Below are 115,556 nucleotides of genomic sequence, written 5' to 3'. Positions count from 1 at the left end.
AAGAAAAATATATAAATAAAAGAGAAATTTATATGATTCCAATATCTTTCTTTGCCTTCCTTATTTCTCATCAACTTAAAAGCATGATTTTGAAGAAGTTTCAAAGTAGAGATCACTTAAAGACCAATTAACAAGTTTTATCAAATAAAAATACAATAGATAATTTGACAATAAAAGCATTTAAAGAATAAAACAATGAAATGACTTTTAACTAGCTGAGGGAAGAATTGGTGGGGAACTAGATCCTATTTTAAGCATTCAGCTCAATAAGGACAGTAAAAAAACGAAAATAACATCTAAATAAGTTATAACGCCTTTATAAATTAACTAACCTTATTTAATAAAGGTGTTTTTGTACATTTAAAAAACATTGATGAAAAATGGTCATTTTCCTTAACAGATATTAAAAAGTAGATATTGCTCTTATCATTTAACTAAAATGGCTCACACGTGTGAAAAATGAGAGGCCAAAGAGTAGCATGTGAAGTTTGTGGTGAGAAACCCTTAAAATTTTGCACATCCTTATCATTTACCATTGAAATAATTTGATTTAATTACCTAGATATGTTGTTGGGTGTCTCATTCCATTTAACATGCATGACATCAAACTCTTTAGTTCAAATTAATGGATTTATAAACTAAAGAGAAAGGGTAAAGCTATAAGTTGATTACTTAATGAAACCTTGCATCTTATAGGATTCCAACATATCTATGAAAGGGATTACAATATTTTTTTGAAAGGTAAAATGAATTATTATTTTTTTTTTTACAATATTGCATATTTTCATAAATATAGTGCAAATCAGCGATAGAGCTCATTTAACCCCATTAAGCATATTTTTTTTAATAATTTATTATCAAAATGGAGAAAATAATTCCTTGAAGCATTGCAGCGAAATATGATTAGGATCTCTTATTTCATCATAAGATCATCAAAATCTTGGATTTTATTCGGGATCAACTTTGTTGAGCCTCAAATGTGAACATCAAAATGATTAGTCAAGCCTAACCTACAAAGTGGATAAATGGATCCCTAATCTAGGCCAATAGACTCCAAACCCACCCAAATGCTTCCAATTACATATAAATAATAAATATTTTCATAGTGTAAATTTTGGTATCAACATATTATGACCATAAGGAAAAACTGATAGGGATTATAGAATAATTTTTCAATGTACTTAAACCGAGTGCTATTTTCTTTTCTACCATAAGATACCAATTAGGTAAATAACAAGGAAATTTTGTTCTCGGGTCTTTACATCAAGTAAGCACACTATAATGGATACCAATGAAAAATCCATAAATGAATATGACACACATTCAAAGGCAGTCGGGGCACAAATCCCTAAATAGGCAAACATGATATCATATTAAAACTAGTAACTTCGGGTGTTCCAAAATTTGGTATTCCTAAATATCTTGGATCAGAATAATTACATACAAAAGACAAGATTTTGTCAAGTAAATATAATCAAAATAGAATTACTAAAATCTTACCTACATGTACCAAGAAAATTAATAATGGGAAAAATAAAGTCAGATAAAAACAACAAATTGACCACAAATGCTTATACTATAGAATGAACAATAGAAAAGCAATAATTTCTTTATATTAGTTCACCCACTCAGTTTGTAGGAACATGTTGGTTTTTGATGTCTCATGGTTCATTTCAACTTCGAAACACATCCAGAAAACCACTTTGATTGGTTGTGAGAACCAAAATAGAAGGGCTTTAGTTCGAAGTTTAGAAAACAATCTAAGATGCTAAAATTGAGTTTAGAAAAGTATAGATGCATACAAAATGCTTTTCTCAACACGTATTCAAAGAAAATGCTAAAAAAACTACTTCAAAAGTACATATGCACACAAAAATCGAGTGTGAAAAAAGATTTAGAAAAATTTTAAATGGAGTTTAGAAAAGTACTTGGAATTATTGGTTTACTCTTTAATCAGGGTAGAGGACACTTCTTGAGTAAATTCCAAGAAACATAAACCCAACAACCTACAAGTAATATCAGTTATTTAAGCAAATTAGACAAATAAAAAACCGCCCTTAGACAAATAAAAAACAAAGAGATAAAAATTACAAGTGAGCTTGAAACATAGTCCCTAGTCACCCCTTGTTTGGCTAACCCATCAACAAAAGAGTTAATACTTCTTTTTACCCAATTCAATTTCACCTCAATATCCTTATTTACCCACTTGAATTTCCTCTTCTCATTGTTGTAGTTCTAAAAGCTAGCATTATCGTTTTTTAACCATCCCACTACTAGTTCTTCTATAACCATTTTGGTGATGTTCAACTCATTAGCCCTTCGAATTCCTTCTAAGACACCCAAAGAGCACCACCTATTCCAATTTGTATTGATAACCCAAATGCAACAATTTGGGTTTATCAATGGATTGGGTCCAAATAGAACTAGAACCAACTTGACAAGAACTACTAAGGACCTAGAACCGAACCAGACCCAATAGGGTCAATAACTTTAGACAAAGAATCGAATTATTCGATTCTCAAGACAATCAATGTGTGTACCTGATGGACCTAGTTATAACAAATCTATTGAAAATATTATATATAATATTAATTTATTTAACATATTATACTTTGGATTGGGTCTAAATTGGTTCGGGGTTGGGTGAAACGATTTTGACCCAATGAGAATTGAGACAATATACTAGGAATTGGATTCGATTGGTTGATTTTGGTTCCTATAATTAAAATCGACCCAATCTGTTCTAGTTTGTTGGGTCCAACCCAACCTATTGATAGCCCTACCAACAACAACACAACTCCATTGTACCAAATAGCTCCCAAAGTTGAAATTTTAAGTAGAAATAACAATTTGTATTGATCAACCAAAACTTTTAGTTTTTTTCTCATATAATTTTGTATCGATCAACCCACAACACTATAGCAACCTAATGGGTAGCTTTCAATAGTGCTTATGAATCAATAGAGAGAAATAGAAAAAAAAAAACTTATTAATTAATATTGTTGACCTTAAAATTGATTTCATTACCTCAAGGTGCAAAGGAAATAGACAATTGGGTTCCATGACACAACAACTCTCAACTTAAATGATGTTTATAATCACAATTTGGAATAACAAACCAATTGTTGTGTATGCGTAAATAGTTAAACCATAGAAGAAACAAAGTTCATAATATTTAAATGTGATCTTTTCCCTAGTTCATTCAATTACATACTTAGTAAATAAACATATTATCACAATTATTAAAATTTAAAACCCTATATGTATTTTATGAGTAGGTGATGTGAAAATATATATGTATCATAAAATATGCACCAATGTGTTGTGATACCTTGAATCATGAAATGAATTGAAGAATGTGATAGATGTTCATGTAAAACTCAAAAGATGATGAGTTTAATTGAACTTGATTTAGCTTAGTCCAACTTGATTGCAGATAGGATTGCAATTGAACTGAGCTTTAATCGAAATTTGATTATGCCCGGTTCAAGTTCAATGCTAACCGAGTTCGAGTCGAGTTCAAATTTCAAAGTAGGCTCAATTAATTACTCGACCTTGAATTCGACTAGTGAAATATTTGGCTTAAAGGCTCACAAACTATGATCAATTATTATAAATTATAAAATCTATAACTATACTGACTAGTCGACTACTCTAACCCAAAACTCAAACACAAAACAATAAAACCAAAGCTTCATTATTCCTGTGAAAGGCGTCCATTTGTATATTGCATAAGAGCACATTTGTATTCACGGTTTAGGCAAGAGGCAACCATTTATATTTTGCAACAGAGCACCTTTGTATTCATTGTTCAGGCAAAAGGTGACCATCTATGTTTTGTAGCAAAACTCCTTTATATTCTATATTTCTAAGAGTATTAGAGAGACATGTGACCATACCATATGTGTTATATATCACTATGTAACAATAAGTCTCTATCTATCTTTGTCTCTCTTTAGTTATATTTATTTTGAGATACAAATGGTTGAATACCGCAAGCCTTGTCCAACCATCAGTTGCCTTTTCTTCTTCAATATTAAATTGTTGATGTTACTTATATAATCATTTCCCTATCTTCATATGTTATTTAAATTTTTTTAGGCGTCACATATTATGCCACTATTTCACTTAACTTTTACACAACATTTGAAACCAAATTGTAATTGCAGAAAGGGAATGGTTTCAGGTTGCCTTGAAACACAAAAATGATGTGATTGTTACAAAATATTTAGATTGCGACTCATACAATGTGATCATTACTAAACGATGCTTTTTTTATTTATAAAAATTTTGATGTTTAATTATTATTTAATTTACATTGGCTTTGTTGTGAGAAGATTGTTAAGGAATTTGATGCTTTACTATGAAAAAAGCTTGGTTGATATGTTAAATATAGGCTCATATTCAAGATAGCTAGTTTGAAAATGCAAGCTCGTTTAGTTTTTCAAACTTTCAGGTTGAACTTGAACCTATCGAAACCTTAATTGAATCGAACTCGAACAAGAAACATAGAGTAAATATTCAAATCAAACTCGAACATATGACTATATTTGTTGACAAAGTCAATACATGTCAAAGTTTGGCTCGACTTGATTCCACTGCAACTCTATTTGCACACCTAATTGAGATATCCATGGTGAAGACAATAAAAAAACTGAAAAAAGAAAAAAAAATCATTAAAAATAAAATATGGCAAAGGAGCATACATGACATAACATAGCAAACACAAAAGATGGACACAATAACACGTGTGTGTGTGTGTGTGTGTGTGTGTTAACTCAGCCTAACACGTGCATTTTTCATAGACTATTCTTTCTCTATATGTCCATAAATGATATAATAAGAAGATACTCTAATAAAGAAGCTCAAAAAGAATTCCCTTCATTGAATCATTGTTCATGTGAGGTTTAGGTATTTTCTAACCCAAATACATTGTAATACGTGAAATGAATGTATTTGCCAAATTAAAAATGCTCTATTATTTTTGACAACACTGTATTTTTTAGTACAAACAAGATAAACACATCAAACCAATGCATGAAAAACAACAAAGATTAATTAATTAATTTGAATCACAAACAAACACACACACACACACACACACAAATCAACAATGGTCAGACGAAAATGGTGAAAAAGAGGGAATAGCATTATAGTCCACGTCACATGCTTGCTCCAAACCCCCTTTCCTAATTTTTTGTTTTTTATTTTATTTTTAATTCCACATAATTACCCAGTAAACCAATAAGGAAATCACATAGGCTTAACTATTTCTAACAATCATAAAGAAATGGGGATTTACATTTCTAATGTTTTGCCAAATGGCACCACTTTCTCCTACTTTTTCGTAAATTTTCTCTAATTCCTATTTATCTCATATTTAATCTCAAACTCCAACTTATCTCTTAAATTACCTCTAATTTTAGTATAGAGATTGTCTCCTAAACTATCTCTAATTCATATTTATCATTTCACCCACTTTTTTATCTATGTATATCTAAAGAAAGTTTCTATTGAAAAAATTCAGAATTATTCAAATATTATAACAAAATTATATACTAAGTTTAAAATATTTATTCAAAACACAAAAATTAATTATAATAAATTTAACAATATTCATATTATTGATAATTCTATATTTTTACAAAATTCATCATGAAATTAAGTAGTAACGATATAAATTATAATTTTATGAATTATTCAATTTAAATGTCATTCAAATAATAACAATTTAACAATAAAAAAACAAATTGATATTTTAATTTTTCAATACCTAAATATCTCAAATAACAAGACATGAAAATAGATAAATAATTATATAAAAATATTTAATATTAAGTAATAACATTAAAATAAATAAAATTCAAATAATGAAAATTTTAAATATTTTACATATTATTTAAATATTTAAATGATGAATATTTAACATGACTAAATTTAAAATAGTAAAAATAATGGAATTATTTAATAAAATTAAGAAATTCTTAAAAATTGAAAAATAATTATCATAGATTTCATAATATTACTATTTTACAAAATTAATAACGATTTATTTAATAATAGTACTAATTATAATTTTAGGGATTATTAAATTCAATAAAAATGAGTATTAAAAAGATTTAAATAATGGTATTAATTAAATAACTAATTTCACATATATCAATTAATAATTATAGAAAATAACTTTCAAAATAATTCAATGTTATTAATAATAATTTTAAAATCTGAATCGATATTTGTTATATATTTATATATATACTAAAATCAATATTTGTTGCATTTCAACTAATTATTTATTATTTTTTGTGAAAATATATTTTCAATAATTATGTATAAATCTATTTTTGTTTTGTTATTTAAAAAAATCAGTAATTATTAGAGATTAAACTATTATTTGATATTACACTATTTATTTACTAATTTAATATATTTTTTAGTATTTTTTTATATTTTTATTAATAATATGTTTTCAATAATTGTGTATTTTTGCTATAAATTTTCAATAATTATTAGATATTAAACTATTTTTATTTATTAGAGATTAGACTATGAATTTAGCTAAAATTAGGAGTGTTCACGAGTTGGTTCAATTCGATTGTAGGTTGTTTGGCCAACCAAATCAACCTAGTTAGGCTCTTTGGCCAACATTAATGTAGAACTTTTCTCCTTTTTTATTTTTTATTCTATGTCATTTTAAACAAAATCAACCTAGTTAGGCTCTTTGGCCAACATTAATGTAGAACTTTCCTCCTTTTTTTATTATTTTTTATTTTTTATTCTATGTCATTTTAAACAACCAATGAGATGCTCTCATTCCTCACAAAAATTACCAAATCTCTCTCTCTCTCTCTCTCTCTCTCTCTCTCTCCTCCATAGTTCCTTATAACCTAAATAATATTCTCTCCTAAAATTTTTCATAAAATACCTCTCCTACTTTCTCCAAAATTATCTCTAATTCCTATTTATCTCCTAAACTATCTTTAATTTACTACAAAGTTTCTCTCCTAAATTATCACAAATTCCTATTTATCCTCTACCCCACTTTTCATATATCTATCTATCTATCTATCTATATATAGATATATTATTTAAATATTTTTTATCAAAATTATATAATATCTTTAAAACATTTATTAAAAAATTATAATAGTTTTAATAATATTCATATTATTAATAATTTTATATTTTTACAAAGTTCTTCAATAAATTATGTACTAACAATATAAATTATGGCTTTAAGGATTATTCAATTTAAATATTCAAATAATGAACATTTAGCATTAAAAAATAAAATATTATTTAAAAATTTTCAGTAACTAAATATCTTAAATAATTAAACATTAAAAATAGCTAAATAATTATATAACAAAATATTTAATATTATGCTAAAATAATGAAATTATGTAATAAATTTAAAAAATCTTAAAACTAAAATAAATAATTATAAAAAATATCAAAATGAATAATAATTTAATATTTTACAGAATGAATAACAAAAGTATGTAATAATAGTATAAATTATAATTTTATGGATTATTAAACTCAATAAATAATTAATATTGTAAATTTCAAATAATGATATTATTTAAATAAATAGTATTATAAATAACTAATTTCGGTTATATAAAATAATAATTATAGAAAATAACTTTCAAAAACATTAATATTTATTAATAATATTTTTTTAATATTTATCTATATTTTTTAGATATTTATATACACTAAAATTAAAATTTATTGAATTTTAATTCATTAATTATTACTTTTTATGAAAAAATATATTTTTAATAATTATGTATAAATCTACCTTTGTTTTTTTTATTTAATATAAAATTTTCTATAATTATTGGAGATTAAACTACTGTTATTTAACTTTTTAAATTTAATTTATTGTTCTTATTGTATTCATGTTGTAATTAATTGATTAGTTTTTATTAGAGATCAAACTTTTATTTGATATTACATTATTTATTGACTACTTTAATATATATATTTTTGTAATTATTGTAATTATTATATTTTTATTAGATATTTATTGTATTTTCATTATCAATATATATTTCCGTAATTGTGCATTTTTTATATAAATTTTCAATATTTATTGGAGATTAAACCATCATTATTTATTAGAGATTAGACTATTAATTTAGTTAAACTTAGGAGTATTCACGGGTTGGTTCAATTTGGTTGTATGCTGTTTGGCCAACTAAATCGACTTGGTCACCCAAAACACTAGCCAATTTGGGTTGTATCGGTTTGGGTTGATTTTTGGTTTGGCTAGTGAGTTCAAAAGATTTAAACTTAAAAAAGTAACATTTAAAAAAGTATATTGTCATTATTAAAAAATAAGTTTAAAATTTTAAATTTATGATATATAATATTTTAGACTTAGAAATATTGGAATTTTTCCAGTTTCACTTATTAAAAAACTTATATTAAAATATAAAATATTATTATATCTATGGTCGGGTCATTCGGTTTTGGTCGATTTACAAATGGCCAAAGCTGACCTAACCTGATCAGATTGGAAAATTGTTGAAGTAAAGCAAATAGGAAATACTTGAAAACTGACCAAATTGGGTCAAGTTGGTTGGGTTAGTCAGTTTCATCAATTTGATGAACAACCCTAATTGAAATTAATTATTGTTATTTTGTACTGTACAAATTTCTTAAAGTAGTATATAAAATATAGGGGAATATCTATGATGTGGGAAAGATATGGTATCGGAAGAATTTTGACCAATCAAAATCCATTCATGAATTTTGATAAATAACACTTAATTGACTACCACTTTATGATACCAGCTCATTGGTTAAATTTTTTTTCAGATATCATATCGTTCCCATATCATAGTCGAACCTAAAATATAAATAATTATTAATTATTTTAAAAGTTAAAAATATAAACACAATCTTATACTATTATGTGTTTCTATTGTTTGGTTTTCGCTTAACAAATATCATGCATTGTTTGGTTTTAGCCAAGTGGCACCACTTTCCCCCACATTCTCCTAAAGTGTCTCTAATTCCTACTTATCTCCTAAATTATCAATAACTCCTATTTATCTCTTAAATTATCTCTAATTGTCAATGATTATTGAAGATTAAACAACTATTATTTAACTTTTGAAATTTAATTTATCGTATTTATTGTTTTCTTGTTAAAAATTTATTTTTAGTGGTTATTTATTTATATAATTTATTGATTAATGTTTATTAGAGATTAAACTATTATTTGAGATTATACTATTTATTAATTTATTTAATATATTCTTAGTATTTATTGTATTTTTATAATTACTGTAATTTTATTATAAATTTATTTTCAATAATTGTGTATTTTTGCTATAAAATTTCAATAATTATTAGAGATTAAACAATTAATTTAGCTAAAATTAGGAGTGTTCAATGATTGGTTCAGTTCAGTTGTAGGTTATTTTGCCTACTAAATCGACATGGTCAAGCCGTGAGTTTCACCCAAAACTAACTAACCATTTGTGAAAACCCGCCAACTCGAGTTCTATTGGATTGGTTCTATTTTCGGTTTGGTTGGTTTGTTCAAAAGATTTAAGATAAAAAAAATTAAATTTAAAATTTATAAATTATAATGGTATTATTACAAAATAAAATTTTAAAATAATTACATTTATGATATAAAATATTTTAGATTATGAAATATGGGAATTTTCTCACTTTCTTATATTAAAAAAATCATATTTAAAATATAAAATATTAATATTAATATATATGGTCGGTTAGTTCAGTTTTGGTTAGTTTACAAATGGCCAAACCAAAATTGAACTAACTTGATCGAGTTGGATAGTTGTTGAACCCAAACCCAATCAAAAATATTAGAACACCGACCAACTCCGATGTTCTATCGAATTGGTTATTAAAAAGTTAAAATATAAAACAACTATATAGTATATATTTGGTTTTGTGTATGTTTATTGAAAATACGCCAATACATCAGCGCTACGTATGCATTGGTGTTTATTGCATATGAAACCACTAGTTGGTTTCATTGTTTATCAAATAAATACTAATAAATTGAAACATTTTGATTGTATGTGTATGGGGCATTTGGGGAAACGTCAAATTCATGTTTCCCCCAATGCATGGGCATTTCTCGAAATGAAATGTTGTTTTGACAAACTTTATTTGAGATGAAAAGCAACTTTATGGAGTGTTATTTGAAACACCCATAAAACGTCAAACCAAATAAAAAAAATGCAAAAAACATTTTAAGTAATGTTATTTAGATAAACATTTATCTTAAAAAGCGCCTATCAAAAACTCCCACAAAACCAAACATATACATACTCTTATATAGTTCTTGATGAGGGCGGGTTTGGCCCTCCAATGACATTGTGACACATGGCACCTCAAAACAACTAGGTGACACCCGAAACCACTAAGGCAACAACTTGCCAAGTTGATGGTGTCCAACCTGGCGGCTTGGCCTAGCACGACCTAGCGGCATGGCCCGGGCGCGGCTTGACAGCCTGGCTCAAGCGCCAACCTGGTGACCTGCGTGACATGCTCATCAACAAATTCAGCATTCATACCCCACGATCCGTGGAGGTTGGCCCTCATTCTGGAAGATGGTCAACGTGCATGGCATTTACCTCCGAGGATCTCGGACCAGTTAGACACGACCTCCCGGAGATCTCGGGGGCGGTACGTGAGCAAGGCCTATATAAAGGCACCGACCCCGATGACAGGGGGGCAAGTAAGCAAATAAGCAAGTTCTAGCGCTTAGACTTTTTGGTTTTAGCTTGCAGTCTACTATAAGAGTACTGATTTAAGCATCTGAGCGACCTCACCGGGTTAGCCACCTCAAGTCCTCTGACATTTGGTTCATTGCAAGTCTCTAAAGAGCAATGAAGCTCATCATAGTCAACTCGTCACCAGGCAGCTCAACACCTCACAAGCAGCCCTGCACACTGCACCTGTTCAATCAGGCGCTTCATAGGCTGCCCTGCACTTGGTTAGTCCAGCGCCTCACAGGCAGCTTGCCACCTGGTCAGCCCAGCACCTCATAGGCAGCTCGGCACCTAGGTAGCTCGACATCTCACAAGCAACTCAGCAACAAAAGTTATCCACTTCGGCCTTTAAGTCATCAGCCACTTGGAAGCAGACCAAATGACGAGATACTTAGCACAAAAAATTGGCCATCACAAAAAATCGGTCCATCAATTGGCGCCGTCTGTTGGAATCGCTACAAAAAGCTAAGTTTTCATCATCTAAAAGGCTAAGTCTTCTTCTAGAAAGCTAAGTCATCACTTTTTAGAAACTAAAGCTCTCACTTTATACATTCCATTTTTTATGAACTCAAAGACTATGCAGGAAGTTGATAGCTAACAAACTAAGCAGCTCTACCAACTTTATTTTCAACTTGAATAAAACCTCATTAGTCCTCTTCACGAGGTCCCCTCTAGAAAGATGAGTTCTTCGTGGCTTCCGCGGGAGTTGGCAGCCAACAGACTGCATGGACGCCTTTGCTGGTCGAGCCTTCCAAGGCTCCCGTGTGAGCTGACAACCTAAAATCAGTAGTGTTGCCCCCGTAGGTCGAGCTCCTAGTAGCTTCTTGTCGGAGTGGGTGACCGGCGTCACGAGGTTGATGCAGTACAGTCATAGCATTGAAGTACCAAACTGGCGAAGACCTCGATACCACATAAGACCCAGTCGCCTCTTCAACATTGGCAAAATCAATGAGGGTGGACTATGAGTCGCTCCCATAGCCTAAGGGCTAAAATACCACATAAGACCCAGTCGCCTCTTCAGCATGGGCAAGATCAATGAGAGTGGACTACGAAACGCTCCCAGAGCCTAAGGGCCAAAATACCGAACTAGCGAAGACCTCCTCACCATATAAGACCTAGTCGCCTCTTTGACATTAGCAAAATCAAGGAGCAGACTACAAGTCTCTCCCAGAGCCTAAGGAATTGAATTGACACTTACAAGCTCATCAAATTATTCATTACGGGCCAAAATGATAAATATACTCCCTTCGTCAAGTTACTTTCAGCTTGGGAGTGTGGGGCAAATGATGAAGGCGGATTTGACCCTCCAATGACATTGTGACACATAGCACCTCAGAACAACTAGGTGACACGCAAAACCACTCAGGCAACAACTTTCCATGTTGATGGTATCCAACTTGGCGACCTGGCATAGCACGACTTGGCGGCATGGCCCGAGTGCGACTTGGCGGCCTAGCACAGGTGCCAACCTGGCGACCTGCAAGACGTGCTCGCCAACAAATTTGGCATGCATACCCCACGATCCTTGGAGGTTGGCCCTCATTTTGGAAGATGGTCAATGTTCATGGCAATTACCTCCGAGGATTTCAGACCAGTTAGACATGATCTCCCAGAGATCTCGGGGGCGGTACGTGAGCAAGGCCTATATAAAGGCACCAACCCCAATGACAAGGGGGGGGGAAAGTAAGCAAGTAAGCAAGTTTTAGATCTCAGACTTTGTGATTTTTAGCTCGCAGTCTACTGTGAGAGTATTGACTTAAGCATTAGAGCGACCTAACCGGATTAGCCACCCCAGGTCCTCTGACATTTGGTTCCTTGCAAATCTCTAAAGAGCAACGAAACTCATCATAGCCAGCTTGTCACTAGCCAACTCAACATCTCACAGGCAACCCTGCACCTGGTCAGCCCGGCGCCTCATAGGCAACCCTGCACCTGGTCATCCCGACGCCTCATAGGCAACCCTGCACCTGGTCAGCCCGACGCCTCATAGGTAGCCCTACACCTGGTTAGCCTGGCGCCTCACAGGCAGCTCGACACCTAGGTAGCTCGGCATCTCACAGGCAGCTCGACACCTGACAGGCAGCTTGCCACCTAGTCAACCCAGCACCTCACAGGCAGCTCGACACCTAGGTAGCTCGGCATCTCACAGACAGCTTGACACCTCAAGCTCGACGCCTGGTCTGCCCAGCTCGACTCAGCTCAGCTGCAAAAATTCTCCACTTCAGCGTCTGAATCATCAGCCACTTGGAAGCAGATCAAATGATGAGGTACTTAGCACAAAAAATTGGCCATCACCAAAAATCGATCCATCGGTTATATTGTCTAACTTTAACTTAACAAAGCTTATACATCACACAGGTTCCTGCTAGTTCTTCAAATGTAGGAAAATCAATAAAGAGAAGTAGGAAATCTAATCTAATTCGGAGTTCCCACCATCATCTTTCCATCGCCAAAAGCCCAAAAGGAAAAGCAACATATACCCTATCTTTTCCATTTAACTTTGCTCAAAGTCATATTGGTTTTTGTTATCTCTATTGTTTTTGTTACATTTTAAGGAAAAATATTCATTCTCTTTGCCAACTGTAATATGACGTTATTCTTTCAGTCTATATTCTTCTTATTGCGATTCTTTCGGTATCTACATCAGCCATTATCATCCACCACCTATGACCTGAATATTGCCTACCATTTGATAAGAGAGAATAGCCATGGGCCGAAAATAGATGGTCTGGATGGTTCAACCATTCGGTTCGATTAAAAGGCAAATAAGAAATTAGGAATTGCCTTGACTCATGATTGGATCGGCTGCCCACAGAATACGATCCAGAGCCATCCCATCCGTGCACTGGGAACATCTATCGTGTTTGTCATGGAGAGATATTACCAATGCACGGAGGGGATGGGCTGGGGAGCACGTCCCACAGACTCCCCACAGTCCATCTCCCGTGCATTGTGGGGAGCCCATAACCCCACGAGGGTATCGAACGTTCAATCAGAATTTTTTTTTTTTTTCAACCAAGGGCATCACTATCAAACGACGAGCGTCGCAACACAAAACATCCTGCGAATCCGCGATTCTCCTCCAAGGCTCCAAAGGAATTAAAGAAAGTATAGTATTTCGTATTCATTTCCCCCCAAAAGTTTCTTCTAGAAATTCTCTGGCAATTCCGAAATTCCGCTACAAACTGGTGGCATTTTACTTCCGCGTAGCTTACTTTTCCCCTAATCTCATACATTCGAGGAGCCCAGGATTTCAACTAGGGACTGTGATTTTGGGAGACACCAAGGCAGAGAGTTTACTGGCTGAAAACATATAAAAGAGAAGGGGGGAAAACCCATTTCAAAGTCGTTTCTTCTCTCTGCTTCATTTTGAAGCTCAGTTCGGCCTTGACTCTTGAATCCGAGGATTTAGGGTTTACGAGGGTTTCTAGGGTTTTTAAGCTCTATTCGGTTTTGTTCGGGACTGTGTTGGAGTTTGAGGTTCGTATTCAGTCATGGCCGCGGAGAAGCTTAGGGATTTGAGCCAGCCGATCGATGTACCATTGTTGGACGCCACAGTTGCGGCGTTCTATGGGACGGGATCCGAGAAGGAGGTAAGCAGTCTAATTTGGCTCGGCGTTTTGATCGCTGTTTGATGGAGTTCGTTATTTCTATATGTTTTTGTGATGTTAGTTTCGTGGTAATGACGAAGTGGAACGAGGAATTGTGTGCGTGTGTGTGTTTTAAATGTTTGTATTAGGATGATTTTTGTCGCTTGGGTTCTACCGTCAGCTGGAAAAATTTAGTTTTTACTCACTGAAAACATCTGGAATGTTTATTGCGTCGTCCCGTTCTTCGAGTTTCTGGAGTTTTTCCGGACCATCTATTACTTTGGGCTTTTTTTTTTTTTGAATTTTTGGTGGATTTGATTCTAGTTTGGAACGAAAGAATAAAGAAGAAAAGAAAATAGGTTCTTCAGTTGATGTTATGGGCATTAACATTTTCTACTATTTTCTTGTTATAGTTCTATTGCCTACACTAGAGTGAGTTAAAGTCATGGCATAATGCCAAAGTCTGTTACTATAAGCTCACGCATTTTTTCCCTGTTTAGTCATACAGGATTTGATTGGTATTAAATTTCCCCCTTTTAACTCATGGTCAATTTGGAGTGAGTTTCAGTTGTTGTATTAACCTTTCCACATCATTCCATTTCTCGTTCTGTTCCCCTCGTTACGTGTTACTAGTGTTCCTAACTAGTGCCTAGCATGGAGGCGTCTTTGGTGGCATTTTCCCGCTTTCCCTCCAATGTGAATTTTTTTTTTTCCATTTCCCTTACCATCTGCTTTTTATCTCACCCTCTTCTTTGGTGATGTAGAGAACGGTTGCGGATCAGATATTGCGGGATTTACAGAAGAACCCAGATATGTGGCTGCAAGTAGTTCACATTCTACAGAAGTCACAGAACTTGAACACCAAGTTCTTTGCTCTTCAGGTTAGTTTATTGTTTATTACGTCCAGTATTTGTTATATGGATTTTTTCATGTTTGAGACATCTGCTGGAACTGAAAAACTTCCATAGATTAAGGGGGAGTGATGGTGGTGGTATCTCTGTAAAGGAATATTTTCTGAGTCCGAAGCACATTTTACTGGAACTTTTTTTTTTTGAAAAGTAAAATAAAAAAATTCATTAAACGGAAAAAGATTATTCCACATTAACATCACCACACTAACATCAACAAGAACAAAAACTACCCAACTTTATCCACGTTACAAAATTGAAAACCCAACCCCTCCCATAAAACTTTCTGGAACTATGATAAGATGTGCCCCTTCTAAAACATTGGAATTGGGTCAGTGAATTGTTTAGAGAAACATATTGCTTACTAGCACTGTCTATTCTTAATTGGATGAGGAAATCTATTCTATCTTCCTTAGAATAATGCTTTATGTATTAGGATTGTGGTGAAATTTGGATGGCCTTTAGAGTATTCCATGCAAAATTAGATGATATCAGCATCATCATAAGTCTTATAATGAACATTCTGGAAAGATAAAAGAGTCATTGAATAAAGTTTTGTACCTCATCCTATATCTATGAATGAAGAACACATCTCCTTGATTGGCGATCTTTCAAAAAAAAAAGAACTCCTTGATTGACAAACATGATTTTGTTGGTTAAGTGTTGGTGGGCTTATTTTATCTTTTATGTTCAAGTTCTTTAGTCTGTTATGGGCCTTTAGTTATTGGCCCTAAACCTGTTCATTTATTTTATTACGCCTAGGTGTCCCATCACTAATCAGGGGCATTCTAGTCTTTCCAGTAACATCTTATTGTGAATATATATTATAGCTTCTAGGGCCAGTTGAGAACACATTGCCATCCACTCTCAAGCTTCTTCTCTTCTTCCTCCTCTTCTACTGCTGTACTTCAGCAAGCATGGTATCGGAGTCACTTTGACTAAGTGGTCTACTGTTCAATCCTCATTACCCCGTTATAATTAATTAAGTTTCAGCACAAGGTATGGGTGGGCTTGTGCTTGTTCACGCTTCAAGCCGAATGGGCTTTCGTATGAGGGGGCGTGTTAGAGAATATCAATCTATTTAAGGACCTCACCTAACAACTTAAGCTTTGTTCCCTTATTCTCTCCCTCATCTATCTTCAATTTTTTCTTTTTTCTTATCTCTGTTACTGTGAAGAAGCCCTAGGACTGAACGTAGATAACAGAAAAGTCTGTGTCTAGGGTTCTCTTGGGTGTAGGGCCCTAGGAGAGGTTTTTCCTAGTAGTTTATGCCCTATTAGTGGTTATGCAGCAGTTAGTAGCCATTCAGTTACTAGACAAACATGAGTAGAGCAGATCTAGGAAGAAGGACCGAGTGGATAGTCCTAGTTGTTGTCCGGGAGTTAGGACAGATCGCAGGGGGTGGTCACAGCCCAAGTTTGACTTCCAGAAGTGGTGTTTTCTGACAATAGAAGCTGCTCTCGGCCCAGAACTAGTTACAAAGAGTGCTTTAGGCCAGTTATAGAGGGTGTTTTCAGCCTAGTAACAACTCTGGTAAGTCTGAAATCTTGTTCCTCTCGTTGAGATTACAATTGTGGTTACTATAAGAGGAAGAATATGTCTTCAATATCAGGAGAAGTGATCTCTAAGGACAATAGGACTGGTGGGAGGTCTTCGAACCTGGAAAACCCAAATTTGCATAGCTTGTAGATCATCAGTGTGTTGTTAGATGAATACAATTTCAGAGAATGGTCTGTTTCAGCCAAGCTTTTCATTACTTCCCGACGACTTATGGGTTATCTAGATGGACAAAAGCAGGAGCTTATTTAACTTTAGAAGGACTATGGGAAGAACTAGACCACCACGTTGTACTTGATTGGGAAAATACAAGAGATAAGGAGAGGCATGATAAACAAATTGAAGAAGGCAGAGCTTTTAAGTTCTTGGTTGGCCTAGACCCGATGTATGAGAGCATAAGATCCCAAATTTTGCGAAGTGATGAACTACTAAATTTACATCGTGTCTACTATCTTGTAAGGAATAAAGAGGTTAGAAGGAAAGAGGTGCAAGTTGACATCCAAGTATAACTTGTTGAGCATCCAACCTTGATTTCCTCAACCCAAAAGGGGGGCAAACATTCAGACAAGAGGCATCTCAAGTGTTGTCATTGTGGAGGTGACATGCATCTGAAAGAGATTTGCTGGATTCTTTATCCTCACATGAAATCAGATGCATTAAGGAAAGACAAGAATCCTCAGAAGAGTCAAAATGCTAGTGGAAATGTTGTCATAAGTAATAATGGTGAAAGCCCAAAGAACACACCTACAATTGCACCTCTAATGGGACAGATCGCTAATTCCCACACATCAAGGTTTTTTGATTTCACTGCTGATGAGGTAGAAATCCTTAGCTGAGCCATGGTTCGTTTAAGAAACAATTCCTTTGCTTCCACCTCTCTTGCCAAATCAGGTATCGTCTTTTCTCACAGTGTGACTAGTCCTATAGTGTCTAATTCTTAAATTATTGATTCTGGTGCTATTGACCACATGGCACACATGACTCTGAAGGTCTCTATTATTTTGATGCAGACATTGGTTCAGCTTTACAATCATATGCTTTTAGTGGTCGAGATAATGAGGAGTTACTAGCTAGGTTACATTTGTGATTTGCTAGACTAGGTCATTTACCTTTTTTTTCAATGCAAAGATTGTTTCCTGAGTTGTTCAAGTGTGTTTTGAGTCAATTTTATTTGTGAAGTGTGTTAGTTGTCAAAACAATGTAGAACTCTTTATCCAATTTCTAGTAATGAAATTCAAGCTCCTTTTGATTTAGTTCATTCTGATGTATGGAGCCCTTCACCTCTTATTTCTATAGATGGCTTTCGTTACTTTATTAGTTTTATTGATCACTATTCATGATGCACATGAACCTACTTGTTAAAAGGGCGTGATGAAGTACCACAGATAACCATGGCATTTTGTAAAATGATTGAAACTTAATTTGGTAAAAAAATTAAGCAATTCTGTTTAGATAATGTTGTTGAATATTTTAAAAGCTCATTGAATCTGTTCATGGAGGATGCAAGCATGTTACATCAGTCATCTTGTGCTAGTACCCCTCAACAAAATGGGGTTGCTTAGCGCAAAAATAGACATTTATTGGAGACAGTTCGAGCCTTACTATTTTAGCACAAGGTTCCCAAGCACTATTGGTCTCAAGCAGTTCGTACAACATTGTATCTGATAAATTGAATGCCATCTAGGGTGTTGGGTATGAGAGCTCCTTTCTTTGTCCTTTGTCATAACCTTCCAGATTTCCCTCTTCCTCCTAGAGTCTTTGGCTGCGTGTGTTTTGTTCATGTCAAGGATCCTAAGAAGACTAAGTTGGATCCTAGGACTACAAAAGGGGTTTTTCTAGGGTATTCTCCCACACAAAAAGGTTATAAGTGCTATGATCCAGTTACCAAGAAAGAATGTCATCAAGGATTGGTGTTTTTTGAGTCTCACTCCTATTTTTAGTCCTCCAGGAATCCTCTTCAGGGGGAGACTAGTAGGATGGAAGAGGATTCTTCTTCTCTCTCCTTTGTGCCTCTTTTAGCTTCGGGTCTTTCATCTTCTCATGATCTCACAGTTTTAGCTGCCTGGGTGAATCTAGTGAGGCTCCTATTGAACTTGTTACTGCTCCTGACTGCGTAGGTGAAACCGGTGGGACTCATATTGAACCTATTACTGCTCCTGACTGCGCAGGTGAATCCGGTGGGACTCCCACTGAACTTGTTACTGCTCCTGATGTTGAGGATGTGACTAATAACACTAATAGACAACAAAAAGATATGAGAATTCCCTATAGAAGAAGGAAAAAAAATCCTCCAACTTATGGCAATAACCAATCGGACTCAGATCAATATGTTTCAATGGTTCCAGGCAATGCTTTAAAATGCGGAGGCGTGATGCGAGGTGTTCCACTACCTAGAGGCGTGAGATGTAGTTTAGAACGCAAGAGGCGTAAGCCTCCCCAACACAAGGAGGCGTAAGTCTCCTTAAGAGGAGGGGGGTTAGGAGGAGGATGAAGAGGAAGGGGATCTCATTTTTTCTTTATTTTTAATAAAAATCTTTTATATTAAGAACAAAAATACATAACATTAGTTGAAAGGGGGCTGGAGGTGAAGATAAAGCATGATGTGAGTCCACCCAGACAATTTTGAATTGGCACACTTTAGGAAGTAATAAGAATCCCAGTAGCGGGATACTAGGAACTTTAAGTTCCTCTCAGGAACCAAAGCTTAATGATCTACAATAGAGAGGAATCTTCCATGTAAGAAAATTATGGCTAAAATCCTGGCCACAAGATTAGGGAATGTTATGGACTCTCCTGTTTTGGTTTATCAAGGAGCTTTTATCCAAAATAAACACATTCAGAATCAGCATGGAGTTCTAATAGCCAATTAGCTCATTGATCCAAGGAGGAAAAGTGGAAGAAGTGGTCTGGTGTGCAAAATAGACCTAGAGAAAGCCTATGATCATGTCAATTGGGCTTTCCTAGATTATATGTTCGCAAGGATGCATTTTGGGTCTAAACTGAGAAACTGGACAAAGGTTTGTATCGCCACACCAAGATTCTTGATCCTAATAAATGGGCGTGCTAGAGGCAACTTCAAGAGTCCTAGAGGTTTATGGCAAGGTGGCCCTTTGTCACCTTTGCCTTTTCTCTTGGTTTTGGTGGGGCTAAGCAAGCTGATAGAAAGAGCTTGTGATCTGGGTTTTCTGGAAGGTTTTGAAGTCAGCAGCAATGACACTAAAATTCCAATCTTGCAATATGCAGATGACACTCATTTTTTTGATGAGTAGCAGATGATACTCTGTTCTTCTGCAATGCTTTTTCGAATCAAGTTCTTAAAATATCTTCTTTTTTGTTTGAAATAGTTTCTGGATTGAAAGTCAACCTCTCCAAAAGCGAAATGATGGCATTTGGGGAGGTAAGTAATACTCATGAGCGGGCTGATTTGCCGGGATGCAAAGTTGGCAGCCTTATTTTGAAGCATTTGGGTCTGCCCCTTGGTGCAAAATGTACTTCAAAAGCCATATGGTACCCAATACTAGAGAGGATGGATAAGAAGTTGGCAGCTTGGAAAGCCAAGTACCTTTCAAAAGGGGGAAAAATTACACTTATCAAAAGTGTATTGGCTAGTCTCTTTGCGTATTCCATGTCTATGTACCATATCCCAGCAGAAGTAGTGGGAAGAGTAGAAAAGAAGATGAGAGATTTTTTATTGCTTGGGTGGAAAGATTTTTCAAACTACTTGGTAAATTGGGATAAGGTTTGTAAGCCTCTATCGCATGGGGGGCTTGGAATATGAAAAGTAAGATTTTAATGCTGCCCTTATGGGTAGGTGGTGTTCGAGGTTTTCAGAGGAGCCCGACAACTTACGGAGGAAGGTTATAGGCTTATAGCACAGAGCATTATGAGGTCAGAATCAACAGTTGGGATGCAGAAGCTTCCATTTTGTCATATGACTGTGGGGTGTGGAGGGGAATTTCCAAAGTCTTCACTCAGTTCTGTAAAGGTCTAAGATACAAGTTGGGAGATGGTAGATGGATGCAGTTCTGGATCGATCCCTGGTGTGGTGACAGAACTCAGACCCATTTTTTAGCCCTATTTAGTTTGGCAGAAAATAAAGACGTGGCGATGGCTGAGTCCTTTGTGGTGGATGACTGGATGGTAATAGTTTCTACTGGTGTCCTTTCAGAGGAGTTTGACTGGGAACTTGAAGTGGTTTTAGATTTGCTGGCCTGGCTTCAGAACCAACACCCAAATCTGGAGTCTCAGGATTCAATAGTCTGGAGTTTGAACTCATCAGGTGTTTTCACTGCTAGGTCCTTCTGTTTGACCTGGTGTCTGAACCCTAGGAGTTTTTTCCTATCCAAGCAATTTGGGGGTCTGCCGCTTCATCAAAAGTTTTTTGCTTAGGACCTTGGGTAACATCCTTGAAAAAGTGCCTTGCTAAAGATATGCTTTGGAAGAAGGGTTTCAACATTACAGACCTTTTGTGTTCTTTTTGTAATTGAGAGGTATAAACCTCTAACCATCTTTTCTTGTACTGTAACTTCTGTGGAGCTGTGTCAAGGCAGTAGATCTGAATTGGTGCTTTCCCAAATCAGTGAAATCAGTTTTTGAATAATGGCATGTTGCTGGTATGACAAAGAAAGGGAGTTTTCTGGTCGACCATTCCCTCACCAATCTTTTGGGCTATTTGGTATGAGAGAAATTGCAGATTTTTTGAGCAGAAAGCTTCAACGGAAGCAGTAGTCTTTAACATGGCTGTTGGACTTCGTAGAGATTGGCTGTCTATTCGTAATCAGTGTTTTGAAAATTGTAATTGTATAATTAATTGTGAAGAAAGTTGAATCGAAGCGAATCATGGATTGTATCTTAAATTGTAAGATTATTTCTATCTTTACAAACTTGCCAAAAAAATTAAATATAGATATTAAAAGGCTAAAAATATATAGGAAAGCAACTTTACCCTATTTTTAATCTATGTCTACCATATATTTACCTAAAAAATAGAATTTACCACTTATAATATAGAACCTAAGATGACATAATCAAGTTTGACTTGAAAGTTAAACAAATCCACATACAATGGCTCTTTAACCTACATATGATGGAAAATAAATTCATTTCTAGTCTTAAATAACATAATAAATCATTTTCTAGTAAGATCTAAAACTTGCTAAGCAAGCAAACCTTCAAAATTTGGAGGTTGAAGGGGATTCGAAACTGTTTTTCTCTTGGACTGCCACAAGGTGTATTCCCTGGACTTATAGACACACCCTGAGAGAAATAGTAAGCCTGGCAAGGGAACTCAATGCTTCTTTCACTTGGATCAGAAGGGCAGCAAATGGAATGGCTGACTCATTAGCCAAGCAGGGGTCCATAGGCAGAGGTTGTTTTGGGCACTATTGTGATTTGTGTTTTTGTTGTTATCTTGATTGCATTGTAATTCAGTACCTGTTTCTCACTCATTAATAAAATTGATCTTTCTTTGCTGATAAAAAAATCATTTTCTTGTAAGGGATCGAAAAAGGTCTCCCTTGGTAAAACTAAATATAAACAAAAAAATGACAAAGTAGAGAACTAGTTCTTAATTGAATTTATTTGAAACACAGTGGATTGTAGAAACCACAAGATTCATGAATCAAATCATAGGATTCAAACAAAAATATCACGAGTTTTTATAGAAAAGGATTCACACATAAGATTCGAATTAAAGCCCTTGGGATTTGGGATTCATGATTCAAATCGTTAATCGTATCATAAATTGTAAGATTTTGACAACACTGTTCATAATACTTTAAAGGATGATTCTTTGGATGTTTCTTTTTTTGCTGTTGTAGCTCTTTTGAGGTCCTTTTTCTTGGCATGTACTTTTTCAGCAATTCATTGTACAATGGACCATATACCTTTTGAGTTAATACGTTATAATTTACCTTTCTTCAAAAAAAAAAAACCCTCTTGTAAGAAAACTTCAAATTGAAACTAGAATTCACCTTCCATTTACTGGATATACTACCTTTAAAGCTCATGCCGCCATTATGAATGCCTTAATCAAGTTCTTGGCTGGATGCTGTTGCTCTTGTGTGCCAGATATCTGAGCCACATGATAATCACAAAAGGATTTTGATTCAAGAATTTCTCAGTGTTTTATAAGGCGTGGGAGGCCTTGCGTGCCTCCACGTGAGGTACTTCCATAACACACGAAGGCACAGTAGAGAAGTGTTGGAGCACATGGGGCATATGCCTCTTGTATAAAGACATTTATAGAGGTGTATGCCTCGGTTGAGGTGCATATCCTCGTAACACTTTATGCAGAAGGTACATGCGTCAGATGCTTATGATTTTACAATACTGTTTTGGATCTATTTTTGGTTTTTAATTTATAATTAGTGGGGACACAATTATATCATGGTCCCTGCGATATGTTATTATGTTTTTCATTTGTAAGGGAGTGGAATAACCCTCCATTTGATTATTCGCAAGAGCCTGGAAGAGAAAACGAAAGAGTGACTCAAGTTAGGGCTACAATGCACAAGTTGTTAATTATTATTTTTTTTAATTTTTTCCTTTTCTTCTTCTTCTATAGTTGAATCTGTTCTTAGACAACGACATGGCAGTGCCTTGAACGGTTCGGCTGACCTCCTCCTCCTCCCCACCTCCCCCCTAATTTTCGAAGACCAAAGACTGCTCCCTGCTGTCCACTGCTTTGTTGTCTTTGAAATCTAAAGTTCCAAACAGAAAACCAGCAGCTACAGATATGTGGCTTTGGGCTTTAGCCTTCAGATGCTTCTAGTATATTCTTTACTGTTAGTTTTTTTTTTTAAAATAAATAATGTTATTCGTTTTAATTTACCAATTTAGTTACTTTAGTTTCAGTTTGTTTATTTGCTTCCTGTTAGTATCTATTGTGAATTTCTAGATTGCTATTAGTATCAGTTGTTAATTTAAAGCTTTAAAACTTTCTGTTATTTTGAAGTTTAAATTAAACTTTGAAATTTAGTATCAGTTTTATTTGTTGCTATTTGTTACTATTTCAAATTTTCAAGCTTGCTGAATTGTTAATTTGTTATTTGTTAAATTAAACTCAAGCATTGATTCTTTTGAGTAGTGAGAAAAAGAGGCACAAGAGAAGATACCCTTAGGGTGTGGGGCCCAAACTCTTCTATCCGGTCTAGACTCTAGAAGGTTCCAAGTGTACTTTGTCCAGGCTTTGTGAAAGGTTAACCATAGACTCAAAGTCATCATCTCTTAAAGTTTTGTGAAAGCTAATCTTCCAATTATGACCTGGAGGAACTACAGGAGGGGTATAAAGTTTGACTCTAACACCTTTTTAATTTTCAATCAAGGAAGTGGTGTACAATGAAGGAAAGGGATCTTTGACGGGAAAGTTGCCTAGCCAAGTATCTTCCTAGAACCGGATAATGTCTGCTGAGCACACTTTGTACTTTATAAAGCTGAGCAATTGGGGAAGGATACTATGAATCGCCTTCCAAGGTGAGACCAAATGAGCCCTGTTAGATAGACCTGTGTTCCAACCATTGCTCGACCTGTTGTGATTACCAGTCACTACTTCATGCCATAACCCCACTCTCTCTCTAAGGGCTATATCCTGAACCACTTCTCTAGATGTGCTATATTCTTCTTATCCACATCTCACCCTCTTTTTCACTCCTACACAACCTCCCATTTGATCAAATAGTTTTTCTTTCCTTTCATAGTTCTCATAAGAAATCTGACGTAACTTCTCTATCTTCTTTGTCTCCTTTTGCGGTATTCTAAAAACTGAAAGATAATACTCTGTTAAGTTAGCAAGCATGGATTTTATGAAAGTGATTCGATCTACCAATGAAATATAGTTCCTTTTCCACACTACTAACCTCTTTGTAGTTTCCACACCTTTGTAGGTAGGGTTCCAAAACCTGCTATCCTTAGGGTTTGCACCTTGAGGGAGACCCGAGTAGGTCAAAGGCCAAATAATGGCATTATTTATCCTTATTGGCAGACAGCAATTGACTCTAACTCCTCTTCCTCCAAATTTATCCCTGCAAAGCAAAATTTTATCCCAATTGATTTTTAAGTTTGAAACCCTTTTGAACCTCTTAACCAACCCTTTCAAGTTTCTCACCTCCCTAAGATCATTTCTTTCACGAAAGATTATTGAGTCATGTGCAAATTGAAGGCGTGTAACTGTAATGCTATTCTTTTAGATTAAGCTTTGTATGTTCTTTTGTTTTCTTATCAAAGGTAGCATCTAACTTCATTCAGGTGTTTGTCTTGTACCTGAGTCTCTAGGAACCCATTGTACTTCTCACTTTGACTCTGGATTTATCATGCTTCATCCACATTTCCATGATAGATACTAGACTGTCCTTTCAGAAAGTACTTCCGGCTACAACATTGAGAAAACATGTGTGATTATTGTTCATGTAAAGGTGTTTCTGGTTTTGAACAGTTGACATGCTTGTATGTTACAGGTTCTAGAAGGTGTTATCAAGTACCGGTGGAATGTTTTGCCTGCAGAACAACGAGATGGAATGAAAAATTATATATCAGAAGTCATTGTACAGGTATATGTTACATCATTATGGTCTTATAAATCTATAAAATCTGCAGTTATTATATATATATATATATATATATATATATATATATATGATATGATATGCTATTCTAATTTCTTTGTGTTGCTGCTGTTGTTTTGTTTGTTTTATATAGCTTTCAAGTAATGAAGCATCTTTTCGGCAGGAAAGGCTTTATGTCAATAAACTCAATATTATATTGGTCCAGGTAATACCTAACCCATGTATTACTTTTAAGTCTTTACAAAATTTTGCTCATTTTCCTGTCTTAATTTTTTTATGTTTTCCAATAGGTTGAGTTGTGCAATAGGGTTTAAGGATGCCTAGCAGTTTATAATTCTGTATCTTCATAACATGTTGTCAATGTCAATGACTTTGTTAGGCCTTCAAAATTGATGACAACTTTTATATGGATTGCTAAGAATTAGTCACTGTTTTTTTATATCTGCCATTTGCAAACACAGATTCTGAAGCATGAGTGGCCAGCCAGATGGAGAAGTTTTATTCCTGATCTTGTTGCAGCGGCGAAAACTAGTGAAACAATATGTGAGAACTGCATGGCTATATTGAAGGTAATTTCCATTTCCCCATCCCTTCCCTCTTCTTGTATCAATATTTAGTTTAATGCATATGGAAGGTAACTGGAACCATTACTTGACAGCTTCTCAGTGAAGAGGTATTTGATTTTTCAAGAGGGGAAATGACTCAGCAGAAGATTAAGGAGCTTAAGCAGTCATTAAATAGGTAATATTTGATGTGCTGATGCTTGCTTTATAGTAGGTTCTGTTGAGGCCTTGCCTCTACTGTTGGTGGAAAGAGGCTAGGAGGTGTAATTGGAAGTAATCTTCTGATCTTTTTTGTTTACTTGAAAATGCTTATTCCATATCCTTGTACAAGCTTATTTTGGAAATGGAAAACTTTGTCACTCCAAAAGCAGGATGCCTTGATTCTGGTCCTATTTGTTAATTTGGTATTTTGGTGATTGCTTTACATGAAGCTTGTGGAAATTATCATTTTGACATTTTGTTTTCTTGGAAAAGGTTCTTTATTAAGTAGAAGATACAAGAGCCATCATATTTCACCTTGGTGGGTTCATAAGTTGTCAAATCCTTGAGGCTAGTACACTCACGTATTGTTGGCTCTGTGAAAACTAACTGTTATAAAATAATAAAAGTTCACCTAAGGATAAAGAAGTAATGAAAGCCTTACCTTTCCGCATTCAGCTACAGTGCTAAGATCATACCCTCTTCCCCCCTCTTCCTCCAAAAGCAAGGACTCGTGACAATAACATGTATTTTTTTTTGGGAGGGGGGTTGGTTTTCAACCATATTACAGTCTTGAGTGGAATATTCCCAACTTCTATAATTGAGTGAGAACACTAATCACCCTATAAGTTTTCATGATTTACAGTTGAATCTTCTCCCTAATTTCTTAATAATTTGAAATTGGTATCATGAAAACTTTAGCATCCATGGGATCTGCTCATGGCAAGTGGACACCTCCCCCAGACGTGGTAAGCCTTTTTGACCCAAGTTTTTTTAGGCAACCATAGAGGCATGGAAGACCTATGTGGAGAGCCACAAGAGCAACTATACGGCTATACCCTGGTCAATCTAGGAAGAAAGAAATAATAGGGTCTTTAAAGGAGTGGAGAAATCCAAGGAGGAAATTATAGAAAGAATAACCATTATGACTATCCACTGGTTGTAAACTTTGGACTTGTTTAAAGAATTCTCAACTGAGGACATATTTAGGAATTGGGAGTGGTGGCGGTTACAACATCCACAAAACCTATTGTGCAGGAACTGTGGTCCCCACCAACACAACAAAGAATAAAGTTGAACTTTGATGGGACCTCTAGAGGTAACCTGGGCCCTTCAGGTATAGGGGGAGTATTTAGAGATGGAGATGGGAGAATTGTCGTTGTGTTTTTTGGGCCAATAGGGGTGGGTGACTCATTGAGAGTGGAGGTGATGACTTTGTTTCAAGGTGTAAGATATGCCAAACAATTGGGGTTACACCAAGTTGAAATAGAAGGAGACTCTAAATTGTTAATTGATTGGCTGCAACCAGGCAAGTTGGGAGCATGGATTTATGGACAGCCCATAAGGGAGATCCTCAATATAACAAGGGACATTGGTGCTTGCATCAAGTGGACAAGAAGATCAGCTAATGGTCTAGCTCATACTTTAGCCAAACAAGGGACTGTGAGGGAAAGCTTGTTCTGGGCAGTTTTATAATTCAGATTACTTGGGCTCAACACTAGGGCTGTACATGGGTCGATTTGGTTCAGCTGCATACAATTTGTTCAACCGAAACGGACTGCTCGGTTGACATCTTTACCACCTGAAACCGACCTAGAAAACTTGAAAACCGAGCTAAACATGATTTATTGGTTTGGTCAGATGACCATTCCATTGCCCTCGTCAAGTGTCAAATCCCTTCACAAAATCAAACCCACTATCCTCCATGAATTTGAAGCTCTGCATCTCATCGAAGAGTTACATAGTTAATCTACTAAGCAAGTATTATTAAAAGATAAATCGATAGTAACAATAAGTCTTAAAAACTAGTATTATTAAAAAATAGTTTGATGGTAGCAATGATTGCAGTAATTCTTCCTGATTTCATGTAACTTGAGCTGGAGGGTGGTGGTGAAAGGGGGCATTTGTTGTGCATAGGCAAATTAGTTAGCTCAGCATTATGAGGAGGTGGCGAGGGATGTGAATAGTGAGAAGGGGATTTGTTCAATTCAGTTGCAGAGGTTTAGAAAGAGGGTTCTACCAATACCTATGTCTCAGTAAATCGACGAAAATCAACACCAATGTCTCAGAAAGATTGAACATAACAGAACTGAGCAACTGCAACTCTACAAGAGCATAGATGAATCTATTCTGCTCCTTGTAGAGATGAAATGCTTCGGCCTTTTCAACTCTGAAAGCTCACTTCAAGAAGCGAACTCCATTGTCACCCAGTTGTAAACAATCACCTTCATGCGTTTCCATTTTCAAACCCTAGTTCTTTCTCTCTAGAAAGAACAATGCAACCCATTGTCCTATTCCATGAAAACCCAGTTAGAGTGTTGTGTTGATAGAAATTAGAATAGTAGGTGGGGATGGACAAAATCTTTCCCTTAAATAGAAACCTGACTTCGATAAGTAAAATGAAATATATTTTCTTTTTACATTGGAAATAGAGGTATACAGAGTGAGAAGAAATGAAATGATGGAAGAGATGTAAAGAGAAAAAAGCCAAATGGGGGAAGAGTTCGAAAAAAAGCTAATGGTGGATTGAGCTGGCCTCATAAATTGTAATGTCTGACAGGTATCAGAACTCCACCCTATGACCCTCAAAAGTAACATTTTATAATTTGTATGAAAAAAATAGATATGAGCTTATTACTGGTTGGTCGTGTTATTTTTTTTTTATAAATTTATAAACCAAAACCAACCCAACTGGTTGGTTGGGTTGTATATTTTAATGGTCCAAAACTGACCTACAGCATTAATAAACCAGACATATTGGGTCAAGTCTGGCCGGCTTGGTTGGTTTGGCCTTCTTTGTGAACAGCCCTCTCAACACCCTACTTAGGGGTTGACAGTTGTATCTAAATTTGTATTATTGAAGTTACCATTTCCAATTAAAAGGGGATCTGCTTATGGCAGGATGGCTTCCTGGGGATAGTCTTACCATCCCTTTGACGTAACCTGAGCAAACAAGTAAGGACATTAACATACATGTGCTTTGGTGTTGAAAATAGGAAGTTGTATCTCAAGGATCTTGAAATGTTTTTTCCTGAATAGGCACAGGATAAATAGTTCACCTGGGGATCAGCTTACTCATAAGGTTTTGTCTTTGTTTATCTTGATTCGGTTGTTTCTCTTTTTACACACTGCTTCCAGATTTTTTTTGATAAGCATTTGCTTCCAGAAAGTTCAAATTGCTACTTTCTTAATTGTTTCCTATTGGCATTAACATACTTATCCATTTGTTTGTAATGGTTTCTCTCCTGAGGTAGTTTGATTTTATATATACCACTCATGCTTTCTGATTGGTATTTTTTATACCGCTAATTTTATCATTTACCTCTGCAATCAATGGTTATGTTTGTATTTGTTTGGTTAATACTTCTACTACTAGCTTATCAAGAAGTTTGTTTGCTTATTGTTTGCTTATTTACAGTGAGTTTCAACTCATTCATGAGTTATGCTTATATGTACTATCGGCATCACAAAGGACTGAACTTATACGAGCAACGCTTGCGACATTGCATGCTTTCCTTTCGTGGATTCCTCTGGGCTATATTTTTGAATCTCCACTGGTATTCACATTCGTCACAGTTTATTTGGTTGCATTTTAATCTTCTCTCATGGGGCTTTGTACATGTTTTTTTTATATTCATTCTGTTATTTTTGATCAGCAACTCAACATTTTATTAATTAAGAAGAAGGAAGGTACAATACATTAAATACAGACAGGCTGTGAGAGATAAAACCTTCTCTCTCCTCTAATACATCCAGATCCCTTACAATTCATTCTTTAAACACCGTAGTTGTGATCAGAAGTATTTTAATTTTAATTTTTTTTTCTGTTTTAATGATATACCTGTTTCAAATTCTACACTAGTCTTATATGTTCTTCATTGCTTCTTTGTGATAGCTTGAAATACTGCTTAACTTCTTTCCAGTGGCATCATATAGAAATCTTACAATCCAGTGTTTGACAGAGGTATTCACTTTTGCTTATATTGAGATCCATATTTTATTATTCTTTCTTTAAGTTGATGATTACATTTCATTATGTCACAGGTTGCAGCTCTTCAATTTGGTGACTACTATGATGCACAATATGTTAAAATGTATAACATTTTTATGGTGCAAGTACAGGTAACTGGTTAACTGGTATTGGATGCAATCAAAATTTCATCTGAACTTAATAAATTAAATTTTGCGTCTTCATAAGTTTTATTTGAAAGAAAGCTTCTTTTCTGTTCCATTGTCTCATCATCTATGGTTTCATTTGGTTCTGTTACCTTTTGTTAAATTCTGTGCTATTTTTGATGTTCTCAGACAATTCTTCCACCTGCAACAAACATACCTGATGCTTATGCCCATGGTTCCAGTGAGGAGCAGGTGAACCTCTTGACTTGTGGAATTTCTTCTAAAATTGAAGTTTATTGCTCTTCCACCCACCTATTTCTAACAGCGTCTTTTATGTTGGTTTTCCCTACAGGCGTTTATTCAGAACCTGGCATTGTTCTTTACTTCATTGTACAAGGCAAGCTTCTCTGCGTAATTCTATGTCTTAACTTTATGCTGGAATTTCCAGCTGTACTTATCTGGTTGTTGTTTGGCTATGCAGGAAAATTTAAATGTCTTGCTGATGGCACTTTTTCTTTTGCAGGCACATATTAGAGTACTTGAATCCACTCCAGAAAGTATATCTGCACTACTTATGGGTCTTGAATATCTGATTGGCATTTCGTATGTTGATGATACCGAGGTTTTTAAGGTGTGTTTATTGTTATGTACTTCACTTTCTTGACCACTAACTTACCATAACTGTAATGTGATTGACCTATACTTATTTGTGACATGGCTCTACAGGTCTGTTTGGACTATTGGAATTCTTTAGTTTTGGAGTTGTTTGATGCACACCATAATGTGGATAACATTGCAGCTGCTGCAAGCATGATGGGGCATCAGGTATTAATAGATATGATACATATTCATTATAAACATGATGTGTGTGTGTGTGTGTGTGTGTGTGTGGTCAACTTACTCAACCAAGCCTTATACCGACCATCTGGGGTCAAGCTTTTTTTGCAATGCTCTTAGCAAGAATCAAATGGACAGATCTGATGCTGCTGGGTTTGGGAAATCCAATACCCCCTAGGGTTGAGGCATTTTCTTGATTGTTGGCATTTGAAGTATTGTGGTGACAAGGTGGTGGAATTGACCATTAGACTCAGAGCTTGACAAGAATGTAGGAAGAACAATGTCATAAAAAATTGGTTTGATTAAGTAGGAGAAGCTGTTTTGAGAACCCATCTTTAGATGCCCACAGTTGGATAGAGAATTTGCAGAATGGATTATTTTTTTTAAAAGAATGGAGGTGGAGGTTAATTCAAATCAAGTGGATGCTAGATTTTGGAACTTGTGCAAAAATGGGGTGTTCAATGTCTAATAATCTTATGAAAGGTTAATCAGAAGTCAAAGTGGGCATGTGGATATTAAGAATATCTGTGGCAATTCAATACCTTCAAGAAGTGTTCACATGGCTTTTACTTCCATCTTTAGACAACATATTCACATTGGACAATATCAAGAGTAGGGGTTTTTACTTGTACAACCAGTGTTGTATGAGTGGGTGTCAAGAATAATTGGTTCTGCATATTTTCAGCAAGTGTGCTATTGCAGATTTTTTATGGAGTTTTTTACATGTCTTCTTGGAAGATCCATTCATGACCAAGTATTCCCAAGAGAGACCTTTTTAAAGCGGTCTTCTTTACAGGGAAGTAAGAAATCAAAAAAATATTTTGGAGAGCAGTTCCTTTTGCTATATGTTGGTGCAAGAAGGAAGTAGTAGATGCTTTGTAGAAAATAGTGGAGGACTAGGGAGAAATGTTGCTGACACCGGCTCTATGAGTATGAGTTGGTTATTGGTGCTTCCTGAATTTAGAGAGTGTTCAGGGCTTCTTTTGGTTTGGATTTATGGTTGTCTCTTTGAAGTTTAATCTAGTTTTTTTTGTTGTAACAATGAGTTCTAAGTTGTTTCTATTTCTGTTGTGTTTGTAATAGTGGGTATGCTTGCATTTGTTTTGGAACTGAATTAGATCTTAGGTCTTTGGTGTAATTTTGTCATTACTTGATAATATTTCTTTTTTTTGTCTTGCTTATTATAAAAAAAAGGTTATACCTATAAGTAGCAGAGTTGGTTGTATAACAGTTTGCGTACTTATTTTTATCCTTACACTGTTACTCTTTTCCTTGCTGCTAATATTGATTATTTATAAGCATTAATTTGTTTAGCTGTTTTTCTTTTTTATTTAGTCTCTTATAAGCATGATATGTTAATTATTTTCTTTCATTATGCCTTCTAATTACATATACGACAAAAAATAAAAGAGGATTAGACACCTCCAAATAGAGGGTGGTTGAAGCTGAACTTTGATGGCAGCAATATGTGGGGAGAAGGTGATTCAGTATATGGGGTGCAGAAAAGAAATGGAAGTGAAGAGGTTGATGGTTGAAGGTGATTGGAAAGTGGTATGTGGCTGGTTAATGAAGGAAAAGAATGTGGTGTGGAATTCCAGAAATGAATTATGACAGTAGTGGTGTTTAAAAAACATGTAGATGCCAATCAGATGGGCACAAAGGCCTGCAAACTCTTTGGCTGATTGTTTGGCTAAACATGGGGTTAATAAACAAATGGTTTAAAAAGGGTGGTGGGGTGAGATTGTATGTCTATGCTCTTGTTATTGTTTTCGCAACCTCTATTTGTATCTGTTTTAATTATTTAATGAATGGTTTCCTTTCTTTGCTGATAAAAAGCCTACAAATTCCATAAACTTGTTAAAGATCATATCAATGCTTTAAAACATGGAGATCAGAAGCATGATACTTGGACCTTTAAATGCATGGGGCACAGGCCTTGTGGCATGATGCTTAAGCTTCTTGGATTACCATTTTTTTTTAAAGAAAAGCACGAAGCTGAAATTAGGAAAGTGTATAAGCCTATTCAAGAGGAGCTAATTTTTTTGTATGAATAGCCTGTCACATGCACAAGAACTATAGGAATGTTTGGAGCTTTATATAAAAGCAGTGCATTCTTCCATACAATTTATAACTACTAAATAGCTTTAAATGTAAATTAATACCTATTTAAATGTGTTGAAGCATAGATGCAAGCACAAGTACACACATAGATATATATACACATGCGCACAAACAAACACATACATTTATAAACAATATTTCTAAGCTTCAACTTATCAAAAAAAATTCTAAGCTTCAATGTGGAAGGCCTTTGTCAGTATTTCATGTTCTTAGCCGATCAAAAAAAGTATTTCATGTTCTTAATAAACGGCACTTCTGTGCTTCAATGTAGAGATATTGGCATGATCTGGAATATGTGTTTGAAATCTTTAGTCCTTTGTCTGTTGATTTCTTACTGGATCTACAGATGCTATTTGGTTCTGGTATGGTTGATGGTCTAGGATCACAACTTTTCCAAAGACGACAGCTCTATGCCACTCCAATGTCAAAGTTGAGGATGCTGATGATATGTCGTATGGCCAAGCCTGAAGAGGTTTTGATTGTTGAGGATGAAAATGGGAATATTGTGCGTGAGACTATGAAAGACAATGATGTTCTTGTTCAATACAAGGTGTGTACTTTGTAACTCCAATAGTTAAGTTGTCACTTCATATAAAGCCTGAAAAATCAAAACCAGTGATACTTAGACATAAAGGCATGGAGTCATAAGGTGTCAAACATGGAATTTTACCTTTTTGTCTGGTCACAGTTCACTTGAGCACTATTTTATCAGTAGAGATGTCAATGGGTTTGGTTTGGTTTGGGATATGGTGTACCAGTCCCAAATCGATTATTATTTGGTTCTATAAGATTGAGCATTGGACCCCATTATACTTGACATTACCAATGTAATAACAACTTAGAACTTCATCTTTGATATATAGCCTTGATAAAAATTACAGTAAAATAGTGAACTGTTTATATGTTGATAAAACAAATGTTTTCAATCAAAATTATCTTATATACTGTATATAGGATTTGCCCTTTTAGACATAAAATATAACAAAAAATACAAAAAAGAATCTTTATATATAGAAGAAAAACAGTCCAAAAAAAAGAAAACTGATTAAAAGAAAGGGAAAAACAAAGGAGATAGCAGCAGCAAGAAGAAGAAGAGTTCGATTGTGAGAAAGGGTGAGGAGAAATCTTGTTCGTACTGCACCTCCTTTCCCTAATCTTTTCACTAAGAATTAATCACTAATTTCTGGAATTACAAGTAGGCCCTTAATTGGGCGGCCGGCTAATTAAACAAAACAAAAAGAGATTAAGAGGCCCATAAGAGAAGGCCCATTAACAAAAATAGAACAGAAATATAAAGATAAGTACAACTGTGGGCTCTGGGCCATTCGACCCATATTCTCTACATATATTATTAACTATATAATCTATATGGGTTTAATTGGTTCATAACAGCAATAACCGCTCTCAACCCTATTATTAATAACTGGTTTGGTTGATTGAGTTGGTTACCAAATATCCTAAAAAAGTTTTACATCTGTTGATAACCATAAATAGACCAAAAATCAGAGCCAAAAGAAATTGCCTTCTAAACAAAGAAAAGAAAAGACCCCAAATAAATATTGTTGCTTTGCACTCAATGAAAAAGTGTCTTACAACTTTATTGTGGCTTTTGCACGTATAGCACCAATCCATCAGCTGAAAGCTTCATCCTTCTAAGTTGTATTCTGGCCATTTCCACCGTCTTTCCACCATCTTGCATCAACCGCAAGAGGTGATGTATTCTCCTTATCAAGCTTGCCAAGCAAAATAATAGATTTCTCTCTCTCTCTCTCTCTCTCTCACCCTCTCTTCCTCTCTCCGTCTCCTAAAATTTGGACACCAGATCATTCTCTTGTCCCTTATTTCATACATTGATTGATTGTGATGCTTTTCCCCAGTCTCCACTCAATTTATGCAACCTGAGGCAGAATTCACTAGGCCTCTGAACTCTGTCAATAAGATCTGGATAGCAATTCTGTTTGTTTAGCAAATAAAAAATTAAATTCATCAAAGAAAATGGTCATCTATTAGAAAATATCCTGGAATTCCTTTCTTTCTAAATATTCCATTGGAAGGAAGCAGTGTGCATCCGTATAACCTAAACTAGTATCTAGTTGCTTTCAATCCCTTCTTCTTGGAGGTTGACATCGAGTACCAAATAAGTGCATAATTTGATTATTCATCATGGTAGAAAGTAATATGATGTGAAGACATATGAACCATCTCGTCACTCAAATTGAACGAGTTAGTTTCTATAAGGATATCTTCATATATTTTACATCTTATTACTGCATCATTGCTAGTATTTTAAAATGCACATCACAGGCATGCCTAGGTGCATTTGAGAAGTGTGTTTTAAGGCATGTGCCTTGCCTGAAACTAGGAATACTCCCTTTCAAAAGGTTCATACCTTTCATCTACAACTACAAACTACAACTACAACTACATGTACATATTGGTGGATTCTTATGTGGTTTAGACCGAAGGTTCAAAAAATTGGCACATATTGGTCCATATCAACTGATACCCGTCGTATCGGGAGCACCCCGATACGCCCCTACAAAGGGTGACCTTTCATCTACATCTACAACTACAAACTACAACTACAACTACATATACATATTGGTGGATTCTTATGTGGTTTAGACCGAAGGTTCAAAAAATTGGCACGTATTGGTCCATATTGGCTGATACACATCATATCGGAAGCACCCCGATACGCCCCTACAGAGGGTGTATCAGGGTTCTGACTGGTTCAGGGGGTGGAGGAACCTTAAACCGCTCCCCTGAACCGATTTTGAAAAAAATAAAAAAAGTAAAAAAAGTACTGATACTGCCTGATACGCCCCTACTGGCGTATCGGGCATATTGATATTTAGAACCTTGTTTACACCTTTGTAATGGTTTATCAGCTTTGAAATGACCTTTTATTGCTGTTTGTACACTAGTAATGGTCTATTGACTTATAAATATACAAATACAAAGATCTTTTAAATACGTGAGGCCTTTGTTCTTGAAAATACTATCTCAAATAACAAACTTTGTCACTGAAGAAGCAATAACAAGGAGCCTTTATTGAGGTGGAGGGCTGATATCCTAGGAATTGGAATGCAAAATGTTTAACATTACATTGATAAAAAAAATGTTTAACATTACATTAGCTACTTGATACAAAGACTTTTTAAATACGTGAGGCTTTTGTTCTTGAAAATACTATCTCAAATAACAAACTTGTCACTAAAGAAGCAATAACAAGGGCCCTTTAATGAGGTGGAGGGCTGATCTCCTAGGAATTGGAATGCAAAATGTTTAACATTACATTAGCTACTTGAAGCAATGGAACTAGGAGATAAATAAATGCATTGAAATTTTTACATGTTTGGATTGTTGAGTGCTTGAAGAACTTTGTTATAATCCACATATGTTTGCCTTCACTTTCATATTTACACTTTGAATATTGTTTATATGTTATGCTTAAGTTTTTTCGAAATTCAGGTTTGCTTTTTATTTGTTTTGATTTTTTTTTCAAGAATTTTCTCCCTTGCTTCAAATGGGTGTTCACCTAACCTTGTGCCTTGTGTTTTGTGTGCAAGAAGTCCTATGTGCTTTTCTTGCAATAGCACCTTTAAGACATTGATTGTCGGATTATTCCTTAATTTGATGCTTGCTTGATTCCTGTGTTTTTCTTGGCATGGGAGGTATTAGTCACTACTAGTCTTTTGGTTTATATCAGTTTTTGATTGAAATTCTTATTGGTATTTGCAGATGCTGAAGAAGTTAAATAAACAATTAAATGGTGAGGATTGGACATGGAATACTTTAAACACATTGTGCTGGGCAATAGGATCTATCTCTGGGTCCATGATGGAGGATCAGGTATATATTTTGTTGCATCCAGTTTGTATTCTCATATCCATCTAAATGGAGGGCTTCAGCATTTATGAATTAGGTCATAGGTGTCTTTTTCTCTGATCCTCATGCCCCTATAGTCGATCCAGTGTTGATGTTTTAGGATGGTTTGGTTTTTTGGTCTGTCATCCCTTGAAACTTCATCTTTGCATGCATACAGCTGTTGATGTTGAAGTTTTTTTAGATATCGTTATTCTCAATGTAAAAGGAATGGAAATACATGTAGCATTTATTTTTCTCCTTGCTCTCTTGGAAGATGATCTTTCTTTTCTTGGATGAGGAACTCCTATCTAATCTGATTACAGAACTTTCTTTTCATGCTTGTATGAAATCATGGATGTTGCATGTGTGCGCCCATGTGCGCCCATGTTTCTAAAATTTATTTGTTTTTACATGTACTTATATGTATGAAACTTGCATGTTGGGTTTGAGCTCAATATGCTTTTCACTATTTAACTGTCTTTGCTTTGTGCTTGACAGGAAAACAGATTTCTTGTTATGGTCATTCGTGATCTTCTGAACTTATGTGAAGTTACGAAGGGAAAAGATAACAAAGCTGTTATTGCTAGTAACATTATGTAAGAATTGCTGATGTAGAAGTGCTAGTAGTGCAGATGTGATGTCACTGTTTTATTTACTATTATAGTATAAAAAATGTTTTCTTTATATGATCATTGTTATTGGCTTGGATTGGCAGGTATGTAGTTGGGCAATATCCAAGGTTTTTAAGAGCACACTGGAAGTTTCTGAAAACTGTTGTGAACAAGTTGTTTGAATTCATGCATGAAACACATCCGGGAGTTCAGGTACTTGGCCCCTTGACCAACAGACGGAATTGACAGTAAAAGTAGAATTACTAGGGGGGGGTGTTCTTTTGTGGTTTGAGTAAAGGCTAGTTGTATTTCAGAACAATAGAACTTAATTGTGTGTCAAAAATCAACGGTCAAGAAATGCTTAATGGATGTGACTATGTTGTTCAAGGACCGCAAAAACTTGATAATTGAAGCAATAACTAGATGACAAAGAAATAATAAGATAGAAAACAGCAGCTGCAGTGTCAATTAAGGAATGAACGAAGAAAGATCAACAAGAAAAGCAAATGTCATAGTAACAAAAAATTAATAAGATAATGTTCAATCAATAAATGTACTACCTGTCATAAACTAAATATAGATCCTAATGGAGTAAGTAACCCTGGTTTTCTCTACGAGTTAGCACTTAGAGATGGAGTCAAATCATCCATAAGTTCAGAGTTAACACTAAAATCCATTAATGAAGAAAATTCTTCACTTTCCCATTCCATATATGCTCAGATTCAGATTAGTTTTCACATCTTTTACATAGTGGTTGCAATATATCTCTTTTGAAGTGTACAATATATTTTTTGCTAAATAATGGACGTGAATGACGAAATATTTGTTGGAAAAATGTCCTTCAAGTATCCAATGAATCTCGAGGGTCCAATCAAATCACGAAAACATTTTATATTACAATCTTGCGAAGATCTGATTGGGATTAAATCTTCTAAATATCACATGGAATCCAAGTGGGTTGGCAATCAAATTCTTGGCTTGCTAGAACAGTTTCAATTTTTCTAGGCCTTGTGCTGAACTCAATGATTGTGGACCTGTTATTAAAGGGACTAGGATGTCCATGCAGTTTCCAAAGGAGTTAGCTTGGCTTTTCTTTTCTCAGCGTTGAGCCCCACATCAATGTCAATACTATAGATGAACTTACAAATCCTTTTTCTTTTTTCCTGTATCAGTGCCTTGTGTCATCATCACATTAAATGAAACTGGGATGAGTATATTTTAACTAAAATTAGACAAAAAATAAGAAATTGAGATAAATATGTGTTCACATAGATTGGGGTAGGCATCTACTTTTTGCCAAGCAATTGGGGGGGGGGTTGTCTTGTTGGCAGATTAGGGAGCCATTGTATATATGAGACATGGAACTTTCAGTTTTCCTTCTATTTGGCCCGTGGGGGAGCGAGTGAGGTTGGTGGGGCATTTATGTTTTTGCACAGGCCCTTTGTAGTTAGAATGGTTTCGCATGGCTTCCAGTTTCCACAACAATCCTGTCCTTGATGGACCATATATTGTTACTCCGCTATACATATCTGCAGCGGTGATGTTTGAGCAGGCATTTTAACATTGCTAATAGTCCTTTCATAAAGGATAGCTGGCTAGTACTTGCTTTTTTCATTTATGGTTTTGTTTACCATGAATGCACCATTTGCTGTTCCTTTTAAATTACTAATCTCTAGCTTTTTGTACATATTATTTTTTCATTTTCAACCACATAGTAATCATTCGCTCATTGTCTTCCAGGATATGGCTTGCGACACATTTCTGAAAATTGTTCAGAAATGCAAACGTAAATTTGTTATTGTACAGGTAAAAGTATTGATGCTCTTCACCATATAATACATTGCCATGGTCACTTGTATTATTTGTTTAAATGGTCTGTGGGATTAGTTTTTCTTGATCCTGCTCCAACTGTTTCAAAAATAAAAAAGGAAATAACAGAAGTTAAATGGAAGATTTGTGTCAACCTGATTATGCCATACTGAATTATGTAGATTTGTTTCTCCCATAAGGTTCCATATGATTTCTATCTTAATGTTATATGAATTCTCCATTGGTACCTTTTTGAATGCCATTTTTGTATCTGATCTTGTCCTGTAGTGATGGCTGCTTTTCTGATTGCAGGTTGGGGAAAGTGAACCATTTGTTTCTGAACTTTTGACTGCTCTTCCAGCAACAGTTGCAGATCTTGAACCTCACCAGATCCATACATTTTATGAATCTGTATGTTGTGATGATTGGAACTGTTTCATGGCTTTATACAGTAAAGTTTGGTTCCTGGTAGTAAGGGCTGCTTTTTTTGGTCTTTACAGGTTGGTCATATGATTCAGGCAGAATCTGATCCTCAGACGAGGGATGAGTATCTACAAAGGCTCATGGAACTTCCAAATAGGGTGTGCCTTCTAATTTGCCTTATTTTCTGAAGTCATGATTTATCTGAATCCAGTGTTTTGATAGTGAGTAGTGCAACTAAAGTGCAGGGGGTTAGCCTGGGAGACCCTTGTGAAGAAAAAGTGTGAAAAAGCCTAATGAAAAAAAAGCAAATCTAAATTCTGAAAGAAATAAAATATTAGAAAATCAATTCTAGTGAATTATATATTTTTTTTGAGAATAGGTAAATTATGATTATATTAATAATAGGTCCTTTGTCCATTGAGTAGCTGTACAAAAGAAGGACCTCAAAAGAAGGTCCATCCTCAAAAAAGTATAATCAGAAAAACAATCTTTAAGAACAGTATGTATGGACATCCAACTTTTCAAAACCTCTATTGACCCGTTAATGACCTCCGCTTCAGTATAATATTTTTTTTTTCAAAAATTCTATTGTTCCTTTCTGACCACACAGCCCACAGCACTGCCAAATGGTTGGAATTGCAGCATAATTTTCCTGTTTTAGACATCCCCTGAATCTGTCATTCCTCAAACAGAGCTCTAACTGAATGACTTTGATTATTTTTCACATTTTGATTTGTGTTTTTTAGCATTTTTTTTTCTGTTTCTTGCCATTGCTTTCTGTTGTAGTTGGTGAAGTTTCTTCATCATCCTCTTCTGCTCCTTTTTGGGTGAAATTTTTACTTTACTCATTGGGTGTATCATGTTGTATTGGTAGGTCCTTGAAACCCTAAATAAGGGTTTTTTTTGGAATTTGGTCATGTTCATGGGGTAGGCAAGCCTAAAACCGACCCCCTGAACAATTTTGAAAAAACAAAACTAAAAAAAGTTGTGAAGTATTGAAACACCCAATGCGCCTGCTTGTGACTCGTGAGTATCGGGTGTATTGATACTTCAAGGCCATGCTTGGGAGTGCTTAAAAACAAGTGCTTATTCAAAATAGGTGCTTATTTGGGCCATTAAGCACTTATTGGTATTTGGGAAATAAGCCCGAAATAAGTGCTTATTTAAAAAATAAGGACTTATTTTTTAAGCCCAAATTTCTAGCTTTTTTTAAGAGCTTCAATTTTTTTCTTCCAAAATTATCCCTAGTTGAATTTTATGAAAGTACTTTCATAAAAGATTTATGAAAGCACTTAGAAAAAGCACTTTTAAGAAAGTACTTTTATGAAAACACTTTTATAAAATCACTTTTACAAAAGCATTTTCTGAAAAGCACTTTTATGAAAGTACTTTATGAAAACACTTTAATAAAAGCATTTTTATGAAAGTGCTTTCATAAAAGTACTTTTATAAAAGTGCTTTCGTAAAAGTACTTTTGTAAAAGTGCCTTAATAAAATTACTTTCACAAAAGTGTTTTTATAAAAGTACTTTCATAAAAGTGTTTTTATAAAAGTAATTTCATAAAAGTGCTTTCAAAGGGTATATTTTGAAAATTTGAAAGAAAATGAAGGACAGAGTAGTCACAAATGCTTATTTATGTGCTTATTAGAGAAAAAGACTACCAAATGCTCAATATAAAACAAGTGCTTATTTAAAAAAAAAGGAACTTGAAAAAGTTGGGTGCCAAATGCAAATAAGTGCTTATTTGAATAAGCACTTGTGTTTTTAAGCAATTATTCAATAAGCACTTATTTTTAACTTAAGCACTCCCAAGCATGGCCTAAACCATGATAGCAACTTTGTTCCAGGCAGACAACTAATTGGTAGTGAACTTAAAAAATGTCCATTATCTTCTTTTTTTTTTTTAATTTAAATACCATAAACTAATCATGTACCATGACAAATACTCAAGGCAACTGGTGTACATATAATAAAATAAAGTGTATATCATAATATTTTATCATATCATAATACTGTAAAGAGTGACAGATAAGTAAAAGCAATTAATACTTTTGAACAATTTTATGGTTGACTAGTCGCTTGTGTGTTAACTAACCAACTTGTTGATGTTTAGTTTTGCCAGCTGGGTGTACTTGTATAATGATTTTCAACTTACAAGTTGGTGATGCAATATAGAGAGCTACCTATTTGTAAGTTTTAAAAAACTTCTTATGAGAACACTCTCTTCTGCAGAAATGGGCTGAAATTATTGGACAGGCACGCCAGAGTGTGGATTTTCTCAAGGATCAAGATGTTATCAGAACTGTACTTAACATTTTGCAGGTACTTAACATTTTCTCAAGGATCAAGATGTTATCAGAACTGTACTTATCAGAGTGTTGATTTCACTGAATTTGGTTTCTCAAAACAATTGATGCTCAACTTAGAGTGTTAGATGGTCGTTTAGTAATCACAGTGTAACCGTTTACTGTTTCATTCTCTAGACCTGCATATATACAGACTGCAGGTGCTGTAGGATGACGTAGTCACCATAATTTGATATGTATTTCTTGTTTAGAGTACTCAGACCCACTGTTTAGAGGGATCTGTGTCAAGAGATTGACTACAGTGAAAATCAGCTTGAACAGTTTGCTTGTTTTACTTTACTATGTGAACAGCAGGGAAAAAATTATTTACGTTTTGAAAAGATCCTGTTATATTGTATGAAGAAGGTGGTTTAAATTTTAAAACTAATTAGGGTGGCATTTGGCACATCCTTCATTGTAGTCTTTTGGGCTTTTGCATTCTTGGAAGACCGAATTTTGGTCTTTTTTTGTTTGGTAACAGAGCTGAGAAGACCGAAAGTCATGTGCCCCAGAAAGACCTGGACGGACCAAAATCAGTAAATGTTCTTTTATCTTTAAAGATGAGATCCCAAAAGATCATTACATCCTTTGGCCATCTGAGCTGTAACAAGATGTTCCTAAAAAGACTTGCCAAACCACACCTACATTTTGCTTATCTTTTTGATCTGTTGCAAGTTGCTAGTGGCTGACTGAAAAAATACATGGATTTAAGTGCTTATGATTTAGCAATTTCTCTCTGTTGCACACAGCGAATACACAGTTTGTTTTTTCTTATATATTTTCTATCAATTCCATTCAGAATAACCAGTTATTGATCAAAATTTAATGTGTACATTAGTAAAATTTGTTTTGTAAAGAGTAATAGGTCACTAGGTGTCCGTCCGAATGTGGAGGCACAGGATTAAACCCATGTATCTGCAGACTCTGTGGTAAGGTCAGTGGACCTTACGTGCACCTTGCTCTGTTCCCACCCCTTAAATCCCCTGTATTGTGGAATCTGTAATACCAAAAAAGTCTCGTAGAAGTTACTTTCTAGTCATTTTGTTTGTGATACACAATATCAGTCTCTTTTTAGTTCATCTTATTAATATAATATAATAAGCCAATCATTTTTTTTGATAAGCAACAGTGGTTCAGGGGGAGGATGACTATTCTAATCTGACCCATTTGCTGCACTAACAAGAGGAACAACTGAGAAACCTTCATGAGGAGACAGCTACATTAAGAACATAATGAGGAAAAAAAACAAGCGATACAGCAAGGTTCAAAATTTTGATACGTATCGGGGCCTTCCCGATACGCCCCTACAAGGGGGTGTTACGGGTCAGACAATGGTTCAGTGGGAGGATGGGTCTGAACCAAATTTGGAAAAAAAAGAGAGAAAAAAGCACTGATACAGGCTGATACACCGGTAGGGTGTATCGGCCTGTATCGATATTTTGAACCTTGCATTCATGCAATACAGTCATCAAATATAGTGCTACCTATTGGTAAGAGGTCCCCAAAATAATTCCTACTATCCAGCTAGCTTGGCCAACCCCCATCTGGGATTCATCCGTGGGATGTTCTCCATAAATGCTAAATGCTTGGCCTCTTTGATTGGTTAATGGAGAGTCTACGGGCCAGCTGGGGTTTGTTGCCTTGGTGACAACTTGAAAGGAACTCCCCACCTCAAAATATGCCATACTTGAATAGGACATTGACTGAGGGCCCTGAAGCAGTGTGCAAGGTATCCAATGAAGTATGAAAGGGGGGGTGCACAGCTGGTGTGGAGTGAGAGATTTAAATATGGGTAGTCTTGGTTATCTGTCTAATGATTCTTCGGGTTAGCTACATTGTGCATTGACGTGCAAGAAATAGGGATAGGCATGTTGTGAAGCTGCTACGTCACCTAGTTGGCACATCGTGATGTTTTGATTGCATGCTATGACAAAGCCCACTCATTGGGCATCTCATGTCACTGCAGCAGCAAACATGCATGTTAGATTCGTTGTTATGTAGAATTTCATTTTATGAATATTGTGGCAAACCCTTTCAGTCATTGGACCTCTTGAATGTGCAAACTGACTAGTTATTTCGTGATGGGAAAATTTTTATATTAATGTCATAAAACTCTAGCTTGAACCCATGTTCCACAACCAGAGGGATTGGGGTGACTTTAGGAGTTCTTATGTAATGAATAGGGTAGGAATGGCAATGGGGCGGGGTGGGGACAGGGAGCCTCTCCCCGTCCCCGCAAACAGGAACAAGGTTAAACCCAACCCCGCGGGGATCCCCATTCCCCGTGATTTTTTATAATGTTAACCATTTTGTTTTTGTTTTTGTTTTTATTTAAAAAAATAAAAATAAAATAATTAAAATTTACAATCCTATTAGAAAAGATTCAAACATATTCAACCATATTTTAAAAACAATCAATATATAGATGTATGTGTACATATATAATGTCATATATATTAGTGGGGATCCCATGGGGCGGGGATTGGTGTCCCCACGGGGTGGGGAGTGCTCTCCTTGTCCCCATCCCCGCCCTATTTGGGGCGGATCCCCACAGGGATCGGGGAAATGGGGAAAAATTGCCATACCTAGAATAGGGTTTCAAGGACAAGCTTATGAATGGAAGAAAAATGACAGAGCAGCAATTTTGTGATGTATTTTCTGGTAATGATTTGGATTTTGGAACTTAGAAAGTGGATGATTTATGTAAGATTTTAAATCATGAACCATATACATTATAAACGGAGTACTGGAAAAACACTGTTCACTGTCTTGCCCCTGAACATTAATATTATTAATTTAGGCTGTGTTTTGATGGGTTTGAGGTGGTAACCTACTACATGATCGCTGAAATTATGAGAGTTCAAGTTGAGTGTGTTTGTACTTTGTAGCTATGATTCCATGGTTCATCTTTTTTGTACTGGTGATTGATGAATTATTATAATTTCGTTTTCTTTCTTTTAAAAAAGGTAACTATCTTATTGGAAAGATGTGGAGATGAAAATGGGTGACACATATTTAGAAAAGAGTGATCTCAGTCCCATCCTCATTAGAAACTGAAAAGGCATCGTTGCTGTGCACAAGTGTTCTGTCGTAGATTAACTATCAGTTGCAGCATCAAGGTCATTCAAATCTACTGAAACAGTTCGGAAGGCACTTGTGATATCTTTGTTAATCCCATTAAGTGGCGTAGACTGAGCGTAGATCTTGGTAAATGCTTCAGAATCCTTGACCCAGAAGTACCAAGGAAAAATCATTTAGGTTAAATAAAGCACTCCGTATACCTTAAGGGCATGGATGGCCACTGAACTGTGATCAAATTGCAATGGTATTTGATTATCACTTGATGGAGGTGCTGATTCTTTTGCTGCAAGGTGTGGAGATGAGCAAAAAATTCTTTTCTTAGCTAAGTGGCATGGGATATTCCTTTAAGCCCCTTAGTTTCTAGCATCATGATCTTGCAAACTGAATAACAGTCTCCAAGTATAGTATCTCTGGCTTCCATGGATTCTTTGTGTGCTTGACCAATACGCCAAAAGCCTTAAGATTGGTGAAATGTGTCAATCCAAGCACTTTAACGTTTTAGAGTCGTAATATACTGTGATGGTTCTGCATCCGTCTCTTTGGCTTCACTCTAGTCAGCTCTCACTCTAGTGGTAGGTAGCCCTCTTCACGATGATTCTCATTCTGGCGGTAGGTAGCCCTTTCCACAATGGCTCACACTCTGGTGGCAGGTAGCCCTTCCCTTGTGTCAGCTCACTCTACTCTAGGTAGCCCTTTCCGTGATAGCTTTCAGTCTACTCTAGGTAGTCATCCCAGGTATCCCTCTCTGTGATTTCAAATTGAGACGTGGAAGGCTATGATATGGAATGTTGTGTGCTTGACCAATACACCAAAATCCTTAAGTCTGATCATGGTTTAAAATGTCAGTGTCGGTGGAAATGCTGGTTGTCCAAATATAAGAAGCATGTCGGAATTGTTGGATATATTGTATGGAAATATTGTAAAAATTCTACACAAGGTGGAGTCATTGTAAAATATGCAAAATATAGAATAACATTTTATGAAATGATAAAAGAAGCATTGGCACACCTGTTTAAATTATAATCTTGTTCCAAATCATTAACAAAAATATTTTGAAATGCTTCTTTAATCATTGGATGACCTCTTTCAGTATGATGCTGTAATTTTCTTACCTCGTTTTATTTTCTATTTAGATTTTTAAGCATGCCTCTTTCTGCAAAAGATGCTGGTGGATGTGGTGGAATTCTACCTTTTATAACTTTTCTTAGCTTTATTGTTGGTTTTGTTATCTGCTGACATTTAAACGGGGTTAATATGGTTGTTGCTACTTGTCAGACAAATACCAGTGTTGCAAGCTCACTTGGGACATACTTCTTATCTCAAATTTCGATTATCTTTCTGGACATGCTTAATGTGTACAGGTATCATATTCATGATGGAGGTTCCTTAGGAGACTATTTTTATAATTTCTACAGAGGTAATTTAAGTGTCATTGTTTTTTGATTCATGGAGCAGAATGTATAGTGAGCTTGTATCAAAAAGCATTGCAGAAGGTGGGCCCTATGCCTCTAAGACATCTATTGTAAAACTCCTGCGGTAAGTTAAAAACTGGGTAGGATTCAGGAACAAAGTTACTGTAGGATAAGAACCAAAGCAGTTACGAAGGATGTGATCTCAACCTTTTTGTATAATCATTAAGATTTGTTGCTATTTAAACTAGTACTTTCTGAAACAGATCAGTTAAGAGGGAGACTTTGAAGCTCATTGAGACATTTTTGGACAAAGCTGAAGATCAACCACAAATTGGAAAACAATTTGTGCCGCCAATGATGGATCCTGTTCTTGGTGACTATGCTAGAAATTTGCCTGATGCAAGGGAGTCTGAAGTTTTGTCACTTTTTGCCACTATTATAAATAAGTAAGTTTGAAATCTACTTTTTGCCATTTCAACTATTCCAACTCTTTTGTGTATATAAGTTATGGGAACAAAGATGCATCTATGCGTTACATGCATGATTTTTATTAGAAATTTTATTGATTGAAAGACTGAAAAGGTGCAGAGAGTAAGAACTACAAAACCCAAGTAATGATAACTAGAGCTATCCCTTATGCCACTCTCCCATTAACCTAGGTTCTTTTAAATATAAGCCATTATCACCTTGTTGTTGCACTTTGGAGTAGCTCCAATAGGTGACAAAATGAGAGTAAACTAAGATGATTTGTCATGTGCATAATAGTAGACCACCAACAGTACCAGAAGTGATTTGTTACAGGTTGAAGTGGCTAGAAGGGCCAAGAAAAAAAGGGCATGAAGGGCAAGGGGCAAGGAGTAGACCAAAAAGGAAATGGGTAACAGTAGCTAGAAATGGCTTAAGTGCCAATGATTTAACAATGGATATGGCATTAAACAGAATGGACTGGTGAAATAGGAATCAATAGCTGCTCTATATAGTTATGATAAGGTTTTGGATGATGATGACGATGACAAGTTCCTCATCTTATGGAATCAAACGAAAATAAAAGAAGAGAAAAGAACTGTAGAAGAAATGCTGGAATGGTTAGTATGCAAGAAAAGAAATAGTTCAAAACTAGTAAAATTAACTGTTTGCTTTGTCAGCATAGTTGTCAAGGCGACGCCTTGGCAACTAGGCGGTTTTCAAACTTCACCTCGCCCAAACTATGTAAATTTGAATAAGGTGCATGCCTAGGCCACTAGGCTGGTGCCTAGATGCAACTGCAAGACACATTAATACAGTCCTTAATACATTGATCATTTAATATTTTTTATATTGTTTTTTACTTTTTTTTGCTGCAAATAATTTATATTGGTTTGTTTTTGTTATTATAATAGGACCTATCACACATTATCACTCTTTTTATTAGAAGAATACTAGCATACCTTTTGTCTTTTTAAGCTGTCCGATCAGGTTTGTTTCACACATTATCACTCAGTTTCAGTCTGCATTGGACCACTTATTCTTCTTACCCTCTTTGTTTTCAGCCTTTTTTTCTTCCTTTTTGTTGGGTTTTTCCACTTTTTTTTTTGTCTTTTCCCTATTTTTTCACCCTTCTGATCTTATTCATTTACCTGCACTTTTTCGTCCTTGAATGTGATCTGGAACAGGGGTTCCGCCCCCTTTTCTTCATTTCTCCGAGTTTTTTCATCATTTTTTCCCTCTTCATTGGTGGTCTGAAACAGGGGATCTGCCACCTTCTTTTCATTTTCTTCTTTTATGTGTTTCCCCAGTTTCTTGGTCTAAAACAGCAGTGGAGCCCCTTGTCCTTTTTCTTTTTTTGGTCTAAATCCGGGCCTCCGCCTCCCTGTTTTCTCCTTAGGAGATCTTGTCAGAACTTTCATATTGTAGGCTGTTGTTGCAAGGTCGGTGGGGTTTGTCTCTGAGAGAGAAAATATTGTAAGTTCTCTCATGTTATGTTGGTTCTGGCTTTAAAACCTCCATAAATAAGATGTGGGGGAGTGCATCATCAATTTTTAGAGGGTCTAATTCTAACAAAACAACAGAATTAAGCATTTAATTTAACATCAAATATGTTGTCTACTTTATCATGCTCTAAGTGCTAGCAATTGGATTAAGCAACAACACCTACTGTTTTCAGTGAACCTGTTTAGTTTACTATTGATTGATGTTTTGTGGTAACAGTGTTATTCTGTTATCACTGTTTGAGATTTGCATGAGCTTGGAAGTCTGTATTGCTTTCTGCGAAAATTTGATAGTTCTGAATAATTTTGAGTCATGAAAGTATAAACCTGTGGTTTGCTAATCATCTTAGACCCATTGATGGAACTTCCAATGATGCGAGCTTTACTCTATTTTATGTCATCCCACCCTCCCTCGGCACTTTTGTGGATCTGCTTCTTTTGATTCATCCTACCTTCTTCTATGCTCTCATTTCCTGAGTATCTTATATGTAGGTACAAGGGAGTAATGACAGAAGATGTTCCTCGCATATTTGAGGCAATTTTTGAGTGCACACTAGAGGTGATAATATCAGCTGTGTTTTTAAGGAATTCTGCTATTTGAGCCTTCCTGTTCTGTCTTATTTTGCTTTTTTATGGTTTTTTAATTTGCAGATGATTACTAAGAACTTTGAAGATTACCCAGAGCATCGCCTAAAATTCTTTTCATTGTTGCGTGCAATTGCAACCCATTGTTTTCCTGCATTGATCCGCCTGTCAAGTCAGGTTTGTGGAATTTTTCCATTCTCCAAATTGGCATCTAAATTTTCATGGTTACCTAATTACCCAACTCTGGCTCTTCTTAATCATATTCAAGGGTTTGGTGCTATACATTCAGGTGGACTCTGGTGCACTGAAAGAGCCTTTGTGGGATGCTTCAACTGTTCCTTATCCATATCCCAACAACATGATATTTATTCGTGAATGCACCATAAAACTTTTGGGTGAAGCATTTCCTAACATGACCACAGCAGAGGTACTCAGGGGGTTTAAATTAGTTAATGCCTTCTGTTCTCTCTAGTCTGTTATCTGAACATAAGGATACATGCAGGTCACTCATTTTGTAAATGGGTTGTTTGAATCAAGGAACGATCTCTCCATGTTTAAGAATCGCATCCGTGACTTCCTTGTGCAGTCAAAAGAGTTCTCAGCTCAGGTAACGTAGTAAACTAGCTCAATCATGTTGCATGCATGATTTCCTGCAAAATCCATTTGGCAACCCTTGCCTGTATCCTGATATTTGAACGGTTTGGGTCTTAGGGTTTGTGTGTTAATAATGACACTAAGTTTTTCTTAAGAGTTCTTCCCAGTTAAGAAAGTGATCAACTGCCCTATCAAGTGGGTAATACCAAAAATAGTTTTCCACATTATCATCCCTCTCACTCTCGACTGGTGGACCCTTCTCTTCAACATGCTATCTTAGGTATTTTGTTTGTGAAGAATCAATTCTTGAAATGGATGTTTTAGATAGATTAATGGATTATATAGCATATAAATTGTTTTTTTTTTTATATCTATTACCATAGTAGAGGTAGATATATGTATGCATATATTACTTGGGGTTTTTATGTGATTCTTGTTCTAACTTTTATCATTGAATTGCCTTTTGGGTTTTGAATCCTGATTGACTTGTTTGGGTTTGGACACTCCTTTTCTATAAGCAATTTCAATGAAGCTTGTGCTTGTAGCCACTTCTAAATTGTGGGTCAGGTAAATGAGTTGTAATTCTCAAGTCTCCTACAGGATAACAAAGATCTCTATGCTGAAGAAGCAGCAGCTCAGAGAGAGAGAGAGCGTCAGAGGATGCTTACTATTCCAGGGCTTATTGCTCCTAATGAGCTGCAAGATGAGATGGTAGACTCATAGCTGACAGGGTGATCTATCATAGTGCTAATCCATTGTGCCTTCAAAATTTCAGAGGGGTGCTTTGTATCGATTACCAGGTTTTCTATGGAGGTGAGCAGATCGACATCCTTCAATTTTATTTTTCTTTTCCCCAAATTTTCTTGGTAGATTGGTGGATCGTGAAGGCACTCCCCACTGGAAGGGCTGTCTGCGTTGCTGTTGATACATGCAGGACAATAGTGTTGAAGTTGTAAGTAGTGGGTAACTCTTCTTGGAATATATGCTAATGTAGAGATAAGCAAGCCATTTTCTGGCTGTCTTTGAATCCGGTCTGATGTTGTGTTTGTTACTGGAGCCTGGAGGCATTACAAAGCTAGTGATGTCTCAGCTGTTTGAAATGCCTCTTTAGATCGATTGGTGATTCAACATAGTTTTACTGTATACTAACTCAGCGGGGGATTGCAGAAATGATTCTGTTTCTGCTAAAAACTATATTGTATTTTGTTACTTTTGTCAATGGTTGAAGAAGCTTCATTTTTTTCTCCGAATCCCTGAAATTATTTATTGGTGGGACCATGAGAGCGCTTGAATTAATCAAGGTTTTTATTGGTTCGGCGTGGATTTATTGTATCCTTTTGAGGTTTTGATTTTAAGCCACTGCAATAGGTTCAGAAATAGCTTTAGAATATGAGCGTGTTCGTATTTGCGTTACCGAATAAGGTTTCTTGTGGCCTATCAAAAAGGAATAATGTTTCATGTTGCAGGAAGTGTCTTCTTAGGGAATGCAAGGTTGCGTTTAGAAGGGAAAGGAATAGAAAAAAAATTACCCTTCTCCCTCCCCTTCTTTTCGTTTAAACTGAACACACTTTAATGGTTAGTATACTTTGTGAATACACTAGCAAAGTTCATAAAAATCCCACTATGGTAATGATATAAAAATTAAGGTGTAATATGTCTGATAAAAACTAGTAATTTATTAAACAAAATGAAAAGTAAAGCGGATCAATATGGATGAAATTTGTATGAAATGGCAGTCTAATGATGTATGGAGGTTAAATATATTTACTGATGTTTTATGATCAAATATTCAATTAAAAATAAAACCAGAAATCAGATCATGTCCAAAAACTGAGAAAAAAAGGGTAAATTACAAAGACCCCTCGTGTACTATAGGGTATGTGACAGACCCCCTGTACTTTTTTTTTGTGACAAAGACCCCCTGTATTATGATCATGAAACAAAACCCCCTTTCCTTAGCCTTTCATTCAAAAATGTGGTTAAGATATTTTTTAATTCCCATGCTATCCTTTTAATAATTATTCTCATGAAACGACGTGAAGAAAGCCTGACCAAGAAGGCCATTGCCATTGATGAATGACTGCATCATCGACACAAGAACCACTCGGTATCCTGCAGACACTGGAATTTCGGAAATCAACGAATTAAGCCATTTGACCTTTACAGAAATGTGAAAGAATTTGAGGTAGAAGGGATTACCCTATTGTTGTTCGTTTATGGTGAGGTTGGAGAAGATGAATAGTGTTTTTCTCTCCATTGTTAGAATAGTTATTACAAGGATAGTATGGGGATTAAAAAATATTACAATAGCGTTTTTTTGATAGAAAACAAACAACGGAATATAAGAGGGTCTTTGTCACATTCCCCATAGTATGGGGGAGTCTTTATAATTTACCCCCATTATTTTTTCAAGGTGACATCCAGGGTCTACGTCAACAAAATCATACCGTTTGGTGCGAGTGTAGTTATTGGTTATCTTAAAGAATAAATTTGATTTGTCTTGAAAAACTAAAAGATGTTCAAAACCAATTGTAGAATTTAAAAAGAAAGGCAAATATAGATTTTATCTTATAAAGTGATAAAAATTAAACTAAAATGTTTAATTTTGCACTCTACGTACAAATGCATACCAAATAATACAGAATACTACGTATTTTTATTTGTATTTCTTTCAAACTGAGTTTAAGGATGTCTTTGGCTGCAGTGCAATTTTATTTGTACTAGTACAAATGCTGAAATGCATAGAAGTACAAATGAAAAAAATAACGGAAACTCTCATTTAACTTTTTTTTTTTTTACATTATTCTGTTTTATGTCTTAATTTGCTTCATTTGTGTTGCAATCAAACAAAACAAGTTAAAACTTAAAACAAAAATGGGTAAGAATTTACACTTAAATCACTTGTACTGCCATAGTTTTGCATCATTGCAACCAAACACAGAATAAGGAATTCAAATGCTTTTAACAGCAAATCAAGTTAGATTGTATTGTGCTTTGAGGAAAAGAAGTTATCAAGTAGAATGAATGAAAAGCATATGGAGTAGTTCCGTTTTAAAGGATGTTTGTCTGCTTGCAGCTTGCGTAGTTGCGTGTGAGGTTGGCCCTCCTCTCTCCTTGGCTGTTGAGTGTTGACAATTAGGCCAAGTTATGCAACAACTCCCGGATGCAGAAACTGGAGCAATATTTCTACCCAGGTTGTATGCTTGTACTTGTGTGGTACATGTTAATAACTTTAGGATCTTCTCCTTTTTGTTTTACCATATTGCATTTCAGTGTTTGTAGACTTCGTAAATAATTGAAACCGACGAAGGTGCGAGCTGATGATTTGCTTGTTCAGTCCGCCACTCTACCGCTTGATTGAAGTACTTCCACAAGAGCGATGAATGATAATGTAAAAAGCACGAATGAACAAAGAGCAATGCATACAAGATTTTAATAGGAAAAAAAAATCCTGAAAACAACCACCGGACATTGGCCCAACTCCAATATAACATTCCACAGACATGCCCCGTAAGTACATTAATAGGGTTTGCAAGATGGGCAGGCTCCCCTGGTTTTTATCTCAACCTACGCCCAATCCTAAGAAGTGGGCCTAAAGCCCGAGTCTACCCCGTAAGTACATTAATAGGGTTGTAAGTCGGGTTAGTCAGTCAGTCCACAATATATGTATGTATATATATATATATATATATATATATATTTATATTTATTTATTTATGATTTATTAAAAAACATATATGTATGCATGTATACAAATATGTTTATAAATTGGCATATATATGTATATAGTTTGACTTTGATCATGTTACTTAAGAAAATCCAGTCCGAAAAATGAAAAGCCAAAATTTTTGAACCCAACATAAAGACCAAAAATCCAAGTCCACTCCGTCTAACATTGTGGACTGCGTTTAACCCACCCAATTGCACCCGCCGTATACATTAATCACCCTCACCCTTGGAATAACAAAGGTCACCAGGTGGTGAGCATCAATAGTGAAATCCAATCCATAGCGAGATCCGCGAGATTGAGATATTGTGAACAGGATCTCGCACCTTGTGAAAATCCTTATGACTTGGGTTAGGATTCCAATATGCTTATAAGAGAGTGTGAGATTGCGAATAAGTCCAAACAATCTCAATATATGAATGGGCCGATTATATTGAATTACACCAGTCCAGACTTAAATGGTCCAAAGTATTTATAAGATTAGATTGGACCCCTCCATGCGCAATGGATTTAGATTGGATTGACCTAATATCTGGTCGACTGATGGAAGATAAGAATGCATGCAGGTGTTAGTGGACTAGGGTTGGGCTGGAATCAATTTAAATTAAAATCAATTTGAATAGAATATTGTGAAGTTCAGACATTGAATTGAACTGGATTCAAAGTATTTATCGGATTTGATTGGACCTGGTCCATCTATATAGATTCATATTGGACTGAATCGGATTGGACCAAATCTGGTTCAATTGACACCTCTACCAGTATTATCAGGTTCCTCAAGTTATCGGGTATGGGCAGAATAAAAGGGAAACGAAGTTCTCAAGGCTTTAGAGTACCAGGAATACCACTTGCTACTTTCACCAAACAATTTATTAACAGCTATACTCGTGCTATGAAACCATTAGGAGGTTTTTTTTTTTTTTTTTGGGTCCCGATGTACTAGGCATGTTGGGTAAACACGTAATAGCTGTCAAAATAATTAAAATAATGAATAATTTCTATCTAACGGAGCAAAAGCATTTGGATGAAAGGACATCCTGACCCTTTCTTTTCAAGGGGCCGTATTTCATTTTGTTCTTTTGCATAGTACAACACTTTTCCACCAACAATCTAACAACTCTTATCAAAGGTGTAGTGGTGGGAATCAATAGAGGGGCTCGAAAACTACGTCAATTTTGAATTTTGACCAAACAACTATTTGCCATTTATTGTCGTTGTTTCTTGTTTGGAGTGGCTTTTCCAAAGATTGGCCACGAATCATGATGGAAGAACTTAGGGAACATTTAATACCTTACTTTATAAATGCAAATTTAAATGGAATAACTGAGCACTAGTGGTCTAGTGGTAGAATAGTACCCTGCCACGGCAGACCCGGGTTCGATTCCCGGCTGGTGCAATTACTTTTATAAAAAAGGAGGTCAAATGAATTCCTTACCATCTCTAACATAGTAACACCAACATCACTTCACCACCCAAAGAAGCTGCAAAGCCAAAACGCATTGTTGAACAACACAAATCTTATGTTCTGTTTTGTTTTTTTCTATTTTATTGCCTTCCACCCCATTAGAAGAAGAAAGACAGAGCCTTAAATCATCTCGTAACCATGGAAGCTGTTGCCGTAAAGGGTTAGAGTTTTGAGTGCAGTAATGTTTGGTAGGGTTGTGTTTTTGGCTGGGGACAGGGCAAAATCGAAGGGGCTTGATGTGTTACAATTACGAAGAGGACCGTCAGGGGATTTATTTATTTGTTTGTTTTAAAGATGGTTTTTTGGATTCTCAATTAGGTGAAAGATTTAGATTGGTTTTCGTTTCTTTCCTTTGGGGTCTTGGTCTTGCAAATATCTTAATGGGAGCCGAGTATCCTTTCTGAAGGTTGTATGCAGATTTTAAACTTAGAAATTGATGATGATCTTAATGGGACCGGGACCCTGCCTATGATGACTCTTACCTTCCTTCTTATAAGTTCATTTATTTCTGTTAAATATATACTGACCCCATATATTTGCCAATCAGATAATGATGATTTCAGTTGCTCGATTAGGAGGGAATCACCTTCTTTCTCCCAACTGAGACACTGTCCATGAAGGTGTCAATGGGAAGACACTGCCCATGCACCTACACTCTATAAGTTGGTTAAGGCTTTAGGACCTTTGGGGTTGCACGAGGAAATATTACCTTGCAGAATAACCCAGAGCCCCTCAGTGAAATGCAAACACGCCGGTTTTTGAAAAAAAAAAATCAATTAATATAATGTTTTGAATTTATTGCAAATGCTGAAGTGTTTGCATTTCATTTTTTTGAATTTAAATCCCACTTAAACTTGTTAAATGGGGAGTTAATTTGCCATTCTAAAAGAAATGGGGGGTGGGGTTTAAAAAATCTCAAATGGGTAAATGAAGCTAGTATTGCTAAACTGGGTTGGAAACTTCTTACCCAACTTGAAAACTTGTGGGTCCAAATTATGAAAAAATAAATATATAAAAAATGGGAATTTCTGGCTAATTAAGGCAAAAAAGTCGATTTTAAAGAAAGGGATGAGGTGGCAATTAGGAAATGGAAAATCCATAAATTTTTGGACGGACAAGTGGTTTTGGAGAAAGAGCTTTAGTGAATGAGGATCCAAACTCTCATTCTAACCTTCTTAATATAGTGAATGAATTTATCTCCAATTCAAATTCATGGAACAAGGAGAAAATCTTGAGTAAGGTAAGCCTCAAGCAATGAGACCAAATCAGAGCAATCCCAATTCCATCAAGAGATACTGGGGATAGGATAATTTGGAAATTTAGTTCAAATGGTGAGTATTCTATAAAATCCGCCTACAATCTCCTATGTGATAATGATAATGCAGATGTTAAGAGATTAAGCAAAATCTGGAAACTGTACTTAGTTTTAAAAAATAAAATGTTAATAAAATCGTAGTTAAAAAATTAGATCTTGTTGATAATGTTGATTGCTCTTTTTGTGGAAATGAGGAAGGCCTAAAATACTTCCTTCACAGTTGTGAAGAGGTCAAGCTGTTGTGGCAAAGATGTAGCGACTTTAAGCTTGTGCCCAATCCAGAGGAAAGTATTGAATGTTGGTGGGATAAGATTTCAAGTGCTGGTCCAAAACATAACTCAAAACTTTCTCTAGAAAAAGCTAGCTTAATCATGTGGAACTTATGGAGAAGGCAAAATAAACAAGGTTTATAATAACAAAAACTATCCCATGGATCAGGTATTTAGTAAAGTCAAAAGAGATTTTGATGAATACTTAGTTGCTTGTCAACCGTTGCCCTTAACCAATACAGTGGGGAAGAGGGATAAGGGCCAAGCTCAATTTTGACGCCTCTAGAAATCAAGATGGCATCTCAGCTGCTGGAGTTATCATGAGGGATGAATGGGGTCAAATTATATGGGTGACTTGTAGAACCATTGGAGAATGCTCGATAAATGAGGCAGAAGCATGGGTAGAGAGCTCTTGTAGCCTACCATATTGCATCCAAATTTCCTGAGAACAAATATATCATAGAAGGGGATTTTAGTCTTATCATTGACTGCCTTCGTGAACATTTGGTGCCTCCATGACACTTATGCAATCTCATCAATGAATGTCAACATCTCAAACTCAGTTTTGAGCTAAACATCTCCTATTCTCATGCATTTAGGGAAGCAAATTTTGTAGCAGATCGAGATCGATTGACAAGCATGGGTCACGCCTTATCCTTCTCTGGTCCGAGGCTCAAAGATCATCTCTTCAACTACATTTGTTTTTCTGATGCTTGGGGTCATTTTACTGCTTCTTTTTTTTTTTTAGTTCTTTGTTTACTCCAATTGTATAAAAAACAAAAAAAGATTATAATTGTATACCAAATAGTATAATTGAATTAGACTAAAAATAACCAAAATATTATTAATAAAATACTAAAATGAACTAAAAATGATTATTAATTATAGGGTAAAATACTTAAACTACCTTTATGGATGTTTTTCAAATTTAAAAATTCAGCCATCTGCATGTTTTTCAACAAAATGCAATTAAAGACAATGAACCATGTGGAGCATCCTCACGGGGGAGGTAAACCACAATGAACCATTGGGTAGGCCAGTACTGTCCGTCGTGACGCATCATGGAGGACCAGTCATCTCTGAGGCCAAGTTGATGCTACAGCTGCTAAAGCGCCAACTTGTAGAGAAGCTTTTGTAGCTTCCATTATAACGATTTCATAACCCGAGAGTTAGAAATCGACGTCAGAGCTGCAATTTTCTAAAGGAGTTGCCCCTCTTCCGATGGCGCAATGGATCGTGGGTCTGACTGATATTAGTAGTAGTGACTAATTACAAGCAATAACTAATTGTAAAAGAAAATATCAATAACAGGAATCGATGAAGTTGATCGTTGCAGCAGCGTCTATAGGGCAAACGAATCGCACAGACTTGATTAGAATGGGTGAATCCGAAATGGCAACAGCCTTACATATTGCCTTCGATCAACTATTGCCTCTTGATAAAGCCCACAAATCGACAATTAATGCTGGATAAGGCCACAGTGTTGATCGTTTGACCCAATTAGTTGAACGAGAAATAACTAACTGGATTAACGGTTGCAGCAAGTATGGTTGTTGTCGGTGGTGAAAAACGACGATGTGCAGTTCTAATGACGGGGGCCTGATCGCAGAAGTTTTGTTTAGTAGGGGACTATTTTTCTTTCTCGCTCAGTGCAAGGGTTGACATGGCAGAGAGCTTTGAAGATGAGGAAGTAAGATGATCCACTGGGGCTCTTTCTTCCGAGGATTCTCGTATAGCGGTAAAATAGGGGATCGACCTTTGAGCCCAACAATGGTGAACATGTGCTTTTTGGTGAAGATGTACAACGAAGTCTGACTACTACCGCAGGAATGAGTAGTGTGGTGGCGTTGGACTGTGAGTGTGGATCTTTGCAACTTGCAACGAAAGGGAAAAAAACAGGGGTTCTCTTCAAAATTCCCCAAATTTTTAGCCAAAATTGAACCCCAAATTTCGGGCTGGGACCGACAATGGTGTTCCCACCGGCCACCGCTGTGTTCCAGTGACCAAAATCATGTACGAATGGTAATCCAATCTGACAATGGTCCCACCGCTGTGTTCCAGGGACTAATAGTGGTCACAACCGACAACGGTTTTTCTTGGGTCTAGACTTCCTTAGTTCATTCTTCTTCTATTTCTTCTTCCTCCACCTTCGGCCAACTCTGTTCATCTTTTTCAAGCTTGCGAAACCAAAATTTGCTCTGATCCCCCCCCCCCCCCTCTCTCTCTCTCTCTCCTTTCTTCCCTCGTCAGCGGTGACTTTTTACAGACCGTTCTTGACCTCTGTTATCCGGTCATGAAGAAACGGTGCTACAGAACTGACTGTTCCCACATCGTCATTAACACCCTCAACATTTTGCAGCTGAGGGTTCCAAGAGTAAAAGATGGAATGGAGGGACAATGAAGGGTAAATTTGATATTTTATTTTTTCTATTAACACTTAATCACGATATTAATTGTTAGAAACAATAATGACGGTGAAAGACAGTAGTTAAATAATAAGGTATAATTAATCAGTTAATTAAACAATAGGAATAGTTTAAGAGATTTGTCTTTTAAGTAAAAAATTATATAAATCAAGAGCATTACATATGAACGAATTGTAATGACACACTAATAATGATAAGGGAGTATTTTGTCAATTATTAAAAAACCTAAAAGTATTTTAAACGACTTTTTAAACACTTGTATAAGATTTAATGCATTTGCTAAAACATATAGGTAGTTTTAAGTATTTTACAAATATAACTTGAAAAACTATGATATTTATCGATAATATAACATTTTATCTCTACTTTTTAGGTTCTTATAGGATCGCATAGCGGCATATTCAATCTAATTATAAATTAGATATAGAGTGCAATTGCTTCGACACATGAGCACTAGTGGTCTAGTGGTAGAATAGTACCCTGCCACGGTACAGACCCGGGTTCGATTCCCGGCTGGTGCAAAATTTTTTCAAGCCTTTCGGTTTGATCGGTTCTACGAGCTTCAACCTGCTCTCTGATCCCTTTTCCTGATTGTGGAACGTTTCCATCTCTTTCTTTTGCTTTGTGAAAGTGAAACATTGCGTAAATTCACAGCTTTGCACCTCAAACATTGCATAGTCAACTGACAACTGGTTTCGCCCTTCTCTTTTAACTTATCCTCTCAACTGTCTCAAACACCATAACCTCCTCAAAATCGGCCTCAAATCCAAAACCCATTCTTGAACAACATAACCCTTCTTCTTCGGATTCTTTATTTTCTTACCTCCACCCCTCACCCATTAGAAAAAAAAAACCGAGACTTGATTGATACTGTGCTATTATCTCGTAACCATGGAAGCTTTTGGCGTCAAGGGTTAGAGCTTTGAGTGCAGTAAGGTTTGGTGGGGTTGTGTTTTTGGCTGTGGACAGGGCAAAATTGAATGGAGTTGATGCATTACAATTACAAAGAGGACTGCCATCAGGGGATTTATTTATTTATTTGTTTTAGAGAAGGTTTTTGGACTCTCAATTGGGTGGAAGATTTGGATGGGTCTTGATAATTTTAAGACCTGTCAGGCGCGATTCAATCTCTGTGGGGAAAGTGAGGATTATTCTCACATCTTCCTGAGGTCCCATCTTGCTAAACAAGTCTGGTTGATTATGAGAGATTCAGTTGTGCCTAAAACCACCGATCAGCCTAACCTGTACTTACATGGTGGAACAGAATATTTAATTTGGAAAAACATGGAAATAGTATTCCAAAAGAGCTTACTGGCTATATACTTTGGCGTTTTATAGAAAAATGGAAATGAAACAAAAGCCAGGGAGGAGTGTCGAGAGTTCAATTTGATGAACCAATATGGATCTGCTTAGTGCCTCCAGCTTCAAAATTAAATTTGATGCTTCAAGGAAAAGTGATGGAGCCGCTGCAATTGGGTACATTGTAAGATATGATGGTCAGGAACGAATCTTACACACGAGTAGCAAATATATTGGATTTTGTTCAATTAGTGTTTAGTGTTGGGGAAGCGTGGTTGCCTCTGAAACCCCATTGTATGGCTATTTACAGGTTTGAATCTGATTATTGAAAGCGATTCAAAGCTTGTGATTGATTGCCTAAAGGGTTTTGATATTCCAGTAGTGTGGAATATTAAGAACATTATAGAAGAATGCTATCATCTTTATGAAAGGAATAGGTTAAATGTGAAATATTCCTATGCATTCAGAAAAGCAAATTTCGCGGTGGGAATCTGGATTTTGAGGGTAGAGGGAGGCGTCCTTGAGGCCAAACTGTTTTCTAAGTCTTATTCTTTTGTTTGATGCTCGAGGGAGGGGTTACCCCTCGTGTTGTGTAGCACATTTTATGTCCTTTAAGCTATGCTTGATTTGAAGGAAAATGTAGGGAAAGGTAGAAAAATCTATACAATGTTTGTAAAGATTTCTCTGCCTTTCCCTTCCTTTGCCATTTTTTTCTTCAAACCAAACACAACCTTAATAAATATATATATATATATATATATAAAGCAATTAGTGAATCATGAACTAACTCATGAACTTTGAGATAAAGAAATCTAATCGAATGAGGTTTTATATATAAGTAAAAACTCTCTTTTAGAATTCAAATCAAATTTGGGATAATGTGAATTCAGGATAATGATAGAAACCTACTCCAAAAGAGATGCAAATGCAAGCTTTAATGCATTATAGTTTAGGATATATTCTCATGGGTTTTACCAATTCAAAGAGTCAAGGCTTAGAACAAAGGCATCAAACAATGTAATGATAAATTTCAGGTTATAAACTATGATCAACCAAATAGTTATATAATAGTTGTAAAATTATGAGTAGAGTAATATTGTTAACAACAGACTCTCTCTCCATGGAGTCGCTTTTTGGGGAGCTCAGATTTGCTACCACCTAGACGCTACTCACAGCCTATTTACAATACATTATAGTCACTCTAGGGGTGATTGGCTTTACATATGTGATTTTGGCTATAGCCCGGAACAAGGATTGGTTCTAGGCCTAAGGCAAGTATCATTTTTATATAGTGTAGATTATATTATGTACATACAATATTATATATATATAAGCGTGGATGTAATGTGAAACTTATTTAAATTAAAATTATCTTCTATTTCTTTGTTTTAGAAAGGGTATAAAAATCATTTTATTATAGATTTATTGCTATATTTAATGGCTACTAAAATACTCATATTTGTGTATTTAGTCTATCTCGAATTATAAGGGTTAAAATGTAACTTCAATTATTACTTTCCACCTCATTTAATTCCCTCTCATTAAGTTTTATACTTAAGGTATTAAATATCATTTTCTCTTTTTTATTTAATAATTTTTTTCTAATTAAATCTATGTCAATATTTTTAACAATATAAACTTATATATTTTTAAATTGACTAAAAAATGAAACCATTCTTTATCCAAGTGGTGGCTAAGAAATTCAGCCATCAGAATCAAATTGATCAACCTATGAGTTCATAGTTAAGTAATACAAATTTTAAAATAGAAATAAATATAGAAAATAAAAAAAAATATATATATAAGAAAAGGTAGACACATTTATTATATTTTTATTAATCAAATTAAAAAATAATAAGTGTAATAAAAAAATTATTTTATTGATAATGAAAGTGAAATACATAATTTAGAACTAACAAAAAATGAAATATAAAAATTAGTAAACAGTTAAGCTTTTGGGTTAAACTTGTTAACCTTTAATGTCATAAATAAATAATAAAAAAATAATAAAATACAAAAATGAAAAATACATAAATTTTGCAAAAAAAAGCATTCAGGCGCATGTATAAGTTTGTCATATTAGAATTATTTTTACACACAAAAATACAACAATAACTATAAAAAAATTAAACACATCTATAACTCTATATTTACACTACTATTAACAATATGAATAAGATTGTGGAACTTTTTTTTTTTACTAAAATACTCAAATTTGAATTTAACCCATATTTAATTGTATTGTGTCGGGTTCGGGCTTTGTGCTGGGCCCATTAAAATTTTAGCAAAAGTCAAGCCCGAGCCCGACCCATGAACATGTCTAGTTGTAAGGTTTAAATTGTAAATTGAATTACTAATTTTCACCTCATTCAATTTCCCCTATTTAAATTTTACATTTTTGATAAATGAATAAAAGAAAAAAGATACTTAAACAGAATAAAACATTACAAAAAGAATAGTCTAGCCAAATAGGTAGGCCAATCAATGATACTTGAAACTTCACAACTTTATTCGATTATCACATATTTGAATGAGGTGCTTATGTAATTAGATTTGGATTTTACAATCTACATCTGATTAATAAGAAAAAATATAAAATATAAAAACAAACAAAATAAAATATACATAAAGTTTATAGAAAATTTTGGATATATTATTACTATCATTATCATAATGTAGAACTGTCACGTGCACACCTACTAGTCTATATACATGGGTGACGACAAGTATAAAGTTGGGCTCCTTGGCCCCCCAAACATTTTGTTAAAACTAGTATTATTTGTATAGTTAGTAGTTGGAGGTAGTGACAGATAGTTAGGCCCCATTCATTTACAAATTTCTCACTTATTTGGATAAGTGCACTTACGTAGGTAAATGCTTCTTGGGTACTTAGACAGGTAAATTTATTTACCCATGTTCTTTTGATTCCCAAGTAAGTAATATAATAATTTTTTATTCATAAAAGTTAATATTAAAATGGACAAACTTGTCACATTATGTTTTATAAACTTTTCCCCCCTAGAGGAAAAGTTATTTACCCACCTAGGACATGAGTAAGTTTTACCCAGGTAAATGCAACTCTCTTTACCGTGGGGCCAATACTTATTGCAAAAAGAACATTGTAAAGTTGGTGATCGGGAAAAAGATACCAATTGACCAACTTCCCCATCTTATTTACCGCTAAAGTCCCTCCCCCCACCAAAAAAAAAAAAAAAAAGAGGCAAAAACAAAAACAAAAGCAAAGAATCCCACTAAAATGTTATGGACTATTTTGTAACTCCCTGATGTCCCTCCACTTAAATCCAAGATAAAAAAAAGTAAATTTTGTTTTTTTTTTTCTTCCATAAAAAGGCCATAATAGACCCAAACCCTCTTGCCCTATTTCTCTCCAAATCCTACCTCTTTCACTCCCTATCTTATTTTCTTGTTTTTTGCCAAGGAGAAAATAGGTCAATTACGTTGAGAATTAAGTAGCACTTATGGGATATGGGAGTTGCCATGAAGCGTATAACCAAAAGATATGGTAGTCATCTCACCTCTGGTATCATTTATGCATTTTTTACTTTTGTAACAATATTTGTATTGTTTATGTTAGAACTCACCCCATCCCCCCCCCCTCCAATATATATAAACTGGGTTGGGCGGCCCAGGACTGGGTTGGTTTTGAATAAAAGAGTCCGGATTTGCTCCTCATAACACATTTTAGCCACACATTGGAAACATTTTTTGTACTTGTATGTTTTTATTCATAGGAATGTTCCCAATATTCACTAGTAGGATTGTCAATGGACTTTGAAAGTCCGATACCGAATTTGACACCAAATCCAATTATCCTGGATTTGGATGTTAGAACTTGCATCTGGTTAACAATTGGATTGGATGTGAATTAAACCTCATTTGATCCGATTAAAATCTGAATCCAATAAAAATATTATTTTACTTATTTATGTAGTATAATTATGCATATATGTAGATAATGTGTTTAGTTATATAAAGTTTATTGTTGAGGTTTTGGTAGGTTTTGTTCATTTTTAAATTAGTGTTATTGGCCCAAGGCCCAACAGTTTTTATGTTTGTATTTTATGTTATTGACAGCAACTACCCTATTAAGATCATATTGACAGCAACTACCCTATTGAGTGAGGTGGACAAAGAGATCATTGACTTCTCCCATTCTTCTCTTATCTTCTCAAGAAGAAACCTTTCTCTTTCTTATCTTTTATTTTTGTTGTAAATCGGATTTTTTTTTTTAGTTTTTTACTTAGTATTAAAGCACTTTCTAAGGATTATTGGATTTCTACCATGCAATCCTAGATCAACAATTGTATGGTGAGTTAGATTTTTGGTGAATCTAGAACCTTATGTGTCTGATATTGGGTTGATCATTGAAATCAAGAAGAGCTGGAGAAGGATGACTCCTGATTATAGTAGCACTCTTATTATTATTATTTTTTTGCATTCCTTGATGTTTTTTGAAGGAGGCGGTTCAATTTCTACTGATTTCTAAGGTTTATAGAGAGAGCATTAGCTCTTATCTTGGTTCTATTGCTCCCCGGAGGTAGGAAGACAAGAATCTCTAAAAGTGAAGGCTTTTTTTTTTTTTTTGTTGTTAAGGCTTAGTTTGGATGGAGTACAAATACAAATATGTAGAGTGCAAAACCTTACATTTTGTATTATTTTGTATGTATTTGTACTGTACATATTTGTATTTGCACTCATTCCAAATTGAGCCTAAAAGTTTTGTTGAGGTTCCAAAGTGGATCAATATGCTTCTAGAGGTTTTTAAATTATTGGGTCCGGTGACTGGAAAGATTATTGGCTTCTCCCATCCCTTTTTCTCGCTCTTCTCCTCTCCTAGAAACCTTTTCATTCATTTCTATTATAAATCAAATTATTTATCTTAATTTTCTAATTTTAAAATCGATAAATTTAATATTTTATATTTATACACATTTATTATACATATATGTTTTAAAACTAATCAATTTTTTAAACTTTTTTAATATTTTGGTCATTTTAAACACAATATAATGGTTGTAGTATTCTCATAGATTAAATCTGAATCTGATCTGAAACATGACATAATAATCGAATGCTAATGCGGATCTATAGATTTTATATTCTGATTCTGATGTAGATGTGGATGCAGCTGGATCCAATCTGAATCATATCCATTTACAGTCCTATTCACTAGGCTTGCTCTGAGAGGGTGCCTTGAGACCACATTGACATACTCTAGGGCTCCCAATGGACTTCGAAAATCTGAAATCTGATATGACATTTGATCTAATTGATTCGATTTGGATGATATGCTTATATAACTAGATTGTATTCAGATTTAAATCCATCCGATCTTATTAAAATTCAAAATTTCAAATACGATTATATTATAATATATGTTGATTTTAATATTAAAAATATATAGTTATATATAAAATATAAAAAATGTAATTTTATATAAATTATAAAAATTCAATATATTATATTTATATTAATGTATTATACAAGTCAAAAAATAAATACCTTTTTTAATTTCGGATCAAATCAGAATTTGATCCGAGATTTCGGATTTCGGTTTTCATTAATCGGATGCCGAATCCGATCCGTTTACGGTAATCAGTTCCATTAACCGGACGAGTCGGTCTAGGGTCAACTTACATTGGTTCGGGTTCAATTGAACCAGTAAACATGCGGAAACATCGCCTTGTTCTGTAGCGATCGTATATATTTCATCGTTCAGAACCCTAAAGCCGTCTCTTCTGCGTCGCCGTCGCTCTCCTCCCCCCACCCCCCATCCCACCCCAAGCTCTGATCGCTGCACCCCAGGCAGAAGAATGGTAAGTTGCCCTCTTCCTTCCTTTTCTCCTGAAAAATAAAATTTTTATCTAGTTTATGCTATTTCATGTCTTCAAATCTATTAGTGATCCAGTTCTCAGATCTTTCGTATTCAGTATCATACATTTTCTATGCTCCTGTAGAGATGGTTCTTGTGTCTGCAGTTTCGACATGGTAGTTGTCTGTGGAAGTGGCATATTACCTTGGTGAAATATGGGCTCTGTTTAGAAGCTGCATATTACATCGGGGATAGCTTTATTGGTTCTTTTGTGCCCAATTGTCTACGAGTTTTCAAATAATTAGTACTGCTTCCTTTCTTTTGTTTGATGTAGAATTGCCTTTCTTGACACTACCCATTTATAGTCCACATTTTCTCTCAAAATACAGAGGTTTAATGTTTCTCTTCCAAATGATTACCGTGAAACTTAATTGAAGCTTCACTAAAATCATGAAGGAACAACATTGATCAGAACAAAAAGAATTTATAACAGAAATAATGTCGTTCTTGTACTTGGGATCGAATCTTGCCTGCACCTAGGTTAGGTTGGGGGTTTATGGGTTTGGGGGATGGGCTACCCACGTTGTGTAGCCCCTTGGAGCAAAAAGATAAAAATCCACTACTGATAAAAAAAGAAGCATCTTAAGCATTCAAAACCTTTGAATTTTATAGGGTTGTCACTTTGTATTTGGGGATGATTAGAATGCTCCAAATACTGTATTATCTTCTTTCTTTGAATGTCTGTTGAATATGCACTTTCCATGTACTTGGGTTTGAAGTCAATGGTTCTTGCATACAATTATCCGTATCGTATTTTGTTGATATAAATTCTTGTAGAGATGGTTGTTAGATGGATTTGATGAGCGTGTGCTTAAATAATAATCCTCCGTTGTGGTCATGGTTCTTAAAATTTGGTGATTAAAAGTTTATGGTGTTGGTATTTCCCTGAAGTTACAAATGGGTTTCTAATAGAGAAAGTTTTATGTTTTTTTTTTTGTTGTAATTCATCTTGGGCTAGTTCAGAAATAGGCTTTCCATCCTATTAGACTCTCTTTGGCTTGGGGTAGAAGCAGATAAAACAGGACAGAAGAGGACTCACAAATCATTACTTTCCGGATTTTATCCATTTTTCTCTGAAAACGGATCTAGCTGGAATCCAGAGAGCAGAAGAATTTTAGTCATGTTTCAACCTTTTAGTTGTTTTTTTTTTATACAAAGGAATGATAAACCAACAGAGCCTAGGAAAAGCACTACCTGCAGCAGCAACCCTTTTTAGTTGATTTTGGAATTTTCTGAGGGCCCTGGTCTTTCTTGTTCATTTGCTTTTGACTTCCCCTTTTGATTTCCAGTTCTATTCATTGAATCCAAACACACCTAGTATCAAGTGAATGTCTAACTCTAACCCTCCCTTTAGGTTAAGTATATATCTAACTCTTCCACATGAGCAGACGAGTTATGAAATTGCTATTTCCTTCCCGAAGATAAAATTTTGACACTTGGACTTTTGTTATATTTTATGTTATTCTTGGATCTTGGTTTGGTTGCTGAGTGATAAGTCTATTTTTTGTAATCTATTTTTTGGCTTTCCTTTGGTTGTTAAATCTCTCCTCTAATTTTGAACGATTTACTTTTGGACTTCAGGCTAGAGGATTGAAGAAACATCTGAAGAGGCTCAATGCCCCGAAGCATTGGATGCTTGACAAGCTCGGGGGTGCATTTGTAAGTTTCGATTTCCCTGGCAGACATTTCTTCTGTTAACATTTTTTATGCTTGTATGTTAATGAGATTACTTTTTTTATAGGCTCCTAAACCATCATCTGGGCCCCACAAAGCCCGTGAATGCTTGCCACTGATCCTCATTATGCGAAACCGGTTGAAATATGCTCTTACATATCGTGAAGTTATTGCTATCTTAATGCAAAGGCATGTTTTGGTTGATGGAAAAGTTAGAACAGACAAGACATACCCTGCCGGTTTCATGGGTAAATACTCACCCACTTCTATGCACTATCCTTGTTATAGGAATAGTATTCACCACAAGGCTGCTTTTCTGTCTTAGATAAGTCTAATTAATCCATTAAATTAAAACTCTAAACTTCTTGATCTACTAAAAAGTACATGCATCAATTTGGTATAATTACTAATTAGAAGAGGTTGTGTCCCCTGATTATTTCTAGAACATGAAGGCAGATTTTCCTTTAACTAAAAACTATGGTACTCATAAAAAATCCATTATCTATTTTTTTCTCTTCCTGATTGTCATATATGGTAGGATATTTTTACTTTTCATGGTTATCATTCAGTGGTTTTCACCAATGAGATAAACTAGGGTAAAGACATCTTCTTTGATGTCTTGTTCGAATCCACTGAACTGGCTTAACATGATCAACGAATTCTGACCAGTTATTTAAGTTTCAAATTGGCAAGTCATAAAGTGATTTAAGTATGCGCCAGTGGATATTTGAGAGGGAGGCTCTTAAGAAAAAAGGTCTAACATAATCATACAAGGGTAAAAGGTCTAATATTCCAAGTTTGGAATTCATCATTAACGTCAAACAAAAGTTTTTGGTTTTCTGAAGAATGGGAAGGAGAATAGTCATTATATTGTGAAAAACATGAATAGTCGGTGTTGCTTAGTGCTAGAAAATAGTTGACATTGAGTGATTATCACATTTATTTGCTTTGATGTTACTCTCAAGTCCCAACATAAAATCTCATTTTATCATGAGATTGTTGGGCTTGTTCTAAGTAAATGATGACACATGGATGGAATAATGGCATGTTTGATTCAGTGTTTTAAAAGGCGTGGGAGGCATACGTGCGCCTCCAGGCAAGGTGCTCCCAAAACGCCCTGAGGCGTATGCCAGAGGCGCTGACACCTCTGAGGCCTACGCCTCATGCACCTCTGATATAAAAAGACAGAAAAAAAAGAAAAAAGTAAAGGAAAAGAAAGGGAAGGGAAAGAAAAAGAAAGAGAAGAAAAAAAAGAGAAAAGGAAAGAAAAGGAAAGGAAAGGGAAGGGAAGAAAAGATAAGGGGAAAGAAAGTGGTTTGTCCCCTGCCCCTTTGGCTGGGGGGCTTCCCGCTTCGACAAGACCCACCCCCCCTTTCAACTAATTTTATGCATTTTTATTCTTCTTAATATAAAAGATTTTTATTAAAAATAAAGAAAAAATGAGATCCCCCATTCCTCTTCATCCTCCTCCTAATCCCCCTCCTCTTAAGGAGGCTTACGCCTCCTTGTGTTCGGGAGGCTTACGCCTCTTGCGTTCTGAACTATGCCTCACGCCTCTAGTTAGTGGAACGCCTTGCTTCATGCCTCCGCGTTTTAAAACATTGGTTTGATTATTCCATCATAAATTAAATGGTGCATCTTCTTTGCTGTATTTTTGCTCATGAATCTTGCGTTTTTATTCATCTACTTGTTTAGTATTTCATTTTTGCTTCTTTCCCTGATCATCTTTTGCAGATGTTGTGTCAATTCCCAAGACTAATGAGAATTTCCGACTTCTATACGACACAAAAGGTCGCTTCCGCCTCCATTCTATCAAGGATGAAGAGGCAAAGGTAAGACATTTTTTAAACCCCATCAAGGTGGTCTAGAAGGCAATTCCCATGAAATTCTCAACAACTAAATTTTGTTGTCTGCAGTTCAAGCTATGCAAGGTCCGATCAGTTCAGTTTGGAGACAAGGGTATTCCCTACCTGAACACATACGATGGGCGCACCATCCGCTATCCAGACCCTCTAATCAGGGCAAACGACACTATCAAGCTTGACCTCGAGACCAACAAGATCATTGATTTCATTAAGTTCGATGTTGGGAATGTGGTCATGGTGACTGGTGGTAGAAACAGGGGACGTGTAGGAGTCATCAAGAACAGGGAGAAGCACAAGGGAAGCTTTGAGACTATTCATGTCCAGGATGCAACAGGGCATGAATTTGCCACCCGTTTGGGTAATGTTTTCACCATCGGCAAGGGGACCAAGCCGTGGGTGTCTCTTCCCAAGGGCAAGGGTATTAAGCTTTCCATCATCGAGGAAGCAAGGAAGCGCATCGCAGCAGCAGCAGCCTCCACTGCATAAACTATTGTGTAGTTGGCGAGTTGCAACTAGGCAAAGTTCTCTTTAGAGCTTTTCTTTCCGAGTCTTTTCGTTCATTCTTCTTCTGTTATTAATGGTTGATTAAGTGGTAACTGTTTCTCACATAGAGTTTAGGTTTATTGTTTTCTCCATCAGTACATCTTGTTGAAAATTTTGTGGACGTTAAATTTTTGAGAGGTTAAAACCGTTTTGCTTGGCACACTATACTATACTACCGTGTCTGCACTCCTACTTAAAGTGAAACGTGGCTGAGTAGTTGATATTTGTTGCCTATTGGGATTGCAAAGGTATCATGTTGAACTGGATATGCATAGAATATGGGTTTGGTTCTTTATTTTTGGATTTTTTTGGTAATGCTCTTTTTTTGGATTTATTTTTGAAATACCCTACCAAACACCTCCTAAACTTATTTGACATGTATCCTCACTTTGTGAAATTGCTTGTTATCACATGATATATTTAGATTTTTATGATGACAATTTTTGAATTTCCTCAAAAACATATTTGAGGACCAAACTGCCCTTTATGCTACATGTTTTTACACTTGTTCTGTTCATAAGATTTCGACAAGTACATCGACGACGGGAATTCGGGATTTTTTATATTAGTAATTAAAAAGTGGAGCATGTTTGTATTTCGTATTTGAGAATAAGGAATTTTGATATACATTTAAAATGTAAGGGGCATTTACGTTATTGTTTACTTGTCAGTGGTTTTAACTTTGAACCTCTTCATTCTTCTAAATGGGCGTGGACGGTGGATCAGTGAATGTATTGTCTGCACAATTTTATATGGAAATACTTTGGCCATTTATTATATAGCATATAGCGCATATAGTAACCATTCAATTTATTCTGGGTTGATAGAGCCACAAGATTTTGTAGATGGAAATATGCGATTTTTTTGCAGATCAGAACCATCTACAGATTGTTTCTAACACACCATGATACGGGCGTTGCCGCCACACCGTAGCCACGTCAGCCACTCCGAATATTTTGTTCGAACCACTTGATCTTACGTACGAGTTGTTAGTATTGTGCTGAGTGTCTCATCATTAATGTAACGATCTTTGACTACCCATGATTATAAATGATTGAATAATGGAAATGAATGATTGAACTTGCCTTATCATTAGTATTCTCTTGGGTCTCGCTTTTGGCCATCCCTTCGAGCGGTGATTCTAACCATAGTTCGGGGAAATTCGAAGCTCTTTCCTCGACAACGGGAAGAGGTTCTTAACATCTTGGTATCAGAGTAAGCGAACCCTTGGGCAGCTCAGATACTGGCAATGGAGGATAGCGTAGGAAGCTTGGAAAAATCCCGTGAAGAAATGAATATGAAGTTCGTTGAAATGCTTGAGCGTCTAAACTACATCCCTTCACGACTGGACCAACAGGAGGAGTCTCAGCACCAGTCATCAACTGGTGGTGGCTTCGAGAAGGGGACGAAGAGCTTGGGGGCAATAGGGAGCGGCTTTATCTCCCCGCAGAAGTTTTGGAAGGTGGAACTGCCGAAGTTTGGAGGCACCGAGCTAGATGGGTGGCTTCTCCTCATCTAACAGTACTTCTGCCTACAGGAGGTACTCGAGGAGAGCTGGGTTGCAGTGGCAAGCCTTGGGTTTTTCATTGAGCCCACTTGGCATCAATTTATAGCTACCTTGGATGTTCAAATCAATGGGCCCTTGGGAAGCAACCATGTGGGGCGACTAGCAAAACTCTCTCAAACCTCCACCGTCCATGAGTATATGGAGGAGTTCTAGAGGATTTCCAGTTGAGTGAAGGGGCTGAACGAAGAATCTCTAGTCGGGTTTTTCATTGCGGGTCTCAAAACAGAGGTACGTGCAGGGGTGGAAAAGTTCGAACCAATGACTTTAGGTAGAGCCTTTCGCTTGGCGCTGTTGGAGGAAGAAGAGCGGGCAACTCGAAGACGGACAATTAGGCCGGAGTACTTGCAACCACGTTCTGCAGCGGAAAGCAACCCTCAGGTGAGTAGGTCATCTCCAAGGAGGTTTTCGGAAATTCGCCGGCTCACACCAACGGAAATGAAAGAGAGGTGGGAGAAAGGATTATGCTACAACTGCGAGGAACACTATGTCCCTGGGTGTAAGGTATAGAAGTTGTTGTGGATCAACTGAGAAGCAGAGGAGGAGGAAGGTGATGACCCTGGTCCGACCCTGGAGGAAGAAGAATTGGAGCGTACACTGACCATCTCCCTGCATGCCATCTCCGGGGTTGAAACCCCACAGACTATGCGCTTAAACGGGATGGTAGGGGAACTTTTGGTGATATTCTCATGGACTTAGGATCTTCACACAACTTCATGGACCTGAGGGTGGCAACGAAGGCGAGGGTGGTGCTCACTTTCGACGCCAGGTTCAGAGTGATGGTAGCAAACGGGGACCAGGTATCCGGACAGGGCCGCTACGATGGAGTTCGCATTCGAACACAAGGGGCTGAGATCATTGCAGATTTCTTCTTGTTATCATTGCCTGGATTGGATGTCGTTCCCAGAGTCCAATGGCTTTGGACCTTAGGCCCAGTCACATGGGACTTCAACAGCCTCTCCTTAGAATACCAAGACCAAGCCGACATTCACCTTCTGCATGACCACCGACCCCCTGAACTGAGAGCAGTAGTTGGGGATTGAATGGAGAAACAGGTACACAAGTCTGGGAGTTGTTTCTTGTTACAGATATTAGACAACCACAGCATGACGGAGCTCACCACTGATCCCGAGATCCAATCAGTACTAAAAGACTTCGAGGATGTCTTTGAAGAGCCGGTGGGTCTACCTCCTCCACGGGCCTTGGACCATGCCATTCCGTTGCATCAGGGGGCGGCACCGGTGTGTGTGCGTCCTTATCGGTATCCCCATTATCACAAAGGGGAGATAGAGAAACTAGTCCAGGAGATGGTCAACCATGGGATCATCTGGCCCAGCGCAAGCTTGTTCTCCTCACCAGTGCTACTAGTGAAGAAGAAAGATAGAGGCTGGAGATTTTGTGTAGAGTACCAGCAGCTAAATGCAGTAACGGTGAAGGACAGATACCCAATGCCTAACATCGACGAACTTTTGGACGAGTTGCACGGATCCCAGGTTTCTCCAAATTGGACCTTCGAGCCGAGTACCATCAGATCCGAGTACGAGCCTCAGATGTACCTAAGACAACATTTTGAACGCATGACGGGCATTACAAATTTCTGGTGATGCCCTTCAGGTTGTCCAATGGACCAGCCACCTTCCAAGTGCTCATGCACGAAGTCTTTCGGGGGTTTCTGAGGAAATTTGTCTTGGTTTTCCTAGATGACATCCTAGTCTACAACTGATCAACAAAAGAACATATCAAGCATCTCCGATCTGTTCTGGCAACTCTCAAGGCCCACAAATTGCACGCCAAGAGAAGCATGTGCTGCTCCGGGGTGGACAGGGTAAGCTACCTCGGACATGTGATTTCAGTCGACAGGGTGGAAGTGAATCCCAGTAAAATCAACTATATGGTGAAATGGCCTAGGCCCAACTCCCCTACAGAACTCAGAGGATTCCTAGGACTCATAGGGTACTACCAGAAGTTCATCCAAGATTATGGAAAACTGGCTCGACCACTGACCGAACTGCTTAAGAAGGGTGCTTAGGACTGGAACTCGAAAGCCGAGGTTGCTTTCCAAAGGTTGAAAGAGGCATTGACATCCACTCCGGTACTGGCGTTACCAGATTTCAATTCTCCCTTTGAGCTGGAGTGTGATGCGTCAAGTGTTGGCATTGGTGCCATTCTATCTCAATAGGGGAGACCGATAGCCTTCTTTAGTCAGGCACTAAACCCCACCAACGCAGCCAGATCTACATATGACAAGGAACTCTTAGCAGTTGTAATGACTATCCAACGGTGGCGGCAGTATCTCCTGGGGCAACAATTCGTAGTTAAGAGCGATCATCAGAGCTTGGGATACCTGCTCAAGAAGAGGATCACCACTCCTTACTAGCAACGACTCCTCATCAAGATCATGGGGTATGGCTTCACATTGCAATATAAGAAGGGTTGGGAGAATGCTACAGCGGATGCGCTATCCCGCTACGTTGAAGGAGAAGTGTAGGCCATCTCGAGCCCGTTGCTGTAGTGGGTGGAAGAGCTACACCAGGAATAGGAGTAGGACGAATGAGTGAAAGGGCTGATAGAGAAATTAAACAAGGACAGGCCCCCAACACAAAGTACATATGGAAGAACGGATTGGTATGGCGAAGGGGACGTGTGGTTCTTGGGCTGACCTCTGCCTACCATCGGAAGCTGTTTACCAAAGCTCACTCCGTCCCTTGGGAGGGCATGTTGGTTACCACAAGACAATGCAACAATTGGAAATGATCTTCTTCTGGAAAGGGTACCGAAGGCAGGTGCATCAATGGATCCGCTAGTGCGACACATGCCAGCGGAACAAGAAGGAAAATATTCCCACTCCAGGACTACTGCGGCCCCTATCGATACCTAAGTACATTTGGAGAGACCTATCGATGGACTTCATCGACGGACTGCCGCCTTCTAATAAGAAGTCAACTATCATGGTGGTGGTCGACCAATTGACCAAGTATAGCCCTTTTGTGGCCCTATCAAACTCCTACACGGCTTAGGTGGTCGCTTATGCGTTCATGGAGGACATCTTCAAGCTTCATGGGATGCCTAGCAGTATCGTGAGTGATTGGGATCCAGTCTTCACCAGAAACTTTTGGAAGGAATTGTTCCGTCTCCAAGGTACACAATTATAGATGAGTTTGGCCTACCATCCCCAATTTGATGAGCAAACTGAGGTGGTAAACCGGATCTTGGAGGCATATCTGTGCTGCTCGTCGGACAGAGGCCGCAAACTTGGACCAAATGGCTAGCCTTGGCAGAGTGGTGGTATAACACCTCTTACCACTCCACCATCCGCACCACCCCATTTTAGGCAATCTATGGGTGCCCTCCTCCCAATCTTCTCACCTACATTCCCAGTACCACCAAGGTTCAAGCAGTAGAAGAAGAGTTGAAGGATTGGGAGACGACACTGATGAAGCTAATGGAAAACTTAGCTCGGGCATAGGAAAGGATGAAGAAGCAGGTAGATTGACGTAGGACCGAGCGAGAGTTCGAAGTAGGGGATGAAGTCTTCTTAAGGCTACAACCGTATTGACAGGCTTTCGTCGCCACCTGTCGCTCGCAAAAGCTTTTGGCCAAATATTACGGCCCTTACACCATCACCGAGCGTATTGGTCTGGTAGCCTATAGGCTGGCCCTTCCCGCAGAGAGTCAGATACATTCGGTGGTTCACGTGTCATGGCTGAAACGCTTGGTCGGAGATCCAGCCCGTATTCGACCCGAACTACCACCACTTACCCCTGGAGGAGACCTTCTTCCTCACCCGAAGGCGGTGCTTGATAGGCATATGATAAAATAGTGGAACTGGGCAGTCACCGAAATCCTCATGCAGTGGGAAGGAACGAGCCCGGCCGACGCCATGTGGGAAACTCTAAGCCAGATGCAGCGTCGCTATCCGACAGCACGCCTCGAGGGCAATGCATTTTTTGAGGAGGGGATGATACGGGGCATTGCCGCCTCACCATAGCCACGTCAGCCACTTTGAATATTCCTCTCCAACCACATGATCTTCTGTATAGATTGTTAGTATTGCATTAATGTCTCATCATTAATATAATAGTCTCCTACCGCCCATGATTATAAATGATTGAATAATAGAAACATGTGATTGAACTTGACTTATCATTAGTATTCTCTTGGGTCTCGCTTTTGACCACCCCCTTCGAGCGGTGATTCTCACCATAGCTCGGGGAAACTTGAAGAGGTTCTTAACACACCACGTCCCGAAAAGAGACACCATGGTTGAACCATGGAGTAGGTGAATTTCAATTTTTTTTTTGTCAAACTTCTTCACTAAGAATTTTAAAATTATCCAAGAGTATCTAGAGAGTGCTTACTAAGTTTGCCCACGTGCCTACCTGATCAAGTGATCAGGAGTTCTTGTCAACATCAATGATTTGGTTTTAGTGCTTTTAAGGGATTGAATGGTAGAACTGTGGAGTATGCTTAAATTATTGGCATTGTTGGAAAGAGTGCAGAAAAAAATAACTTTTAAAAGGTTGTTAATTGGGGTATGTCCTTTCAAAACAAGTATAAAACTAAACTGTCAACCTAATGAGACCAGGTGGGAAAATATTAGAATTCCTTGTCTTAATGTTAATTTTTTCTTCAATTTAATTCATTAGTTTTTTATGTTTTGTTTTATTTAACTCGAATTAATGGGTTTCCTATTAAGTGGTTCAACTCAGTTAAACTTTATCAAGACATTGACGGCCATGATGGCTATATATAAACTTTTTTTTTTTCTTTTTTGCACTTAGCATTGATGGCATTGATGGAAGAGATTTCATCAGTACTTGGCACATCTGTTGGTAAAAAAAAAAGAGAAGATTTTATTTTTCCATGGAGATGGAGATTATGGCACTTGGACTTCTAATAAAGATGAAATCCGCAAAACTTTTCAAGAATGCCATTCTCAATGGAGGGTGTTTTACTGAAAATTCCATTCCATCATATTGGCCAATCTCACTAGAACTCATCTTTACCCTAATCATTTAGACTCCCTTCTAAGGCCTCCCACATTTGAGGAGATCACCACAATAGTGAAGCCGATGCATCCTCACAAGAACCTAGGACTAGATGGTTACACAACCTCTTCTATCAACACTTTTGGAGTCACACTGGCTCGAATGTTTATAACATGGTGCTTCATTTCTTCACAATTGAGCACATGCCTAAAGAAATCAATAATACCTAGTCTTCATATCCAACAGTCAACTTCCACTGGATTCCTTAAGTTTCAGACCAATTAGTTTGTGCAATGTGCTATATAAGATTATTTTTAAATGGTTAGTTTTGAGAATGCGACAAATTCTTCAAGATATCATATCTCCCTTGCGATCAGACTTTTTGAAAAGTAGACGGATTACGAATAACATTCTTTTGGTTAAGGAGATTTTGCATGTTATAAAAACACAAAAATCATGGTTTTCAAAATTGGACCAGACTGGACGGGCGGACTAAAAAAACCGGGAATCGGTCACTTGACCGGTTTCATTTTTCCCCAAACCCGCTTTTTTCCCCCAAACCGTTGATTTTGGTCAGCAAACCGCTGAATCGGCCGGTTAACCGTTTGAACGGTTTTGACTGTTTTTCAAAATTTTTTAATTTTTTGTCAGAATGGGCCGGCCGTTTGGGTCAAATGATTGGACCATTCGAACAGGTCACCGGACCCCTAACCGGTTCGATAACCAGTTCGATTTAAAAAACCATGACAAAAATAGTTGAAAGTTATATAGCTTTTAAGTTCGATATGTCAAAAGCTTTTGACAAAATGGATTGGCAGTTCCTTTGGCAAGTTCTAATATGAATTTTCCCCGTAAGTGGTGCCAATTAATTCATCAATGCATTTCTGTTTCTTCCTTTTCCATTAGGATGAACGGTCAATCTTATGATCACACTTCCATTTTTAAGTAGGCCTTAGATAGGGTGATCCATTATCTCCTTTTCCATCATAGGTATGGAGGTTCTTACTCAACTTTTGCATTTAGACAATATAGAAGGTGTGGAGTAATGCAAACAAGGTACTCCAATTACTAACCTATTATTTTTTTGGCTAATGATTGCATTGTATTTTGCAAAGTAGACTTAATACAAGTCAAAGCCCTCACCCAAGTTCTTAGGTCATTTGAAAATTCTTACGACATTAGATCAACTATGATAAATCCAGTGTGATGTTTTGTAGAAATGTCCTTGGACAACACAAAAAATTCTTGGGAGAATGATTGTTCAGCAAACCCTAAGAATTCTTAATCCCACTATACAATTGGGGTAGGTGTCAGCTCGGAATTGATGCCAATACATGGACGGGCATTGGTTTTTTAGGGTGAGGGTATTTGTCATTTTAAATTGTGTAGGGTTGCGGTGAAATTCAGAAATCTGCACTGTGGTCTTAAGTCCTTAAAGTTAGAAAGCCATTCTAGGGATCTAAGCACCTAGGATCCAAATTAACATTGAACACCAAATGTCAACTTTCCCATCAAGAATTGTTGGATTGTATACAATCCAAGTTGAATGCTTGGAGTTCAAAGCTCCTCTCTCAAGTGGTTGCTTTCCTATAGTAATAGTCCATTGCGTCAACTCATAAAGGAAAAATACTTTTCTAATCAGTCTATGTTCAATGTTAATTTGGATCCTAGGTGGAAGCAAGCCCGTGGCTTAATTCAGGAATTAAAACCCAGCATCTTGTGGTTAGTCAAAAATGGAAGAGCTCATTTCAGCTCTTCATGATCTTTGGGTGCCGATCTTTGAAGGAGGGGTTCCAAAACCAAGCAATAATGCACCTCATCACCATCTCTTGAACCTCAAAGTAGCAGATTTACTTCATGTAGATGGATCATGGAATTAGTAAATATTGTACCAGCTTTTTGAGCCAACTTCTATACACCATATTACTTCTACACCAATTCAAATGGATAGAGAAAATGACATTGTGGTATGGAAGAGGAATAATTTAGGCACTTACACTGTAACACAGTAAAATCAACATATAGATCTTTCTTAAGTGCTTTATTATCTTCATCATCTACTCATTTCAATTGAAATCTACTATGAAGCTTAAGATTCCCTATCGTTTCCAAGTCTTTACTTGAAAAGCCCTATGGGATGAAATACTAGTTAAAGCAAAATGATCAAAATGGATTCCAATACAAGATCAAACCTGTTGTCTTTGTAAGTCATAGAGGGAGACTTTTCAACACCTATTTTTTACATGCTCTTTCACATGAGTTGTTAACCTTTTCTTCAGTTGGATAGGCTCTTTTATGGCAAACAAGAGATCTCCTGCTTTTTCAGCAAGTTCTGTGTTCTCTTATATCTAATTTGGGAAGCAAGGAATGAAATGGTTTTTGAAAACTCAAAACTGTCACCACTGGAAGTCATTTACAAAGCTTCAACTTGTGTTATTAGTGAAGGCAGCTCTACTCAGGATCTTACATGGCCAAACCCAATTGTAGAAAACACACCAGATCATGTCTTAATCCACATTGATGGTTCTTATGACCCCTTTTATAGGTTCTGCAAAACTCGATAGCCTTCATCCTCCAATGCACTTCCACCAATTTAACCATTGTAAAAGGCAAGCCATGTTGGGCAGAAGACAACTATATATGATGCAGAATTCAGAGCCTTAGTAAGTGCCTTAGGAAGCAGGTTCCAATGCTAACCTTACCAAGATCTCTACTCTCAAAAACTTATAAACCTTTTGAATAACAGGAACAATACTATGACATGGATAGATAGAACTTCATTGGCTTCACATCAACAGTCTAATCAAGTATTTCCAATCTACTATTTTTTTTGTCATGTTAATAGAACGCAGAACCAAGTTACTCACATTCTTGCTTATTTTAGCTTGTAAATGTGTAAAGTGGCTATAAGCTACAGTTCATGTTCAATTTTTAATGAATGAAGCTGCTTCTTTTCTTTGGAAAAAAGACGAGAAGTGTCGATGTCTATAAAACCCTATCAGAAGCAAAACATGGCAGTAATTTGTACTGATACTTGCAACTGACTTGTTTATTTTTGCTCATCGACAGCAGGTTGGGAGTCAAAACAAAGAGCTTTGAACTGCAAAATATTACGAAGGGTTTCCATATTATAACACAGTACTAGTGCAAGATGTTTCATTCAACAAACAAACAAACACATGTAAGATGTACACACAGACAAGAAAAAAGAAGGGCTGGAGGGAAAATCAAAGAGTCACATATCCAAATGCATACGTTCAAACTTGAGAGGGAGAAACAAATGCATAAACATGCTTCCATAGTTTCTTTTTCTTCCCCTCATATATATGCCTGATAGCATGGTGAATGTTAAATGTTGATTCCCTGATTTCTTCTCCTCCGAAGCAGTTTTATCAAAATTTTCAGCCCTCTTTTGGGCAGGCGAACGGTGTGGACCAGGAGAAGAAGGCCCATGAGTCTCAACCACACAATGATCACAATCTTCAACTTACGAAAAATACTATCATATTCAGATTCTGGTGCCAAGGCATCTAACGACTTAATGTAGGTTAAAGCCTTTGCTGTGTTGGCGATCCACATGGTCACCATCAGAATCCACACAAAAATCCTGTGTCTCATTGGTAATCCACTTATCCGCAGTAAATTTATGCTTAGAGAGGCTATTAATCCCGCTGTGTTAAAGTTGATGAATTCATGGAATACGTCTGAATACATATCAGCCATCACAGAGGTGCCTGCAAGTGTGAGTAAGCATCATTATTTTCTTGCCAAACTCCACCCGGAGGATTAATTCCTGCTTGAAAGGCCATGGTTGCAATAAGCGATGCAACCACCATTAATATGTCTCGCTTCTTCTTCACCCAGTCTTCGTGGTTCCGAGGTTTTTTCCACAATTTGAAATCCTGTTGTCTTTCATGGATTACTTGATCGTCATGTTGTGCAGCTAGAGGGATCTGTACTATGGGACATGTTGATGTGGTGTGATGATGGGCTGTTGGAGGTATATCCCTGAATCTTAAAGCTCCGGCACCTCGAATAGCCTCTTCGATGTCCATGTCCATCAAGTCTCTAGGTCCATTTGTTAGAACATCCAAAGCCGTGAAGGAGTTGATGTTAAATAAGTTCACTTTGATGGCTGTTTTCTCTAGCAAAAACCTTGCTATCTGCACTTTTTTTTTTTGCACCATTACATTCTCATCTTGGAAATGTATTAAAAGCAAGTATGATTAAGAAATTCTGTCTAAATCATTAGAACTAGGAGAAATGAAAGTTGAACTGCATAACAATATACAGCAGCTGAAAAGATTCACAATGTTTGGTAAGGACCTGATTGCTTTTTCCATTAACAAGAGATACGGTTACATATAGGAAGGAAAAAAAAATGCACCATCTTCACAGTTAAGTTGAGGGAAATTGCCTATAACTCACCATGAATTTTCAGCATTTCTCTTAGGTTCACCATAACTTTTCATAACATCCAAGAAATTAACCCCTTATCAGTGCGTTTTTGTTTTCCAAAACTCAACATCCATTAGAGCACGTTAGTGTTCATGACCAAACTGCCCCTGAATGGCGAGTCCACCTTTTCAAACATATTTTTATGACTAAAATTCCCTAAAGCACCTAACTTCCTTATATATAAGATTTCTCCTCATTGAGAGATGATTTGATTGTGCTGCTTGGAAGTATTCCAAGTAAACTAAAAGAATGGGTTTTGAGTCGAATAATAACAGGGATATTTGTGACATATTAAAAAATGGATTGAATATAATAAAGGGCAAAATAAAAATTTACTAACTAGTATGTTTAGCGTGAAGTTACTGACCTGGGGTTCCTTGGACGTTTTGAAGAGTTAGGGTGAGTTTAGGAAAAATGCTAAAAAGTCGGTGAGTTTTAGACGATTTCTTTAAATAAGAAAAAGAATATGACATTAATTAATTCTCATCTTATATTAACTATATTTTTAACATAAAAAGGAAAAATATTTTCTAACTGAATTAATTATAATTTATTCATTAAATTAATATTAGGGAAAATACAAAAACCTCCCTTAACGTTTCTTATAATCATAAAAACCTCCCTTATAGTTTCACTTTAACAAAAACCTTTCCTGAATTTTAAAAGAATTCGGCAAAAACCTCCCTTCCAGCAATGACCCAGATGGAAAACATCAGACCGGTGCATCAATTATGTTCCAAATTCCCATTTTACCCTTTTGCAAATTAGTTTGCATACATTTTTACTAAAATACCCTTGCCGACCTCTTATCCTCTTTACCTTTCTCATCAACCTCTTTTATCCTCTATACTATCCCTGAATTCTATCGTCTAAAGAGGAGGAAAGCGGCAACTCTTTCAATCTTTCATCCAAACCCAAGCGGAACACAACCCTTGCCTTTTCTCCCTGTACAACTTTTTTTGCCGATTTCTTCCTCCTCTTTCAATCTCCCATGAATCTGTAATTTTGTGTTCAGTTATGTTTCTCCTATTTATTGCCCTACTTGACTGGTATGGACCTGTTAAATGAAAAATCTTCAAACCAGCAGCTGTTTGTGCTAATGGAATGTTGTTTTCGGCACAAAATTAATTAATGTTCACCATTCATTGGCCTGGCCGCCTGACATTGACAACTCCAAGGTGATGCAAGATACTTATGGTGGGGAACAGGATGATATTGATTATCCATATGAGGTTCCTGTAGCCAACCATCCACCATTACCAGTCAAGGAAGCTAATGGGAATGAGGGCTCATTCTCATGAGTTTTCTTTTCTTTTTTTTTTTTTTGTACATGGGTTTCCAAATCATAAAGCACATAGTGTGTTGTATATTTTTAGCCCCAAAATTTTCTATATGCAGGTTTCTAAATCATTCTTCTGTATAAATGCATCATTGTAAGTCATGTATATAGATTTCACTTCTAGGAAGGAAATTCTTTTCAAAATTGGGTCCTTTAAATTGAAAAACATCTCATATAGCCATAATCTACTCTCGCAGCTTAAGTGTTCTCTCTTCCAAAGTTCTGTGATTCCAAATTTCAACTGAGATAGAGAAAACAGAGCAAGATGAATGATTTGATAACAAAACCCTTCTTTAGTGATAACGTAGACATCGTCCATGGGCACATGCATACCTATGTAGCCTCCAAGCCCATTTACCAGAACCAAATTCTATGGGCTCTTGTATATAACTAACTAGGATAATCTTATTCCTACCCAAGATAAGAATTATCCTAAACAACCTAGGATAATCCTAATCCTATCCTAAGATAAGATCTATCCTAGATAAATCACAACTAACCTAGATAAGCTCTATCTCTTGTAATTCTCATCCTGTGTAATCCTACTATAACTCAATCTCTGTAACTATAAATAGGGCTGGTTCACCCCCCATCAATGCAGGTTAGCCATATTATTCCTTGAGCTTGTTTTCTCTTTGATTTATTGTTGTTATTATTTTATTTTCTTTGTCTATTTTAACTTGGTATCAGAGCCATGTCGACAGAGACAGGCATACATGGTAGCAGCCCAACAACCTCCAACAATAGCTCATCCACAAGTAGTGCACTCCCTTCAATCCAGAATGTGACTCATTATCTTCCTATCAAACTTGGAAGTGACAATTATCTATTGTGGCATGCCCAATTCCTTCCCATCCTTCGACACCACCACCTGTTGGAGCTTGTAGAAGGGAAGAAGAAACCACCGCTTGAAGTTATACTCAATCCAGATGGTACAAGGATGATAATGAACCCTGAATTTGAAAAATGGACTGATATTGACTAGCTTATGTTGAGTTGGCTGATTTCCTCTCTCATTGAAGGAGTTATGGCGCAAGTGGTAGGTTTGTCGACATCATCAGAGGTAAGGACTTCCCTTGCTCACAGTTATTCCACCCACTCCCGGTCCAAGGTACTATAGTTGCGGAGACAACTGCAAAATCTTAAAAAATGTTCTTTCTCTATTTCTGCATATATACAAAGTGCAAAGTCTATTGCTGATAGTCTGTCTATAGTATCTGAACCAATTCCCAAATCCGAATTGGTATTTTACATTTTATCTGGCCTAGGGAGTGAATATGAGTTAGTGGTTACAACACTAACAAATCGGCTAGATACAATAGATCTTGGTATTGCTGATATTATGGGAGCACTTCTAAACCATGAAAGCTGATATTGTAGGCGTCCCTCCTAAGAAAAATAATTTTCAGAAGCCCCCACAACAGTTTAAACCAAATTTCAACAACAACAGAGGTAAGGGGCGTGATTGTGGCTCCCCACAATATAATCATCAATCATTCCAAAATCAGACACAACAATTTTCTGGAGGACGTGGAGGTAAAAATAATATTACTTGTCAGATTTGTAATAAATTTGGATATAATGCCCTATAGTGTAGAAAGGTGAAATATGCTTTTGGATTTTCTAATAACACCTGCAATGATCCTTCTGCGTTTCATGGAGGGGTAAATACCCTTCATAACCAGTATGAGAATAATTTTGATCCCAACTGGTATCCAAATTCTGGAGCTACTCATCATATGACTCCAGATCTAGACAATCTGCAAAGTCGCACTGAGTATACTAGACCAGATCAAGTAAAGGTCGACAATGGTTAAGGTTTGAATATTCATCATACAAGATCTTATTCTATGATTTTTAATCAACATGCTTTCTCTTTGAGAGATATTTGTCATGTTCCCTCCATTTGCAAGAATCTATTATCTGTCAGTCGATTTACCAAAGATAATAATTTATTTTTTGAATTTCACCGCGACTGTTTCTATGTAAAGGACTATACGGGGAGAATCCTACTTCGAGGAGTCAGTCGAGACGGTCTATATAGCTTTCCTGGGTCAGCCACAATATCTCCTGAAACTCTTCTTGGAGAACACACCTCTCTTCATGGTTGGCATCTTCGTCTTGGTCATGCAGCTATGCGTAATGTACGGCAAGTTGTTTCAATGTTTGATTTTCATTTATTCATTCTAGTGTTAATGAGTCTGTTTGTGAGTCCTATCAAATGGGCAAGAGTCATAGAATGCCCTTGAAATCGTCTAGTTCTCAATCTAAGCATCCATTATATTTAATTTTTTCAGATGTATGGGGACCTGCTCTCGTAGCTCTCGTTAAGTCGAATAATGGATTTTCTTATTATGTCCTATTTCTAGATGATTTTTCAAAATTTTCTTGGTTGTATCCTATTGCTTAAAAATAAGATGTATCTGATGTTTTTATTAAATTTAAGACATGTAGAAGTTTTGTTCAATAGCAAAATCAAGGTATTTCAATTAGATTGGGGTGGAGAGTATCGCTCTCTCTCCCGATACTTGGACTCACAAGGAATAACACATCATTTGGTGTGCCCTCATACACACGAACAGAACGGATCAGCAGAACAAAAGCATAGACATGTGGTCGAATCTTCCTTGTCTTTACTAAACTCCTCCAAGCTCCCCTTCTCCTTCTGGGCTAATGAAGTAGAAACTACAGTTTTCTTGATAAATTGATTGCCAACAGGGGTATTGCATGGTATGTCTCCTCATGAGAAACTCTTTCAGACTTCACCTGATTATTCTCTACTACGATGCTTTGGGTGTGCTTGCTATCCTTTTCTGCAGCCCTACAACAAAAATAAGTTTCATTTTCGGTCCCTTCCATGTATTTTTATTGGATATGGTACCTCTCACAAAGGGTACCGATGTCTCCATGCTCCATCAGGGTGTGTTTTCATTGCCCGCCATGTTGTATTTGATGAAGATTCACTTCCAGGAATTGTTAAAACAGAACCAAGCCCAACTCCTGCTCCTATAGGAACTTTTATTTCAATACCGGCTCTGCTACAAACTACAACTTCAGCTGTATCGACTGCCTCTCAATCTCCTTTTGTTCCTGAATTCAGTTCTACTTCAGCAACCACCTCTCCAGTTTCAGGACCATTGGAGCAATCTTCATCTGCTCGGCCACAGAGGTATTGAAGCATTCAAGACTTACTAGAGTCTATAGCACCAATTTCGTAACCAATTTGCACTCACTCCATGCAAGCCTAGTTAATGAGCGGGACCCTCCCCTGGTCTCAACTTGTGACAAGGTACCTAATCCCTTCTGCTCTTGTCTCTCTCCTCCAAGAACAAGAACCTAAACACTTTACTCAAGCTATCAAATCACCAAAATGGCAAGAGGCCATGCAAAAAGAATATCATTCCCTCGTTAAAAATGACACATGGCACTTAGTTCTGTATGATCCTTCCATGAATATTGTCGGAACTAAGTGGATCTATAAAATAAAAAAGAAGGCTGATGGAACCATTAACCGTTATAAAGGCAGGTTGGTCGCTTAGGGTTTCAGTCAGGTATCGGCCCTTGATTACTTTGATACCTTCAGTTCGGTTGTAAAACCAGTGACTATACGGACAATCCTCTCTATTGCTCTTGTGTAGAACTGACCTGTTCATCAATTAGATATTGACAATGCCTTCCTTCATGGCATCATGGACGAAAACATTTATGTTTATCAACCAAAGGGCTTCATTGATCCCATGTGTCCCACTTATGTCTGCAAATTGAAAAAAAGGCTCTCTATGGCCTCAAATAAGCACCACGAACCTGGTATTCACGTTTGAGTTCTATCATCAAATATATGGGATTTCGCAACTCGGCTGCTGATCCATCTCTTTTTATTTTCTCCTCCAACAAATCCACTCTCCTTCTGTTGGTATATGTGGATGGCATCATTTTGACTAGCACCTCTACTTCCGCCATTAGTAACTTTCTCAAATCACTCTCTACAGTTTTTCCATTGAAGGACTTAGGGTCCTTACACTATTTTTTTGGGAGTTGAAGTAAGTTGCAAATCAGGCAGTTTGGTTCTCTCACAACAGCGTTACATCTGGATTTACTTCATAGGACCAATCTCGAAGGGGCCAAACCTGCGAGTTCACCCATGTCTACTTCTAGTCATCTGTCCAAAGACTCAGGTGATCCATTACCTAATCCCACGAAGTATTGCAGTATTGTTGGAGCATTATAGTATGTCACCATCACACGTCCAGATATCTCCTTCGTAGTCAACAAAGTCTACTAGTTCCTTCACTCTCCCACTGATGAGTATTGGACAGTTGTCAAACGAATCCTTCTGTATCTCAAAGGAACTCTCACTCACAGTCTCCTTTTTTGAGAGTCCTCATCTTGGCAGTTGACGACATACACAGGCGCCGATTGGGCTAGTTGTCCGGATGATCAACGGTCTATAGGAGGGTATGTTGTTTACCTTGGCTCCAACCTGATCTCCTGGAGCTCCAAGAAACAACCCACTATTGCTTGCTCCATCATCGAATCCGAATTCAGGTCTCTTGCCAACACACTCACAAAGTTGTTATGGATTTAGTCTCTGCTACGAGACATTGGCTTTCTAGCCCCTCCCCTATTATATGGTGTGATAATATGGGTGCTACCCACTTGGTCTTCAACCCTGTTTTCCATGCTCGCACAAAGCATGTAGAGGTTGACTACCATTTCCTGCGAGATCTTGTCACCAAGAAGCAGCTTTAGATTTGGTATATTCCCACAGCAGAGCAGATCACCGACATCTTCACTAAGCCACTTTCCACAACCCGTTTTACTTCTCTTCAGGACAAGCTTCTCGTTACCCCGTTCAGCTTGCGGGGGGATGATAACGTAGATGTCATCCATGGGCCCATGCATGGCCCATGCACACCTATGTAGCCTCCAAGCCCATTTACTAGAACCAAATTCTATGGGCTCTTGTATATAACTAACTAGGATAATCTTACTCCTACCCAAGATAAGAATTATCCTAAACAACCTAGGATAGTCCTAATCTTATCGTAAGATAAGATCTATCCTAGATAAATAACAACTAACCCAAATAAGCTCTATCTCTTGTAATTCTCATCATGTGTAATCCTACTATAACTCAATGTCTGTAACTATAAATAGTGCTGGTTCGCCCCCCATCAATGCAAGTTAGCCATATTATTTTACAAGAAAATTGACCTTTAGCAATAGTCCAAATATTGTTTCTAATATAGAAAAAACTGTTGCCAAATGTTTTACTTACAACTGAACGAGCCGTAGCTAGTGAAGCCGTTGTTAAAAGTGTTTTGCAACAATCAATTGTTGCTAAATATGTTTTTTACAATAGTGAAGTCAATCGTTGGCAAAATTAGTGTTTTGCAACAACTGTTTTCAACCGTTGCTAAATAAATTGTTTTAGCAACAATGTATAAAAACGGTTGCCTATATAGTTTTTTTAGCAACGACTGATTACTTATTGCCTAATGGTACCTAACAATTATGTTAGCCATTGATAATTGTAAATTTGCAACAATTGAATAATTGTGTCTAACAATCATCTTATACAACGATTAAGTTAATTATTGCCAATTGTAAATTAGCAATAACTGAACAATTGTTTCTTATAAATATTTATGACAACAATTTTTATGAATTGTTGTTGAATTAACAACAATCAAGCACTTGTTACCTTAAGGTTTCATACACAACAATCAAGTCAATCGTCGCTAATTGTAAAATGACCACAATTGAATAAATGTTTCTCATAAATATTTGTGAACTGTTGTTGAATTACATCCAAACTACATTTATACATAAATGTGTTAAAAAATATATTACAATTTCCAAATTGCTATCTTAAATAATGCAATTAACACAGAAATTTAGTCCATTGTATCCACCCACATATTTCAAATTCCCTATATATATATATATATATAGCGAGAGAGCGAGAGCGTGCGCACGCGCGCGCGCGAGAGAGAGAGAGAGAGAGAGAGAGGCTGATGCTTCCATGTTGTTTGTCTCTCTTTGTAGAATAAATGAAAAATAAAGAAAAGCAATAGAGAGCAATTCAAATAAAAACAAGTCAAAAAAGGGGGTAAAGAGGAAAATCAAAATGACAGAGAACAAAACACACAAGAGAAAGAACAAAGAAAAAGGGTGGTCAAATATAACCTCGAAGACTTCTCTTCCATCATCAGCTTCGACCATCTTTATCGAAACTCATCATATCCTTTTCCTTCTTTTGAATTGAACCCTTTTCTCTATTAGCTATCTAAATTTGTCGATCATAAAGAATTATAAGATGCTCCTCTTTCTAATTTGTCGTAATCTCTCAAATTTGTATTAGGAAAAATAATAAATGTCTCCTAGTGCAGTTCTAATATTTGGCTTCTTGGCTTGGGCTGCTCTTAATTTGCATTCATTATTTTTCTATATGAGCTTGTTTAAAATTTACAACTTATGTATATAAAATTTATAGCCGTAAGGAGACAGGAAATACCTATTGGCTTGATCTTCAAAATCCAATAATACACAACCTATACCCCTGCAATAGTTGCATAAAAGAGTAACTTAAATAATGTTCTCAAAGATTTAGAGAGATTATTAATGGGTTAACAACAACTACCTATCGGAAGCAAGTAAGACCAATAATTGACCAAGCTACTACTGAAAGTTGTCCATAACCACTAGGTTCTTGCAGATACTAATGGAAATTTCCTTGGATTTGGACTTTAGAGTACAAACATTGGTTTTCCATTTGGACCAAGCTACTACTGAAAGTCTCACTCCTCTTTTTAAAAATCTACATTTTTTCAGTTCTATAGATTTTGGTGGTAAAGAAATTATTGGTTTTCCATCAATAATAGTGCCTAAAGAACATAAAAAAAAAAAAAAAACAAATACCACTGAATAAGCATAACTCATCAAAGAAGGTTTCACACTAATACAATCCTAGATACAACCACAAAAACATGATCAGAATAACCAACATGTACAAACATTGTGATACAAGAATCCTGTTTTGGAACAAGATGTTGCTAGCAATAAAACTTATGAAATGGTTTTTCCATGTCACCACAAGCTATATTAATTATAAAAAAGAAAGAAAAATAGAAGTTAAAAGCCAATCAAATTTGTCAAACAGGGTCCAAAGGTGTGGTGAACCATTTCTATTGGAGGCCTAGTTGTCAATATCTTATGATTTATGATAGGATTTATATTTCAAATTGTGAAGACCATGGCTTTCAATTCAAATTTTGTATTTGAAAAAAAAGCTATTCACAATTAGTTTTTAAATATTATGATCCATTTTACAAGTCTTATGATTTATGAAATTCATGAATTCAAATCAAATCAATTTTTTATTCCTCTGCTTATCTTAATATTCATTTAGGGTCTCTAGTTTTAAAAAACCCTTACTAAAATATGATTTCTTTTTGTTATGTAAGACCCTATTTAAAAACCTTATTGAGTTTATTTTCCATTATTTGTGGGTAATATGAAATTGTTCTAATGCTTCTAATGTATACTTGGTAAACTTGGTTGTATTAAGTGCACATATAATAGCAATGAGTTAAAATAGAGTAAAATTAGTTACCTGTCTATGTATATTTAAATGTTTAATATATGTGTTCCTAATTTTTTGATAAACTTCTAAAAATAATTGTTGGTCTTATCTCTTCTGAATTACAATTTGCGATACAATTAGATTCTATTCAAAAGGGATATAAAGAGAAAAAATGGAACTTCCTACGAACAAAATCTCTACACGTTAACCTTTGAATTCATTTAGGACAATATCCTAATCCATTAAGAAGCGAAAAATAGCACCCATAGATGCACAATAAAGGCCTAAGGAACCATTGACCGAAAAATAACATCCATAGGACCAACTAAACCAGATGGTCAAGAAAGAACCCCTTCCCATATCTAGGAGGAGCAGCTTTGACATATTTAAATTAGAAACCAATACTTCATGAAAATTAAGTAGTTGGGGGTTTCAGGTGTTATAAGCTGCAGCCATTCATAGTCGTGGGGATAGGTTGTGGTTCAATTTGTTGTCCACATGACATGTTTAGTCACAATCATGTCAAACTATAAATTCAAGATAACAACCTAGTGGCATTACTGATACGATGGCTGATGATGTAGCTTTGATAACTATTCCATCTTTTAGTACCTATTTATTTTGGGGGCCACCACAAGGCTGAGGAATATTATATTTCCTTGAATGCAGCACTCAAAATGATAAAAAAGATAGTAGATCATCTCCAGAAACGTAAGCAACCTTTCATATTAACCCTCTATTTGGATTTTATCTACTTCTCAAATCATCTGGAATTCAATAATGTGGGTTTCTCCTTTGTGCTAATAAAACACCAATAGTAACAATAGGTAGAACATCTATAGACAGACTATTCTCATAAGACAAAAATGACAAGACAAATGCAAAATTGATAGCAGAAAAAAAATACTTAATGTGGAATGCCTGCAAAACCCCCTCCAATTAGAAATGGAATGCTTGCAAAATCCATAGAGTTTCAAGAAAATAAAATACTTTACTCATCGTTTTCTCCATTTCCAAGAAATAAGCGGTGGAAGACTGAAGGAGTGAACCTTTTATATGACAGTCAAGATGGAAAGCAATACTACAAACCCAGCCTAACCCACTCGACTTGATCTAAGCTTGGGTTCGAGACCAAATCTTAGGGTTGGGCTTGGGTTAACCACAAACCCAGCCTAACCCACTCGACTTACACCCCTAATTAGTACCTTTCCTTAGGCAGATTTTGATAGTTAAAAATCTAATTTCTTGTAATGTTAATATATGATTGGGGTTGAGGTGGGGTAGGGAATCCTTATCTCCACCAGTGCAATCTCAATTCCCAACCCTACGGGTAGAATCTTACTTTTGGCTAATTTGATTTAATTAATTCTGGTAAGCTAAGATTTCTTAAAATGTTCTCATGTTTCTCTTCTTACTCTTCTCCTTGTCAGTCATGCTGGCTTATGTAAGGGCTCTTCTGGCAGTAATCAAATTTTAGAAGAGAGAGGGAGAGTTCGGTTGTAGGGAAAGCCAATGCCTTATTTCATTCATTCAGGCTATATTTATAGCTTTATTGTGCTACAAACTAGGAGTAGAAATAGGAACTGCCGCCCCATAATCTTAGGAGCTTATCAACAAAAAAAAAAAAAACAGAAAGCACTTATCTACTAAAACAGAAAACAGAATGGAGACTTATTTACTTTAACAGAAATGAGACTTATCTATCTAACCAAATGGCTAAGGCTTATCTACAACTAAGGCTAATATGACCGGGTCTTCTGCTGCTATCAACTTTGACCGGGCCCTTGGCTGTTGTGCGCCTAGTGCATGCATGCACATGCACGCATCATTTCCTCCCCCTCTGAAGGATTCTTGCCCACAAGGAAATTGGGGTATGATTTGGTGAAGCGCCATTCATTTTCCCAGGTTGCGTCCTCGGCAGGTGCCCCAACCCATTTGACCAAGATTTCGAATTTTGGACGGTATTTGCCTTTGTGAATAATACGAGGATCCAAGATTGCTTCTGGTTGGGGTAGGATGGTCGAAGTATCCGAGATTGGGGGAAGTTGGGTGGAAGTTGGGGTGATTGGTCCCAAGTGCTTCCGTAGCAAACTGACATGAAACACATTGTGGATTTGAGAGCCGGGGGGCAAGGCTAATTGATAGGCCACTGGACCGATCTTCTCAGCGATTGGGTATGGCCCAAAGTAACGTGGGGTGAGCTTCATGGAACGCCGAAATGCCACCAATGTCTGCCGGTAAGGCTGCAGCTTCACATACACGAAATCACCTGCAACGAACGGGGCTTCACGTCGATGCTGGTCCGCTTAACATTTCATCCGGTTCTGAGCTACCTGGAGGTTATGTTGTAACTCGCGCAGGATGATATCCCGGTCACGCAAGTATTCATCCACTGCCCCAACTCGAGCAGTACCTGGTACATAGGTCAGCAGATTTGGGGGTGGGATACTGTAGACTGCTTCGAAGGGTGTCATTTTGGTGGAAGAGTGAGTGGAGGTGTTGTAGCTGTATTCTGCCCAAGGAATCAACTCTAACTATTTTTGCGGCTGGTCACCTGCAAAGCACCATAGATATTGCTCCAACGTTCGGTTAACAACTTCGGTTTGCCCATCGGTTTGGGGGTGGTAACTTGAGCTCATACACAATTTCGTCCCATGCATCTGAAAAAGTGTCTGCCAAAATGAGCTGATGAATACCTTGTCACGGTCGCTAACAATGGATGTTGGAACTCCGTGTAGGCGAACAAAGTTGGCAACAAATGCCTTAGCGACTGTCGTGGCAGTGAATGGGTGTTTTAAGGGAATGAAGTGGGCGTATCTTGTCAACCAATCCACAATTACCATGATAACCGTATACCCGTTGGAAGGAGGCAATCCTTCGATAAAGTCCATGGAGATGCCTATCCACATTTGAGTAGGTATCGGTAATGGCTGAAGCAATCCCGTTGGTCTCATGCAGTTTGTTTTGAAGCGCTGACATACGTCACATTGCTGCAAAAGTTCCTTCACCATCCGACGCATGTGAGGCCAAAGGAAGTTGTGCTTGATGTGAGAGAGGGTCTTATGAAACCCAAAGTGTCCCCCTACTGGGGATGAGTGGTAGTCCGCCATCACCTTTGAAATCAAGGTGGAGGCGGGGCTCAAATAAATCCTGTCCCTCTTGAACCATACTCCATCTCGTTGAAGCAACTTGTGGGAGGGTTGCTTCTTCATCAATTCTCCATAAAAGGTGTCTTGTTTGACCTCTTCCTGTAGTGTTGTCCATCAGTCTGCATGTGGTATAGAGATGGAAAGAAATTGAAATTCAGCCATACGCGACAAGGAATCAGCCCCTTGATTCTCAGCTCCTTTCTTATACTTGATCTCATAGTCATACCCCAGTATCTTTGGCAGCCACTGCATTTGTGCCGGTGTGGTTATCCTCTGCTCGAGTAAATATTTAAGACTTTTTTGGTCGGTGCGGACTGTGAAGGTTTTTCCAAGCAGATATGGGCGTCATTTCTTAACGGCTTTGACAATAGCTAACATTTCCTTATCATAGGTGGATAACGCCAAGGTTGAGCCTTTCAATGCTTCACTGAAGTAGGCCACCGATCGGTTTTGCTGGGTGAGGATGGCGCCAATCCCGGTTCCACTCGCATCGCATTCAATCACAAATCCTTGGGAAAAATCCGATAGGCGTAGGATTGGCGGTGAAGTGAGTGCCTTCTTCAACTGCTGGAAGGCCAGCTCTGCTGCCTCGTTTCATTGAAATTCCCCTTTGGTCAACAGTTGGGTCAAGGGAGATGCAATGCTTCCAAAGTTGCGGATGAACTTCCAGTAATATCCTGCTAACCCGAGAAAGCCACGGACCCCTTTTGCTGATGTCGGTGTAGGCCATGCAAGAACAACTTGTATTTTGGCTGGGTCAACTGACACGTCTTGCTCTGAAATCACATGACCCAAGTACTCGACCTGCGAAACACCAAATTGACATTTTGACATTTTTGCAAATAATTTGTTAGAGGATAATATGGTTAGAACAATTCTCAAATGAGATAGGTAGTCTTCCCATGATTTTGAATAAACCAAAATGTCGTCGAAGAAGACCAAAATAAATTTCTGGAGGTATGGGTGGAAGAGGTCGTTCATGAGGCTTTGGAAAGTTGCAGGTGCATTCGTCAAACCGAACGGCATCACTAAGAACTCGTAATGCCCTTCATGTGTCCGGAAAGCTGTTTTAGAAACGTCTTCTTCTTGTACCCGAATCTGATGGTATCCTGACCGTAGGTTCAGTTTGGAGTAGAATTTGGTCCCGTGGAGCTCATCTAATAATTCATCGATCACCGGAATTGGGTACTTGTTTTTAACAGTGATGTCGTTCAGTGCTCGGTAATCCACGCAAAACCGCCAAGCTCCATCAGCCTTCTTCACTAGCAAAACTGGTGATGAGAATGAGTTGTTGCTTGGCCTTATCAGTCCTGACTGCAGAAGCTCCTTCACTATCTTCTCTATTTCGGTCTTCTGGTAATACGGGTATCGGTATGGCCTCACACTAACTGGTCCTTTATCGGGAAGCAGTGGAATCTGGTGGTCATGTGGTCGTTTAGGAGGCAGGTTGGCGGGCGGCTCAAACACATGGGAAAACTCGGTTAGGAGGTGGTCCATCTCTGGTGGGAAGAAACTTGGTTGGCCGCTGCTGTATGAAGGAACTATCTGAAAAAAAAATCCCATACCTTGTAACCCGTTGCATTCCTTGTTGGTTAAGGCTTCAATGCTGGCTCGTCCTAATCCTTGGAAGGTGCAGGAGAGTCCCTCTTTCTTGAATGTCAAGGTCAGTTGTTTGTAATCCATCTCGATGGGTCCAAGCGTCTCTAGCCATTGTACTCCCAATACCAACTGGCATGCCGCGACTGGAAGAACATAGTAGTCAACGGTAATGGGATGTCCTTGAATGGCGAGAGTGAGAGCTCGACACTGCCCCATGCACTCTATCTTTTCACGGTTGGCCACCATAACTTGAAATTTCTTGTCTCGGTTCACTGGTAACCCGAACTTGGAGACGATGGCCTGGTCAATGAAGTTGTGGGTGCTGCCACCATCAATCAGTACTGTCACGTTCTTGTTTTTCAGCTTACCAAGAACACGTATGGTCTGCAGGTGCTCGGCTCCTGCAATAGCATGGAAGGAGATTTCAGGGATGGCTTCTTGGCCTTCTTCCTCTGGCTCGACAGTCTCCACGTCCGCCAGTTTTGGGTCCTTGATCATGAATAGTTGTGGACGTGCACAACGGTTGCTGGGGGTGAACTTCTCATCACAGTAGTAACACAACCCCTTCTCATGACATTCCCGCACCTCCTGGTTGGTGAGTCACCAGAATGTTGAGGGAGGAGCATTAGAAACTTGGGTCATGCACGGTGTAGGTGGAGGCTCGAGTACACCGGCCATGTGGTTGGGTGACCCCTTCTGGGATATCATGGCTGATGGGGATCGAACCAGCTGCTTAGCCTTCCGCTGCAAGTGATTTCGTTCCTCAATTAACCGGGCCACTCCAATTGCCTCTATCAAGGTTCAAGGCTGCTTGATCTTCACATCTAAACGGATGTCATCACGAATTCCTGCAATGAAGCAGCCAATGAGAAAACTCTCGGGCAGGCCGTCAACTCGGTGGGAGAGCCTTCCGAAGGCTTCTTGATAAGCCGTCACAGTGGTGGTTTGCTTCAGGCGAGTTAACGGTTCCGATGGGTCCTCATAGTCGGTGGGGCCGAACCGTTGTAACACAGCCTTGGAGAATTCTTCCCATGTGAGCGGTCCACGATGCTTCGTCAACCACCTGTGCCATTGCAAGGCAATGCCTTCCAAATGGAAGGAAGCTAGCTGCACTTGTTGGTCCGAGATAATATTTTGAAATTCAAAATACTGCTCCGCCTTGTAAATCCATCTGCTTGGGTCATCCCCATTAAATTTTGGGAACGACAGCTTGACGTGTTGATGAGGGTGGTCATGGGTGGAGCTGGAACGAGAAGTATGGGGGTGTGAGGATTCTTCATGGGCAAAAGGGTTGGTCTCGGGAGTGGTATTGGGAGTGGTTTGTGAGGCTCGAAGGGCTTGGAGTTCGGTTAACACTGCTTGTAAGACAATGTTCACCTGGTCGAAGCTCAACTCATGTCGTGCTAAGGTTTCATTGACTTCATTGCGGAATTCTGCGTTGGTCTTTCCACAGGTGTCCATGGTCGAACCGGCTCTTATACCAATGATACGAATAAGTTTTCCAGCAAGGGAAAGAAGGATCTAGGATAAGGAGAAGAGAGAGGGAGAGTTCGGTTGTAGGGAAAGCCAATGCCTTTTTCCATTCATTCAGGCTATATTTATAGCCTTATTGTGCTACAAATTAGGAGTAGAAATAGGAACTGCCGCCCCATAATCTTAGGAGCTTATCAACAAAAAAAAAAAAAAAAAAAAAACAAAAAACACTTATCTACTAAAACAGAAAACAGAAAGCACTTATCTATCTAGCCGAATTAAAACCGAATGGCTAAGGCTTATCCACAACTAAGGCTAATATGACCGGGTCTTCTGCTGCTATCAACTTTGACCGGACCCTTGGCTGCTGTGCGCCTAGTGCATGCATGCACATGCACGTATCATAAACATATGTGTTATACACATATAATAACAACTATTACTTTTATAAACAAAAATCAAAACAGTTTTAAGCCCATAACACAAATCCTTATTCTTTGTGCTTTGGGGCTTTAAAAATACAAATCCTGAAACTTATCTCCGAACACAACCTAAATTACTATATCCCAAAGATGTTACCCAGCTGGTAAAAGCATTTCCTTTTTTATTTTTTTGTACTGATCAAAATTCCCACCATCAAGATCTTTTTCTTTTTCATCCCCAAGCTTTACTTTAAGACTATGTTTGATTTGAAAGAAAAAGTAGGGAAAGGTGGGCAACCGCCTTAAAATTTATTAACCATTATCAAAATTAAAAAAAGAAAAGAAAAGAGGTACTCCAAACCTAAAGTGTACAAAAGGAAGGCCCAAATTATCGTCATGATGAAGAAGCAATCTCACAGTCTAAAATGATTAAAAAACTTGGAGCCCATTTGGCGTGTTTTTCTTCTGTGCGGTCTTTTGGCTGTTTATAAGTCGGGAAGACCGATTTTTGATGTTTGATGCATAGAAGATCTAGCCATCAAAAGACGGAATACTGAAAAGATGTGAAAAGCCCATTTTAGGCTGATTTTGGGAAGCTCCAAACGAAGTTTTTTACGTCTTTCGCGTTTTATTCTCGTGTGAAAAAATGCACGTCTGCCAAACGTACTTTGAACTGCTCAGATTTTAATGTAAAAGCTCAATACATCTTTTAACTGTCAGAACTACCAAAAGATTGATCTTCCCAAAAAAATGCGCCAAACAATCCCCTAATTAAATTGGTGCTTTAATTTCAACACCACTGGTATTTTGATTGGTTTGTTCTGTAAATTTTATACAGAGAGGTTTGAACTTAGAAGGTGATCCAACCATCATACCTCAATCTGCTTGTTGGCTACTGCAAGATGGAGAATAGCGTTGCCATCATCACCATCCTTAGAGTTCACAAAATCAACATCTCCAATTCCAATTAATCCCAGCAACAACTCCAACACCTTCAATTGCCCATGCTTCACACAGAGATGTAGAGTTGTCCCTCCACAATCCACCAACACCCTCGAGATCACTTCTGGTCTTGCTTGAGCAAGCACCTCCACCACCTCAGCTTGGCCTTTCATGGCTGCCAAATGGAGAGGCGTTCTCCCATCTCGATCACGAGCAATGCAAACATCTATCATTCCCGTCGGCAGCAGCAACTCCTTCACGACTTCAACATGGCCTTTTGCTGATGCCAAGTGTAAGGGTGTGTGACCTTGTGATCCATCTGGCTTCAAAGCAAGTTTAGGCTTGTTTGATAGAAGCACTCTAACGAAGTCGACGTGTCCAAGCACCGAGGCTATGTGCAAAGGAGTCTCAGTGATGCAAGCTTCAATACCTCTGTCAAGAATGAGTGGATCCTCTCGAAGCGATTGAAGCAAGGAACGTACGTTCCCTCCTAGTGCTGCTTCACGAAGTCTTCTGTCCATTCTCGATCCCAATTATTGATTGTTCAAACAAGTACTACTCTTTGGTTGTGGGAAATTTAGTTATAATTTAATGCCTTAAATAGATGATTTGTGGAAACGTTACTATCTACATACTAGCGGAGACCCGACGACATTTATTAAACGAAAGTTAAATAATGAAAAACATCTTTTACTAAAATATTTCTTATAGTTTCATAAATTTACTAAAATTTATCCTATATTAACATTTTACTAAAGCACCACTTATAATTTGTAATGGATTTAATCAATTTTCTATTAGATAGTAGAAAATGACGATGTTGACCCTAATATTGATTTAAATAAATTTAATTAAAAGAAAATAAAAATAAAAATAAAAATACAATTTTTGCCCTTAATAAGATACAGGCAACCACTCTATTGGTTATATTTAGTTAATTTTATTTTCTGTACAAAAAAAAAAAATGCTAAGGGTATTTTTAGAATAAAAATCATGGGCCTAATGGCAAAACAAAAACTCCTTAATGAAATGTTGATTAAGTAAATAAGTTGTAAAATATATTGGATGTTTTAGTAAAATGAAAACTATAAAGTACGTTTAAGTAAATGTGTAAAACTATATGGTGTGTAGGAAGGGCAACGTGGCAGGGATCATATTCTTCGTCCCCGACCCCAACCCCGATTCTGATATTAGCCCCAATCCCCGACGGGGATGGGTTCCCCGTGGGGACCCAAATCCCCAAAATGTTTTTAGATAATAGTATTTTTTAAAATAAATAAAAAATTTAAATTGTAAATTATGTTTTAAATATGTTATGATATATTTGCCATATTCATTAGTCTAAAATGTTTTAGATCATAAATCTAATTTTTAAATTTATTTTTTTAATAATTGCACTGTAATTTTTAAGTGGGTTCGGTTTTCACAAAAAGGTTAGTCGATTTCAGCTGACCAACTCCCTTACCTGACCAGGTCAAATTGGTTAGCCAAATAGTCTACGACCGAGTTGAACCAATTATTGAAAATATATTGATAAATAACAATAGTTTAATCTCCAATAATTATTGAAAATTTATAGCAAAAATACACAATTATTGAAAATATACTGATAATGAAAAATACAATAATTACAAAAATTACAAAAATACAATAAGTACTAAAAATATATTAACTTAGTAAATAAATAGTATAATTTCAAATAATAGTTTAATCTCTAATAAATATTAATCAATAACAAAAATGCAATAAATATAATAAGTACAATAAATTAAATTTAAAAATTTCAATAATAGTAATTTAATCTCCAATAATTATTGAAAGTTTTCTGTTAAATAACAAAACAAAATAAATTTATACATAACCATTGCAAATACATTTATCACAAAAAATGACAAATAATTACTGAAATACAATAAATATTAATTTTAGTATATGTAATTATATAATAAATACATATTAAAAGTTTATGATTATTATTAATAAATATTAAGTTTGTTGAAAATTATTTTCTCGAATTATTATTTGAAATAAGTGAAATTAATTATTTACAATATTATGTAAAAATATTAGATTGCTATTAATTTCAATATTATGTTATAATTATTTTTCTACTTTATATATATATATATATATATATATATATTTTAAATTTATTACATAATTTCATTATTTTAACTATTTAAAATATAGTTATGTTAAATATTTTTTTTATTTAAAATGTTTAGTTATTTAAATACTTAATTTATATGTAAAATATTTAAATTTCAAAATATTAATTATTTATTGAATTTAATTATCCACAAAATTATAATTTATACTGTAATTACATAATTTCATTATTAATTTTGTAATATATTAAATTCTTATTAATTTCAATATTATGTTATAATTATTTTTCTACTTTGAAGAGTTTTTTTAATCTATTACATAATTTCGTTATTTTAACTATTTAAAATCTAGTTATGATAAATATTTAGTTATTTAAATATTTAAATAATTTATAAAATATTTATATTTTTTTGTTATTTGAGTTTTATTTATTTAAATCTATTATATATTATTAAATATTTGAAAAACATTTAAATTGATAATCCAGAAAAACATAATTTAAATTGTTACAACATAGTTTCGTGATATATTTTGTAAAAATATAAAATTAGTTTTTTGTGTTTTTAATATATATTTTAAAGTTATTATATAATTTTGTTAGAATATTTAAATAATTATTAATTTTTTTATTCCAAACTTTCTTTAGATAAATTTAGATAAAAAGTAGGGGAGAGGATAAATAGGAATTAGAGATAATTTAGAAGATAAAAATGAATTAGAGATAATTTTGAAAAAAGTGGGGGAGGTAGTTTAGGAGAAATTTTAGGATAATAGATTATTTAGGTTATTGGGAAAGTGCATCTCATTGGTTGTTTAAAAAATGACAAGGAATTAAAAAATAAAAAAAAAAAAAAAAAAGAAAATTTCTAGACTTCCTTGTTTTATATATATATATATATATATATATATATAGATTACATATTTTCATTCTTAATTTTGTAAAAATATTAAATTATTATTAATTTCAATATTATGTTATGATTTTTTACTTGCATAATTTCGTTATTTTAACTATTTAAAATATAGTTATTATTTAAAATATTTAGTTATTTAAATGTTTAAATAATATATAAAATATTTATAAATACTCTTTATTTGAATTTAGGATATTTATTTATTAAAATGTTTAAATAATTAAATATTTTTCTATATAATTATTTAGTTATTTTTAGTATTTATTATTTAAGATATTTAGTTATTGAAATATTGAAATAATATTTTATTTTTTAATATTAAATTTATATTATTTGAATAACATTTAATTTGAATAATCTGGAAAATCATAATTTGTATTGTTAGTACATAATTTCGTGATAAATTTTGTAGAAATATAAAACTATTAATAATATGAATATTATTAAGTCTATTATAATTATTTTTTGTGTTTTAATAAATATTTAAGGTCATTATATAACTTTTTAAAATTTAAAATTTTTAATTGAAAAATTTCTTTATAAAGAAATAGATAAAAAGTGGCAAAGAGGGTAAATAGGAATTATAGATAATTTGGAGAGAAATTATCTAGTAAATTAGAGATATGTTAGGAGATAAATAAGATTTGGAGATGATTTTGGAGAAAGTGGGGGAAGTAGTTTAGGATAAATTTTAGGAGAAGAGATTGTTGGGGAAGGAGAGCATCTCATTGGTTTCTTAAAAAATGATATGGAATAAGAAAATTCAAAAATTCAAAAAAATGAGAAAATTTCTTGACCACTTTGTTTTAATATATATATTATATATTTATATTTAAAATTATAAAAAATATTTTTATTTATTATCTATGAATTTGTATATAATAACAGTAATTAATTTTTTATTTTGATATTTAAAAAAAAACAAAGTAGAATCGAATTAAATTCGAATCTCATCCGAGTACAATAGGATTCGAATTCGAATCCGAGTAATTCAAATTCGATCGGATTTAAATTTTGGATTAAATTTGGATGAAAACTTTCAACAATCGGATCGGATTCGGATTACGCTGAATCCGATCCGATTACGGCGCTATTCGTTAGTCGGTGCTATGATATAAGTATGGTGAGGCAGCATATATAGTATGACACTGGTGAACTTGTAACCAATGAATCGGTATCATAAAATGATAACAATCAGGTGATATTTTATCAAAATTCAAGGGCGGGATTTTGATTGGTCAAAGCACTTCCGGTATCATGTATTTCCGGCAGCATAGATCCTCTCCCTTTTAGAAATTAGAGGAGGCGAACGATCGTTGCGCTCTCTGCCTCTCGCCATGAAGCTCAGGGTAAGATGTTTAGAATCCAAGGAGACATTTAGGATCGAAACACCGTCTCCTTGCTCTCTGCAAGACCTCAAAAGTGCAATTAGCGAGAAGGTCTCGTCTCTCCCTGAGACGTTACACCTCTCCTTAAACAGGAAGGACAAGATCGATGATTCTTCTCCTCAAGCATCTCTCCATTCTCTCGGCATCACCTCTGGAGATCTGATCTTCTACACTCTCAACCCCAATGATTTCTCGTCTGAAACCCTAGTTCACACACCAACTACGCGTGGAAGCCCGCAAATTCAGGCAAGTACACCTTCTGATGTCCATCTCGAAGAGAAAACCCTAAAGCATCCAGAAGTTTTGCAATCCCAAATTCATGATATCAATTCCAAAGAAGCTCTAACACTACCTGAGGATCATCCACAGCAAGGAGAAGCCATGGATATTTGTGAAAATTTTAATGAAAAACCATTCGATATGGAAGATGTTGATGTCGACGAATCTGTCTTAGTGGGGAATTCTTCTTCTGTTCCTTGCTTTTTGAGAAAGGTCCTTAAAGAGGATGTTTCCAACGCGGAGAGCGGTCGTAAGCTCCTAATTTTGGCCGTTCATGCGGTTTTGTTGGAGTCTGGGTTTGTTTACTTCGATTCTGCATCTGCAAAGAAGATTGATGGAGTTCATCTTACGGAAGGATGGGCATCCATGTCTACTGCTGTGCGTGTACATTACACACTTCCCGATCTCTTGGTTTCTGGATGTGACGTTCTGGAAACCGTTATTTTGAAGTTTCAGACTTTGGGGAAATTTGTTAATGTTTATGGGTCTTTAACCACAAAGGGTTCAGGTGTTTATGGGCTATCTTTGGATGAATCGCGTTTTGTTCCGTCAATGAATTTTGTGTGGACAATTTGCAACTCCCAGAGTGGTGTCATCGACAAAGATGGTTCTTCTAAATCATCTCATGAAAAGGAAGTCTTTGAATTCTGGAAGCTAGTGAAAGATGGGCTTGCATTGCCACTCCTCATTGATCTATGTGATAAGACTGGATTGGATCCTCCACCATGCTTCATGCGCCTTCCGACTGAACTTAAGGTACGGGTATTGGAGTTACTACCTGGTGTTGATGTTGCCAAGTTTGGTTGTGTTTGTTCAGAGATGAAATATCTTTCATCGAATAATAATCTATGGAAGCAGAAGTTCGAGAAAGAGCTTGGACTCGGTGATATGGAGGGGATACAAGGAGGGGGAAATTGGAAAGAGAGGTTTTCTATATGTTGGGAAAGGATGAGGAAGAGAAAAGGGATTAAAACCATAAGAGAACAGCGCATCGTGCCAGAGAGACCACGTCCATTTGGGTTCCCATACTTCCCTGTGAGGAGAGACCCTGTTCCCTTTGGGGTTCCTCGTATTGTAGGAGGTGATTATGACATGCTCCCAGGTTTCGGTGCTCCTGTTCCTTTTGGATCCGCTCGAGATTTTCCTCGGTTTCCTGCACGGAGAAACTTCTCACCTCATTGTAACTTCCGTGGATTTAATGCTTAATCTAGCACCTTATGGTCTCTTATGCTCTAACTGCGTAATCTCTTCATCCTGTTGAGCTTGTTGTAAGGTGAGGGTGAGAGTTGCTGCCTAGGTACTCTATACCAGTGACAGATATAGGTATTGATAATTATGTTATTATCTACTGGATTTTCTACAAGAAAACAGAATGAATCCTACATTTCGATCTGTCTGCTAGTACTGATGGCAATATATATATAACTTAAATGGCAGGATCTGTCTGCTAGTACTGATGGCAATGTAAATATTTTTGAAGCATTGTTGTTTATAATACATAAATAAGTCACCTTTCCTGGTAATTAAATAGGATTCTTTAAGATGCTACATTGTATTGTGCATATATGTTTTGATTCTTAGCTCTAAATCATTTTCTTGCCAACAGATACAAGTTTGTATGCACAATCTTTTTTTCCTGGGTTCAAATTTGAAATATGGAAATAGATGGCCATTTACACATGTAACTGTTATTTCGTCAATCTAGCAATAGAGATGTCAATTTTTGTGAACAAGATATGGAGTTGCCTTGGAAATTTTGCAATGAATAAGTGCCAAACGATGAAAATTGAAAAATGGATGGAATGGAAATCCAGACCAAGGTTTTCACCTTACTTTCTGAATGCATTAAACTTCAAAACATTCACAGAGTGATCTCTACTTCAATCTTTTTTCTAATATCAAGTATCAACAGAAGACTAAGCTATGATTAGCATTATCGGTTGTCCTGTGATGACTGATGCTACCTATACACTTTGCCACTTTATCACCATGCCAGCAGGTTCTGTCGCCACTTCTCCCTTTCTGTATCTAGGTTGTGATCATAGTGACCCAAAATAGGGCCTACTACCAGCAGTATTTCAGCCTGCATGTCCAAGTGCCAAGCTCTCAGTTGATTGGTGATTTCTCTTTCCCTGTGTTCTTTGGTCTTAGGCTCTTAGCTATGATAGAGATACTCAAAAAATAAAGAAATAAATAATATTTCTGTTTTAAACTCTGAAAGGAATCACAATGGACTATTAACTTTGGCCATCAAATTTTTTAATTTTGTTTCCTTCTCTATTTACATCCAAAAAAAAAAAATGTAAAGGGACGGGAAAACAGTGCTCTTTATCTCTGTATTAAAAGGATCTAAATGATAGCCGAAATATTTCACACACAAAAAAAAAAAAAAAAAAAAAAAAAAACTTACATCCAATTTACAGAGAAACAAGCACAGCCTTACTGATAAAAAATGCCCTTTATCTCTCTATTTCTGGAATATGCAGAAATGAGTGATATTTTAACAACTGCCTGTTACGGCAGTTATCATGTAACGAGTAATGACTTTTCGGAGGTAGAAATTTACATCTTCATAGAGGCATGTTAATTAAGGCTTTGGAGTGACAAATGACAATTCAGAGCTGTAGCAGGAGTTTATATTTTGAATAACTTCAATATATAATTTTGAGTGGGAGACCTGGTGGATTTCTAAACCATCAATTTTGATCATTCCCGCTGCATTTGGGTATGCAAAAGGTCGGTCTTTGTATTATTCCAAGTCACTAAGCTGAATAGTAACTATACTAGCGGAGGGGCCCTACTTTGCAGGGGCTGGAATGGAACCGTTGATCTGTTGACCCATTGATTCGGTATTTAGCTAAAAATTGTTGAATCCGTTAATGATCTATTGACCTAACTAATCGAACTATTGACCCGTTGATCTGTTCAATGGTTTTTGGCTGTTTTTTATTTTTTTAATCGACCATTCATGCAATCGATTCTGTTTTATCCTAATCTTGACTTGTAGCAAAAAATCGTTGAATCGGTCAACAATCCATTGACCTAGGCAATCAAACCATTGACCTGTTCAATGGTTTTTGTTTTTGTTTTTGTTTTTTTTTTTAATTTTTATTATCAGAATGGGCCATCCATTCAAACTGAACAGTTAAACCGTTGACTCGAAAACCGATGGATAGAACGATTCTGTTTTTAGGTTGTATAAGTCACACACTCCAATGACATAACACATATGTTAATGCTTAATGGACTTTACATACTCAATATTTTGCATATAATTTTTGTTGTTAGAATGGGTCATCTATTTTTTTTTTTATTTTTTAATTGGAAACTTTCTAAGCAATCGGTTTCGTTTTACCCCAATCCTAGTCCTTGGCCAAAAACCATTGAATCGGTCAACGATCCATTGACCTGAATGGTCGAACCATCAACCCATTGACCCATTCAATGGTTTTTGGCAGTTTTTTTATTTTTTATTTTTTTTAATCTTTGTTGTTAGAATGGGTCGTTCGTTCGAATCGGATGGTTGAATCATCGACCCAAAAACCGGTGGCCAAAACGGTTCCAATTTTGGATTGTATGAGTCACACACTCAAATGACATAACATGTATAATACTGCTCAATGGACCTCACACACTCAATTTTTTGCCTGTAATCTTTGTTGTTGGAACGGATAGTCCATTCGAATTGGACAATCAAACCGTTGACTTGAAAATCGGTGGCCAAAATGGTTTCCAAATTTTTGCTTATAATTTTTTGTTGTCAAAAGGGGCCGTCCGTTCGAACCAAATGGCTGAATTGTTGATCCAAAAATCGATGGTCAGAAAGGTTTTGTTTTCGGGTCGTATGAGTCACACGCTCAAATGACATAACACGTATGATACTACTTAATGAACCTAAAAACTAGTAACCATAATGGTTATGTAATTTTTTTACTTGTAATTTTTGTCATCAAAACGGGCCATCCATTCGAATCGAACGGTCAAACCATCGATTGTCAAAACGTTATTAACAACATTTATCAATAATAGTAAGTAATTATACTATTTAATTAAATAGTCATTAATGATAGTTTTAATAATATTATTTAGTTATTTTTAATATAACAGTAATTATTAAATTTATGAATAGGATTTATTAACAATATTCATTAAATTGCTAATTACTAAAATAAAATTAAATTAACAGTATTTATTAGTAATAGTCAGTAATTATAATATTTTATTAAATAATCAATAACAATACTTTTAATAACATTTTTAATTATTTTGAATATAACAATAATTACTATATTTATTAACAGTATTTATAATTTTAATTTAAAGTAAGATTTAAGTAAATATCTATTTATTAATAATATTTATAATAACAGTAATTATTAATTATAATCACTAATTATATATTTATTAAATTACTGTAATAATCTGTAATTAAATTATTACCAGTAATTAATTACTGTAATTAGTAATTAAAGTAAAATTTAAGTAAATATATATTTATTAACAATATTTATAATAACAGTAATCATTAATTATAATCACTAATTATATATTTATTAAAATACTCTAATAATCAGTAATTATTGTTACAGTAATTAATTACTATAATTAATAAGTAATTATTGTTATTAATTAATAATTAATTAGTAATTAATTACTAGAAATTTATGCATGTTATTACACTATTAATTACTGTAATTAATTATTAGTTATTATTAATTACTAATTAATTACTGGAAATGGATGCTCGCACGTGGGATCTACTCGCACGAGTAGATTCTATTTCCTGAGTGCAGAGAGCACCCATATCCTTTTAATATATGTATATATGATGATCATTTTTCTCAACTAATATGCGTTTTTTATAACTTTTCTTTGCTTGGCTCCGTATACAATATATAGTAAAGTAATATTTCCTTATCACAGAGACCCGTTCAGCAATTTTATTCATTTATTAGTGGGAACCTATGGGCTTTATGTTAAGCAAAGTTGAGGAAGGAATTCTATATATGACATTTCCAATTAGGAATTCTATATAAGACCAATTCAAGCATTATTTATTTATTTATTTTTTGGTTGTGTCTAGTTTATCTTATTGAAATAAATAAATCCTGCTAGTTGCAGTTTAGTGAAAGTCATCAATTTCCTATGTTCTAGATAGATTTGTATTATTTTTTTATTTTTTACTGATAAATAATATTTTATTAACTTTTAAGTTTTATTGACTTATTATTAATTTTGTATTACTTTTAGGTAAAATCATGAAAAAACCTCCTATTATAACAATACTATAAACCTCCCTAGCGTTTTGACCCTAACAAAAACCTCCCCTATAATTTTGAAAAAAATGTGAAAATATCTCATGTATCTTGCCTTTTCATTAAAAAAGATGTTGAAATTACCAAGATGGCCTTATCATTGTTAAGGCATTATCATTCACAATTTATTGTTTCAATTTTATCCTTCACTAATTTACTTTGTGTGGCAACTTTCAAAGAGAAATTCTCTCTACTCTTCTTAGTAGATGGAATCAGGTAAAAAGGCTAAAGTGAAAAAAGAAAAGGAAGTGGGTCTTTTCTTTACAAGGTATTTTAATAAATTTACATTTGAATGAAGTTGGCTAAGGATAACGTTTGTATTTATAAAATAATGCATTACATCGGTGTTTTCTATTTGGAAAAATAACAGAAGGAAGGTATTTTCACTTTTTTTCTAAGCACTAGGAGATGCTTTTGTTAATGTTGAAACACAAGGGAAGTTTATAGGGTTGTTAGAAAACCCAAGGGAGTTTTATAATAATTATCCCTATTTTCGAATGGAGTTTATATTGATTTTAAATTAATTGAATTAATTTTAAAATTAATAAATCCGTATTAATCATTTGTTAATTTTTACTAACTTTTATTTTTATTAATCCTTATAAAATTTAGTTAATTTTGTTAAGCTTTTATTTTTCAAAGGAATTTTAGTTACTTTTAAATTAATAAAAAATAATTATAAAACAAATAATTGTTATATAATTGTGTATTAATTTTCAACTCAATTTGATTCGGACAGTCGAAGAATTTGAATCATCATCTGGTCCTATTTTTCAATTCTGGATTTCCTAAAACCCGCTATTGTCTCAAAAACTGTGTAGACTTGGTTTAAACCTGTTCGACTTGGGCAGTTAAACTGTTGACCTGGTTAACTTGGTCACATGTTCTGATTTTTATAAAAATAGAAACTGAAAATATAATATAAATTATACCCAGAGAGAGAGAGAGAGAATTAATGGTGAGAGATAAAGAGATAAAAAGTCTTAAAGGTGATTAGCCACTTGAGTAATTCTGTTTAATTTTAGAAATAAAAAAGTTCAACAAAATCCACAAAGAAAGATAGATGGCAATTTAGACTACCTTGTTTTAATATATAGACTAGAGAATGACCCCTTGTACTATGTAGGTGATTAGTATTTGGATATTTTTTATTTATGTATTCTGATAAATTTTATTTGAAACCCATTTTTTTATGTTTTAAATTTAGGTTATTATTTTATTTGATATTTTTATATATAAATTTGCTATTTAATTTAATAGATTAAATCGAGTTTTATTTCTAAATAATAACCTACTTTATGGATCCTATATTATTTGAAATGCTTTTATTTTTTTTTCCTCTTAGTGGAGTTAATTATTACTAACATTTTTAAGGGTACGTGTAATTACCATTTGATGCTCATAATTATTTGAGAGGATAAACACATCTATGAGAAAAGAAGCTTTTGTTTGGAAGTATTTCTTTTTTGGTAGACACTTTTTCTTGACGTCATCCATGCCAAGATGTTCTTTCTTGAGAAAATAAGATGACACTTGTTTGAAGGAAAAGTTTTTTAGTATTTATTAATTTTTTTATTTTTTTGCAAGCACAATGGGTGGGGGGGGGGGGGGGATTAGCTAAATGCCACACGCTGTTAAGTAGGTTGTGGGAGCAATTGTAAGATTCCTCGTAAGCTTCATTCCCATGTGCGAGTGCTTTTAATAGAGATTGATGGGTGAGTTAAAATTTTTCATTTGTTTTATTTGACTTTATATTTCGTCTCCTAACCCCTCTTCTTCTCGGGTTCTCCCTTCCTCTTCCACCTCCACTCTCTACTGCACCCTGTTGGTCACCATCAGGAATCCCCTCGCTGGTTGTCTTCAACCTTCACCACCGGTGCCCTCCCTCCCTCCCTCAGTATCTAGCCCTTGGATCTTGTTTGTTTTGCCACAAAGCTCAGGACATACGATCCTATGATGAGTAGTTCATTGGAGCTCAAACTCTTAAAGAGTTTCACACCTAGTCAAAACTTTTCCAAATAGACGGGAAAAGCATGCGATCTATTGTAGAATTCTTGTCACAACTAGACGGGAAAAAGTTCCCTTGAATATATTTTTTTGGGTAGGAAAGTTAAAATTCATAAAACTAAAGCAAAATTACAATGGGGTTGGAAAATCCACCAAATTTGCTACCAAAGAGGGATCGTACCGGTATAACACTTGACTCTGTTAGCCATTTTTTTTTTCTAGATTGTGATTTTGCATATTACTTTCTAGCCTAGAGAAAGAAAAAGATAAGTCCAGTTCCTTAAATTCGTCCAAAATATCTTTACAAATAAAAAAGGCATCATGGGCCCCAGGAAGACTCTTTGAAGCCAGGGCTTGCACTAAGAGTTTGTTGTCACTTTCAATCACAAAAGGACCCTTGCAAATTTTCTTTGCTAACTTAATTCCTTTAAGGCAAGCTATAGCTTTAGGTTGAAGAGGTGATGCTACTACAGAAGGACCAAAGATAATTGCTTCACAACAACCGACATGATTTCTGATTATGGTTCTAAAATCTGCCTTGCCTTCACAAACTAAACTGCCATCCACATTGATCTTCAAAACATTTATCTTTGGGGGCTTCCACAAAAAAACTGGCCTTTCTTCTTTAAGTGCCTGCAAAGAACCTTACCATTTTTTCAGCAAAATCATCATCCTCTCCTTCCAGGCCCTGATAAAGGATACAAGAGTTAAGTGCGGGTTAGGAGTTTCATTTTCAAAAACACATTTATTTATGCTCTTCCAAATTGTCAAAAGTAATAGAGCCTAATAGTTTAGCGGCTCTTCCTTCCTCCCTTTCATTTGACTGCAAATTACAATCCACTCTTCAGACCAACTTTTAAAATCATTTGATGCAAATTCTGAGTTATAGCCAAAAATAGAACCAAACCAAAGTTTCTTGGCATGGTCACATTTGAAAAGAGCATGCATAATTGTTTCTAGTTCCTTGGGAAAAATTTGCTATATATTAGAATGTGAAATATTTCTTTTAGCTAAATAAACCTTGATTACTATTGCATTCCACAAGCATCTCCAAATGAAGTACTTGATCTTTGGGTCTATTTTTAGCTTCTATAACTCCTTCCAAGGCACTTTGCTTTGATTGGTGTTTCTAAGAAATGATTGATCTTCAGTTTGCATCTCAAACCTTTCCCTGCTTGCAAGGAAATAGGTCGACTTTATAGTGAATTTTCCAGTTGCACTTCCTTTCCAGATTAGTTTGTCCTCTCAATTACCAAAAGCCAAGGGAATTTTTTTAATTTGATTTTTCAGTTTCTTTTGTGAAGCATTCCCTAATGATATCTATGTTCCAGTATCTTCTTTCTTGATCTATGAGATCCTTTACCCAAGTAGGACCATTACTTCTTGGATTCGGACCCATTAGCTTAAAATCTAGGGAATCCTTTAACCAAGGATCTCCCCAAATTTTAACCTTTTCTCCTAAGTTAACTTCCCAAAAAGCCCATTTCTTAAGAATTTCTTTTCCAGCTAAAAGACTTTGCCACCCCCAGGACCCTCTATCAAGCAAGTTATCATTTAGGAATTTTTTCTCCTTTTAAATATTTTGCTTTCATCACTATGCATCACAAGTTGTTTCCTTTTGTACAAAGCCTCCAAGCATGCTTTGCTAGAAGGGCCTTTAAATCCCAAGCCACCGTCATTTTTATTCTTGCTTATGATTCCCCATTTAACCCAATTCACTTTTTTTCTGCTTTCCTTGTGAACCCTATCAAAATTTTCTTTGAGATTTTTCCATCTCATTACAAATAGATTTTTGGTATCAGAAAACAAACATAATATAATTCGGGATGGCAACTACTACAGATTTTAGAAGGACTTCTTTCCCTGCATTTGAAAGAAGAAGTTCATGCGAATTGGATGTTTTGGACTGAGTTCTCATTGTCAAATGGTTGAATAGATCTTTCTTTGATCTTCCCACAGTTGTGGGTAAATCAAATAGATTTCCAGGATGGGCCACCTTTTTGATTTTTAGTCTTCTAGCCAAAAGTTTTTGCTGAAAAAAACCTCAGACTTTGAGAAGTTTACCTATTGGCCAAAAGACTTTTCATATATAGTTTGATTGCCTACACCATATTTTGAATTTCAGATGGGGTTTCCCTCGTGAAGAGATAGCTGTCATCTGCAAAAAAAAAAAAAAAAAAAGGGAAATTATTGGGCAATCGCTGTTTAGTTTCACACCTGAAATCCTTTTCTGCAAAACAAGGTGATGAAGGTGAGTAGAGAGTGCTTCAGACACAAAGAGGAATAAATATGGGGATAATGGGTTTCCTTGTCTGATTCCCCTTTCTGGATGAAAGGTTCTACCCAAAGAGCCATCAATCAAGATTTGGTAAGACACTATTGAAATACACTCTGAGATCCAATCTACCCATTTATTGCCAAAACCTAGTTTTCTTAACACCCTCTCTAAGAAGCTCAATTTCACTTTGTCATAGGCCTTAGTCATGTCTAATTTTAGTGCAATCCAAACTTTCTTGCCCCCTGCTTTTCTCATAAAATCAATTATTTTATGGGCAATCTGGATGTTATCATGGATTTGCCTACTTGGGATAAAAGCACTCTGATTTTCACTGATTAATTTGTGCAATAGAGGTTTGACCCTATTAACTAAGATCTTGGCTATGACTTTATAAATAGTGTTGCAAAGGTTGACGGGCCTAAAATGAGTTGCTTCTATAGGGTGTTTGACCTTGGGAATTAAGGCAATGAAGGTCTTGTTAAGGTCTCTATTTAGGTGGGTAGTGCTAAAAAATTCTGAAATAGCTTTGCAAAGATCAGGACCTACAATTTCCCAATGTTTTTGGAAGAAAATATTCTAGAAGCCATATGGACCTGGAGCTTCCAAAGGAGCCATTTGGAACAAAGTTTCTTTGATTTCTTCCTCATTTTTTTCCCTCTCTAACCAATTGCTTTCCTCTTCAGATATTTTCCTACTCATAGTTTCTAGGATCTCTTCTGGATCATGTACTGTTGATGATTTGAAAATGCTCTCAAAGTGTTGTGTTAGAGCTTCTTCTATTTGGTCTTCTTCATCAATCCAAACTCTTGGATATTTTTTAAGACTAAGGATCCTATTCTTGCTTCTCATTTTCATGGTTTGTGCATGGAAAAATTTTGGATTCTTCTCCCCATGTTGCAGCCAATTCACCCTAGATTTTTGAGCTCACATTTGTTCCTCTCTCATGAGCTAAGTTTCCTTTTCAGATTCTAGGATTTTGATCTTTATCTCATTCTTTGTGCTTCCTAAGTTCAATTCAGCTTCTATTTATTTTTTCAAACTTTCAATTTTGTGATGGACATTCCCAAAGACCACTTTGTTCCAGTGCATTAAATTTTGTTGCAGGCTTGAGAGATTGCTTTTAAATTTGTCTTGTGTTGACCCATTTGGTTGCTCTACCCAGCTGATTTGGACAATTTCCTTAAAACTCTCATGGGTTAACCACATCTATTCCATTCTAAAAGGCCTCTTCCTTCTTATAATTCATTCAGTGTTACTAAAATTGGATAATGGTTAGATCCCATGGAGAGCAAGACTTTTACATGGGCTCCTTTGAATTTATTCTTCCAATTTAGATTGCTTACTGCTCTATCCAGTTTTGCTTATACTTTTCCCCTCCTCTTTTATTTTACCATATAAATTTGATTCTATGGATTCTTACTTCTGATGAACCACAACCACCGAGGAAACTCTTGTTAGAATTTAAGAGGGCATAATTACAAGGTTCCCTCCTTCCTTGTCTTGTTTGTTGAAAAAAAATATTGAGGTCTCCACAACACAGCCAAGGTCCCCTAACTAGAGTGGACAGGAATCCCCCTTCATTCAGAAAAATTCTCCTTTTGTGCCTCTTTGGCTCTCCATAGATAAAAGTACAAAACCATTTGCCTCTCTCCTCACAGATTTTAGCATGAATAAAATGGTTATAATCAGCAAAGAGGATCTTGCTTATGATCCTTTCTTTCCAAAAAAGAACTAAACCCCCTTTTAGCCCCTCTGCATCACTACCCCAACAGCTCCAAGATTAAAAAAAATACAGCTTCTTTCTGCAATTTAAATAGGCCTCAGATAGGGTGATCCATTATATCCTTTTCCATCGTAGGTATATGGAAGTTCTTACTCAACTTTTGCATTAAACAACCAATTCAAACAATATAGAAGGTGTGGAGTTATGCAAACAAGGTATTCCAATTACTAACTTTTTTTTTTCCTGATGATTGCATTATATTTTGCAAAGTAGACTTAACACAAGCCAAAGCCCTGACCCAAGTTCTTAAGCCCTTTGAAGAACTCTCAGGACAGTAGATGAACTATGATAATTCTAGTGTGGTGTTTTGTAGAAATGTCCTTAAAGCAGCACCAAAATTCCCTTGTCAAACCCTTAAAATTAGAAAACCACTGTTGGGATCTAAGTACCTATGATAAATTAACATTAAACATCAAATTCCAACTTTTCCATCAAGAATTGTTGGATTGCATACTATCCAAGTTTAATGCTTAGAGTTCAGAGCTCCTCTGTCAAGTGGTTGCTTTCCTACGGTAATAGTCCATTGTGTCAACTCATTTCTAATCAGCCTATCTAAAAAATGCACGACAAAGCTCCCTATGGTGGAAGGAGGGGTTCCAAAACCAAGCAATAGTGCACCTCACCATGTCTTGAACCTCAAAGTAGCAGATTTGCTTCATCTAGATGGATCATGGAATTTGTAAATATTATACCAAGTTTTTGAGACTTCTATACATCATATTACTTGGACACCAATTCGAATGGATAGAAAAAATGACATTGTGGTATGGACGAGGAATAATTTAGGCACTTACACTGTTACACAGTGAGATCAACATATAAATATTTCTTAAGTGCTTTATTATCTTCATCATATCTACTCATTTCAATTGAAATCTACTATGGAGGCTTAAGATGATTCCCTATCGTTTCCAAGTTTTTACTTGGAAAGCACTATGGGATCGATGGAATATTTAGTTAAAGCAAAATGATCAAAATGGATTCCAATACAAGATCAAACCTGTTGTCTTTGTAAGTCATAGAGGGAGACTTTTTCCAAACCTATTTTTTACATGCATGCCCTTTCACATAGGGGTGTTAATTGGGCTGGATTTGGTCGAATCCGATCCAGTACGTCCAGTGCGAGTCCATTACAAATGGACCTGGTCCAATTCTGTCCGATGAATATTTTGGACCATTTTGGACCGGTCCAGAGATTGTCCAATCTGTTCAAATTCCTGTTAATTTATATTGGTTTCAACTCAAACCTGGTCCATTAGTTGACACCTATGTTCTTATCTTCTATCAATGGACCAATATATGGTTCTATCTAATATAAATTCATCATGGATGGACCAGGTCCAATCCAATATGTCATATTGGTCCGTCCAAATTGATTTTGATTTGGATGGTGCCCAACCCAAAACCGGTCCATTGACACCCCAACTTTTACATGAGTTGTTTGGTGTAATGCACAAATTGGCATTACAAAACCTTTTCTCTTTGAGATCACATTACGGCAAACAAGAGAATGAGAGATCTCCTGCTTTTTCAGCAAGTTACGTGTTCTGTTATATCTAATTTGGGAAGCAAG

At 36.1% G+C, this 115,556-nt stretch overlaps 4 protein-coding genes and 1 non-coding gene across 5 annotated transcripts; 4 read left to right on the top strand and 1 right to left on the bottom strand.

Moving 5' to 3' along the window:
- Positions 1-13,809: 13,809 nt before the first annotated feature.
- LOC148864700 (protein EXPORTIN 1A-like) lies at positions 13,810-51,165 on the top strand. The gene is given in 30 exon segments (XM_088976330.1): positions 13,810-14,359; positions 15,121-15,237; positions 25,275-25,367; positions 25,516-25,587; positions 25,844-25,951; positions 26,041-26,123; positions 29,562-29,700; positions 30,039-30,107; positions 30,188-30,265; positions 30,449-30,511; positions 30,612-30,656; positions 30,783-30,890; positions 30,986-31,084; positions 33,564-33,778; positions 33,906-33,966; positions 36,902-37,072; positions 37,586-37,683; positions 37,803-37,911; positions 39,439-39,504; positions 39,820-39,918; positions 40,008-40,088; positions 42,164-42,253; positions 46,633-46,718; positions 46,813-46,893; positions 47,033-47,215; positions 49,229-49,295; positions 49,388-49,582; positions 49,614-49,748; positions 49,824-49,928; positions 50,516-51,165. Coding segments are annotated over 30 exon segments (3,138 nt in total). The 5' UTR covers positions 13,810-14,260; the 3' UTR covers positions 50,639-51,165.
- Positions 51,166-59,567: 8,402 nt separating this feature from the next.
- On the top strand, positions 59,568-59,638 carry TRNAG-GCC (transfer RNA glycine (anticodon GCC)). The gene has a single exon. It is a non-coding gene; the product is annotated as a tRNA-Gly (tRNA).
- A 6,530-nt stretch (positions 59,639-66,168) lies between these two features.
- Positions 66,169-70,623, top strand: LOC148864698 (small ribosomal subunit protein eS4z-like). The gene is made up of 5 exons (XM_088978204.1): positions 66,169-66,253; positions 67,891-67,968; positions 68,051-68,231; positions 69,718-69,815; positions 69,900-70,623. Exons 1-5 carry the CDS (start codon positions 66,251-66,253, stop codon positions 70,332-70,334), a joined length of 795 nt encoding a protein of 264 aa, XP_088834330.1. The 5' UTR covers positions 66,169-66,250; the 3' UTR covers positions 70,335-70,623.
- Positions 70,624-97,837: 27,214 nt separating this feature from the next.
- LOC148864697 (uncharacterized) lies at positions 97,838-98,431 on the bottom strand. The gene has a single exon (XM_088976329.1). It carries the CDS (start codon positions 98,429-98,431, stop codon positions 97,838-97,840), a length of 594 nt encoding a protein of 197 aa, XP_088832455.1.
- A 3,676-nt stretch (positions 98,432-102,107) lies between these two features.
- LOC148864696 (F-box protein SKIP22-like) lies at positions 102,108-104,128 on the top strand. The gene has a single exon (XM_088978203.1). The coding sequence runs from the start codon at positions 102,271-102,273 to the stop codon at positions 103,804-103,806; it is 1,536 nt and encodes a 511-aa protein (XP_088834329.1). The 5' UTR covers positions 102,108-102,270; the 3' UTR covers positions 103,807-104,128.
- The last annotated feature ends 11,428 nt before the right edge of the window (positions 104,129-115,556 follow it).

This window comes from Nelumbo lutea, chromosome 3 (assembly GCF_056320005.1).
Source record: "Nelumbo lutea isolate HS-2025 chromosome 3, American lotus-T2T, whole genome shotgun sequence".
NCBI lineage: Eukaryota > Viridiplantae > Streptophyta > Magnoliopsida > Proteales > Nelumbonaceae > Nelumbo > Nelumbo lutea.
This window is presented reverse-complemented; position numbering and strand designations above follow the sequence as displayed.

Bases quoted from the DNA above. Each gene is read 5' to 3' on its own strand.
- LOC148864698 (XM_088978204.1), top strand. The intron at 67,969-68,050 runs GTAAGTTTCGAT...CTTTTTTTATAG, and splicing joins ACAAGCTCGGGGGTGCATTT to GCTCCTAAACCATCATCTGG. The intron at 69,816-69,899 runs GTAAGACATTTT...TGTTGTCTGCAG, and splicing joins TCAAGGATGAAGAGGCAAAG to TTCAAGCTATGCAAGGTCCG.
- LOC148864697 (XM_088976329.1), bottom strand. From the start codon at position 98,431: ATGGACAGAAGACTTCGTGAAGCAGCACTAGGAGGGAACGTACGTTCC.
- LOC148864696 (XM_088978203.1), top strand. From the start codon at position 102,271: ATGAAGCTCAGGGTAAGATGTTTAGAATCCAAGGAGACATTTAGGATC.